The sequence below is a fragment of the Pecten maximus genome, chromosome 7, assembly GCF_902652985.1.
Source record: "Pecten maximus chromosome 7, xPecMax1.1, whole genome shotgun sequence".
NCBI lineage: Eukaryota > Metazoa > Mollusca > Bivalvia > Pectinida > Pectinidae > Pecten > Pecten maximus.
In genome coordinates this window covers 2,821,652-2,943,547 of record NC_047021.1, presented here as the reverse complement: position 1 = coordinate 2,943,547, position 121,896 = coordinate 2,821,652, and the positions used below count along the sequence as shown (strand labels likewise).

Below are 121,896 nucleotides of genomic sequence, written 5' to 3'. Positions count from 1 at the left end.
GCAAATGACACTATCCATGGCGCTGATAAAACATATGACATCCTCCATGGCGCTGATGAGACAAATGACACCATCATTGGCGCTGAAGAGACAGACATTACGATTCATTGCGCTGACTAAACAAACGACACCAACTCTGGCGCTGATGAGACTAATGTCACCATCCCTGAAGCTGATGAGACAAATGACACCACTCTTGGCGCTGATGAGACAAACGACCCCATCTCTGGCGCAGATCAGACAAATGTCACCATCCTTGGCGCTGATGACACAAATGTCACATTCATAACACTGGTCAGACCACCGACACTATCCATGGCGCTGATGAAACATAATGTTATCATTTAGGCCCAAAGTATATATATGTGCATCCTCTGTACTTGATTTCTGTCAAATAGACTGCTTATTATTCTAATGGAAAACAATCATAAAACATGACCGGTTGTATATGTCAATCTCTCCAGCTATGGGCGCAGTACTGACCGTTTGTATATGTTAGTCTCTCCAGCTATGGGCGCAGTACTGACCGTTTGTATATGTTAGTCTCTCCAGCTATCGGCACAGTACTGACCGTTTGTATATGTTAGTCTCTCCAGCTATGGGCGCAGTACTGACCGTTTGTATATGTTAGTCTCTCCAGCTATCGGCACAGTACTGACCGTTTGTATATGTTAATCTCTCCAGCTATGGGCGCAGTACTGACCGTTTGTATATGTTAGTCTCTCCAGCTATCGGCACAGTACTGACCGTTTGTATATGTTAATCTCTCCAGCTATGGGCGCAGTACTGACCGTTTGTATATGTCAATATCTCCAGCTATGGGCGCAGTACTCACCGTTTGTATATGTCAATCTCTCCAGCTATGGGCGCAATACTGACCGTTTGTATATGTTAATCTCTCCAGCTATAGGCGCAGTACTGACCGTTTGTATATATTAATCTCTCCAGCTATGGGCGCAATACTGACCGTTTGTATATGTTAATCTCTCCAGCTATAGGCGCAGTACTGACCGTTTGTATATGTTAATCTCTCCAGCTATAGGGGCAGTACTGACCGTTTGTATATGTTAGTCTCTCCAGCTATGGACGCAGTACTGACCGTTTGTATATGTTAATCTCTCCAGCTATGGACGCAGTACTGACCGGTTGTGTATGTTAATCTCTCCAGCTATGGGCGCAGTACTGACCGGTTGTATATGTCAATCTCTCCAGCTATGGGCGCAGTACTGACCGTTTGTATATGTCAATCTCTCCAGCTATGGACGCAGTACTGACCGGTTGTATATGTTAATCTCTCCAGCTATGGGTGCAGTACTGACTGTTTGTATATGTTAATCTCTCCAGCTATGGGCGTAGTACTGGCCGTTTGTATATGTTAATCTCTCCAGCTATGGGCGTAGTACTGACCGTTTGTATATGTTAATCTATCCAGCTATGGGTGCAGTACTGACTGTTTGTATATGTTAATCTCTCCAGCTATGGGCGCAGTACTGACCGTTTGTATATGTTAATCTCTCCAGCTATGGGCGCAGTACTGACCGGTTGTATATGTTAATCTCTCCGGCTATGGGCGCAGTACTGACCGGTTGTATATGTTAATCTCTCCAGCTATGGGCGTAGTACTGACCGTTTGTATAAACGAGAGAACATTTACAAAATGACGTCATTCTTCCGACGACGGTAGGAATACTGTAACCCTTACTTCAGATTTAGCTAGCTTGACACACAAAAAATTACAAAACAAAAAGGCCACGTATCTTACCAGTGTTTTGTGTTGAATTTAACACGTCAGTTCTTTAACAACTTTCGCTTGGAGGTGACAGTTGCCCGAACAGAACGTACCACGCACTTTTCCTAAAAGCCTGTTTGAGTGTATTATTACGTCATTGTTTCAGCTGCATGCGACTGAGTGGGACCACTGGCTAGCACCAACAGGAAATATAATATCGATTGAGCTGAAAATGAAGGTTCACTCATATGACAAATGTTTTGCTCGTTCAGAAGGACAACATGGCCACTGTGTTGTCACGTAGTTCTGTTATGAAATGAAAAGTTTGGACTTGGAGTATTAATTGTATTATTGTAACGAGTTGTTGGACTTTGTGTAATACTTGTAACGAGTTGGACTTGGTGTATTACTTGTAACGAGTCCGAACCTTAGTCAGGGTGAGTGCAACACACATACAGACATGAGTTTAACCAGCATTATCCACATTTGGGTGTAAATCAAGTACATTTATCATTTGTTATAAAGGTTTGAAACTCGACCGACACTAACCAGTATAGCGTGCTGAAGTAAGAGTCGGTAGATAGGACGTAGTAATATTAGGAGTCATTTCTATATATCCTATAGTATCTCGGGGATTATATAACTTGTTTTGTATAGTAACTTACAAACATCTATCCAAAGGTCGGTCAGTGAAGACGGATTGTGTCAGTCTATAACACACGCCAAGAAACGGAGAATGATTAATGTAATGCTATATTAAGTCATACACGGTGACATTTTTGCAACCAGAATAAAATGTTCAACACCTATATTGTCAAGGTAGTATAATACCAGTATTGACCAAAAGTGAACAAGGAGTTTGTACATACCACATTTATATAGACTTAATTAATATATACTTTAATAAATATCAAATGTAGAGTAGATTTTTTTTAAATATAAGATATGAGTACGAGGTAGTGAATAGACGCATGCAGTCTTCTAAATATGGAGTTATATCGGTGATGTACCCCGAGACTTGTCATACAGTCTACATAAGTATGGATTGTACCCCGAGACTTGTCATACAGTCTACATAAGTATGGATTGTACCCTGAGATTTATCATAGTATAGATCTATATCGGTGATGATCCCCGAGATTTATCACACAGAACGTTTTATAACGAGATACGGGCTAATAATGCGAGGATTTCTAGTAAACCACTTATTAATCATAAAAAAATGTCTGTTTTAAGCCTGAGGGCATGCTGTTTATATCAGTCTATAAAACTGTCGGGTAATATTAACATATGGCGGCTTGTTTTAATGTTACTTCATATATAAAAACACACAGAGTTGTATTACATCGACTCAAACAGACTCGAGATACAGAACTGGAGGAGGGGTTCAGTTTTGATTCGGGGTAAAGATCGGGGAGGAAGGCAGGAACAGGGAATAATTGAATGGAAAGAAATTAGGAGTGGTTGAAGGGAGAATATGGAATAGAAATTAGGAGTGGTTGAAGGGAGAATATGATGAATAAGGGAAAAGGGGAGAAATAAGTGGTTCACAGACTCGGTAAGCATAATGGAGGAAAAGAAATGTAACGAGATTTGATTAGGAACGAGATGATAAGGATGGAAAGATTGGGAAATGGGACCGAGATTTGCACGGATTCAAGACCCATGGTCTTCGAAGATTCAGGATCTTCATGACTTTTCATTTCATATTAGATTTCAGATGTTTGTTTTTGCAAGCCTCGGAGAGCAAATCTCCAAACCTCCAGACAAGTTTAATAAAATCCGATGCGAAATGAAAACAAAATTAAGATTTTCAGTTTGGTATCAAACGCCGATCGGTCTACATCCGATCACGTGTGTATCGATAAAACGTCGTATTGTACGCGCGTGTGGGTGTTCTGCGACGTTGGATAATTTCAGCCAATCAGATTTGTCAGATACATTCCGTGAAGTTGCACGAATTCATCAAAGATGCGGTGTTTATTAAGCTGTGATGAATATTATGGAGTAAGATGCAGCTTAATTGTCACGGGATCATACCTGATTTTGATACCAAAATGTTATAAAGCACTTTGTGTTTACCGATGATGACTTATGGAGTTGGGTTGATATTGGTCTTCTTCGCTCCATAAATCACCATATCGATAGAATCAGTGTGCCAGAATTGTATAATATTTTATCCGTTAATAACGATAGAAGTTGTTTCTAGATGATCGGCAAGTAATATAATTCAAAGGATGTCGCTGATCTGTCTAGTTCCGCGATAAAACTTCAGTTTAACAAACCAGACGATATTTTGTTTAATCAGATTTGATGGCCATGGCTAACAAGGAAACGGTTACACTGCATTGGAAGTCACAGTGTATGGTAAAGTAACGCTTACAATGGCTAACATACGTCTGTGTGGTGTTATCTAGACTTCCAGATCAATATAAATAACATTAGCATGGTAATATAGGTGACATTAACACGCTTTGTATATCTGATTACACTATATAACTCTGATTAAGACCTGGCTTTTGGTTCTAGATGATAAAGACATATTGTCTACCAATCAGAAAGACACCAGGCTCCTGTTTTTAGATGATAAATATAATCTACTCATCAGGCGTTTCTTTTCATATACGTCACAGTCCTAAGTTATGTAACGACGGGCGAATCATCAGCAGTATTTTCTAAATCACCAGATGTAAAATAGAATTTTTGTAATTACCTACTTATGACTTTTACTGAGAGTCTACCAAGTCTCATATGGATAGGCTCCCTTGGACCGTCTTGATCTTAAAAACTATGGGGCGCCGTTTTACTATTTATTCCCATTTGGTGATATCACTTAAGAATTTTATAAGTGATATCACCTATTCGTTTCATTAACTGATATCACCTATTCGAATGGGTGATATCACTTATTTGAAAAATGAATTAGTGATATCACTGATTGAATAGGTGATATCACCAAATGGGAATAAATAGTAAAACGGCGCCCCATAAAAAACTGTATAAGACTAGCTATTAAGTGCTGTGTGGACAGATACCAATCCTATTTCAATTGGTGAACAGTCCACAATACTTCCATACATGTATTTCTGTACTATTAGTTAGAGTGGTGTCAGGATTTGCTTGAAGAATATTTAAGACTTAACTACAATCCATCAAATATGGAGAAAACTCGTTTGAAAAGAGATGGTAAAGTTATTTAGTCTTAAAACTCATCAATATAATAACATTTTCATGTTGAACCCTTGTGACAAACCTTTATAGATAGTGTTTAATCTGATACCAAACTTATCATCACTTAATGTGTGTTCATCCTTCAAACATGATGTTTTCTATTCAGGGATAACAAGTGTGGTCAAATCAGGCTGATATTATCATCAGGAGGCAATTTAGTTTAGACGCTGAACTATTACACCCCACAAACATGTACACCAGCTCAGTTCTTGGGTCCAGGCGATACTGATTTTAAAACTCATACACAAAAAAATACAAATAGTTCAATAAATTATTTTAATTTTCATTTTGACAAACATAAAATTGTACATTTTTCATGAAAGTAAATTGCATTAAATGTTGAAATGCATGCATTTACACAACACCGAGTTTGATAAATATAGATAATTGACATGTACCAACCATATCTGTAGTAACTTACACCAATTCCATACCATGTATCAACATAAGACATCCATAAATATATCTATAGGCTGAGGGTTGAAATCACAGGGACTTAGCAAAAATTCCTACAATCGCTATTTGTGTTATGTATTATAGATATATCTGCTTATAAAACATATATATATCAGCCAGATGAATAAAGAAATTGTCCTATGATTATTATCACTTCCTTCAGCCTGTCAATATTTAGTATGACATCACAATTCCAGGAAACGACACAGAAAACCACATACATGTACATTGATGTTACAACTCCCAAAGGAAACTTACATTAATATTACATCTCCCAAAGGAAACTTACATTAATATTACAACTCCCACAGGAAACTTACATTAATATTACAACTCCCACAGGAAACTTACATTAATATAACAACTCCCAAAGGAAACTTACATTAATATTACAACTCCCAAAGGAAACTTACATTAATGTTACAACTCTCAAAGGAAACTTACATTAATATTACAACTCCCAAAGGAAACTTACATTAATATAACAACTCCCAAAGGAAACTTACATTAATATAACAACTCCCAAAGGAAACTTACATTAATATTACAACTCCCAAAGGAAACTTACATTAATATAACAACTCCCAAAGGAAACTTACATTAATATTACAACTCCCAAAGGAAACTTACATTAATATAACAACTCCCACAGGAAACTTACATTAATATTACAACTCCCAAAGGAAACTTACATTAATATAACAACTCCCAAAGGAAACTTACATTAATATAACAACTCCCACAGGAAACTTACATTAATATAACAACTCCCAAAGGAAACTTACATTAATATTACAACTCCCAAAGGAAACTTACATTAATATTACAACTCCCATAGGAAACTTATATTAATATTACAACTCCCACAGGAAACTTACATTAATATTACAACTCCCAAAGGAAACTTACATTAATATAACAACTCCCACAGGAAACTTACATTAATATTACAACTCCCAAAGGAAACTTACATTAATATTACAACTCCCAAAGGAAACTTACATTAATATTACAACTCCCAAAGGAAACTTACATTAATATAACAACTCCCACAGGAAACTTACATTAATATAACAACTCCCAAAGGAAACTTACATTAATATTACAACTCCCAAAGGAAACTTACATTAATATAACAACTCCCAAAGGAAACTTACATTAATATTACAACTCCCACAGGAAACTTACATTAATATTACAACTCCCAAAGGAAACTTACATTAATATTACAACTCCCAAAGGAAACTTACATTAATATTACAACTCTCAAAGGAAACTTACATTAATATAACAACTCCCACAGGAAACTTACATTAATATAACAACTCCCACAGGAAACTTACATTAATATTACAACTCCCAAAGGAAACTTACATTAAGATTACAACTCCCAGAGGAAACTTACATTAATATTACAACTCCCACAGGAAACTTACATTAATATTACAACTCCCACAGGAAACTTACATTAATATAACAACTCCCAAAGGAAACTTACATTAATATAACAACTCCCAAAGGAAACTTACATTAATATTACAACTCCCATAGGAAACTTACATTAATATTATAACTCCCACAGGAAACTTACATTAATATTACAACTCTCAAAGGAAACTTACTTCAATATTACAACTCCCAAAGGAAACTTACATTAATATTACAACTCCCATAGGAAACTTATATTAATATTACAACTCCCACAGGAAACTTACATTAATATTACAACTCTCAAAGGAAACTTACATTAATATTACAACTCCCAAAGGAAACATAAACGTATTAATATCACGACTCCCACAGAAAACTTGTATCAATATCGTGTCTCACACAGGAAACTTTCATTAATATTATGACTCCACAGGAAACTTACATAGTATCGCTATCTACCATCATACAAAGCTAGGTAGATTCATCTACATTTGCATTTTTTTCAAAAGTCTGCAAAAAAAAAAACCCGAAGCATCAAAGATAAGTATATGATAAGTATGTACATGTACATATGATACACAGTATGCAAATGTTTACATTCTTGTACATGTGTTTATAGGTACATTGTTTTATTATAGATATGTACATGAATATTATATAAATGGTAATATGAGATGGATAAATTCATAGCTTTTCCATTTTTTAAGCTTCGCATCCTTGATGTGTAAATACATAGTACCTTTATAACATTGGTACATGTACCATGGTAGTCTTCAAAAATATCCACTCAGATTTTAAGTCACTTTTGTTAGTCAATCAGAAATCCATTTGACCCTGTTTACTGTAACTTAGTCAATTAGAAATACATGTGACCAACTTAGTCAATTATAAATACATGTGACCAAGTTTACTGTAACTTAGTCAATTAGAAATACATGTGACCAAGTTTACTGTAACTTAGTCAATTATAAATGCATGTGACCCAGCTTATTGTAACTTAGTCAATTATAAATACATGTGACCCAGTTTACTGTAACTTAGTCAATTATTAATACACCAAGGAATTATAAACATTGAGGTTAGAGATTTTGTTGAAGGAAGGAGGAATGTAGTGGAACTGGACTGGGCAATACAATACAACATCAAATAACTTGCTACACATGACAAATATAGAGACATGACAAATATAGAGACATGATAAATATCAATACCAAATAACAATATTTTCTATATTTAGAGAGATACACAGACATTGATTACAAACGGGGAATTCATACTTAATGTGGCAAGTTATAATCAGGATAGGACTTTTAATTCCGAACAGGAACAAATAATTTACTGTTATAATTTCATACAAAATTAGAATAAATATATTTAAACAAAATAAATAAAACATTGATGTTTTCTTTAACTTGTCAATCTTACAATGTTTCTTCAAAATGCTGTTTATAAGGGCAGTATGAGAAGAAAACATTCAGAACAGTTTAAACAAAGTCATCAAAACCATTGATTTCATTGTTAACTAATACATGTATGTACACATTTGTTTTTATTCATTCATTACTTGTTTCAATACTTTTAATGTTTTATGTACAATATGTTTTTAAAATATTTGTAAAACTAACATAGGATGTCCAAGTTGTTTATATATATAATAATATTCATCAGATCGTTCTTCATACAGGCAATACATAAACAATATGTACCAAACTTCAGAGCACTTCCCAACACGAAGTTTCCTGTTTATTTAACACAAAATATAAATAAACTAACTTTTTATTTTCAAAATCAAATCAAAATGTCTGTATTATGACTTGACCATATGGCAAACAATAATATAGAACACTATGTAAGTTATTGGGTAACATATCTGTAATACAGTACACTATGTAAGTTATTGGATAACATATCTGTTCAATGCTTATATTAATAATATCACTTTTGATTTATCTCTAATCATCATATGAAAAAAGTATTGCACAGCTTTAAACCTCTCCAAAGTTTATATGTCCTGTAGTTTTGGCATGTAGTTGTGCATCAGACTGTCCAGTAAGTTGTTTCTGACAGATCAAACACTTAAGCGTAAAGGATGACACATCCGTGAATTGACGTGATGCTTTAGCTTCGTCTGCTATTTCCATAGCCTGGGCCAGGATTGATGCATCTTTAGTTGAGAAGATTGTGGTAACATTTTCACCTGGAATGAGGGGTTCTAACACCAGTGGATCATAATGAATCCCATCATAAATAACGAGAATTCTTTCAGGGTAATTTTGATCTTCACCAAACCGATCAATTCTACCACTCTGAGTATCCACCACATCTATTTCTACACCGTAATATTTAGACAAGATTGCGATTTCTATACCCCCACCCCAGGACTCCTTGTCCATGATCCATTTACAATAGTTTGAATTAGACCTGCCAAGAAATGCTTCATTAAATGTTTGTGGATCACTAAGGACTACACCTGCTATCAACTCCCTCATCATGGGGGAACAGGACAGATCCAGCTCTCCGTCATTCATCAGGGAGTATATACTGGTAAACAGACACGAGTTGTCAGCTGGCACAACCTTCCTCATCAACATGCCTTGCCTCTGTAGGCTCTGTGACTGAAGAACATTGTCGATTCGCTTCTGTTTATTTTCACATTCAAGACTTCTGTCCTCTTCTACAATGATAGTGTCGCCCGACCTGAATGGGAGACTGGTCAATAATTTGTTTTCATCACACAATTCAACAACTTTAGGAGGATAACCTGTCCTAATCTTGATCCAGTCCCTCTTGATTTTAGTCAGTTCAGATATCTTGGTTATCATTTCGCCAACACTGGATGACAGTGTTAGGCCTGTAAGTACCTGCTGGCCAGCCTTAGATGTACAGCGCAGCTGGAGTGTTTTCGTTGTCATGTTTCTGTAATACATCAAACATAAACACTAGAATTGTACATTGTAAAATCATAGATCTATATACTTATCATGGATGTCAACTACAAGTAAGGAGTTTTATCTAAAGCTATATATATATACTACCAATAGTTTTCTATTTTGTCATATTGGCATTTAACAGGAGTGTAGTCATTGCATACCTAAGAAAATTGGATAAACATTCCCCATTGAGAGCTTTAATTTGATACTTTACGTATGGCACACTCAATTAGATTATACATGTCATCTTAAAAATGATTAAACTTGATATAGGATTTAATATATAACCATTTTAGAAAGTTAAAACATTAAAATTATTCTCTGTAATTCTATGTTGTCTTAATAATATGTTTCTTTTTAATTTACAGTCATTTACATGTATACATGAAAAATTTATGTATCTGTATACGTACAGCACAGTTTAGCACAGAGTACAATCCAGATCATTGAGAGTTGTGTTTGTTTGTATGTACACCCAGACCCTAAAATCATCAGAATCAATTGGTATTTTAAGTTTATCCTCTCTCTTCCTACAAAGAACAACATTAATGAGGACCAGTTAAAGGAACAAAACCAAGGGCACAGTGCTCAGACCACTCATATTCTTCTACCACATCAACAACCTACAGGACAATGTCTGGTGTATGGTGTCAGAGCCAGAGGAAACTAACCCCGTGTCCTCTCAACCAATGTCTACTATCTAGCAAGAGAACTGTAAAATTATTTACTGGTACATATAGCCAGTACATATAGCCAGTATATCGCAAGCCACATCAGAACAGAACTCCTTCCTGTAGCCCGAGTTTTCTCTGGCCCTACACCATAAACCTACACCAGACATGGTAGCAGCAGTACAATGCACTACACTTGAGGACTTCAAAGCACATAAACATCTTCACTGTACATAACCCTCTTCACGTCCGTTTCTCCATCAGATCGCTAATGTAATCGTCATTTTTGACGGAATTGGCCAATGATAAAGAAGAATAAGTAACGTTATGCATTGGCTGGAGGACAGACTGCTGTTGTTAGCAAACAGAAGGTTAATACCGAAATAAGCATTTATAAATGTCATAATGTACATATGATAAAAACGAGACTTGTATTGAAAAAATGTATTCAATGACTGTATTGACGAATTATTGACATCCTTTGTTTTAATGACAACAAACTCACCTTAGTAAACGGTTCAACTGCCGATTCTTTAACCGGAAGTGCTTACTACGTCATAGATTTATGTGCACACCCTTCGTCATCATGTCGCAAAAGTCAAGTGTTTCACTTCCAAATAAAGGTAAGATTGTCTGTCTACATGATAATTTATCAAATTATGATGAAGCGAATCGATTTAAAGAGAGTCTTTAAATAAGAATTTTGAAGTAAACTATGTCGATTTCGTTTTATGATGTCGAAACACGTGGTCTTATGCCCCGTGGTCAGTGTCTTGCTCGATTGAACTCTATTTTCGTTTTAGCTGTTTATTCATGTTACACGCAACCTAACAATGTTTGAGAGATGTTCTATATATTATCAGAGTGTCGATACGCTCAATAGTAGTTAGCAGTTTTATCTCAAAGGACACGACATTAACATGATGTAACCATTATTGATTGATTTTCTACCATGAACTGGTTGACATCTCCTTTCCAATGACCCCATACACTTATTTCATGTACTGCGAGAGATCTCAAAGGTTTAAGTGCATTTGTCGCAGTTGTTTTCTGTGGAGGTGTCACATTGGCGTGATTAAGTTTTCTTATAAATTTATCCAGTTTCTGTACTTAATTAAATTAAAAAAAAATGGTTCTATTACATAATTAATGTATGTTTTATGTTTACAAATATAGCTTACAAAAATTGTGATCGTTTTCCATGTTACAAGAAGAATGTGTACCAAGTGTAACACTAAATGCATACAGAAATTTAATCTGAAGGGCTCTGATGTTAATTTCGCCTTTAAAACTGCCTTGTGGTGTATCTGCATATATACAAGATCGTCAGAAAATTTGGACTAACAGACATTGTACATGTATTTTCCTGTATTGCATGCATTATGTTGCATATATGATTTTGATCAACAGGCCAAGGTTTGAAGTTTACTGGGAAAGCTTAAGGTGCTTCACTACACTTGTGCTGAGTAAGATTTGAGAAAAAAACCAAACCGTTAAATTACGTGTAATTATATAATCAGTGATGATTGAACTCCTCCACAAATGTTTTGATGTGGTAATTAATTTGTTAAGAGATAGTTACAGGAACATTAAAACAGATATTTCAATATAAAATTATTTGAATTTGATAAAATGACCTAGTTTATAATTGGTATATAATCAGAATCTACAGAATTCAGAGAGTTTATCTAAAATAGTGTTGTTTTCATAATTTTCATGATATATATCAGGGTGTAAGATAGATTGTAACTCAGTAAGCCACAGAGCTGATTACCCCAGAAATCAACGAAGATACACAGTGCTATTTCCGAAAGCCGAACCTAAAAACCGAACACCTCTGAATACAGAACGAATTGTCATTGTACGGAATTCGTCCTTCTTTATTATAGTATTAAAAAACTTCCAAATACCAATCCCTCTGAATTCTGAACACTGGATTGATTTTTTGTCCGTTTCCTGTTCAAATATACCAAAAATTACTTCTGAAAACCAGCCTTACCTGAGCGATTATGACACGAGGTCAGGCCAGTCAACCATGAAACAACACCTGTGACGGGTATTGTGTGAAGCCTAATTGTGTGTCGGGACCTAGTATACATGTAGGTGATTTGTAGAGGTATCCAATATATACCCCAGGAGGGCATTATGACGGTAGGCCTAGTGTTTAATCAACACAACAATTATGAAACAATGCCACACTTAATTTAAGCGCTGCGGTTTCTATGTAAGTAGAGCTGGAAGCCTGAGTTTCTCATCTAATTTAAATGAGGCCCTAATTAAATTAAAGGGGGTTGTTTTGGTATGGTCGTAAATGAAGCCTGTGTTCAAGGTTTTTTCAGACAATACTGATGTCGGAAATACGACCACAGTATCAACTGATCAATTGTAATTGATATTGAAACAAAACATCTTCACACACTTATTTGATGTGTAAAATATTCTGTATCGGCTCCATCTACATGTACATGACAAAGCTTCACTGCAGTAACAAAATGTTGGTCGATTGTAAAGTGCAGTTGTACATACACAGATACTGTTTAAAGCTACAGTTATAGTCATTTGCATTTCTCATATATAATCTACAATATATACATTGATTAACTTTCACGATATTCATATCATCCAGACAAACCAAATTGTCTATGTACATACGTGCCGGTTTGTAATCGGGTACATTCTAATAAAACATCTTCCAACCAATTATAACAGGAATTCAATCGGTCATTTCGATCAACTTCTCCAAACAGAACCCTCTGTAAACTGAACAAATATCCATGTCCCATGCATGTTCGGTTTATAGAGGTTCCACTGTATCAGGTTGTAACATGGATTTTAACTCAATATGCCACGTAGCTTATTATCCTAGATATTGACAAAGATATCAGTGATTTTTTTTTGGCCAGATCTACAGCCGACTTTAGGCTGTTTCCCCTTGCCAAAAAAAGTTGTATTTTCCCAATTTTGAAACGTCATTTTTCCCAATTTAAAAAAAAAAAAAAATTGTATTGAATTTCTATCTGGTTATCTATTGTATTTCATTCCTAGAATATGTGAATATTATGGTACGATAGTTGATCATCATACACGTGAACAGTAGACTGACAAATTTACTTCCGCGATAGGCAAGTTGGCCTCAATTAGTCGTATAAACGGTATAAGGGAGGTAACTCGAATCCTGATCACTGTTGCGCTTTCCACAAATGACATGCAGGCAAGCGTTTCAGAGAGTCCGTAGACAAACATGTGTACACCAAGATGAAAACAAGAAAACTTCCTTTGTTTTGTAGTCTAATTATATAAGTAATAACCCAGGATGCTTGCTACTGACTCTTCATATCATGAGGCAGACTAGAAAAGCCAATAAATGAAGTGTTTTGACTTATTTAAGTATTTTGTCATTATTTGCTATTTTCCCAAATTCACCAAACACTGCAATTATTTTCCCAATTGAAAAGGCATAGGCTGTTGAAAAAATTACCTGAAAAAAACACTGGATATATCAAGGTGTAACATTGATCGTATCGTATACAGTTTCTTATCAGTGAAGTATGATACACTGTATATTACCAGTGAAGTATGATACACTGTATATTACCAGTGAAGTATGATACACTGTATGTTATCAGTGAAGTATAATACACTGTATGTTATCAGTGAAGTATGATACACTGTATGTTACCAGTGAAGTATGATACACTGTATGTTACCAGTGAAGTATGATACACTGTATGTTACCAGTGAAGTATGATACACTGTATGTTACCAGTGAAGTATGATACACTGTATGTTACCAGTGAAGTATGATACACTGTATGTTATCAATGATACACTGTATGTTACCAGTGAAGTATGATACACTGTATGTTACCAGTGAAGTATGATACACTGTATGTTATCAGTGAAGTATGATACACTGTATGTTACCAGTGAAGTATGATACACTGTATGTTACCAGTGAAGTATGATACATTGTATGTTACCAGTGAAGTATGATACACTGTATGTTACCAGTGAAGTATGATACACTGTATGTTATCAGTGAAGTATCATACACTGTATGTTATCAATGATACACTGTATGTTACCAGTGAAGTATGATACACTGTATGTTACCAGTGAAGTATGATACACTGTATGTTACCAGTGAAGTATGATACACTGTATGTTATCAGTGAAGTATGATACACTGTATGTTACCAGTGAAGTATGATACACTGTATGTTACCAGTGAAGTATGATACATTGTATGTTACCAGTGAAGTATGATACACTGTATGTTACCAGTGAAGTATGATACACTGTATGTTATCAGTGAAGTATGATATACTGTATGTTACCAGTGAAGTATGATACACTGTATGTTACCAGTGAAGTATGATACACTGTATGTTACCAGTGAAGTATGATACACTGTATGTTACCAGTGAAGTATGATACACTGTATGTTACCAGTGAAGTATGATACACTGTATGTTATCAGTGAAGTATGATACACTGTATGTTATCAGTGAAGTATGATACACTGTATGTTATCAGTGAAGTATGATACACTGTATGTTATCAGTGAAGTATGATATACTGTATGTTACCAGTGAAGTATGATACACTATATGTTACCAGTGAAGTATGATACACTGTATGTTACCAGTGAAGTATGATACACTGTATGTTACCAGTGAAGTATGATACACTGTATGTTATCAGTGAAGTATGATACACTGTATGTTACCAGTGAAGTATGATACACTGTATGTTACCAGTGAATTTTGATACACTGTATGTAATACTAATGAAGTATAATAAACACATATGCTACCAGAATTGACAATAGACAGTTTATATCTAGTGTAAATCCTGGGTGTATTGGTTGTTTTGACTATACTGTATATACTTTTATTATTATCTACCAGGGATTATGTACATTATCATTCAATCACACCAAAATGAATTATTCATTACTGAGATGGTCCTTTATAGAAGAAACAATCTGCATGCCATTAGCTATAGCTATGGTGATGTAATAAATATGCAGGCCTATATACTTCCATTTATATAAGGTAAAGGACCATCAATCTACAGGTACACGTATATATATATTATATACATGTGCAAAATTGTGAATCATACACCATATTCGTCACAATTAGCATCCCTCCCCCTTTAAGTGCCCTTCCCCTTTCCAGTGGAGAAATTGGAATTATATGAACGCCCCTTGGCCTCCTTATGGTGAAACAACTTCAAAAATGAGTCATATTACTTACATTTTACATCTAGAGATTTCAGTTTGGGGACTAAATCTTGACTAATCCTAAATATCTGGTCAGAATGCCATCAAATGTTACATTTGTATATATTGTATATTCTCTGAGGGTAATGTCCTCCCGTCCTATCTTTTAAAATTTCAGGTTTTCACTTTTGTTCATATTTAATCTTTTTGTCACACTTCATTTCCATGCAATGATACATGTAACATCAACAAATATTATCAGATTTTCCTGAAACTTGGTAACAACATGTACATTAAATGCCGGAATGGCTTGGCCAAGTTTGATCGTCAAATTTCGTGGACATTATATATATTTGGCTGAGTTATAATTATGGCCCTTTGGTTGACAAAAAGTGTAATTTTTGGTCGTTTCTGTGCAATAACAGCAACAAATATTATCAGATTTTCTTGAAACTTGGTAATAGCATTAAATGGCTAAATGGCATGATCAAGTTCGATCACCACTTTTCGGGGATGTTATTTTGCTGAGTTATGGCCCCCTGATTAACGAAAAATTGAATTTTTGGATGTTTCCGTGCAATCACAGCAACAAATATTATCAGATTACCCCTCACGAAAGGCGGGAAGTGGGGATATAAATTCTACAGCTTGTAATTTATTGACTTGCAGTTTATTGACTGGTTGAATATTATTTTATCTATTATTGACTGCTTGAATACATTTGCATTAATGTTATATACATGCATGTATGGAAATGAATTTTTGTCAGTGTACATCTGTATGCCTATATAGCTATGAAGGCGTCATTGATAAAATATACAAAAGCATTGTATATATACCTGTATGTTTGTACTTGTACAGGTATGTCGAGGTATTTACTATGTCTGTCTAGGTATATATATAGGTATTGGTTACAGTCTCTGTCCCAGTAAATTATTATAAGGAACCAGTTATTTCATGCTGTTCTGCAGTGATAGGAAAACTACTACTTGTATTGGTGTAACCTTCAACAAGGTTATGTTACCAGTTTAATCCCAACATAGAAAATATGTAGGTCAATTTTAGTGGACAGTCGCTGTTTTGGACAGGTGCCAATGTTTACATGCTGATCTGATATATATTGATAAATATATGTGTACTTTAAAGTGAATTGGTTTGATAATAGAACATAACATGATCTGTGTATGATAATACAATATATATCTGTGTATGATAATACAACATATATCTGTGTATGATAATACAACATATTTCTGTGTATGATAATTAATACAACATATATCTGTGTATGATAATACAACATATATCTGTATATGATAATACAACATATATCTGTGTATGATAATACAACATGATCTGTGTATGATAATACAATATATATCTGTATATGATAATACAACATGATCTGTATATGATAATAAAACATGATCTGTGTATGATAATAATAAAACATATATCTGTGTATGATAATAAAACATATATCTGTGTACATATTTATATTACCAACATATTTTATGAAAGTGTCATGAATATAAGTATGTATCGTTATATAAGGCTTGATATTGACTTTTTGTAATGTGATGACAATCTGTGACCAGATGTACATGAAGCTCCATTGTGTGGACTGCCAGGTGTATACCATCTATAGTCTGAGGCCAAGCGTATATATCTAAATCCTGGTCTGGCCAAAGTTTCTATAATTTTCTTTAATTAAAAAACCCCCCAAATTTTGACCCTTTTTATATATATACATATAAATCAACTTTGTGATATGTTTGACACAGTTTGAAGATAAAAGCTTTAAATTTGACAGAATAATACAAATAAATTGAACATGTAGAAAAAGGTATTGACAGAATTTTAATGTACAAATAAAAATATTGACAATTTTCATGTTTTAATAGACCTGAGTGTACAGTTCTAGTAAATACTTTTATATTCAATGACAATTTGTATGTTATAGATTTATCAGTCTGCATAGTGATATGTTTTATATATTTTATGTCGGTGTCACTGTGGGTTGCATGCATGTATATATATAGTATTCTTGGAGTTACCTGGTACATGTATATGTGCCTCATACGACAACCATGTGACGGACGTATGGCAAGACCGCATGCTTCTTTGTAAGGACACCTTGAGTAATTATGGTATAGGTCTATAAATTTGGTACCAGTACACCTATACAGTGACAAAAACAGTTCCAGTGTACTCACAAGCACTTGAACCATTTTGTATGGACAGTATATATAGATGCTGGATAATAATGTGTATTATCACTATCGGAGATTGAAGTTAGTTATATGGACAATGAATGATACCTGGGCTATACTTTAACACCTGGTGATATCTAATTCAAGGATGTTTCACACCTGTACAATCTCACCTGTAAAATATCTGATTTAAGGAAGTCTTGTCATGTAAACATGTCATCTGGAACGCTCACATGTAAACAACTTCAGAGATCCTATAATGATACATGTGGAGAGGATGATCTTTAAAGGCAAGCATTCCCAGTGACCACATTTCCTTTGTATATTGAGGTATGGTCAACATCATACCTTGAACTATAAATAACCTACATATATTGCTTGCAACCTGCAGTGATTCTGAGATTAGGTACAGATAACATGACTGTTTAACAACTAAGTGAGTTAGTGGTCAGTTACCATTAACACTAGGACAGGACTTTATCTGGAGGTTGTTCAAGTGACATTGCTATATATTATTGAGCTACAGAGGATATCCCAGCTGTGACAAATACAGTTTGAAAAATTTAATTTAAACTAAATGTGGAAAATAATTAATATAATGTTGTTTACATATTTTGATAAAATTACACATCGGCTCCTGTAATATGGTACAGTCTGGGAAGCAGCTGTCAAGATCACCGACTGCGGTGACTTCAGTATTCTTGCATCGGCTGTGGAATAATTTGGATGTACTGACACACCTGACTATATATAGATATATATAAATGACCTGTCAGACATTGTCTGTGGCATTGTGTACACAGAAGTGTTAGAGACAATTCATTGTCAGTCTGCAGCTGTACATCGATCACCAAAGATAAGCTCTCATCATTTATGACAGGCTTATGTTGTTGAATTGTTCAAGGTGACTGTCAAATGCACCTTGTTTCTTGTTGTTTTGGAGCTATTATATCATTTGTGTCACTGACCAGATAGAAATCATTTCCTTTAAATGTCAAGATTAAATTGACAACATCCGTGAGGTTAATGATAAGGTGCAGTACTGTCATGTCTCCAGTTTGAGTGGTTACTAATTGGGCGTGAGGATGTTTGGCTCGACGTCTAAGATGTCTTTACACTGATGTCTGTGTTATATAGAGGTAAAGTGAAAGTAGTGATCTTTCAAAAATGCTAGTGGTGAATTTTTAACGATAAGTGAGTTAAGTGTGACATTAAATATTAAAAGTGTAATAGCCTTGGAGACAGTACTTGGCAATATATGATATTCTAAGGAGCTTGAACTACATGGATGTGATGTTCTTACATACCTTGGAGACAGTGTATCGCTGTATGTGATCAATTTCCATGCTAATTACTGACTGGTAAATATGCCACAGCACTCAGTACATGTGTGCTGCATTATCAGAGGTACTGACCAGTGCTAATTGACCAATTGACCACAGCAGTACACTACTGACCTATTGACTCCATTCTGCACCAAGTGTGTGTCCTAAATCATAAGTAAGAATGCCTACAGGAGCTTTCTTCAGCGCATTTGTGGCAGGTAAATATATTTCCATCTTAAGATTTATTTAACTATATATTTCAAGTTATCTGATCTAAGAATAAGTAGTTATGTTATTATTGTGTAGGCCTATATATCAGAAGGCTGGGCTGGCATGAGTTACCATAGGAATAATGTAGGCCTATATCTCAGAAGACTGGGCTGTGTTACTATAGGTGTAGGCCTATATATCAGATCACTGGACTGAGTTACTATTGGTGTAGGCCTATATCTCAGATGACTAGACTGAGTTACTATAGGTGTAGGCCTATATCTCAGATGACTGGACTGTGTTACTATAGGTGTAGGCCTATATCTCAGACTGGACTGTGTTACTATAGGTGTAGGCCTATATCTCAGACTGGACTGAGTTACTATAGGTGTAGGCCTATATATCAGATGACTGGACTGAGTTACTATAGGTGTAGGCCTATATCTCAGAAGACTGGACTGAGTTACTATAGGTGTAGGCCTATATCTCAGAAGACTGGACTGTGTTACTATAGGTGTAGGCCTATATCTCAGATGACTGGACTGTGTTACTATAGGTGTAGGCCTATATCTCAGAAGACTGGACTGTGTTACTATAGGTGTAGGCCTATATCTCAGAAGACTGGACTGAGTTACTATAGGTGTAGGCCTATATCTCAGATGACTGGACTGTGTTACTATAGGTGTAGGCCTATATCTCAGATGACTGGACTGTGTTACTAAAGGTGTAGGCCTATATCTCAGAAGACTGGACTGTGTTACTATAGGTGTAGGCCTATATCTCAGATGACTGGACTGTGTTACTATAGGTGTAGGCCTATATATCAGAAGACTGGACTGTGTTACTATAGGTGTAGGCCTATATATCAGAAGACTGGACTGTGTTACCATAGGTGTAGGCCTATATCTCAGATGACTGGGCTGAGTTACTATAGGTGTAGGCCTATATCTCAGATGACTGGACTGAGTTACTATAGGTGTAGGCCTATATCTCAGATGACTGGGCTGAGTTACTATAGGTGTAGGCCTATATCTCAGAAGACTGGACTGTGTTACTATAGGTGTAGGCCTATATCTCAGAAGACTGGACTGTGTTACTATAGGTGTAGGCCTATAACTCAGAAGACTGGACTGTGTTACTATAGGTGTAGGCCTATATATCAGATGACTGGACTGAGTTACTATAGGTGTAGGCCTATATCTCAGAAGACACGACTGAGTTACTATAGGTGTAGGCCTATATATCAGAAGACTGGACTGAGTTACTATAGGTGTAGGCCTATATCTCAGAAGACACGACTGAGTTACTATAGGTGTAGGCCTATATCTCAGACTGGACTGAGTTACTATAGGTGTAGGCCTATATCTCAGATGACTGGGCTGAGTAACTATAGGTGTAGGCCTATATCTCAGAAGACACGACTGAGTTACTATAGGTGTAGGCCTATATCTCAGACTGGGCTGAGTTACTATAGGTGTAGGCCTATAACTCAGACTTGACTGTGTTACTATAGGTGTAGGCCTATATCTCAGAAGACTGGACTGAGTTACTATAGGTGTAGGCCTATATCTCAGACTTGACTGTGTTACTATAGGTGTAGGCCTATATCTCAGAAGACTGGGCTGAGTTACTATAGGTGTAGGCCTATATCTCAGATAACTGGACTGAGTTACTATAGGTGTAGGCCTCTAATATCTCAGATGACTGGGCTGAGTTACTATAGGTGTAGGCCTATATCTCAGATGACTGGACTGTGTTACTATAGGTGTAGGCCTATATCTCAGAAGACTTGACTGTGGTACTATAGGTGTAGGCCTATATCTCAGATGACTGGACTGTGTTACTATAGGTGTAGGCCTATATCTCAGATGACTGGGCTGAGTTACTATAGGTGTAGGCCTATATCTCAGATGACTGGGCTGAGTTACTATAGGTGTAGGCCTATATCTCAGATGACTGGACCGAGTTACTATAGGTGTAGGCCTATATCTCAGAAGACTGGACTGTGTTACTATAGGTGTAGGCCTATATCTCAGATGACTGGACCGAGTTACTATAGGTGTAGGCCTATATCTCAGATGACTGGGCTGAGTTACTATAGGTGTAGGCCTATATCTCAGATGACTGGGCTGAGTTACTATAGGTGTAGGCCTATATCTCAGATGACTGGACTGTGTTACTATAGGTGTAGGCCTATATCTCAGATGACTGGGCTGAGTTACTATAGGTGTAGGCCTATATATCAGATGACTGGGCTGTGTTACTATAGGTGTAGGCCTATATCTCAGATGACTGGGCTGTGTTACTATAGGTGTAGGCCTATATATCAGATGACTGGACTGAGTTACTATAGGTGTAGGCCTATATCTCAGATGACTGGACTGAGTTACTATAGGTGTAGGCCTATATCTCAGATAACTGGACCGAGTTACTATAGGTGTAGGCCTATATATCAGATGACTGGGCTGTGTTACTATAGGTGTCGGCCTATATCTCAGAAGACTGGACTGTGTTACTATAGGTGTAGGCCTATATCTCAGACTGGACTGAGTTACTATAGGTGTAGGCCTATATCTCAGATGACTGGGCTGAGTTACTATAGGGGTAGGCCTATATCTCAGAAGACTGGAATGAGTTACTATAGGTGTAGGCCTATATCTCAGACTGGGCTGTGTTACTATAGGTGTAGGCCTATATCTCAGAAGACTGGACTGTGTTACTATAGGTGTAGGCCTATATCTCAGATGACTGGGCTGAGTTACTATAGGTGTAGGCCTATATCTCAGATGACTGGACTGTGTTACTATATACGCAGGCCTATATATCAGATGACTGGGCTGTGTTACTATAGGTGTAGGCCTATATCTCAGAAGACTGGACTGAGTTACTATAGGTGTAGGCCTATATCTCAGAAGACTAGACTGAGTTACTATAGGTGTAGGCCTATATCTCAGAAGACTGGACTGTGTTACTATAGATGTAGGCCTATATCTCAGAAGACTAGACTGAGTTACTATAGGTGTAGGCCTATATCTCAGAAGACTGGACTGAGTTACTATTAGAGGTGCGCGATAATATCGAAATACCGGTATACCGCGAATTTGGCAGGTCGATACGATATACCGGTACACAAACCCTGGAAACCGGTATATCGCGATGGTTAACAAAAAGGCATATTAATCACTGATTTAACATTATGTGTTGGCACCAATAGCGTAAATTACTTATGTAAACGTGAAAGAAACACACGAGAACGTCATTATGTCGTATTGGTGGGGCGCTTGTTTCATTGTCTCTAAAGCGCTTGGCCGTATGGGACATCTACGTTAAAATCAAGCACTTTCGAGATTATGATTGTTTACTAGAAACGAAAAATGGCGGACGACGAGCAAGTTGATGGTACTAAGGTCAATAATATTGCAATACGTATTGCAAGTTTCTGTTGAATATTGCAATATATTGCAATACGGTTTTGGTCCGCAATACCCAGCCCTAGTTACTATAGGTGTAGGCCTATATCTCAGATGACTGGACTGTGTTACTATAGGTGTAGGCCTATAACTCAGATGACTGGGCTGAGTAACTATAGGTGTAGGCCTATATCTCAGAAGACTGGACTGTGTTACTATAGGTGTAGGCCTATATCTCAGATGACTGGGCTGTGTTACTATAGGTGTAGGCCTATAACTCAGATGACTGGGCTGAGTTACTATAGGTGTAGGCCTATAACTCAGAAGAGGGGGCTGTGTTAATATAGGTATAGGCTTATATCTTGGAAGAATGGCATTATATGTGGTAAAGTCATATTCAGGTATTTTAAACAATTGTATTTCTTCTAGATTATTTTCATTGTTGATGATATACAATAAGTATATTTTAGATTAAATTTAATATTGTTGTTAATCAAAATCATAAAGATTAGAGGATGTGAGTCTTTAATATTGAAAAAGGGAAATCTGTATCAAACAATGGAAAAATTTGGTTAAAAGTGCACAAATGTTGTCCAGTGTCATTCCAGATGTTGGTAGTGATTGCTGGCTATGACTCAAGGGAGACCACTCTAAAATCTTATAGAGCCATATGATGATGATGGTCCAAGGATAACTTGGGGTTATTATGTTGTGGGTTAAAAAATGGATGTGATTTCTCATTAAGACAGAAAATTTGATATAATTTTCATCATCAACATGAACATTGGTAAAAAATCCCTCAATGCCTTCCTGATGGCCCCAGTGTGCCTATTCCATTGACCTAGGTACATATTGTTGACTTTATCTAACATTTCTAAGGATACTTGTAATAATACAACTGGATTACAATCAGAATATAGTATCAATGTATGAAATAGGAAATGGGTTTTAACTACAATGTACATTGATTAGGTTGGTGATATACCAGGTAATATACTTGAATATTTATGATGAACATATTTGGTGAACAAAATTTAAGGCTGTTGAACGTTAATGATGACAATTTTTTGTTGACATTTGATTCTCAGTGTATTAACCATGGTGTACGTTTCCTAATGACATCGTCACCATATTGACCATGGTGTACATTTCCTAATGACACTGTCACCATATTGACCATGGTGTACATTTCCTAATGACATTGTCACCATATTGACCATGGTGTACATTTCCTAATGACACTGTCACCATATTGACCATGGTGTACATTTCCTAATGACACTGTCACCATATTGACCATGGTGTACGTTTCCCAATGACACTGTCACCATATTGACCATGGTGTACGTTTCCCAATGACATTGTCACCATATTGACCATGGTGTACGTTTCCTAATGACACTGTCACCATATTGACCATGGTGTACATTTCCTAATGACACTGTCACCATATTGACCATGGTGTTCCAATGACACTGTCACCATATTGACCATGGTGTACATTTCCTAATGACACTGTCACCATATTGACCACGGTGTACGTTTCCCAATGACATTGTCACCATATTGACCATGGTGTACGTTTCCTAGTGACACTGTCACCATATTGACCATGGTGTACATTTCCTAATGACACTGTCACCATATTGACCACGGTGTACGTTTCCCAATGACATTGTCACCATATTGACCATGGTGTACGTTTCCTAATGACACTGTCACCATATTGACCATGGTGTACATTTCCTAATGACACTGTCACCATATTGACCATGGTGTCCAAATGACACTGTCACCATATTGACCATGGTGTACATTTCCTAATGACACTGTCACCATATTGACCACGGTGTACGTTTCCTAATGACACTGTCACCATATTGACCATGGTGTCCCAATGACACTGTCACCATATTGACCACAGTGTACGTTTCCTAATGACACTGTCACCATATTGACCACGGTGTACATTTCCTAATGACACTGTCACCATATTGACCATGGTGTCCCAATGACACTGTCACCATATTGACCACAGTGTACGTTTCCTAATGACACTGTCACCATATTGACCATGGTGTTCCAATGACATTGTCACCATATTGACCATGGTGTACGTTTCCTAATGACACTGTCACCATATTGACCATGGTGTACATTTCCTAATGACACTGTCACCATATTGACCACGGTGTACATTTCCTAATGACACTGTCACCATATTGACCATGGTGTACGTTTCCTAATGACACTGTCACCATATTGACCACGGTGTACGTTTCCTAATGACACTGTCACCATATTGACCATGGTGTACATTTCCTAATGACACTGTCACCATATTGACCATGGTGTCCAAATGACACTGTCACCATATTGACCATGGTGTCCCAATGACACTGTCACCATATTGACCATGGTGTACATTTCCTAATGACACTGTCACCATATTGACCATGGTGTACATTTCCTAATGACATTGTCACCGTATTGACCATGGTGTACATTTCCTAATGACATTGTCACCATATTGACCATGGTGTACATTTCCTAATGACATTGTCACCATATTGACCATGGTGTACATTTCCTAATGACACTGTCACCATATTGACCATGGTGTACGTTTCCTAATGACACTGTCACCATATTGACCATCGTGTACGTTTCCTAATGACATTGTCACCATATTGACCATGGTGTACATTTCCTAATGACATTGTCACCATATTGACCATGGTGTACGTTTCCTAATGACATTGTCACCATATTGACCATGGTGTATGTTTTCCAATGACACTGTCACCATATTGACCACGGTGTACATTTCCTAATGACACTGTCACCATATTGACCACGGTGTACATTTCCTAATGACATTGTCACCATATTGACCATGGTGTACATTTCCTAATGACATTGTCACCATATTGACCATGGTGTATGTTTTCCAATGACACTGTCACCATATTGACCACGGTGTACATTTCCTAATGACACTGTCACCATATTGACCACGGTGTACATTTCCTAATGACATTGTCACCATATTGACCATGGTGTACATTTCCTAATGACACTGTCACCATATTGACCACGGTGTACGTTTCCTAATGACATTGTCACCATATTGACCATGGTGTCCCAATGACACTGTCACCATATTGACCACGGTGTACATTTCCTAATGACACTGTCACCATATTGACCATGGTGTTTCCCAAGTCACACTGTCACTGTACTGATGTGCAATAGGAATATATAAAAGTTGCTATAATGTTAAGGTCAAGTTCATAGTGAAATTTTTAGCTCATCTGGCCCAACTGGCCGTCCATCATCCTTCAACATTTGTTTTAATTTGCTACTAGTCATAAAATACTAAATGAAATTTAACGAAATTTGGTCAGAAAGATCCTTGGGGAAAGGGGAACAGATTTTGAATTAATGACCATTCTGACCACATGAGGCCAGAGAGGCAGGGCCCAATATGGGAAAAAGAGGGAATTTCTTTAAATTGCTACTAGTCATGAAGTTATTGATGGATTTGAACCCAATTTGGTCAGAAACATCCTCAGGGGAAGGGGAACCAATTTTGTATAAATGGTGACTCTGACCACCAAAGGGCAGACCGAGCCCAATATGGGAAAAAGAGGTAATTTCTTTAAATTGCTGCTAGTCATGAAGTTATTGATGAACTTGAACCCAATTTGGTCAGAAACATCCTCAGGGGAAGGGGAACAGATTTTGTATAAATGGTGACTCTGACCCCCTAGGGGCGGGGCCCAATATGGGAAAAAGAGGTAATTCCTTTAAATTGCTACTAGTCATGAAGTTATTGATGGATTTGAACCCAATTTGGTCAGAAACATCCTCAGGGGAAGGGGAACCAATTTTGTATAAATGGTGACTCTGACCACCAAGAGGCCAGAGAGGCAGGGCCCAATATGGGAAAAAGAGGTAAATTCTTTAAATTGCTGCTAGTCATGAAGTTATTGATGAACTTGAACCCAATTTGGTCAGAAACATCCTCAGGGGAAGGGGAACAGATTTTGTATAAATGGTGACTCTGACCCCCAAGGGGCAGGGCCCAATAAGGGAAATAGAGGTAATTCCTTTAAATCCCTTCTAGTCCTAAATGACTAAATGGATTTTGATGAAATTTAGTCTGAATCATTATTGGGCTACGGAGATCTAATGTTTTATAAATGGAGGGTATGGATCCCTTGGGACTGAAGAGAGGGGGCCTAATAGGGGAATTGTTGCAAAATAGAAAAAGAAAGAAAGAAGAAGAAGGAAAAAAAGCTTTAAAATCATAGTTTGAAGATGCAGCAAAACAGTTAAAACAATTATTGAAATGTTACTTTAGATATTTTTGCCTTGCTTACTGAAATATCCAGGGGAGCAATGGAGGCCCTCTAGGCCTCTTGTTATTTTTGTAGCATATAGGTAGTAATTCTATGCCCTTGTATGATTTGGGTTAAGTTCAGGTATGGACACAGACACATTGTGGGGCCCTCATTGACATGTCAGTAATCTAGTTTAAATGATTCTAGATATCTACATAAATCTAATCTTACAAAAAAAAATTTTTTTTTTCTTGTAATATCAAAATAACAATTTTAAATGTAAATATTTGAATCTATATGATTCAAATTGTGTAAACCTTTCATGTTACTGTAAACGTACATATTTTAGCGGTAATTTTATTTTAGCGCTTTTTGCGCTGGAAGCCTTGCGCTAAATTATGATTGCGCTAATTACTTTTTGTACGTTTTATTTCTATAGAAAGTTCTGTGGATGCGCTAATTCATCATTGCGCTAACTGACTAAAATCTGCAAATGCGCTAAAATTTGATTGCGCTAAAATAAGTACGTTTACAGTAATTATATAACAGTTAAATGTGACTAAAATACATGATCAGGAACCATTTTCCTGCTAGGGTGAAAGCAGAGCGTTGATTTTTGTGTCTTATCTATGTCTATAATTTTGTGTGTTAGTTCCTTAAAAAGCCTGGAAATAGCCTTGAATTTGGTTTTAATAGATCAGTGTAGACACCCTGGTTATAAATGTGCATTAAGATACCATCATGTATGTGATGGGTGTTATTGTATATATATGATACCACAGTTTGTTTTGTTATTGTAAAAGGTTGCCATGTTTACTCTGGGATTTCATTTTACTTAATTGACTAATGTAATGGTATAGGTGGGACAGTTTACTGTATACATGACTAGTGTAATGGTTGAGGTCAGACTGTACAGGTATACTGGTTTACTGTATACATGTACGTGTATTTATGTGTACTAGAAGACATCTGATTACAGACAGTCAGGTTATGCATGAGGTCAAGGTCAGTTACAACTATAGATCTATAGCTAGCCTGTAAACAGGTACAATGCAGGGTGATAGCGCCATCATTCGCCAATTTCTACCTTACTAGTTATACCCTTCTCCCAGGAAGTAAGATTAATGTTGGCAATAACAACATGAGCTCCTGGCATCAGGAGTTAGTCACGCCTGTATCGTAGGGTTAAGGACAGTCTGTATCGTAGGGTTTAGGACAGTATACATTTTTGTGTACAATACCAATTTTACATGAAATATTTAGATGATGTGGAATGGTTGATTTCTTCTGTTAAAAGAGTCATTTGTCTTCCTGTCTAATTGTAGTTTGTTACGGGGTATATATAGTGATCTGTTCATTTTATAAATAGAATTGCAGTAGTAAATCAGAACCAACAGCTGATGTTTTTGTACTTAGACTCTCCACCAACTATCAGCTGATGTTGTTGTCAAGGATGTAAATACACCACACGTAATGTGTATAGGTATAGAGGAAAGTGTGCAGCCATCCGTACACCATATGCAGGTCACTTAAGGCATGGTCGGTGAACACAACATATATCTGTTCTACACATATTCAATATCCGGGATTTACTCTCCAGTATGAGGTACACATACGCCAGTCCTGTCTAGGTTTGGTGGTGTACCAAGGACAATCTGAAATCCGATGTACATGGAAGTGTGTGTAAATAAGACTTCCTCATAAAACATCTCCAGGAGTTGATCACAGAGTGATTGATTGTGGTTCAATGTGTTCTTGCTTCTGTCGCGATTTCCTGTTACATGAGCACACTTGGGGTACAGGTAAATTGTTACACACTTGTTCGGTAAACCTAATGGGATGATACTACTCAAGTTTGTAGGTATCAATTTGTATAATACTATGAAGTTGTGTATATGATACATACCCTAATAATGTTTACTGTTTTTCATAAATACAGAGTTTATTGATGTGTATCGACAGGAACAAATATGCATCATAATTAAGTCCTATCAATATACTGTATGAAAAATTACATTTTGCTATATAATCATTGTTGAATATTTTAAATACATTGAAATTTAACATTTACATCTTCTTGCATGTAACTACCATTGAAAATGTTTTATAACAAGTCGGTTTAGTAAAATTAAGCTCTAAATTAGTGTCTTGTTTACAAGCTTAGTATACTGTACTAGTAGCGTGTAGTATACTGTACTAGTAGTGTGTAGTATACTGTACTAGTAGTGTGTAGTATACTGTACTAGTAGTGTGTAGTATACTGTATTAGTCTGTAGTATACTGTACTAGTAGTGTATAGTATACTGTACTAGTAGTGTGTAGTATACTGTACTAGTCTGTAGTATACTGTACTAGTAGTGTGTAGTATACTGTACTAGTAGTGTGTAGTATACTGTACTAGTAGTGTGTAGTATACTGTACTAGTAGTCTGTAGTATACTGTACTAGTCTGTAGTATACTGTACTAGTAGTGTGTAGTATACTGTACTAGTAGTGTGTAGTATACTGTACTAGTAGTGTGTAGTATACTGTACTAGTAGTCTGTAGTATACTGTACTAGTCTGTAGTATACTGTACTAGTAGTGTGTAGTATACTGTACTAGTAGTGTGTAGTATACTGTACTAGTAGTGTGTAGTATACTGTACTAGTAGTGTGTTGTATACTGTACTAGTCTGTAGTATACTGTACTAGTAGTCTGTAGTATACTGTACTAGTCTGTAGTATACTGTACTAGTAGTCTGTAGTATACTGTACTAGTAGTCTGTAGTATACTGTACTAGTCTGTAGTATACTGTACTAGTAGTGTGTAGTATACTGTACTAGTAGTGTGTAGTATACTGTACTAGTAGTGTGTAGTATACTGTACTAGTAGTGTGTAGTATACTGTACTAGTAGTGTGTAGTATACTGTACTAGTAGTGTGTAGTATACTGTACTAGTCTGTAGTATACTGTACTAGTAGTGTGTAGTATACTGTACTAGTAGTGTGTAGTATAGTGTACTAGTAGTGTGTAGTATAGTGTACTAGTAGTGTGTAGTATAGTGTACTAGTAGTGTGTAGTATAGTGTACTAGTCTGTAGTATACTGTACTAGTATTGTGTAGTATACTGTACTAGTCTGTAGTATACTGTACTAGTCTGTAGTATACTGTACTAGTCTGTAGTATACTGTACTAGTAGTCTGTAGTATACTGTACTAGTCTGTAGTATACTGTACTAGTCTGTAGTATACTGTACTAGTCTGTAGTATACTGTACTAGTAGTCTGTAGTATACTGTACTAGTAGTCTGTAGTATACCGTACTAGTCTGTAGTATAGTGTACTAGTAGTGTGTAGTATAGTGTACTAGTAGTGTGTAGTATACTGTACTTGTAGTCTTTCCATGCCCACCATACTTCCCTATCCTAAATATATATATATATGAGTCAAAAAGTTGTCTTCCTTGGTCATTTGTGTTGCTAAGTTATATATATATATATAAATATACATTTAGAAAGAATAAAAAACACGACACAGCATACAGATAACAAAGGAAGAATTACACAATTGAAAAAAATGTATAACAGTCTGTCGTTAGGATATAAATAAACAAACGGCAAAGGGACTACAAAGAAATGACTCTTTCTTCAGGTTTCAGTAAATTTTCCCCCTGTATCATGAAAAATAGATTTTCTTACACATGTAACTCAAATTTCATTTCTGTCAATGTGTATAAGGTGAGCTTAAATATCTAAATCAACATTTTTACCTGTTAATGTATAACTCTAACTGGTTTAATATGAATTCAGCTGACCCTTCATGTGCAGCAGCTTGTGAACTAATAATCAGCAGCTTGTTAGAGCATTACTGTAGTAATGCTGTATTAAATACACAGAGTTAAATGGGAACTAATGAAATTGTCCATATCCTCAATTACACACTTCTCATATCCTCAAATACACACTTCTCATATCCTCAATTACACACTCCTCATATCCTCAAATACACACTCCTCATATCCTCAAATACACACTCCTCATATCCTCGAATACACACTTCTCATATCCTCAAATACACACTCCTCATATCCTCAAATACACACTTCTCATATCCTCAAATACACACTCCTCATATCCTCAAATACACACTCCTCATATCCTCGAATACACACTCCTCATATCCTCGAATACACACTCCTCATATCCTCAAATACACACTCCTCATATCCTCGAATACACACTCCTCATATCCTCAAATACACACTTCTCATATCCTCAAATACACACTCCTCATATCCTCAAATACACACTCCTCATATCCTCAAATACACACTCCTCATATCCTCAAATACACACTCCTCATATCCTCAAATACACACTCCTCATATCCTCAAATACACACTCCTCATATCCTCAAATACACACTCCTCATATCCTCAAATACACACTTCTCATATCCTCAAATACACACTCCTCATATCCTCAAATACACACTCCTCATATCCTCAAATACACACTCCTCATATCTTCAACCAAAGCATGTATAGGTACATACATTTTTATTTCTAAACCACCAATGCTGTCATTTTGTTGTTTCATTGCGACGTCAAAATGGACAGTCCTCACACAGTACACACAAGGCAACTTTAATCATACATGTATAATCATTCTCAACATTATACTCCCATTATTGATTAGTCATATCTATTTTTAGCTAGAATAAGTGATTACATACTTGGTAGGCAAAACATTTAGAATTCCGATTTGTCTTCCATTAGTAATCTTTGAATTTTTTTGAGAAACTTTTAAATTGATTAATTATTGTCAGTGCTACCCCTGTTAATCTAATAATATATATCACAGTAAGCTAATAAGGCTATAGACCCAGATTGTTAATCTAATAATATATAGCTCAATAAGCTAATAAGGCTATAGGCCCAGATTGTTAATCTAATAATATATAGCTCAGTAAGCTAATACGGCTATAGGCCCAGATTGTTAATCTAATAATATATAGCTCAGTAGGCCAATAAGGCTATAGGCCCAGATTGTTAGTCTAATAATATATAGCTCAGTAAGCTAATAAGGCTATAGGCCCAGATTGTTAATCTAATAATATATAGCTCAGTAGGCCAATAAGGCTATAGACCCAGATTGTTAATCTAATAATATATAGCTCAGTAAGCTAATACGGCTATAGGCCCAGATTGTTAATCTAATAATATATAGCTCAGTAAGCTAATACGACTATAGGCCCAGATTGTTAGTCTAATAATATATAGCTCAATAAGCTAATAAGGCTATAGGCCCAGATTGTTGATCTAATAATATATAGCTCAATATATAAGCTAATAAGGCTATAGGCCCAGATTGTTAATCTAACAATATAGAGCTCAGTAAGCTAATTAAGGCTATATGCCCAGATTGTTAATCTAATAATATATAGCTCAGTAAGCTAATAAGGCTATAGGCCCAGATTGTTAATCTAACAATATATAGCTCAGTAAGCTAATTAAGGCTATAGGCCCAGATTGTTAATCTAACAATATAGAGCTCAGTAAGCTAATTAAGGCTATAGGCCCAGATTGTTAATCTAATAATATATAGCTCAGTAGGCTAATACGGCTATAGGCCCAGATTGTTAGTCTAATAATATATAGCTCAGTAAGCTAATAAGGCTATAGGCCCAGATTGTTAATCTAATAATATATAGCTCAGTAAGCTAATACGGCTATAGGCCCAGATTGTTAATCTAATAATATATAGCTCAGTAAGCTAATACGGCTATAGGCCCAGATTGTTAATCTAATAATATATAGCTCAATAAGCTAATACGGCTATAGGCCCAGATTGTTAATCTAACAATATATAGCTCAGTAGGCCAATAAGGCTATAGGCCCAGATTGTTAATCTAATAATATATAGCTCAGTAGGCTAATAAGGCTATAGGCCCAGATTGTTAATCTAATAATATATAGCTCAGTAAGCTAATAAGGCTATAGGCCCAGATTGTTAATCTAATAATATATAGCTCAGTAAGCTAATACGGCTATAGGCCCAGATTGTTAATCTAACAATATATAGCTCAGTAAGCTAATAAGGCTATATGCCCAGATTTTTACCACCCCCTGCGGTTCTTTGTTCTCGAACTCACATGGTACATAATTTCCATCACACAATTGTTAGAAGCAAATACCTGCTATATCTGAATCTTGGCAAGTATTTTAATGTATCGCCCACTGATAGTGAACATGCCTGCGTCCTGAAATCAGATCAAGATAGTGTTTGCCAGAATGCGTTATTTTGTATGGTGCTGGTTAAAATAGTGTTAATTTTGTGTTGTGCTGCTGCCGAGTGTTTTTATTGAAGTGTGCAGTGAGATGAGTGTTGACTGTTCTGTTGGTTATTAATATCAAATGTGGATTTTAAGTGTTGGCATACTTGAGGTGGTTGTTGGTTGCCCTTGGTTAGTTGCCCTTGGTTGGTTTCCCTTGGTTGGTTTCCCTTGGTTGGTTGCCCTTGGTTGGCTTCCATTGGTTGGTTGCCCTTGGTTGGCTTCCATTGGTTGGTTGCCCTTGGTTGGCTTCCATTGGTTGGTTTCCCTTGGTTGGTTTCCCTTGGTTGGCTTCCCTTGGTTGGTTTCCCTTGGTTGGTTTCCTTTGGTTGGGTTGCCCTTGGTTGGTTGCCGTTGGTTGGTTGCCCTTGGTTGGGTTGCCCTTGGTTGGATGCTGTTGGTTGGTTTCCCTTGGTTGGTTGCCCTTGGTTGGTTGCCGTTGGTTGGTTTCCCTTGGTTGGTTGCCATTGGTTGGTTTCCCTTGGTTGGTTGCTGTTGGTTGGTTTCCCTTGGTTGGTTTCCCTTGGTTGGTTTCCCTTGGTTGGTTGCCCTTGGTTGGTTTCCCTTGATTGGTTGCCCTTGGTTGGTTGCCCTTGGTTGGTTTCCCTTGGTTGGTTGCCCTTGGTTGGTTGCCCTTGGTTGGTTGCCCTTGGTTGGTTTCCCTTGGTTGGTTGCCCTTGGTTGGTTTCCCTTGGTTGGTTTCCCTTGGTTGGTTTCCCTTGGTTGGTTGCCCTTGGTTGGTTTCCCTTGGTTGGTTGCCCTTGGTTGGTTGCCCTTGGTTGGTTTCCCTTGGTTGGTATCCCTTAGTTGGTTGACCTTTAATAACAAGCTCTTGAGTGATGTGGGGTTGTAGTTTAATGACTTTGGTTAGACAGGGTTGAAGTATAGATTGTGGTAGACTGTGGGTGAGGTATGGACTATGGTAGACTGTGGGTGAGGTATGGACTGTGGTAGACTGTGGTAGACTGTGGGTGAGGTATGAACTATGGTAGACTGTGGTAGATTGTGGTAGACTGTGGGTGAGGTATGAACTATGGTAGACTGTGGTAGACTGTGGGTGAGGTATGAACTATGGTAGATTGTGGTAGACTGTGGGTGAGGTATGAACTATGGTAGACTGTGGTAGACTGTGGGTGAGGTATGAACTATGGTAGACTGTGGTAGACTGTGGGTGAGGTATGAACTATGGTAGACTGTGGTAGACTGTGGGTGAGGTATGAACTATGGTAGACTGTGGTAGACTGTGGTTGAGGTATGGACTGTGGTAGACTGTGGTAGACTGATAGACTGTGGTAGACTGGTTGAGGTATGGATTGTGGTTGACTGTGGTAGACTGTGGTAGACTGTGGTTGAGGTATGGACTGTGGTAGACTGTGGTAGACTGTGGTTGAGGTATATGGACTTTGATAGACCGGTTGAGATATATGGCTGGGAATAATAGATTGTTTATGTTTAACTTAAGTTACCAATAACAACTGCATTGCAAAATACTGATCACTACCAAAATTATATCAATTATGTCCCAGGAAGGTATAAAATGTTGTCAGAGCTGATGAGACATTCCAGAGTTATAAAATAATGGTGTTTAGTATGTTAATGTTAACTGTTCCTTTCATTATAACCAGATGTCAATAGCAGTTATCAGCCGTAATACCCTTTGGACGTGTCAGTTTAGAAATAACATGTTGAAGCAATTATAAACCTTTGCCTTAGTCTTTAATGTATCAAACATTATATAAACATATACCATTCATTATTAAGCTTTAATGTATCAAACATTATATAAACATATACCATTCATTATTCAGCTATCCTAATGAGTTATGGAGGGTACATTATTTGATGTATCAAACATTATATAAACATATACCATTCATTATTAAGCTTTATCCTAATGAGTTATGGAGGGTACATTATTTGATGTATCAAACATTATATAAACATATAACATTCATTATTAAGCTTTATCCTAATTAGTTATGGAGGGTACATTATCATCTAACCAGCTTTCTCTTTGTCTGTCCCCACTAACGAGGGCTACATTGTGTACTTAAACACTGTTTCAATAGTTTTTTTCCACACTTTAACTGTGATGATGTATGACCGTACTGTGTTGATGTGTGACCATACTATGTTGATGTATGACCATATTGTGTTGATGTGTGACCATACATGCGTTGATGTATGACCATTCCGTTTTGTGAAACCATTGTTTCTCAGGGAAAATTCTGGCATTTTCATAACATTTAACTAATTAATGACCATCAATGTAATGTCTTTAAATTTGATCTAAAATGAGGTAAATATGATAATGTTTGTGTACTTTCAGCATCATGTCCCCACGTGGTAAAAGCTCCGATTGTCATTGCAATGGTTGGACTTCCAGCACGAGGCAAGACGTATATGTCAAAAAAACTCACCCGATATCTCAACTGGATTGGCATTCGCACTAGAGGTAATAAAAGTAAATGGACGGAAGTCCTGAGACACGAGACATTAAAGTCATTAGTGTGGAGGACAACTTACTATGATTGTTGTATTTTTACACGTGTGTGATTTTGTTTTACTTGATTTTTTATGTCACTTGAGACAAAGTCTCAGTTGACCTATTGCGTTCGCCTTTTGTCATGCGTCATGCATCGTGCGTCGTAAACAATTTCCATTTTCAACTTCTTCTCAATAACCAACAGGCCCAGAGACCTGATATTAAGTGTGTCAAGTGGATGACCTTGACCTTCATTTCAAGGTCACAGGGGTCAAATACGCAAAAATCTTTAAACAACTTATTCTTGTTCACCAGACGGCCCGAGACCCAATATTAGGTCTGTGGCATGCTAGGATGAAGGCCTACCAAGTTTATTCAAATTGATGACCTTGACCTTCATTCAAGGTCACAGGGGCCAAATATATTAAAATATATCATAACTCAGGTGACTGTTAAGGCCCATGGGCCTCTTGTTATAGGGTAGAATAGGCCCAGATTTTGGGAACTCAAGGTTTGTATGTTTACTGAGGTGATGATTGTTGTGTTTATGTGGAGAAAGCGTGATTGGTTAGTTGTGTATGGAGTGGTACTTAAAACCTGTTTAACCCTTGCAGATCAGAATAAATTATAGGTTACATCTAGGATAGATTTAACATGACTTGACTTTTTCTTGTCATTAAGAAAAGCTTTAAGAAGTTATCTTAAGCGCTGAAAATGAGAAGTATGAGCTGGTAGTGTATGGATAATATCTGATGGATCGTAGGGGAATATTAAATACCTTAGAAGTACAGGGATCCTATGTCGGAATATGATGTTGAAGACTAGGTATTTATGCTGAGTCTGTTGGAAGAACGATGTCTGTTGTGGTATTTGTGCTAAGACATGAATGTTATCTTAATGTACTGAGGCCAGATATATTAAGCACTGGATGTACTGGTGAAAGTATAAATACTTTAGTACTGTTGGGATGATCGCAGTATTTAATGTATTTTGTTAATGATATGATGATATGTGTAATGATCTGTGTGTTGTTGGGAAGACAAAGACATTGTATTGTACAATGTGCATAGTCATCAGATAAGATAACTATAAAGGCACTCTGTTGTTAATTACATGTAGAACAGTACTGACAGCTATGTACATACTGCTACTGGTAATCTATTATCTAACTAGGATTAACACTCTACTGGAATGATCTGTGATGATACTGTGTGGGAATGATCTCTGATGGTACTGTGTGGGAATGATCTGTGATGGTACTGTGTGGGAATGATCTGTGATGGTACTGTGTGGGAATGGGAATGAATCTGATGGTACGTGTGGGACATGATCTGTGACTGGTACTGTGTTGGGTAATGATCTGTGATGTACTGGTGGAATGATCTCTGATGGTACTGTGTGGGAATGATCTGTGATGGTACTGTGTGGGAATGATCTGTGATGGTACTGTGTGGGAATGATATCTGATGGTACTGTGTGGGAATGATCTCTGATGGTACTGTGTGGGAATGATCTCTGATGGTACTGTGTGGGAATGATATCTGATGGTACTGTGTGGGAATGATCTCTGATGGTACTGTGTGGGAATGATCTGTGATGGTACTGTGTGGGAATGATCTGTGATGGTACTGTGTGGGAATGATCTCTGATGGTACTGTATGGGAATGATCTCTGATGGTACTGTGTGGGAATGATCTCTGATGGTACTGTGTGGGAATGATCTCTGATGGTACTGTGTGGGAATGATCTCTGATGGTACTGTGTGGGAATGATCTCTGATGGTACTGTGTGGGAATGATCTCTGATGGTACTGTGTGGGAATGATCTCTGATGGTACTGTGTGGGAATGATCTGTGATGGTACTGTGTGGGAATGATCTCTGATGGTACTGTGTGGGAATGATCTGTGATGGTACTGTGTGGGAATGATCTCTGATGGTACTGTGTGGGAATGATCTGTGATGGTACTGTGTGGGAATGATCTCTGATGGTACTGTGTGGGAATGATCTTGATGGTACTGTGTGGGAATGATCTGTGATGGTACTGTGTGGGAATGATCTCTGATGGTACTGTGTGGGAATGATCTGTGATGGTACTGTGTGGGAATGATCTCTGATGGTACTGTGTGGGAATGATCTCTGATGGTACTGTGTGGGAATGATCTCTGATGGTACTGTGTGGGAATGATCTGTGATGGTACTGTGTGGGAATGATCTGTGATGGTACTGTGTGGGAATGATCTCTGATGGTACTGTGTGGGAATGATCTGTGATGGTACTGTGTGGGAATGATCTCTGATGGTACTGTGTGGGAATGATCTGTGATGGTACTGTGTGGGAATGATCTCTGATGGTACTGTGTGGGAATGATCTGTGATGGTACTGTGTGGGAATGATCTGTGATGGTACTGTGTGGGAATGATCTCTGATGGTACTGTGTGGGAATGATCTCTGATGGTACTGTGTGGGAATGATCTCTGATGGTACTGTGTGGGAATGATCTCGTGATGGTACTGTGTGGGAATGATCTCTGATGGTACTGTGTGGGAATGATCTGTGATGGTACTGTGTGGGAATGATCTCTGATGGTACTGTGTGGGAATGATCTGTGATGGTACTGTGTGGGAATGATCTCTGATGGTACTGTGTGGGAATGATCTCTGATGGTACTGTGTGGGAATGATCTCTGATGGTACTGTGTGGGAATGATCTCTGATGGTACTGTGTGGGAATGATCTGTGATGGTACTGTGTGGGAATGATCTCTGATGGTACTGTGTGGGAATGATCTGTGATGGTACTGTGTGGGAATGATCTGTGATGGTACTGTGTGGGAATGATCTGTGATGGTACTGTGTGGGAATGATCTGTGATGGTACTGTGTGGGAATGATCTCTGATGGTACTGTGTGGGAATGATCTGTGATGGTACTGTGTGGGAATGATCTCTGATGGTACTGTGTGGGAATGATCTGTGATGGTACTGTGTGGGAATGATCTCTGATGGTACTGTGTGGGAATGATCTGTGATGGTACTGTGTGGGAATGATCTGTGATGGTACTGTGTGGGAATGATCTCTGATGGTACTGTGTGGGAATGATCTCTGATGGTACTGTGTGGGAATGATCTGTGATGGTACTGTGTGGGAATGATCTGTGATGGTACTGTGTGGGAATGATCTCTGATGGTACTGTGTGGGAATGATCTGTGATGGTACTGTGTGGGAATGATCTGTGATGGTACTGTGTGGGAATGATCTGTGATGGTACTGTGTGGGAATGATCTCTGATGGTACTGTGTGGGAATGATCTGTGATGGTACTGTGTGGGAATGATCTGTGATGGTACTGTGTGGGAATGATCTGTGATGGTACTGTGTGGGAATGATATCTGATGGTACTGTGTGGGAATGATCTGTGATGGTACTGTGTGGGAATGATCTGTGATGGTACTGTGTGGGAATGATCTGTGATGGTACTGTGTGGGAATGATCTATGATGGTACTGTGTGGGAATGATCTGTGATGGTACTGTGTGGGAATGATCTGTGATGGTACTGTGTGGGAATGATCTGTGATGGTACTGTGTGGGAATGATCTCTGGTGGTACTGTGTGGGAATGATCTGTGATGGTACTGTGTGGGAATGATCTGTGATGGTACTGTGTGGGAATGATCTCTGATGGTACTGTGTGGGAATGATATCTGATGGTACTGTGTGGGAATGATCTCTGATGGTGCTGTGTGGGAATGATCTGTGATGGTACTGTGTGGGAATGATCTCTGATGGTATTGTGTGGGAATGATATCTGATGGTACTGTGTGGGAATGATCTGTGATGGTACTGTGTGGGAATGATATCTGATGGTACTGTGTGGGAATGATCTGTGATGGTACTGTGTGGGAATGATATCTGATGGTACTGTGTGGGAATGATATCTGATGGTACTGTGTGGGAATGATCTGTGATGGTACTGTGTGGGAATGATATCTGATGGTACTGTGTGGGAATGATCTCTGATGGTACTGTGTGGGAATGATCTGTGATGGTACTGTGTGGGAATGATCTGTGATGGTACTGTGTGGGAATGATCTTTGATGGTACTGTGTGGGAATGATCTGTGATGGTACTGTGTGGGAATGATCTGTGATGGTACTGTGTGGGAATGATCTCTGATGGTACTGTGTGGGAATGATCTATGGTACTGTTGTGGAATGATCTGTGATGGTACTGTGTGGGAATGATCTCTGATGGTACTGTGTGGGAATGATCTGTGATGGTACTGTGTGGGAATGATATCTGATGGTACTGTGTGGGAATGATCTCTGATGGTACTGTGTGGGAATGATCTGTGATGGTACTGTGTGGGAATGATCTGTGATGGTACTGTGTAGTAGAAATGATCTATGATGGTACTGTGTGGGAATGATCTGTGATGGTACTGTGTGGGAATGATCTGTGATGGTACTGTGTGGGAATGATCTCTGATGGTACTGTGTGGGAATGATCTGTGATGGTACTGTGTGGGAATGATCTGTGATGGTACTGTGTGGGAATGATCTGTGATGGTACTGTGTGGGAATGATCTGTGATGGTACTGTGTGGGAATGATCTGTGATGGTACTGTGTGGGAATGATCTGTGATGGTACTGTGTGGGAATGATCTGTGATGGTACTGTGTGGGAATGATCTGTGATGGTACTGTGTGGGAATGATCTCTGATGGTACTGTGTGGGAATGATCTGTGATGGTACTGTGTGGGAATGATCTCTGATGGTACTGTGTGGGAATGATCTCTGATGGTACTGTGTGGGAATGATCTCTGATGGTACTGTGTGGGAATGATCTCTGATGGTACTGTGTGGGAATGATCTCTGATGGTACTGTGTGGGAATGATCTGTGATGGTACTGTGTGGGAATGATCTCTGATGGTACTGTGTGGGAATGATCTGTGATGGTACTGTGTGGGAATGATCTCTGATGGTACTGTGTGGGAATGATCTGTGATGGTACTGTGTGGGAATGATCTGTGATGGTACTGTGTGGGAATGATCTGTGATGGTACTGTGTGGGAATGATCTGTGATGGTACTGTGTGGGAATGATCTGTGATGGTACTGTGTGGGAATGATCTCTGATGGTACTGTGTGGGAATGATCTCTGATGGTACTGTGTGGGAATGATCTCGTGATGGTACTGTGTGGGAATGATCTGTGATGGTACTGTGTGGGAATGATCTCTGATGGTACTGTGTGGGAATGATCTGTGATGGTACTGTGTGGGAATGATCTGTGATGGTACTGTGTGGGAATGATCTGTGATGGTACTGTGTGGGAATGATCTGTGATGGTACTGTGTGGGAATGATCTCTGATGGTACTGTGTGGGAATGATCTCTGATGGTACTGTGTGGGAATGATCTGTGATGGTACTGTGTGGGAATGATCTGTGATGGTACTGTGTGGGAATGATCTCTGATGGTACTGTGTGGGAATGATCTGTGATGATGTGTGGGAATGATCTGTGATGGTACTGTGTGGGAATGATCTGTGATGGTACTGTGTGGGAATGATCTCTGATGGTACTGTGTGGGAATGATCTGTGATGGTACTGTGTGGGAATGATCTGTGATGGTACTGTGTGGGAATGATCTGATGGTACTGTGTGGGAATGATATCTGATGGTACTGTGTGGGAATGATCTGTGATGATGTGTGGGAATGATCTGTGATGATGTGTGGGAATGATCTGTGATGGTACTGTGTGGGAATGATCTCTGATGGTACTGGGTGGGAATGATCTGTGATGGTACTGTGTGGGAATGATCTGTGATGGTACTGTGTGGGAATGATATCTGATGGTACTGTGTGGGAATGATATCTGATGGTACTGTGTGGGAATGATCTGTGATGGTACTGTGTGGGAATGATCTGTGATGGTACTGTGTGGGAATGATCTCTGATGGTACTGTGTGGGAATGATCTGTGATGGTACTGTGTGGGAATGATATCTGATGGTACTGTGTGGGAATGATATCTGATGGTACTGTGTGGGAATGATCTCTGATGGTACTGTGTGGGAATGATCTCTGATGGTACTGTGTGGGAATGATATCTGATGGTACTGTGTGGGAATGATCTGTGATGGTACTGTGTGGGAATGATCTGTGATGGTACTGTGTGGGAATGATCTGTGATGGTACTGTGTGGGAATGATCTCTGATGGTACTGTGTGGGAATGATCTGTGATGATGTGTGGGAATGATCTGTGATGGTACTGTGTGGGAATGATCTGTGATGGTACTGTGTGGGAATGATCTGTGATGGTACTGTGTGGGAATGATCTGTGATGGTACTGTGTGGGAATGATCTCTGATGGTACTGTGTGGGAATGATCTGTGATGGTACTGTGTGGGAATGATCTGTGATGGTACTGTGTGGGAATGATATCTGATGGCACTGTGTGGGAATGATCTGTGATGGTACTGTGTGGGAATGATCTGTGATGATGTGTGGGAATGATCTGTGATGATGTGTGGGAATGATCTGTGATGGTACTGTGTGGGAATGATCTCTGATGGTACTGGGTGGGAATGATATCTGATGGTACTGTGTGGGAATGATATCTGATGGTACTGTGTGGGAATGATATCTGATGGTACTGTGTGGGAATGATATCTGATGGTACTGTGTGGGAATGATCTGTGATGGTACTGTGTGGGAATGATCTGTGATGGTACTGTGTGGGAATGATCTCTGATGGTACTGTGTGGGAATGATCTGTGATGGTACTGTGTGGGAATGATCTGTGATGGTACTGTGTGGGAATGATATCTGATGGTACTGTGTGGGAATGATCTCTGATGGTACTGTGTGGGAATGATCTCTGATGGTGCTGTGTGGGAATGATATCTGATGGTACTGTGTGGGAATGATCTGTGATGGTACTGTGTGGGAATGATCTGTGATGGTACTGTGTGGGAATGATATCTGATGGTACTGTGTGGGAATGATCTATGATGGTACTATATGGGAATGATCTGTGATGGTACTGCGTGGGAATGATTTCTGATAGTACTGTGTGAAAATGATCTCATCAGTTCATCTGTCCAATTCAGATTGTCCATTAGTTCATCTGTCCAACTCAGATTGTCCATCAGTTCATCTGTCCAACTCAGATTGTCCATCAGTTCATCTGTCCAAAGACAATGTCTTGTCTGGTGTATATTTCATCTGTCACCATTTATATTCTGAAGATGTCTGTCTTACAAACTTCTTATCTAATTCTTTTTATCAAATTGCTGTACTGGTATTTTTTATTGGTAGCTATAGAGTTGATGCTCCTATGTTATACCATATAATGATCTGTTTCAGTGTTCAATGTTGGGGAGTACAGACGTGCTGCTACAGATAAATATAGAAGTCATGATTTCTTCCGGTCAGACAACAAGGAGGCCCTAGAAATACGACAGTGAGTAATCAGTTTGTTCTGTAGTACAGGAAATGGTTTGACAGTATGCTCTGTAATACAGGAAATGGTTTGACAGTATGTTGTGTAATACAGGAAATGGTTTGACAGTATGTTGTGTAATACAGGAAATGGTTTGACAGTATGCTCTGTATTACAGGAAATGGTTTGACAATATGCTCTGTATTACAGGAAATGGTTTGACAGTATGTTCTGTAGTACAGGAAATGGTTTGACAGTATGTTTTGTATTACAGGAAATGGTTTGACAGTATGTTTTGTATTACAGGAAATGGTTTGACAGTATGCTCTGTATTACAGGAAATGGTTTGACAGTATAATTTGACAGTATATTCTGTATTACAGGAAATGGTTTGACAGTATGTTGTGTAATACAGGAAATGGTTTGACAGTATGTTCTGTAATACAGGAAATGGTTTGACAGTATGTTTTGTAGTACAGGAAATGGTTTGACAGTGTGTTCTGTATTACAGGAAATGGTTTGACAGTATGCTCTGTATTACAGGAAATGGTTTGACAGTATGCTCTGTATTACAGGAAATGGTTTGACAGTATAGTTTGACAGTATGTTCTCTATTACAGGAAATGGTTTGACAGTATGTTTTGTAGTACAGGAAATGGTTTGACAGTATGTTTTGTAGTACAGGAAATGGTTTGACAGTGTGTTCTGTATTACAGGAAATGGTTTGACAGTATGCTCTGTATTACAGTAAATGGTTTGACAGTATGCTCTGTATTACAGGAAATGGTTTGACAGTATAGTTTGACAGTATGTTCTCTATTACAGGAAATGGTTTGACAGTATGTTTTGTAGTACAGGAAATGGTTTGACAGTATGTTGTGTAGTACAGGAAATGGTTTGACAGTATGCTCTGTATTACAGGAAATGGTTTGACAGTATGCTCTGTATTACAGGAAATGGTTTGACAGTATGTTTTGTAGTACAGGAAATGGTTTGACAGTATGTTGTGTAGTACAGGAAATGGTTTGACAGTATGCTCTGTATTACAGGAAATGGTTTGACAGTATGTTTTGTAGTACAGGAAATGGTTTGACAGTATGTTGTGTAGTACAGGAAATGGTTTGACAGTATGTTGTGTAGTACAGGAAATGGTTTGACAGTATGTTTTGTATTACAGGAAATGGTTTGACGGTATGTTTTGTATTATAGGAAATGGTTTGACAGTATTTTCGATTTCTGTATTACAGGAAATGGTTTGACAGTATGTTTTGTATTTTAGGAAATGTGCTATGATGGCTATGGATGATGCTACTAAATTCCTGAAGAGCGGAGGAGGAGAAGTTGCGGTATGTTGGTTATTATCTTAAAACTGGATTAAAACATGTTTGTCAATAGAGATTTAAACAGCCACTGATTTACTGATAGTCCAGACTATCTATAGGAGAGGGTATATTGTAATGTCAGATGTTTGAGTCATTAAAACTTGTGTAGTGACATTTTCAAAATGTCACTACACTACACTAAAAAAACTGAAACAAAAATGATCAAAATTTATTTTCATGGTTTTTGCATTATTTTGTGCCAAGATAAAAAGTATGCTAAATATACATAATAATATTTGATGATCGAGCATTGTTGTTTGGTTTTGGAAGGTAATTTGTTATACATCCAGTAATGAACCCCTACCTAATAAATAAGTCCACCTGTATCTGTTGTAACAAGTTCAGTAATATGAACCCATGCCTCTTAATGAGTCCATCCATATCTGTTGTAATTCATTAACGATAACCCATACTGGACGTAATAAGCCCATCCATATATATTGTAGTTCCGTAATATGTGAGGGTATGTAGTAAGTGTAATGGGTGTTCAGATAATACTTCATATATGATTCTATATAAAACAAAACTAGTACCTTACCAGCCGTTAAATTTACAAACTTCATGATATACTGCCAAAATTTAAATTGTGATAGTAAAAGTTGCCAAATTTTAAAGAATTAAGGTTAAAGGTCTTTGAATAACTTTGCTTCAACACTTTCCCACTATGCAATTTTGATTGATTTGGATAACTGTGAACATTTTATGCATCCAAGCCCTGCTGCCAACATTATACATGTTAATTTACTTTTATTGGTTAGATTTATCAGTAAATTTCATATCCAGGATTTGTATCTATAATACAACAATAAAACTAGTGTCTTATCTTGTACTGCTAGGTTCTGGACGCGACAAACACAACTCGATCCAGACGGAAGCTGCTTGTAGATATGATACATCGTGAAAACAAATTCAAACTGTTCTTCGTGGAATCTATATGTGAAGACCCTGCCATCATAGAAGCTAATATCTTAGTAAGTATTTGCCAAAAGTTCATCCTGGTAATTTTTACACTTCAAGATGATTTTGGTAATATGTTTTGATTGTTTTAAAACTGAACACATTTTATTTAAACCTCTGTGTCTATGATTCATCTGTGGGCAGGTTCTTAATTTTGAAAAAAAGGTTATTGAAATTGATTAAAACAATAAACAAAACAAACATGAGAAAGTAAATTTGTTTAAATTGTTGTGGGGAAGGAGGTTGGGAAATGGTTTTAAGTGTGCAATAAGTTTGTATTAAGTATGGTAAATCACTAACAGGAGGTCAAAGTGTGTAGCCCGGATTATGACGGTATGGACCAGACAGAGGCTATAGCAGACTTCCTACAGAGGATCCAACACTACAACGAGACATACGAACCACTCTGTCACAAACACGACAAGGATCTCTCTTTTATCCAGATATTTAATCAAGGCGAGCGCTTCCATGTCAACAAATTAGCAGGTATAAGCCTAATACCTTTTAGATTCAGATTTTCAAAGGCAAAATAAAAGATATTTAAAAAAGATGTTTATTAAATTAATATTTTTGTGTATGATATTAAAATTTGATCTGATTCTGTTACCTTATACATCATTTTCTTCTAACTTCAAAGAAAATAGACATTTATAAATATACAATCTTCTCAGCAGTTGAAGGGAGACAACTATGTCTAGTTATAAGATAGAAATACAAGGATTTTCAGATTTAAATGATCTATGGAATTTACTAATGATCAGGAATGGTTAAGAAACAGATATTATATTAGGAATGGTCATTAAACAGGTATTTTATTAGGAATGGTCATTAAACAGGTATTTTATTAGGAATGGTCATTAAACAGATTTCAGGTTCTCTAAATTTCTCATTAAGTAGAAAGTAACGTTGAATATTATTTTCTTGTACTTACAGGACATTTACAGAGTAGAGTGGTGTATTACTTAATGAATATTCATGTGCTTCCCAGAACTATATATTTGACTCGGGTAAGTATATATATAATTATACTGTTAATTTACTATTAATGTGTGTTAGAATCATAATATGTTAACTTATGTTATATTATATTGGAATGTGAGGTAGTCATCTTATGTTATATTGGAATGTGAGGTGGTCAGCTGATGTTATATTGGAATGTGAGATGGTCACCACAGCATCTTATTTTTTAAGTTTTCTTATTCCTAACGATTGAAGGGGTAGATGGAGGGGACGTTTGTAACTATAAATATATAATATTCTTTAGGAGTGAAGGGGTAGATGGAGGGGACGTTTGGAATGAAGGGGTAGATGGAGGGGATGTTTGTAACTATAAATGTATAATATTCTTTAGGAGTGAAGGGGTAGATGGAGGGGACGTTTGTAACTATAAATGTATAATATTCTTTAGGAGTGAAGGGGTAGATGGAGGGGACGTTTGTAACTATAAATGTATAATATTCTTTAGAAATGAAGGGGTAGATGGAGGGGACGTTTGTAACTATAAATATATAATATTCTTTAGGAGTGAAGGGGTAGATGGAGGGGACGTTTGGAATGAAGGGGTAGATGGAGGGGACGTTTGTAACTATAAATGTATGATATTCTTTAGGATTGAAGGGGTAGATGGAGGGGACGTTTGTAACTATAAATGTATAATATTCTTTAGGATTGAAGGGGTAGATGGAGGGGTCGTTTGTAACTATAAATGTATAATATTCTTTAGGAATGAAGGGGTTGATGGAGGGGACGTTTGTAACTATAAATGTATAATATTCTTTAGAAATGAAGGGGTAGATGGAGGGGACGTTTGTAACTATAAATGTATAATATTCTTTAGGAGTGAAGGGGTAGATGGAGGGGACGTTTGTAACTATAAATGTATAATATTCTTGAAAAATATGTTTAAATCCTCTACTCACTTTGTAATGTTAATTGAAAGTTTGGTTTTATATTTACTAGCATGGCGAGAGCCTGATGAACCTTGGTGGTAGGATTGGCGGAGACAGCGACTTGTCTGACCGCGGTTATGAGGTGAGTTGTCTGACCGCGGTGATGAGGTGAGTTGTCTGACCGCGGTGATGAGGTGAGTTGTCTGACCGTGGTGATGAGGTGAGTGGTCTGACCGCGGTGATGAGGTGAGTTGTCTGACCGCGGTGATGAGGTGAGTTGTAGAATAGGAAGGGACAGCGACTTGTCTGACCGCGGTGATGAGGTGAGTTGTAGAATAGGAAGGGACAGCGACTTGTCTGACCGCGGTGATGAGGTGAGTTGTCTGACCGTGGTGATGAGGTGAGTTGTAGAATAGGAAGGGACAGCGACTTGTCTGACCGCGGTGATGAGGTGAGTTGTAGAATAGGAAGGGACAGCGACTTGTGTGACCGCGGTGATGAGGTGAGTTGTCTGACCGTGGTGATGAGGTGAGTTGTAGAATAGGATGGGACAGTGACTTGTCCCGCTGCAGAAATGAGGGGATTTGTAGAATACAAGGGACATTGATTTGTCTGACCGCCATGATGATATGAGTTGTAGAATGGAGTGGACAGTGACTTAGTTTAGTCAAATTTTCACATTAAATTCTTGTGAAATAAATTGAAATGTTTCTGAGCAGTTTCCTTAAATACATGTAATTGAGTTAATTTTTCTTTAAATGCAATCATTTAAATTATTTGTGTAAAAGTTATAATATTTTTTCTGTTAATTTCAGTATGCTGATGCTCTGGCTAAATATGTTGAGGAGGAAAAGATTCCCAATCTAAAAGTGTGGACCAGTGAGTTGAAGCGTACAAAGCAAACAGGCAAATTTCTAACGGCCCCGATCGAGCACTGGAAGGCCCTCAATGAAATTGATGCCGTAAGTGAAGAATTTGGGTTTAATATCAATACATATGTACCCATTAAAGAAAATTTTCTTAAAAATTCATTTAGACTTTTTCCACCCACTGATACAGCTTAGTTTTATATCAGAACCATTTCTTGATTTTATCAGGATGTAGATATCAATGACCTCAATGGTCACAGCTGGTCGATCTAACTGATCCCCAGTATTTGACCATGATTTAGTCTGTACTGTTGACCATAATTAAGTTGGTACTGTTGACCATGATTTAGTCAGTACTATTGACCATGATTTAGTCTGTACTGTTGACCATTATTAAGTTGGTACTGTTGACCATGATTTAGTTGTTGTTACTGTTGACCATGATTTAGTTGTTGTTACTATTGACCATGATTTAGTTGGTACTGTTGACCATGATTTAGTTGGTACTATTGACCATGATTTAGTTGGTACTGTTGACAATGATTTAGTTGGTACTATTGACCATGATTTAGTTGGTACTGTTGACAATGATTTAGTTGGTACTATTGACCATGATTTAGTTGGTACTGTTGACAATGATTTAGTTGTTGTTACTGTTGACCACAATTTAGTTGGTACTATTGACCATGATTTAGTTGGTACTATTGACCATGATTTAGTTGGTACTATTGACCATGATTTAGTTGGTACTGTTGACAATGATTTAGTTGGTACTGTTGTCCATGATTTAGTTGTTGTTACTATTGACCATGATTTAGTTGGTACTATTGAACATGATTTAATTGGTACTATTGACCATGATTTAATTGGTACTGTTGACTGAAAAAAATTTCACTGCTGGTTGTAATTGGGACCTTGCATCACTGGTGTCCTTTAATAACTGAGGCGTCTGTCCATCTGTTTATCTCTCTGTCCATCTGTCATCTCTCTGTCCATCTGTCTATCTCTCTGTCCATCTGTCTATCTCTGTCCATCTGTCTATCTCTGTCCATCTGTCTATCTCTGTCCATCTGTCTATCTCTGTCCATCTGTCTATCTGTCTATCTGTCCATCTGTCTATCTCTGTCCATCTGTCTATCTCTGTCCATTTGTCTATCTCTCTGTCCATCTGTCTATCTCTCTGTCCATTTGTCTATCTCTGTCCATCTGTCTATCTCTGTCCATCTGTCTATATCTCTGTCCATCTGTCTATCTCTGTCCATTTGTCTATCTCTCTGTCCATCTGTCTATCTCTCTGTCCATCTGTCTATCTCTGTCCATCTGTCTATCTCTGTCCATCTGTCCATCTCTCTGTCCATCTGTCTATCTCTGTCCATCTGTCTATCTCTCTGTCCATCTGTCTATCTGTCCATCTGTCTATCTCTCTGTCCATTTGTCTATCTCTCTATCCATTTGTCTATCTTTGTCCATCTGTCTATCTCTGTCCATTTGTCTGTCAACACTAAGTTTACATATTTGATCTTTGAATCTAGGTCAAACTTTCTGAAACTTAACATAATGACATGATGTGTCACATTCTTGGTTGCTGTTACTAAGAATAAAACTGGTAATATACAATATGTGAATCCTTTAAAGAAGGCCAGAATTTCTTCACATTATTGTAGTAAGCTAATTACAAGTAAATATATAAATCAATAAAACATTAAAAGCAACAAAAATCTCTTTTCAGTGTTTATTTGTTTATTTTGAAATGCTGTATTTTTACCCTTCTTGCTCATCACTCAGGGTATTTGTGAAGGAATGACGTATGAAGAAATCCAAGAGAAATACCCAGAGGAGTTTGCCATGCGAGATCAAGACAAATTTCACTACCGGTATCCAAGTGGAGAGGTGAGATTGTCTTCTCTTTGATTTGTAGACCTTTTAAGGTCACCCCAGTGAAGCGCAGTGACCTTTTCCAATCCAGCTTTGTGTGTCGTCTGTTGTCCATTGTCCATCGTCCATCGTCCGTCATCTATTGATCGCTGTCAGTTGGTCGTTGTCGGTCGTTAGTTAACATTTTCAACTTCTCAAAAACTCATGAACTATTTTGATGAAATTTTGCAAAACGTTCCTTGGCTAACTGGTTAATTACCAAACTTGTAAATCACATGGTCCCTATACCCCTCAGAGGCCTGAGGGGTGTGGCCAAATAGTATCAAATTGACTGATACTTCAAAAGTCTTCTTCTCAAAACTAAGATATGGCAGAATGAAATACTCTTCATGGACAGAAGGTTCTTACGGTGCTTTATCAACATTGTAAATCTCATGGCAGCTAGGTTTCACATTTCATCTTTGGGGAGGGTTATACATGTATGGTATTATAGTTGATATAGGAAACTCACATTTTTTAGCATGATTTGTTTCATTTTCATTGGAAATTGGATAGAGTTTAGTCAGGGATTAATTTTCTCAATGACATTATCTGAAAACGATTAAGGCTTTGCTATGGGGCCAAAAGTAGGTCAAAAATAAAAATCTCAAATTAAGTACTTTTTTCATCACATATGAAATAACTTGATCTATGGAAACAGAATGTGCAAGGATTATGTTTAATATCAGAAGAAAAATGACAGAAAAAATGACAGGTATAATATGGCACTGTGAAAAAAAAGGAAAAGTTTTTCCTGCCAAAGTTAAAAACCTCCGCCAAAATTGCACATAAAAAGTTCTGCTCTTTTATCTATACACATGAAGGCTTGATATTTGGTACATTGATAGCATGTACGGTAGGCGATAAATGTTATGCTTTCACATCAGATGTGAAAAATTTATGGGGTTTTCTCCATTTACTCTGGTTTCCTTCCACATTAGGACCCCTTGCTTCCACTTTGGCCAACAAGAGTGATTTATATAAGTTGGTGTAACTTGTAAAATAAACACATTGTAATGTTTGCCCAGTACCTAAGGAGACAAATCAGTGACTCTCAGTTTAGCTGAAGTCAGGTGAACTCCAGTGTTGGAGACAGCCTTGACTCTGTGAGCTATGGAAGGAAATTTGATTTCATACATGTAAGGTAAGTGTACAATATCACTGAGAAGAAAGAGAACCAAACAGTATTAATGAGTAATGTTTTATTTCTTTTTCAGTCGTATCAAGACCTTGTGGCTAGGCTAGAACCTGTGATAATGGTATGTATAGACACCTTGATAAGGTGAGGTAATGGGCCAAATCTAAATTCCTAACATTCCTATATATGGGATCCACCTCGGAAGGGTGAGGTAATGGGCCGAATCTAAATTCCTAACATTCCTATGTATGGGATCCAAACAACAAAAATTGAATACCATTTTTGTTGTTAACTGGTTACCGATACAAATTTGTCTCTTAAGAACTGCTGCAGAGCCTCTAAATACATGTATCATATTCTATCTAGTAAGCGCACCTGCCCTTATAAGCACACCCTCACCTTTTTAGCCCACCATCATCAGATGGTGGGCTATTCAAATCGCCCTGCGTCCGTGGTCCGTGGTCCATCCGTCCCTCCGTCCGTCTGTCCGTAAACAATTCTTGTTATCGCTATTTCTGAGAATGTACTGAAGGGATCTTTCTCAAATTTCATATGTAGGTTCCCCTTGGTGCCTAGTTATGCATATTGCATTTTGTGACCGATCGGAAATCAACATGGCCGACAGGCAGCCATCTTGGATTTTGTCAATTGAAGTTTGTTATCACTATTTCTGAGAACGTACTGAAGGGATCTTTCTCAAATTTCATATGTAGGTTCCCCTTGGTGACTTGCTATGCATAACATATTTTGGAACCGATTGGAAAACAAGATGGCCGACAGGCAGCCATCTTGGATTTTGTTAATTGAAGTTTGTTATCGCTATTTCTGAGAATGTACTGAAGGGATCTTTCTCAAATTTCATAACTAGGTTCACCTTGGTCCCTAGTTATGCATATTGCATTTTGGGACCAATCGGATAACACCATCACCAATCTTTGATTTTGACAATTGAAGTTTGTTATCAAGATTTCTTAGAAAGAACTGAAGGAATCTTTCTCAATTTTCATATGTAGGTTCTCCTTGGTCTGTCGTATTGTATTTTTGGACCAATCTGAAAACATTGTTGACAGACAGCCATTATCGCTAAATCTCAAATTTCATATATAAGTTTCCCTTGTTTAAAAAGCACTGGAGGGATGTTTCTCAATTTATACAGATTAGTAAGAGGAAGGGAAAAAAAGAGAAAAGATCAATCTGACATGGAACCTATGAAGATCATTCAATGGTGGGCGCCAAGATCCCTCTGGGATCTTTTGTTTTATGAAAAAAGGATGGGGGTACTAATTGAAACATATAAATATGTTCTTTACCTCACTGATCTGCCAAAGAATCTAAATTGGTTTTGCTACATAAAGATGTGTAATCAAAAAAAAAGATTTTCCACCTAAATTTCACACAGACATTTTTCTCTGAAAAGGGTTTTATTAAGCACACTCTTATGATTTTGTAAATGCACAGTTTGCTTATTTGGTGGAATACGGTAGGTCACCAGCACAAGTCTGCCATATTGGTATTCCTCCACATTTTTATATTTGGGTAAGCAATCTATGGTGGCCGTGTCATGTAGACACACTGGGGGGTTCTACTTAAACTAAAATTTTCCCAAACATATATCCTTACTAACTGATCCAGTATTGTCCTTACTAACTGATCCAGTATTGTCCTTACTAACTGATCCAGTATTGTCCTTACTAACTGATCCAGTATTGTCCTTACTAACTGATCCAGTATTGTCCTTACTAACTGATCCAGTATTGTCCTTACTAACTGATCCAGTATTGTCCTTACTAACTGATCCAGTATTGTCCTTACTAACTGATCCAGTATTGTCCTTACTACCTGATCCAGTATTGTCCTTACTAACTGATCCAGTATTGTCCTTACTAACTGATCCAGTATTGTCCTTACTAACTGATCCAGTATTGTCCTTACTAACTGATCCAGTATTGTCCTTACTAACTGATCCAGTATTGTCCTTACTAACTGATCCAGTATTACACTATACAGAACCATGGTACTGATCAAATGCTGTGGTGATCAACTGGAAATCATCTTCTGTTTAAATGTTTTTGATTGTTACTAGTTAGCTCCAACTCAGATATAATGATATTAGATATTTCATGATTAATACTGCTGGAAATAATCAGCAAACCTTATTCAATTTGAGGCTTAGATTTATTGGTCATTAGGCTGGGACTAAGAATCAGGCCCTGTCTAGATTTGTTGGGCGTAAAGCTAGGAATGAGAATGAGGCCCTGTCTAGATTTGTTGGGCCTATAAAAGCTTGGTCTAAGAATCAGGCCCTGTCTGTATTGGAGGATATCATGAGAGCTGTTTAATACTTTCAGGAGCTAGAACGACAGGAGAATGTTTTGGTGATCTGCCACCAGGCTGTTGCACGTTGTCTGCTCGCTTACTTCCAAGATAAAACCTCAGGTAGGTCTAATCACTGTATTAAACAGATGCCAGCTAGGTGTTATATATCTTAATATTCACCTGAATCACAACTTGAAACTGAAATCTTTATCACCTGTGAATCATCTAAGCATGAATCAAGCTTGTCTCTTAACATTTCTGCTTTTCTGGTCAACACAAGTCATTTTCCTTTCTATACACCTCTTGGATTTAATGGTAAAGCATCTTTTAAAACTTGATACAAATTATTCTAATGTAATATAGTTGTAGTTCCCTAAAAGGCATTTTGATTGGATTTTTTTTGCAAAAGCTATTGCTTTTTATTTGATTCAGTATTTGATTAGTCCCGAGATCTTCTTATTTTTTAGACCTATTTCTTTGAAACTTTATTTTCTTTCCTTAACAATCATGATATCTACATGTAGTTGTATTTGCCTTAACAGTATTTTGATTTGACTAGTTTCTGTTAGAGTTACTGCCCTTTGTTTATTATCTCCTACAATTTTCTACCAATTTCTTTGGAACTTGGTAAACTTTATGATCATGCTATTAGGTTGTGTTTATTGAGTTGGAGACAAACTCCTGATTACTTATGGTCCTCAAACTGTTAGAAAATTAAATAATGGCTTTGTAGTTAAAGATGAGGGTCATTAAGTATGCCACTTAACCACTCAAAGATGAAGCAAATCTTACTTGCAAGATAGTATGTAACACTATATCACATTCCACAGGTATATATTGTTCTATTCCATGGTACTCTTATTCAATTGAAGTTTAAAAATACATAGAGTAATTTGTTAAAACTGCTTGTTAGTCACTCTGTTGATAACTACCAGCATGGGGAGTGGTCGGTTCAGATTTTAGGTGACTCCGCTATAAATGCTAGTCCAATTTGATCTTTTCCACTTACGGTTAAAATTTTCCATGGAGGAAACCTCCTCTCCTCTCTTTATATCTAACTGGGCTCAATGTTCAACTAAACAATTCAGCTATCTCAACAGTTTCTACCTGTTTTTGAGATTTTTCTGTTTAGTGCATTCGAAAAAAAAATTTATATACAGGTAAACAAAATCACATTATCAAACAGTATTTATCGTCATATAAGCCCCTCACAATGTCTCCATCATACAGTTTAATAATAAATTTTAGAGAAGGCCTATTTGTGAATCAGCCTTCACTTACTGTTTTAAAATGGAGGATTCTGGAATTTAATAGAAGGATTCTCTGCTATTAAATGTAATTGTGTTACCAGTGAATTAGGAGCCAGGTGAAGTGTTCCTGAATTGTTAAGAGAAGTTAACTACTTGTCTCTTATAAACCTGAGTTTAACATTTCTCTTATCTACTGACCCAACCATGACCAAACTGTCCTAAAGACAAACGGTACTAAAACCATGACCAAACTGTACTAAAGACAAACGGTACTACAACCACGACCAAACTGTACTAAAGACAAACCGTACTACAACCACGACCAAACTGTACTAAAGACAAACGGTACTACAACCATGACCAAACTGTACTAAAGACATACGGTACTAAAAAAACCTGTCTATAAAGGCCACAGATCCACATATAAAATTCATTGTAATTATAAACCATTAAAGGTCACTTTTGTCCACTCCCTTGAGTGACCTTTATAGACAGGTTTGACTATTATAACAGAAACTGTAACAATCATATAACACTACTGTGTAACCCCCTGTTGTAATCACATACCTCTACTACTAACTCTTCTGTGTTATATAACACTTCAATGATATACGATCCTACTATATAACAATTATTTAATGGCATCAGTTATCAATCCCAGAATTATGTGTTTCTTCATATTCCATACTGCATGTATGAGATTGAACAGGACCATTTCAATTTGCTCAATCTTGCATACTAATGTATATTGGAGTAATGTAGTGATGACAATGGGCTTTGTGTAATATGTATAATGTAGTGATGACAATGGGCTTTGTGTAATATGTATAATGTAGTTATGACAATGGGCTTTGTGTAATATGTATAATGTAGTTATGACAATGGGCTTTGTGTAATATGTATAATGTAGTTATGACAATGGGCTTTGTGTAATATGTATAATGTAGTTATGACAATGGGCTTTGTGTAATATGTATAATGTAGTTATGACAATGGGCTTTGTGTAATATGTATAATGTAGTGATGACAATGGGCTTTGTGTAATATGTATAATGTAGTGATGACAATGGGCTTTGTGTAATATGTATAATGTAGTGATGACAATGGGCTTTGTGTAATATGTATAATGTAGTGATGACAATGGGCTTTGTGTAATATGTATAATGTAGTTATGACAATGGGCTTTGTGTAATATGTATTCTATTCAATGTTAAAGGCGGATACAACTGTTACTGTTATAATGTCACCAAGGACTCTAGTTTTAGACCCCAACTGTCTGTCTGTGTGTCAGTTTGTCCAGATATATGATATAGTTGTCATCTGCAGTGATGAAATATGGTCTATATAATGTTAAAGACCCTTTATTACAGGTCTATATATGCACAGTTATGTCCATTTGTTGCAAGTGTATACACAGTTATGACCCTTAGTTACAGGTCTGTACAGGTTAATGACTTTGATTACCAGTTTGTTTAGACTAATGGTCCTTTTTACAAGTCTATACAGAGTTATGTCCCCTTGTGACAAGTAAATACAGAGATAGGTTCCTTTGCTACATGTCTGTATATAGAGGAATGGTCCTTTGTTACAGGTCTATATAGAGGGTTATATCCCTTTGTTACAGGTCTATATAGAGAGTTATGTCCCTTTGTTACAGGTCTATATATAGAGTTATATCCCTTTGTTACAGGTCTATATAGAGAGTTATGTCCCTTTGTTACAGGTCTGCATATAGAGTTATATCCCTTTGTTACAGGTCTCTATAGAGAGTTATATCCCTTTGTTACAGGTCTATATATAGAGTTATATCCCTTTTTTACAGGTCTATATAAAGAGTTATGTCCCTTTGTTACAGGTCTATATAGAGAGTTATGTCCCTTTGTTACAGGTCTATATAGAGATTTATGTCCCTTTGTTACAGGTCTATATAGAGAGTTATGTCCCTTTGTTACAGGTCTATATAGAGAGTTATGTCCCTTTGTTACAGGTCTATATAGAGAGTTATGTCCCTTTGTTACAGGTCTATATAGAGGGTTATATCCCTTTGTTACAGGTCTATATAGAGAGTTATATCCCTTTGTTACAGGTCTATATAGAGAGTTATGTCCCTTTGTTACAGGTCTATATAAAGAGTTATGTCCCTTTGTTACAGGTCTATATAGAGAGTTATGTCCCTTTATTACAGGTCTATATAGAGAGTTATATCCCTTTGTTACAGGTCTATATAGAGAGTTATATCCCTTTGTTACAGGTCTATATAGAGAGTTATGTCCCTTTGTTACAGGTCTATATAGAGAGTTATGTCCCTTTGTTACAGGTCTATATATAGAGTTATATCCCTTTGTTACAGGTCCATATATAGAGTTATGTCCCTTTGTTACAGGTCTATATAGAGAGTTATGTCCCTTTGTTACAGGTCTATAAATGTCCCCTTAAACTACAGTCTTTACAATCACCATACACAAACATTAATATTGAACTAGAAATAAAATATTTCTGTCTATATCTACATGAAGAATGATCTGATGCCATTACATTGACTACCTGTTTAGATATGATCTGATAGACGTTCTCCATTACATTGACTACCTGTTTAGATATGATCTGATAGACGTTCTCCATTACATTGACTACCTGTTTAGATATGATCTGATAGACGTTCTCCATTACATTGACTACCTGTTTAGATATGATCTGATAGACGTTCTCCATTACATTGACTACCTGTTTAGATATGATCTGATAGACGTTCTCCATTACATTGACTACCTGTTTAGATATGATCTGATAGACGTTCTCCATTACATTGACTACCTGTTTAGATATGATATGATAGACGTTCTCCATTACATTGACTACCTGTTTAGATATGATCTGATAGACGTTCTCCATTACATTGACTACCTGTTTAGATATGATCTGATAGACGTTCTCCATTACATTGACTACCTGTTTAGATATGATCAGTACTACCTGGTTATTGTTTGGTGAGATTTACCTTGATCTGAATATAAGGTATACTTATGTTTATTGTTATTTTATACAATATATCTGGATTTAACAATATCATAAATAATTTACATCCGTATTGAAATTTTCGTGTTATAAGTAACAGCATGGCTATTGAGTTACCAAATATTGTTGAAAGAATTGAAATTATTTTATTGCATTAACTTGCCAAACAGCATTGCATGAAGTAATAGCTGCACAACTTTGCTTTTGTATCAATAAGATGAAAATATTGCTGAGCAATTGGTTGGTCGATGGAAATATTGCTGAGCAATTGGTTGGTCGATGGAAATATTGCTGAGCAATTGGTTGGTTGATGGAAATATTGTGAGCAATTGGTTGGTCGATGGAAATATTGCTGAGCAATTGGTTGGTCGATGGGGAAATATTGCTGAGCAATTGGTTGGTCGATGGAAATATTGCTGAGCAATTGGTTGGTCGATGGAAATATTGCTGAGCAATTGGTTGGTCGATGGAAATATTGCTGAGCAATTGGTTGGTCGATGGAAATATTGCTGAGCAATTGGTTGGTCAATGGAAATATTGCTTAGCTAGGGACTGCAGGGAAAACTTGCTTGTTTGGTGAAGTGAACATCAGTAGCAATCTTTTAATAAGAATTAAATCTAACAACAAAGTTTACCATTGCTTCAGGATATTTTCATTTTTACTCTTTCATTATTGCCACTGGACATTACACAGTAAAAAGCAAATTAGCAGTAGACTATAATCACAACTGAACAAATTACACCTGAATTTTCACATGGAAACAAATGAACCCGATCAGCCACATAATTAACTATTTGCTGTAGGAATTACCAGTGAGTATATGATGTGAACAGTAGAGACATTTTGTTCATCAGTACTTTACTTGGTTAGAGGCAAGTGTTATCATGGTGTATTGTCTGTCTGTGTGTAGACACATCTTGTACAAACAACTCCTCCTAAACCGATGGGCCCATTCAAATGACACTTCACACAAATAGAGAGGACAATGTGTAGATGTGCTTGCAGCTGTTTAAATTCCAAATTTTTGTTTTTTGGTAACTGGTCACTATAAAAAAGTTTTTTTATTGTCTGGACAACTCTTTTCAAAACCTGTGGACTGATTTCAACAAAACTTCTGACGTTATTCTCTTTATTATGAGCAACACATATTCCAGCCATTCTGAATTTCAGAAAAGGGCCATGTACAGGTTATCTTAGTTAGCCTCTAAATAACAGTTCCAGTTGTCCATTGACTCATGGGGATTGCTGGGGTATTAGTCAGCCATCCTGGCGACAGTTCTAGTTTCAATCTTGCTTGTGTATAGTCGCTTAATTGTTGGATCTTATTTGTGTAGAGCTGGTATCATGAGTGAGTGTTGTGTTTTAAATCTTATTTGTGTAGAGCTGGTATCAGGAATGAGTGTTGTGTTTTAAATCTTATTTGTGTAGAGCTGGTATCAGGAATGAGTGTTCTGTTTTAAATCTTATTTGTGTAGAAGCTAGCATTATCTATAATCTTGTCTGTGTAGAGGCACTAGATAGTTTCATCATGCATTACTGAATGCTAAGCTGTGTCTTGCTTGTGTAACCAACATTTTTGAGTGTGTCTGGATATTTAGCTATGTGGTACATTTTTAGCTCACCTGCCCGAAGGGCAAGTGAGCTTATGCGGTGTCCGTCGTCCGTCGTCCGTCCGTCTGGCCGGCCGTCCTTCCGTCCGGTGTCAACTTTTTCATTTAAACAACTTCTTCTCAATAACCAAGAGGCCCAGGGACTTGATATTAGGCCTGTAGCATGCTGTGGTAAAGGGCTACCAAGTTTCTTCAAATGAATGACCTTCACCTTCATTCAAGGTCACAAAGGTCAAATAGGCTATAATCTTTAAACAACTTTTTCTCAGTAACCAAGTGGCCCAGGGACTTGATATTGGGCCTGTGGCATGTTTGTTCAAATGAACGACCTTAACCTTCATTCAAGGTCACATGGGTCAAATATGTTAAAATATTTTAACAACTTCTCCTCAATAACCCAATAACCAAAAGGCCCAGGGACTTGGTATTAGGCCTGTAGCATCCTAGGTGAAGGACTACCAAGTTTGTTCAAATGAATGACCTTGACATTTATTCAACGTCACAAAGGTCAAATATGCTATAATCTTCAAACAACTGCTTCTCAGTAATCAAGATCAGGCACAGAGAATTTATATTGTGCCTGTAGCATGCTAGGGTGAAGGGCTACAAAGTTTGTTCAAATGAAAGACCTTGACCTTCATTCAAGGTCACATGGATCAAATAAACTAAAATCTTTAAACAACTTCTTCTTAATAACCAAAAGGCCAAGGGACTTTGATATTAGGCCTGTAGCATCCTTGGGTGAAGGACTACCAAATTTGCTCAAATGAATGACATTGACCTTCATTCAAGGTCACAAAGGTCAAATAGGCTATAATCTTCAGACGACTTCTTCTCAATAACCAAGTGGCCCAGAGGCTTGATATTGGGTCTGTAGCATGCTGGGTGAAAGGCTACCAAGTTTGTTCAAATGAATGACCTGGACCTTCATTTGCGGTCACAGGGTGAAATAGGCTTAAATCTTTAAACAATGATTATGCGATAGCCAAGTGTCACCAAGACCTGATATTAGGCCAATAGTATGCTGGCATGAAGGACTAGAAAATTTATTGACATAAATAAACCTAGCTTACACTGATATTTGAATAAAATGGTAATCAGCATAGTATCTGTAGAAATATGACCTCAATCAACTTCAAATTTGCTGTAGAGCCAGGTGAGCGATACAGGCCCTTTGGGCTCTTGTTGAATGTGTCTGGATATTTAGCTTTGTGGTACATTTTTTAGTGTTCAGTCACATTACTAACATTTTTTCAAATGATCAGTTTGATCCAATGTGGCTGTAATTTAAGATGACATAAGTGTACCACCTGTCTACAACGACCAACTGCCAATAACTCCAACCTGTCTATATCTTCCACCTGGCTATACCTACCACCTGTCTATAACTACCACCTGTCTATAACTACCACCTGTCTATAACTAACATCTGTCAATACCTTCCACCTGTCAATACCTACCACCTGTCTATAAATACCACCTGTATATACTTACTACCTGTCTATAACTACCACCTGTCTATAACTACCACCTGTCTATAACTAACATCTGTCAATACCTTCCACCTGTCAATACCTACCACCTGTCTTTAACACATGTCTATACCTACCACCTGTCTATAAATACCACTTGTCTATAACTACCACCTGTCTATACCTACCACCTGTCTATAACTACCACTACCTGTCTATACCTACCACCTGTCTATACCTAGCTCCTGTCTTTAACTACCACCTGTATATACTTACTACCTGTCTATAACTTCAACCTGTCTAGAGCTACCACCTGTCTATAACTACCACATCTCTATAACTACCACATCTCTATAACTACCACATCTCTATGACTACCACATCTCTATAACTACCACATCTCTATTACTACCACATCTCCATAACTACCACATCTCTATAACTACCACATCTCTATGACTACCACATATCTATAACTACCACATCTCTATAACTACCACATCTCTATAACTACCACATCTCTATAACTATCACATGTCTATAAATGTAACTACCACATCTCTATAACTACCACTTTGACGTCTCTATAACTACCACATCTCTATAACTACCACATCTCTATGACTATAACTATCACATCTCTATAACTACCACATCTCTATAATAACCACATCTCTATAACAACCACATCTCTGTAACTACCACTTTGACGTCTCTATAACTACCACATCTCTATGACTATAACAACCACATCTCTATAACTCCAACACGCTAGACAACAACACATCTCTAAACACCCACATCTCTATAAACAACCACAGCCTATAACACCACATCTCTAACGTACCACAGCTCTGAGAACACAACTCCAAGCCTAGAACTACCACATCTCTAGACAGCACACGCTATGAACGACACAGTTTCACTGAGAACACCACAGCGCATAAACACCACATCTCTAAACTGACCACACTCCAGAACGACCACAGCTGCTAGAACACCACACTTAAACTCCACTTTGACAGCCTATAAACGACCACATCTCTTAGAACAACCACACACATAACAACCACATCTCTATAACAACCACATCTCTATAACAACCACATCTCTATAAAAACCACATCTCTATAACTACCACATCTCTATAACAACCACATCTCTATAACAACCACAGCGCGAGGACGAGCACAGCGCGAGAACAACCACAGCGCGAGAACGAGCACAGCACGAGAACGACCACAGCGCGAGAACGACCACAGCGCGAGAACGACCACAGCGCCAGAACGACCACAGCGCGAGAACGACCACAGCGGGAGAAACGTGCCACGGGTGACAGCGCGAGAACGACCACAGCGCGAGAACGACCACAGCACAGTAACAACCACAGCGCGAGAACGACCACAGCGCGATAACAACCACAGCGCGAGAAGAACCACAGCGCGAGAACGACCACACGCGCGAGAACGACCACAGCACGAGAACAACCACAGCGGCAGAACGACCACAGCGCGAGAAGAACCACAGCGCGAGAACAACCACAGCGCGAGAACAACCACAGCGCGAGAACGACCACAGCGCGAGAACAACCACAGCGCGAGAACGACCACAGCGCGAGAACGACCACAGCGCGAGAAACAACCACAGCGCGGAACAACCACAGCGCGAGAACGACCACAGCGCGAACTACCACATCTCTATAACTAACCACATCTCTATAACTACCACATCTCTATAACAACCACATCTCTATTACTATCACATCTCTATAACAACCACATCTCTATGACTACCACATCTCTATAACAACCACATCTCTATAATAACCACATCTCTATAACTACCACATCTCTATAACAACCACATCTCTATAACTACCACATCTCTATAACAACCACATCTCTATAACTATCACATCTCTATAACAACCACATCTCTATAACTACCACATCTCTATAACTAACCACATCTCTATATAACTACCACATCTCTATATCTAACCACATCTCTAACTAACAACCCAATGCTATGACTAAACCACAATCTCTATGAACTAACCACATCATCTAGAACTTAACCACATCTCTGATAACTACCACATCTCTATAATAACAACCACATCTCTATAATCTATCACATCTCTATGACTAACTATCACATCTCTAGAACTACCACATATCTCTATTACTACCACAAATACTTATACAACGACCACAGCGCCATAAGCCACAGCTCTAGAACTACCACATCTTGAGAACTTCCACGGTTGACATCTCGAAACGACCACAAACTCAGAAACACCACACTCGGTAACAGCACAGCACGATAACGACCACATCGCATAACTACCACAGCTCTATAACTACCAAAATCGCCATAACTACCACATCTCTAAGAACGACACATCTTTATAACTTCCACTTTCACATCTCTATAACTACCACATCTCTATAACACCACATCTCTATAACTACCACATCTCTATAACTACCACATCTCTATAACTACCACATCTCTATAACTAACACATCTCCATAACTACCACATCTCTATAACTACCACATCTTTATAACTTCCACTTTGACATCTCTATAACTACCACATCTCTATAACTACCACATCTCTATGAATACCACATCTCTATAACTACCACATCTCTATAACTACCACCTGTCTATAACTACCACCTGTCTATAACTACCACATCTCTATAACTACCACATCTCTATAACTACCACATCTCTATAACTACCACATCTCTCTATAACAACCACATCTCTATAACTAACCACACTCTCCTAATAACCACATCTCAAACCACATCTCATAAACACCACACTCATAACACACATCTCAAAACTACCACATCTTCTATAACTCACCACATCTCTAAACACCACATCTCTATAACACCCACATCCTATAACTATCACATCTCTCTAAACACCACATCTCTATACTACCACATCTCTATAATACCACATCCATAATACCACATCTCTATAACTACCACATTATAACTTCCACTTGACATCTCTATAACTACCACATCTCTATAACTACCACATCTCTTTAACTATCACATCTCTATAACTACCACATCTCTATAACTACCACATCTCTATAACTACCACATCTCTATAACTAACACATCTCTAACTACCACATCTCTATAACTACCACATCTTTATAACTTCCACTTTGACATCTCTATAACTACCACATCGCTATAACTACCACATCTCTATGAATACCACATCTCTATAACTACCACATCTCTATAACTACCACATCTCCATAACTACCACATCTCCATAACTACCACATCTTTATAACTTCCACTTTGACATCTCTATAACTACCACATCGCTATAACTACCACATCTCTATGAATACCACATCTCTATAACTACCACATCTCTATAACTACCACCTGTCTATAACTACCACCTGTCTATAACTACCACATCTCTATAACTACCACATCTCTATAACTACCACATCTCTATAACTACCACAGCGGAGAACGTCCACTTGGACATCGCGATAACTACCACACCGCGATAACGACCACAGCGCGAATAACAACCACCGGCTAGAACTACCACAGCGCCAGAACGACCACATCGCTAGAACGACCACAGTCGGATAACTACCACAGCTCTAGGACACCACATCGCTCTAGAACTACCACACTCCAGTAATACCACAGCGCGATTACTACCACAGCCTATACACCAACATCTCAGAACTACCACAGCGCCATAACTACCAGATGCTCTAATAACTACACATGTCTGTAAATGACTACCACATCTCGATGAACTACCACGTGACGTCGCATAACTACCACAGCTCGATAACAAACGCACATCGCTAGAACGACCACAGCGCTATAACAAACCACATCTCTATAACACCACAGTCGCGAGAACAACCACATGCGCGTAGAAGAACCACAGCTCGAGAACAACCACAGCGCGAGAACACACACCCAAACTACCAACGCGAAACACCACACCTAAAAACACAAAATTAAACCCACCAGACACCACACCCAGAACAACAACACTCTATAACCCCACCAGAATAACCCACCTAAACACCACATCCAGAACAACCACAGCTCTATAACACCAAAATGGCGATAAACAACCCACATTTTCATAAAAACTTCATCTCTATGATACCACATCTATGACAACCACAATCTATAAAAACCCACAGCACAAAAACCACATCAGAAAACCCAGTCGGAGGACCCCACAGCGCAGAACAACCACAGCGCAAACGAGAACAGCGCGAAAACAGCAACAGCTCAGAACAACCACAGCGCAGAACACCACAGCCAACACCACAGCGCGAAACGACCAAAAGCCCAAACACCACAGTCCTATAGACCACACCCAGTACGACCACATCGCAAACCCCACAATCGCAAAAGACCACACTCATACGACCAACCGGTAACGACCACACGCAAAGAACTAGCAAAGCAGAAAGGTAACTACCACATCCTAAACTACAACTTGGACGGCTCTAAACTACCAATCTTAGAAACCACATCTCATAACGAGAACGAGCACAGCGCAGAACGACCACAGCGCGAGAACAACCACAGCGCGAGAAGGGAAAACAGCGCGAGAACAAACCACAGCGCGAGAAGAACCACAGCGCGGAAACAACCACAGCGCAGCAGAACCACAGCGATCTAAAGAGTGCACAGCGTCTATAACGACCACAGCGCGAAGAACGACCACAGTCACAGAGAAAAAACCAAGCGCAGAACAACTCACAAGCGCAGAACAAACCACAGCGCGAGAAAGAGCACAGCGCAGAAACGCCACAGCGGATAGAACGACCCACGAGCGACAACGACCACAGCTGCGAGAACGACACAGCGCCAAACTACCAATCGCGAGATATCGACCACATCTGGAGAACGCCACGGGGGAAAGCCTCGAGAAAACGACCACAGCGCTAGAACGACCAAGCGCAGAAACGTTACCACAGCGCGAGAAACGACCACAGCGCGAACGACCACAGCGCGAGAAGACCACATGCGCCAGAAGACTCACAGCGCGAGAACGACCACAGCTCGATGACGACCACATCTTAATAAACTACCACATCTCCATAACTACCACATCTCTAGAACTACCAAAGCGCTATAACTACCACAGCTCTATAAATACCACAAGCGCGAGAACACCACAGCATCGAGAACAACCACAGCTCGAGAACACGACAGCACGATAACAACCAAAGCGCGAGAACTACCACATCTCTATAACTACCACATCACTATAACAACCACATCTCTATAACTACCACATCACTATAACAACCACATCTCTATAACAACCACATCACTATAATAACCACATCTCTATAATAACCTCATCTCTATAACTACCACATCTCTATAACTACCACATCTCTATAACAACCACATCTCTATAATAACCTCATCTCTATGACTACCACATCTCTATAACAACCACATCTCTATAACAACCACATCACTATAATAACCACATCTCTATAATAACCTCATCTCTATGACTACCACATCTCTATAACAACCACATCTCTATAACAACCACATCTCTATAACAACCACATCACTATAATAACCACATCTCTATAATAACCACATCTCTATGACTATCACATCTCTATAACTATCACATCTCTATAACTACCACATCTCTATAACTACCACATCTCTACACATCTCTATAACTATCACATCTCTATAACTACCACATCTCTATAATAACCACATCTCTATGACTACTTCATCTCTATAGCTACAACTGTGCTTTAAGTTCACTTAATCTGTGTGATATTTTAGTCCTCCTGGTGTTTTTTTATCAATTAAGAAGATTAATCTTTTCCTGAAGTACTGTTTCTCCTTACTATAGACTATTTTAAATGGCGAGACTGACCAGATGATGACGACACTGGTATTATGAAGTCTGAGTGTTGTAAATGTACTAACTGTTGACTATCAAATGGATTGATTAATCTATGCCCACCTTACTAGTGTAGGGGTTAATATTCCAAATTAGATACATCAAAAGTAAATGTAGCTGATTTAAATAATAAAAAAAAAAATAGATAAAACAAAATAAGAAAATCACATTAATTAGATACAATTCTAATATCTTTGATTCATTAAATTATACTGAATTGATAACAGAATTGAACATGCAGGTAACTGTATTATAGTCTGGTTTAAGCTGAATGAAACACTAACAAATAAACCTAAAAGCTGAGGTGTAGCTTAGCATTTTAATCCTCATTTGTATATATGTTGTTTCATCAGTTTTGGTTCATATTTAATCCTCATGATGTGTTCAAAGTCACACAGATATAAAATTAATTCTTTTAGTTTACTTGATCTTAGGAGTTGATTTCACTATTTGTGTGGTTCTAATTATGATGTCACAGCCTTTTGTGTTCTTACTTTGGTGATGTCACTGTTTGTGTGGTCATACATTAATAACAATGTCTCCCAACATAAACTAGGCATTTTCTTTCCTTGGGCCTTTGTAGAGGAAATCCCCTATGTTCCTGTCCCCCAAGAGGCTGTCGTGAAAATGCACATGACTGGAGACGGCTGTGAATGTGAAAATAATCTGCTGCTAAGGTATTTTTTTTTGTTGAGTACACATCTGTCCTCACCTTAACACTTCAGTTTGGTGTGTATATCCTTCAGTTGAGTTGTTTTCATGTAAAGTAATTTAGATGAAATTGTCATTGATTACTTCTCAAGACCTAATTGAACCAATCAGTTGATTTGTGGATTAATTGTTAAATACCAAATGTGGAGATTAAGATATCTAGTTACAATAATGCTTTGTTGTCATGCTGTATTCGTCACATTTTGATAAAATACATTTATCATCTCACGACATTTTCAAACAAGGTTTGATTTCCAAAATGAAAACATACATCTGTAGCTAAAACAAAACAATCACTGCACACATACCTTGTATTGTTTGACTTTACCTGGACTGAAGTGAGTCAATGTTATATGTACCTTGTATTGTTTGACCACACCTGGACTAAAGTGAGTCAATGTTATATGTACCTTGTACTGACCTCACCTGGACTATAGTGAGTCAATGTTATATGTACCTTGTACTGTTTTACCTCACCTGGACTAAAGTGAGTCAATGTTATATGTACCTTGTACTGTTTGACCACACCTGGACTAAAGTGAGTCAATGTTATATGTACCTTGTACTGTTTTACCTCACCTGGACTAAAGTGAGTCAATGTTATACGACCTTGTACTCTTTGACCACACCTGGACTAAAGTGAGTCAATGTTATATGTACCTTGTACTGTTTGACCTCACCTGGACTAAAGTGAGTCAATGTTATATGTACCTTGTACTGTTTGACCTCACCTGGACTAAAGTGAGTCAATGTTATATGTACCTTGTACTGACCTCACCTGGACTAAAGTGAGTCAATGTTATATGTACCTTGTACTGACCTCACCTGGACTAAAGTGAGTCAATGTTATATATACCTTGTACTGTTTGACCACACCTGGACTAAAGTGAGTCAATGTTATATATACCTTGTACTGTTTGACCACACCTGGACTAAAGTGAGTCAATGTTATATGTACCTTGTACTGTTTGACCACACCTGGACTAAAGTGAGTCAATGTTATATGTACCTTGTACTGTTTGACCTCACCTGGACTAAAGTGAGTCAATGTTATATGTACCTTGTACTGACCTCACCTGGACTAAAGTGAGTCAATGTTATATGTACCTTGTACTGTTTGACCTCACCTGGACTATAGTGAGTCAATGTTATATGTACCTTGTACTGTTTGACCTCACCTGGACTAAAGTGAGTCAATGTTATATGTACCTTGTACTGTTTGACCTCACCTGGACTAAAGTGAGTCAATGTTATATGTACCTTGTATTGTTTGACCACACCTGGACTAAAGTGAGTCAATGTTATATGTACCTTGTATTGTTTGACCTCACCTGGACTAAAGTGAGTCAATGTTATATGTACCTTGTATTGTTTGACCTCACCTAGACTAAAGTGAGTCAATGTTATATGTACCTTGTACTGTTTGACCTCACCTGGACTAAAGTGAGTCAATGTTATATGTACATGTATTGTTTGACCTCACCTGGACTAAAGTGAGTTAATGTTATATGTAACAGGTACTGTTTGACCTCACCTGGACTAAAGTGAGTCAATGTTATATGTACCTTGTACTGTTTGACCTCACCTGGACTAAAGTGAGTCAATGTTATATGTACCTTGTATTGTTTGACCTCACCTGGACTAAAGTGAGTCAATGTTATATGTACATTGTACTGACCTCACCTGGACTAAAGTGAGTCAATGTTATAAGTGCCTTGTACTGACCTCACCTGGACTAAAGTGAGTCAATGTTATATATACCTTGTACTCTTCGATCTCACCTTGACTAAAGTGAGTCAATGTTTTATTTGTAGCTTCCATTTTGTCAGTTACTGTCAAGAAATTTTGAATATTATTATCTGCCAAACAGAATACATTCTACATGTATCATTTTGTCACCATTAAAAAATAACCTTCATTAGTCACAGTCATGAAATATCCATCTGTTGTTGGTTAAAAATGAAAAAAATCCAAATATCTTTCCGTTGTTGGACACAGTCAATAAATACCCTTCTGTTGTTGGACACAGTCAATAAATACCCTTCCGTTGTTGGACACAGTCAATAAATACCCTTCTATTGTTGGACACAGCCAATAAATACCCTTCTGTTGTTGGAGACAGTCAATAAATACCCTTCCGTTGTTGGACAGAGTCAGTAAATACCCTTCTGTTGTTGGAGACAGTCAAATAATACCCTTCTGTTGTTGGACACAGTCAATAAATACCCTTCTGTTGTTGGACACAGTCAATAAATACCCTTCTGTTGTTGGAGAGAGTCAATAAATACCCTTCTGTTGTTGGTCACAGTCAATAAATACCCTTCTGTTGTTGGAGACAGTCAATAAATACTCTTCTGTTGTTGGAGACAGTCAATAAATACTCTTCTGTTGTTGGACACAGTCAATAAATACCCTTCTGTTGTTGGACACAGTCAATAAATACCCTTCTGTTGTTGGACACAGTCAATAAATACCCTTCTGTTGTTGGACAGTCAATAAATACCCTTCTGTTGTTGGTCACAGTCAATAAATACCCTTCTGTTGTTGGACACAGTCAATAAATACCCTTCTGTTGTTGGACACAGTCAATAAATACCCTTCTGTTGTTGGAGACAGTCAATAAATACCCTTCTGTTGTTGTAGACAGTCAATAAATACCCTTCTGTTGTTGGTCACAGTCAATAAATACCCTTCTGTTGTTGGATACAGTCAATAAATACCCTTCTGTTGTTGGACACAGTCAATAAATACCCTTCTGTTGTTGGTCACAGTCAATAAATACCCTTCTGTTGTTGGACACAGTCAATAAATACCCTTCTGTTGTTGGACAGTCAATAAATACCCTTCTGTTGTTGGACAGTCAATAAATACCCTTCTGTTGTTGGACACAGTCAATAAATACCCTTCTGTTGTTGGACAGTCAATAAATACCCTTCTGTTGTTGGTCACAGTCAATAAATACCCTTCTGTTGTTGGACAGTCAATAAATACCCTTCTGTTGTTGGAGACAGTCAATAATACCCTTCTGTTGTTGGACACAGTCAATAAATACCCTTCTGTTGTTGGACACAGTCAATAAATACCCTTCTGTTGTTGGACACAGTCAATAAATACCCTTCTGTTGTTGGACACAGTCAATAAATACCCTTCTGTTGTTGGACACAGTCAATAAATACCCTTCTGTTGTTGGTCACAGTCAATAAATACCCTTCTGTTGTTGAACACAGTCAATAAATACTCTTCTGTTGTTGGTCAAAGTCTATAAATACCCTTGTGTTTTTGGACACAGTCAATAAATACCCTTCTGTTGTGGGAGACAGTCAATAAATACCCTTCTGTTGTTGGACACAGTCAATAAATACCCTTCTGTTGTTGGAGACAGTCAATAAATACCCTTCTATTGTTGGTCACAGTCAATAAATACCCTTCTGTTGTTGGACACAGTCAATAAATACCCTTCTGTTGTTGGACACAGTCAATAAATACCCTTCTGTTGTTGGACACAGTCAATAAATACCCTTCTGTTGTTGGACACAGTCAATTAATACCCTTCTGTTGTTGGACACAGTCAATAAATACCCTTCTGTTGTTGGACACAGTCAATAAATACCCTTCTGTTGTTGGGTCACAGTCAATAAATACCCTTCTGTTGTTGGAGACAGTCAATAAATACCCTTCTGTTGTTGGTCACAGTCAATAAATACCCTTCTGGTGTTGGTTGAGTTAAGAAATATCCTTTTGTTGGTGATAGGGATCGAGAAATATCCTTCCATTATTGGTCACAGTTGAAAAATATTTAGTTGTTGTGAATTGAATTTACTTTTTAAAATGTTCTGACCTACAAGTATGCTTCAGAATATTTTTCATCCATCTTTCCTTAATTTTGTATTTATTAGCCCACCATCATCAGATGGTGGGCTTTTCAAATCGCCCTGCGTCCGTGGTCCGTGGTCCGTCCGTCCGTCCCTCCGTCCGTCCGTCCGTCCGTCCCTCCGTCCGTCCGTCCGTAAACAATTCTTGTTATCGCTAATCCTCAGAAAGTACTGAAGGGATTTTTCTCAAATTTCATATGTATGTTCCCCTTGGTGTCTAGTTATGCATATTGCATTTTGAGACCAATCGGAAAACAACATGGCCGACAGGCAGCCATCTTGGATTTTGACAATTGAAGTTTGTTATCGCTATTTCTGATTAAGTACAAAAGGGATTTTTCTCAAATTTCATATGTATGTTCCCCTTGGTACCTAGTTATGCATATTGCATTTTGAGACCAATCGGAAAACAACATGGCCGACAGGCAGCCATCTTGGATTTTGATAATTGAAGTTTGTTATCGCTATTTCTGAGAAAGTACTGAAGGGATCTTTCTCAAATTTCATATGTAGGCTCCCCTTGGTGCCTAGTTATGCATATTGCATTTTGAGACCAATCGGAAGACAACATGGCCGACAGGCAGCCATCTTGGATTTTGAAAATTGAAGTTTGTTATCGCTATTCCTGAGAAAGTACTGAAGGGATCTTTCTCAAATTTCATATGTAAATTCCCCTTGGTGCCTAGTTATGCATATTGCATTTTGAGACCAATCGGAAAACAACATGGCCGACAGGCAGCCATCTTGATTTTGACAATTGAAGTTTGTTATCGCTATTTCTCAGAAAGTACTGAAGGGATCTTTCTCAAATTTCATATATAGGTTCCCCTTGGTGCCTAGTTATGCATATTACATTTTGAGACCTATCGGAAAACAACATGGCCGACAGGCAGCCATCTTAGATTTTGACAATTGAAGTTTGTTATCGCTATTTCTCAGAAAGTAATGAAGGGATCTTTCTCAAATTTTCATCTGTAGGTTCCCCTCGGTGCCTAGTTATGCATATTGCATTTTGAGACTAATCGTAAAACAACATGGCCGACAGGCAGCCATCTTGGATTTTGACAATTGAAACTTGTTATCGCTATTTCTAAGAAAGTGCTGAAGGGATCTTTCTCAAATTTCATATGTAGGTTTCCCTTGGTCTGCAGTTATGCATATTGCATTTTGAGACTAATCGTAAAACAATATGGCCGACAGGCAGCCATCTTGGATTTTGACAATTGAAGTTTGTTATCGCTATTTCTGAGAAAGTACTGAAGGGATCTTTCTCAAACGTTTTTGTAAGTTCCCCTTGGTCTGTAGTTCTTCATATTGCATCTTGGGACCAATAGGAAAACAACATGGCCGACAGGCAGCCATCTTGGATTTTGACAATTGAAATTTGTTATCGCTATTTATCAGAAATTGCTGAAGGGATCTTTCTGAAATTTCATTTGTAGGTTGCCCTCTGTGCCTAGTTATGCATATTGGATTTTGAGACCAGTCAGAAAACAACCTGCCCGACAGGCAGCCATCTTGTATTTTTGACAATTGAAGTTTGTTATCGCTATTTTACAGAAGGTACTGAAGGGATCTTTCTCAAATTTCATATGTAGGTTCCCTTTGGTCCCTGGTGTTGCATTTTGGCACCAATCCGAAAACAACAGACAGCCATTATCGCTAAATCTTAAATTTTATATATAGGTTCCCCTTGTTTGAAAAGTACTAGAGGGCTGTTTCTGAATTTACACAGATTAGTAAGACTTAGAGGAAGGGAAAAGTAGAGAAAAGATCAATCTGACATGGAACCTATAAAGATCCTTCAATGGTGGGCGCCAAGATCCCTCTGGGATCTCTTGTTTTTCCCAGTGCTTTCATAAATAAAACAAAAATGGTACTTTTAGCAGGTTATGGGGCAATGAATAGAGTTTTAACATGACATCGAAACTGAAACTTCATCAGTGCTTCCTTACTGAAACTGCTTGCTGGAGATTGTTTTTCAAGTCTGAATATAAAAGAATAAATTTGATTTTACTAGGATTAGGCAATTGGTTCAGGGCAATAAACCTATGGGGTCATAGGAATCTGACTTGAGAGTTCTTAAATTTAGTTATCATGCAAAACTACACCTATTTAAACTACAAATGTACTGTACTAGAGTTATCAGCTCCTTAATTGCTTGCTTTGCATATTTCATATTTTTGATATTAGAGCTGAAAGCTTGTTAGGGCTTTTTAACACTTTTAAATTTTGGATATAGAATGTGAACACTATTTCAATCTTATTATATATCTGAAGTTCACACAAGATCTCTGCCCTTTATCAGCCCCCAGTTTACTTGAGTTATCTGCCCTTTATCAGCCCCCAGTTTACATGAGTTATCTGCCCTTTATCAGCCCCCAGTTCACTTGAGTTATCTGCCCTTTATCAGCCCCCAGTTTACTTGAGTTATCTGCCCTTTATCAGCTCCCAGTTTACATGAGTTATCTGCCCTTGATCATCCCACAATTTACATAGTATTCTACCCTTACAGCCCCCAGTTAACATGAGTTATCAGTTGATTTTCAGCCCACTGTTTACCTGAGTTATCTACCCTGACAGCGCCCTGTCTACATGAGTTATCTACCCTTACAGCCCCCTGTCTACCTGAGTTATCTACCCTTACAGCCTCAAGTTTACATGAGTTATCTGCCCTTTATCAGATTATTTGATATTTGATGTATTTTGTATGTTACAGCCGACCTCGCGTATCTGAAGGTCCCACTCCACACTGTCATCAAACTAACACCGGTGGCTTATGGCTGTAAGATTGAGTTTGTTGCCCTCAATGTAGAAGCAGTCAACACCCACAGAGAGCGTCCCCAGGTGGGTACATCACCTTATATCCTCCAGACATTTTACTGCCAAGATTTAACCGACTTCTTCGCTTCTTCTAAATCATTTATTTGCATGACCTGCGATATATTGCTGACCCCTGATTATAATGCTCGACAACTATGACAGTTTAACAAGTATTTAATGTATATCTCATATAAACACACTGATTTCCATGACTTTCATTTAGTTTTTCACAGGAAATGGTAAAAAAACAAAATGAATGGATAGAAATGTCTCAGCTTTCTGTGAAAATTGATAAAGTCATTTAGAGCTATTAAATGACTTGGGTAAATAATGGAAATCTGGAGGTAACCAAAACATTATTTATTGTTATTCCACTACCATTGGGGGGACTATAGGTTTACTATCTGTCTGTCTTGTACGTACATAGCACAGAAAGTTGGCGACTCTCTATAGCGGCTTCATTCCTTGAGGGATTTAGATCAAACTTCACATAATGATAGAGGACCATAAAATCTCAGACAAGCTTGAATTTCAGGGATATTGGGCCAAGGACTAGTGGAGCCAGTGTGGACATGTTTATGCAATTCCTAGTATGCTTACTACTTTAGAAAATATTCATATTGACAAGAAACAAACATTTTATCTGTAAGATGTTGCAAAGTCAATGTGAGTTACAACAGGAATCACTTTGGGTATCACTATACTATTATAATACCAATAGATACTGAGCCCCTTATTCTAATGAACTCTTCATCACTTATCACCAGTAATGTTTACACGCCACAAATAGCACTACAAGTTTCTGTATCCTGTCTGTGGTTAGGGTCACCTTTCACCCTTCTTTATAACATCATGTTTGTGGTAAATAATGTGTGTGTTGTGAGATGTGGTAAATAATGTGTGTTGTGAGATGTGGTAAATAATGTGTGTGTTGTGAGATGTGGTAAATAATGTGTGTTGTGAGATGTGGTAAATAATGTGTGTTGTGAGATGTGGTAAATAATGTGTGTTGTGAGATGTGGTAAATAATGTGTGTTGTGAGATGTGGTAAATAATGTGTGTGTTGTGAGGCCTGTGGTCCATCCTTGTGTGTTGTGCGCTGTGGTCCTCCGTGTGTTGTGCGCTCTGGTCCCTCCTGTGTGTGGTGTTGTGGCCTGTGGTCCATCCTCTGTGTTGGGCGCTGGTGGTCCCTCCTGTGTGTTGGGCGCTGTGGTCCCTCCTGTGTGTTGGGCGCTGTGGTCCTCCTGTGTGTGGGGCGCTGTGGTCCATCCTGTGTGTGGGGCGCTGTGTTCCCTCCCCTTGGTGTGTTGTGCGCTGTGGTCCCTCCTGTGTGTATTGTGCGCTGTGGTCCTCCTGTGTAGTGTTGGGCGCTGTGGTCCCTCCTGTGTGTTGTGCGCTAGTGGTCCCTCCTGTGTGTTGTGCGCTGTGGTCCCTCCTGTGTGTGGTGCGCTGTTGTCCCTCCCGTGTGTTGTGCGCTCTGGTCCTCCTGTGTGTGTTGTGCGCTGTGGTCCCTCCTGTGTGTGTTGTGCGCTGTGGTCCCTCCTGTGTGTTGTGCCCTGTGGTCCCTCCTGTGTGTTGTGCGCTGTGGTCCCTCCTGTGTGTTGTGCGCTGTGGTCCCTCCTGTCTGTGTTGTGCGCTGTGGTCCCTCCTGTGTGTGTGCGCTGTGGTCCCTCCTCTGTGTTGTGCGCTGTGGTCCCTCCTGTGTGTTGGGCGCTGTGGTCCCTCCTGTGTGTGTCGTGCGCTGTGGTCCCTCCTGTGTGTTGGGCGCTGTGGTCCCTCCTGTCTGTTGTGCGCTGTGGTCCCTCCTGTGTGTCGTGCGCTGTGGTCCCTCCTGTGGTGTTGTGCGCTGTGGTCCCTCCTGTGTGTGTTGTGCGCTGTGGTCCCTCCTGTGTGTTGGGCGCTGTGGTCCCTCCTGTGTGTGTTGTGCGCTGTGGTCCCTCCTGTGTGTTGGGCGCTGTGGTCCCTCCTGTGTGTTGGGCGCTGTGGTCCCTCCTGTGTGTTTGTGCGCTGTGGTCCCTCCTGTGTGTTGTGCGCTGTGGTCCCTCCTGTGTGTGTTGTGCGCTGTGGTCCTCCTGTTGTGTTGTGCGCTGTGGTCCCTCCTGTGTGTGTTGTGCTCTGTGGTCCCTCCTGTGTGTTGTGCGCTGTGGTCCCTCCTGTGTGTTGGGCGCTGTTCCCATCCTGTGTGTTGTGCGCTGTGGTCCTCCTGTGTGTTTGCGGGCTGTGGTACTCCTGTGTGTGTTGTGCGCTGTGGTCCTCCTGTGGTGTTGTGCGCTGTGGTCCCTCCTGTGTGTTGTGCGCTGTGTTCCCTCCTGTGTGTGTGTTGTGCGCTGTGGTCCCTCCTGTGTGTTGTGCGCTGTGGTCCCTCCTGGTGTGTTTGTGCGCTGTGGTCCCTCCTGTGTGTGTTGTGCGCTGTGGTCCCTCCTGTGTGTGTTTGTGCGCTGTGGTGCCTCCTGTGTGTGTTGTGCGCTGTCCCTCATGTTGTGTTGTGCGCTGTGGGTCCCTCCTGGTGTGTTGTGCGCTGTGGTCCTCTCCTGTGTGTTGGGCGCTGTGGTCCCTCCTGTGTGTGTTGTGCGCTGTGGTCCCTCCTGTCTGTTGTGCGCTGTGGTCCCTCCTGTGTGTCGTGCGCTGTGGTCCTCCTGTGTGTGTCGTGCGCTGTGGTCCCTCCTGTGTGTCGTGCGCTGTGGTCCCTCCTGTCTGTTGTGCGCTGTGGTCCCTCCTGTCTGTTGTGCGCTGTGGTCCTCCTGTCTGTTGTGCGCTGTGGTCCCTCCTGTGTGTTGTGCCTGTGGTCCCTCCTCTGTGTGTTGTGCGCTGTGGTCCCTCCTGTGTGTTGGGCGCTGTGGTCCCTCCTGTGTGTTGTGCGCTGTGGTCCCTCCTGTGTGTTGTGCGCTGTCCTCCTGTGTGTTGGGCGCTGTGGTCCCTCCTGTGTGTGTTGTGCGCTGTCGTCCCTCCTGTGTGTGTCGTGCGCTGTGGTCCCTCCTGTGTGTCGTGCGCTGTGGTCTCTCCTGTGTGTTGTGCGCTGTGGTCCCTCCTGTGTGTTGTGCGCTGTGGTCCCTCCTGTGTGTCGTTGCGCTGTCGTCCCTCCTGTGTGTGTTGGGCGCTGTGGTCCCTCCTGTGTGTTGGGCGCTGTGGTCCCTCCTGTGTGTTGTGCGCTCTGGTCCCTCCTGTGTGTTGTGCTGCTTCCCTCCTGTGTGTTGGCGCTGTGGTCACTCCTGTGTGTGTTGTGCGCTGTCGTCCCTCCTGTGTGTTGGGCGCTGTGGTCCCTCATGTGTGTTGTGCGCTGTGGTCCCTCCTGTGTGTGTTTGTGCGCTGGTCGTCCCTCCTGTGTGTTGGGCGCTGTGGTCCCTCCTGTGTGTTGTGCGCTGTGGTCCCTCCTGTGGTGTTGTTGCCTGTGGTCCCTCCTGTGTGTTGTGCGCTGTGGTCCCTCCTGGTGTGGTGTTGTGCGCTGTGGTCCCTCATGTTGTGTGTCGTGCGCTGTGGGTCCCTCCTGTGTGTGGTTGTGCTGCTGTGGTCCCTCCTGTGTGTTGTGCGCTGTGGTCCCTCCTGTGTGTTGTGCGCTGTGGTCCCTCCTGTGTGTTGGGCGCTGTGGTCCCTCCTGTGTGTGTTGGGGCGCTGTGGTCTCTCCTTTGTGTTGGGCGCTGTGGTCCCTCCTGTGTGTTGTGGTCCCTCCTGTGTGTTTGTGGTCCCTCCTGTGTGTTGTGCGCTGTGGGTCCCTCCTGTGTGTTGGGCGCTGTGGTCCCTCCTGTGTGTTGTGGGTCCTCCTGTGTGTTGGGCGCTGTGGTCCTCTCCTCTGTGTTGGGCGCTGTGGTCCCTCCTGTGTGTTGTGGTCCCTCCTGTGTGTTGTGCGCTGTGGTCCCTCCTGTGTGTGTTGGGCGCTGTGGTCCCTCCTGTGTGTGTTGTGCGCTGTGGTCCCTCCTGTGTGTGTTGTGCGCTGTGGTCCCTCCTGTGTGTGTTGGGCGCTGTGGTCCCTCCTGTGTGTGTTGGGCGCTGTGGTCCCTCCTGTGTGTGTTGGGCGCTGTGGTCCCTCCTGTGTGTTGTGCGCTGTGGTCCCTCCTGTGTGTTGTGCGCTGTGGTCCCTCCTGTGTGTGTTGTGCGCTGTGGTCCCTCCTGTGTGTTGTGCGCTGTGGTCCCCTCCTGTGTGTGTTGTGCCCTGTGGTCCCTCCTGTGTGTTCGGCGCTGTGGTCCCTCCTGTGTGTTGGCCGCTGTCCCTCCTGTGTGTTGTGCGCTGTGGTCCCTCCTGTGTGTTGGGGCGCTGTACCTCCTGTGTGTGTTGTGCGCTGTGGTCCCTCCTGTGTGTTGGGCGCTGTACCTCATGTGTGTGTTGAGAGAACTGTTTGTGATGTTTGCTGTTTTGTGTTTTATCTATGTGTGATGTGATATGTGTGATGTATTTGATCTAACATTGTGTGACTTGAAACCTGTGTGACCACCGGGATTCTGTATCTTTCTCTTACAAACTTATTTCTTTAACTTTTCCAGCACACCTCTGGCACAAAGAATGGACCCATCGCAAATGCGATGCTTCCTTCCTGCACTTGCTCCTCCCATGTTGGTACTTAGTCAGCTAGCCTGTGATTGGTGCATGAGTTAGACTCCCTAACCAATGGTAGTCTTTGGCCACATGTTGCTATGGCAACAGTCAAAAGGATGTCCCTAAAGCAATGTGCAATAATGATTTATGACATTTGTGATGAACAAAACAAAGTAAAGACAACCATTGTGTAACTTAATTCTTCCCTTGACATCTGTGCTTGAGTTGGTTTCTAACCTTTGGTTGTCATGGTGATATACCATCCACGAGGAGAATAATTGTGATTAGAAGGGAACAGATTTTGTTTTGTGTCTTTATGGTTTTTCCCTGATCACATGAAGTGGAAGTGTGAAGATACACTACATAATATTGACTGTGTTCATCTATGTAGCCAATATCTGTTAGAGAGAAATATAGGCATTGATGTTAATGACAGATCCATATATTTCTAGACTTCGTTCAGTATGAGTGGGTATTCCTATAGAATAATTGACCTAATTGACATTCAGCTCAACACCGTGACATTGGTGTTAGTTTAGACCAGAGCTCATGGACTGCAAATGGAAAGACTGACCACCTGCAAAATACATGGATCTAGATTATACATTATGTTTGATATAAAATGTAAGCTCATCATTTAAGTTACTCTTACAATTGTGATATCATTCCCAGAAAACTAGTTCCTCTTTTAAATCAGACAATGTGTATCTGAGACACAGGGTTGTACTTGTTTTTGGAGATATTCTTGGGAATTCCATTGTATCTTATTTCATACAAGGGAATTAGGCAGAAGTTATATAACTTACATTAAACCCTTTCCCTTTATAATTTTACAATAGAAGTTTTGTGTTTATATATAGATTCATTGCTAAAAAAGTGCAAACTTGGTTAGATAGTGGATAGCACACCCTCCATTTACACACTATCGCCCTGAATCCAGTGACTCTGGAAATAAGTAATGTTGGAAATCTTGATTTGAAAGTTTTTTGTTAAGCTCAGTTTCTCAAAAATCAAAAGTAATAATTATTCCATTACCAAGCCTGGGTAATAGTTGCATTGCCCGCTAGCAACATCCTATAGATTACAGGATTTTTTTTTTTTTTTTTTGCATCTCAAGTTAAAAACATTTGATTTTGAAAAATCAATAAGAAATATTTTTGCTTCTCCAATTGATTTTCAAATAAGTTTATAGGTAAAATAGAACAAGTTCTGTTATATATTTCTTTGCACTTCAAATGTCTAAGAATTTTGAAAATAAGTGTCTGTCTGAAGTCTAGCATGTATACAGGGTCCTTCTGAACTATTTAATTGTTGTTGATGGAAAAAACAACAACATTTGTTTAGCTCACACCCCCGCCCCCAAAGTGCAAGTGAGCTTATGCCATGGTGCGGTGTCCTTGGTCCTTTTAGCCATCTGGCAATACAGCCGTCCACCCGGTGTCAACTTGTCTGTTTAAACAACTTCTTCTCAATAGCCAAGACACCCAGAGACTAATTTATATTGGGATGTGGCATGCATGGATAAAGGGCTACCAAGTTTGTTCAAATGGATGACCTTGATCTACATTCAAGGTCACAGGGTCAAAGAGGCTTTGATCTATGAACGACTTCTTCTCAATAACATAGAGGCCTAGGGAGTTGATATTGAGTCTGTTGCATGCTGGGGTAAAGGGCTACCAAGAGTGTTCAGTGAATGACCTTGACCTGCATTCATGGTCACATGGGTCAAATAGGCTAAAATCTTTAAATGACAATAACCAAGAGACCCAGGGACTTGATATTGGACTTGTGGCACGCATGGATGAAGGGCTCTCAAGTTTGTCCTAATGAATGACCTTGACTTTAAACAGTGGTTTCCTAATAGCCATTTGACCCAGGCACCTGCTATTAGGCAAATACATGTAGTATGCTGGAATGAAGGACTAGAAAAAACCTAGCCTTCTCTGATATTTGAATAAAGTGGTAACGTGCAGAAATGACCTAGATTAACTTCAAAGTTGCTGTAGAATCAGGTGATTGATACAGGCCCATTGGGCCTCTGGCTTTAATTTTGGAATTTGCTTAAAACTTACTTTACTGACAAAACTGGACATGTGAGACATTTAATTACGAGTAATTCTCATGACTTATTCGTTAACAAGAGGTTCATTGAGTGGTTTTACCAATACTTGTTATGTATAACATATTACAATGTATAATGAATCACACATGGTTTGGTGTATTTATGAGAGCTATTCAGTCCATTATGGTCCAATACATTATCTGTAATGGGAAGACATATGGAATATTTATCAGACATATCTGGGTATTTTGTTAGAGCATTAGTAAATTAAGGAGCCAGGGTGGGTGTATGAATCATGATAGGAATGAGTTTGTAATATTGGGAGGAGGTGAGGGAGTGGAGCTGGACACATTGGGAGGAGGTGAGGGAGTGGAGCTGGACACAGGAATTCAAGGGAAGTCAAGTTGAGATATACATGTTATAAGGTTGGATGTCCTAAGGGGATGGAGTCAAGAGTATATATATACAACGTACATGTTATGATATTATAGAGTTCAGATTCAGATGTCCCAAGAGGACAAAGTGGAGAGTATAGAAAGACATGTCTATTGGGCTGTTTTATGTTGAAAATGGAGTTGAGATAGATATGAACTGGAGATGGACTGCTGTATTATTGAAACACATTGGGGTTCATGTCTAAGGACTTATTACCCTGGTAGATGGCTTTGGTTTTCCTGAAACTACATAGTACACCCATAATCTAGGACCTGATAGTCTGTACTATATATACTAATATACAATGCATTGTAGTAACACTTCATCCTAAAATAATGTAAAAGCATTTACTTTTTTACTTTGATGTCTTTCAAATTAACAATATACATTAAAACTTAATTCTATAGATATATTCGCTATGTAATTTCATCCTCTGCCAGGAACAGCCCTGGACACATGCTTTGCTGTGACAGGCCTACAATTTGGTATATACTTGGTTGACATGATAATTTCTATTATGCTCAAGCATGAGTTTTCACTGCTTTAAACCCAATGTACTAATTGACTGCATTTTTTGGTCATACACTCAGGTATCTAGGCTGGTACAAGATAAATTTGGCATTTAGAATGATTTTAAAGTTTTTAATCCAATTAAGTGTCTTATGTCCAGAAGATATTTTGCTTTTACATGTAGGGATGACACCTGATACAGATTATGAAAAGAAATGCTCCTGGCCCTTATTCAAAGTTAAGTTGTTGAAAATACTCTTTCTTGTTAACCGAAACGACTAGAATCAAAATATTTGGCTGGTAAGTTTCTTGAATGATGCTCAACAAAATGTGTGAAAAGAAATTACCTTGACTTATATTTCAGGTCACAGGGGTAAAATTTGTTGAAGCACAGAAACAAGTTGCTTTGATTAGATGTAACTGAAAGGCAGTTAATAATCAAAGTGAATATCATATGATAGGTGCAGGCCTATTGGGCCTCTTGTGTTTCTTAATCAGGAATTTTTATTTGAGATTTTTTCTGTACGATGATTGATTTAAAAAGTTCAGATTAGAAGAGGTTGCAGTGTTCAATATAAATTTTGACTCTTCTGATAGAATCTTTTTGTTTTTGTTCTCAATAATTGAATATATCCTTCCTAGTCATATATATCATCAATCTGAAATACTTAGCTAACTCATTGTATCCGTGTCATGTCAGTCTGATATATACCCTAAAACATATATAGTGCTACACCTGTCGGGAATGTTCTGTGATACAAAGTGCTATTCAGTAACAAAGGAGATATTAGTCAGAAACAAAATATTTTCTATAATTTTACCCAGATGTTTATAACGGATACGTTTTTTTATCTGCAGATATTGTTGTTTTATAAATTTTACCTTCCAGCTTGTCCAAAGATATTAATGTACATGTACTTGATAGAAAAGTTCTTCGATTGGAATAAAGGTATTTTTTGTACCAAGTGATGTTCAGAATAGAGGTACCATATTTGATTTATAATGAAGCATGTTTAGTTTAAGAATTCTTTTATGTGTTCACATATATCTATTTTAATGGACCAAGATCAAATTGAATAAAATGTTTTTGATACAATAAGTGTGATGTCATTTCTATGTTGTAATCTGGCTGTTGTGTGGTAATTGTACCTGTAATATTTTATAACTCATGAGCCAATTTGATTACATTTGGAGCTGGGGTAGAGATTCAGAATTAGATGATTGAAAGGGCATGCTGAGGGACAGGCCTAGGTAGTTAGAAGATTAAAGGAGCTTGTTGGGAGGGCAGCCCCAGGTAATGGGATAATTGAAGGAGCTTGCTGGGAGGGCAACCCCAGGTAATGGGATAATTGAAGGAGCTTGTTGGGAGGGTAGCCCTAGGTAACTGGATATTTGAAGGAGCTTGTTGGGAGGGTAGCCCTAGGTAATGGGATGATTGAAGGAGCTTGTTGGGAGGGCAGCCCCAGGTAATGGGATGATTGAAGGAGCTTGCTGGAGGGCAGTCCCAGGTAATGGGATGATTGAAGGGCTTGTTGGAAGGGCCACCCCAGGTAAAGGGATGATTGAAGGAGCTTGTTGGGAGGGCAACCCCAGGTAATGGGATGATTGAAGGGCTTGTTGGTAGGGCAGCCTTAGGTAATGGAATGATTGAAGGAGCTTGTTGGAGGGCAGTCCTAGGTAATGGGATGATAGAAGGAGCTTGTTGAAGGGCAGTCCTAGGTAATGGGATGATTGAATGAGCTTGTTCAATGTTGGGAGGGCAACCCCAGGTAATGGGATGATTGAGGCAGCTTGTTGGGAGTGCAGCCCCAGGTAATTGGATGATTGAAGGAGCTTGTTGGAGGGCAGTCCTAGGTAATGGGATGATTGAAGGAGCTTGTTGGAGGGCAGTCCTAGGTAATGGGATGATTGAAGGAGCTTGTTCAATGTTGGGAGGGCAACCCCAGGTAATAGGATGATTGAAGGGCTTGTTGGAAGGGCCACCCCAGGTAATGGGATGATTGAAGGAGCTTGTTGGGAGGGCAACACCAGGTAATGGGATGATTGAAGGGCTTGTTGGGAGGGCAGCCCTAGGTAATGGAATGATTGAAGGAGCTTGTTGGGAGGGCAGCCCCAGGTAATGGGATGATTGAGGGAGCTTGTTGGGAGGGTAGCCCTAGGTGATGGGATGATTGAAGGAGCTTGTTGGGAGGGCAGTCCTAGGTAATGGGATGATTGAAGGAGCTTGTTTGGAGGGCAGTCCTAGGTAATGGGTTGATTGAAGGAGCTTGTTGGGAGGGCAGCCCCAGGTAATGGAATGATTGAAGGAGCTTGTTGGGAGGGCAGCCCCAGGTAATGGGATGATTGAGGGAGCTTGTTTGGAGGGTAACCCCAGGTAATGGGATGATTGAAGGAGCTTGTTGGGAGGGTAGCCCAAGGTAATGGGATGATTGAAGGAGCTTGTTTGGAGGGCAACCCCAGGTAATGGGATGGTTGAAGGAGCTTGTTGGTAGGGCAGCCCCAGGTAATTGGATGATTGAAGGAGCTTGTTGGGAGGGCAACCCCAGGTAATGGGATGGTTGAAGGAGCTTGTTGGTAGGGCAGCCCCAGGTAATTGGATGATTGAAGGAGCTTGTAGGGAGGGCAGCCCCAGGTAATGGGATGGTTGAAGGAGCTTGTTTGGAGGGCAGCCCCAGGTAATGGGATGATTGAAGGAGCTTGCTAGGAGGGCAGCCCCAGGTAATGGGATGATTGAAGGAGCTTGTTGGGAGGGCCACCCCAGGTAATGGGATGATTGAAGGAGCTTGTTGGGAGGGCAACCCCAGGTAATGGGATGGTTGAAGGAGCTTGTTGGGAGGGCAACCCCAGGTAATGGGATGGTTGAAGGAGCTTGTTGGGAGGGCAGCCCCAGGTAATGGGATGGTTGAAGGAGCTTGTTGGGAGGGCAGCCCCAGGTAATGGGATGGTTGAAGGAGCTTGTTGGGAGGGCAGCCCCAGGAAGTTGCAGACCTAGGTAATTTGGTAATATTGATTTAGAGACTTTTTTTCTACTGCTAAACATTTTTAATAAAATTAATTATTGTTCAAAAAAGCATCCTCAGGTGGGATTTGTTCAGAAAGTGTACTTGGATGTTAGGCTAAAAAGGCAAGGTAATCTCAGAAAGAGTGGGGTTCTGCTCAGAAATGTCTGGTTAAGTCTCAGAAATGTCTAGTTAAGTCTCAGAAATATCTAGTTAAGTCTCAGAAATGTCTAGTTAAGTCTGAGAAAGGGCAGGATTAGGCCAGAAATGTCTGGTTAAGTCTCAGAAATGTCTAGTTAAGTCTCAGAAATGTCTAGTTAAGTCTCAGAAATGTCTAGTTAAGTCTCAGAAATGTCTGGTTAAGTCTCAGAAATGTCTAGTTAAGTCTCAGAAATGTCTAGTTAAGTCTCAGAAATGTCTGGTTAAGTCTCAGAAAGTCTGAGAAAGGGCAGGATTAGGCCAGAAAGGGCAAGGTTAGCCTAAGAAAGGCCAAGAAAGGGCAGGATTAGGCCAGAAAGGGCAGGATTAGGCCAGAAAGGGCAGGATTAGGCCCAGAAAGGGCAGGATTAGGCCAGAAAAGGCAATGTTAGCCCCAGAAAGGCCAAGAAAGGGCAGTTTTAGATTCAGAAAGGGCAGGATTAGGCTTAGAAAAGGCAATGTTAGCCCCAGAAAGGCCAAGAAAGGGCAGTTTTAGATTGAGAAAGGGCAGGATTAGGCTTAGAAAAGGCAATGTTAGCCCCAGAAAGGCCAAGAAAGGGCAGTGTTAGATTGAGAAAGGGTGGGGTTAGGCCGAAAAAGGGCAGGGTTAGGCTGAGAAAGGGAGGGGTTAGGCCGAGAAAGGGCAGGGTTAGGCTGAGAAAGGGTGCGGTTAGGCTCAGAGAGGGCAGGGTTACAAAAGCTACAAAAGGCAAATGAAAGTTAGGACCGAAAGGCTGGGATCCAAAAGAGTGGAGTTATAGTCTAAAAAAGGGTGGGGTTAGGCTGTGATGGGGTGGGGCTAGCCACAGAAAGGGCAAGATTAGATTAAGAAAGGATGAGATTAGGCTCAGAAAGGGTGGGGTTATGCTAAGAAAGGCCAGAAAAGGGCAAGGTTTGCCTCAGAAAGGGCAGGGTTAGGCTGAGAAAGGGCGGGATTATGCTCAGAGATGGCAGATTTAAGCTCCAAAAGGGTGAGGTTAGGACCAAAAGGCTGAGGGTTCCGAAAGGGTGGGATTAGGCTCAAATGGGTGTGAAAAGGCTAAAAGCAGGCAGTGTTAGCCACAGAAATGGTAGGCTTATAGCCTCAAAAGTACTTTGGTCATCGGGTTTGAAGTGATTTCCTTGAACTGATGGTAGGAACTACACAATAGGGCTAAGGGCCAGGATAACAAGAGTAATGAATTGGAAATTATGGTCCCTGCTCTATAACCAAAGAAATTTAATAGATCACAATTTACCCTTTCTCCTGGATATCTTTATATGGCCTATTGCTTGGCCACACATCCAATGACAGGGAATGTTTACACCTGAACATGAAGGATGCTACAAGGGATTAATGTGTGCCCTTTGATACCTGACCCCAAGGTCAAACCAGGGAAACAGATAGCTAATCAAAGGTCAAACCATGGAAACAGATACCTAATCCCAAGGTCAAACCATTGAAACAGATACCTAATCCCAAGGTCAAACCATGGAAACAGATACCTAATCCCATGGCTAAACCATGGAAACAGATATCTTATCCCAAGGTCAAACCATGGACTACTTTAGACTTGACATAGGATGACCTACTTTAGACTTGACAAAGGATGACCTACTTTAGACTTGACATAAGATGACCTACATCAGACTTGACAGGATGACCTACTTTAGATTTGACATAGGATGGCCTACTTTAGACTTGACATAGGATGACCTACTTTAGACTTGACATAAGATGACCTACATCAGACTTGACATAGGATGACCTACTTTAGAATTGACATAGGATGACCTACTTTAGACATGACATAGGATGACCTACTTAAGACTTGACATATGATGGCCTACTTTGGACTAGACATAGGATAACCTACTTTAGACATGATATAAGATGGCCTACATCAGACTTGACACAGGATGGCCTACTTTAGACTTGACATATGTTGACCTACTTTAGACTTGACATAGGATGGCCTACTTTAGACTTGACATAGGATGACCTACTTTAAACATGACATAGGATGGCCTACTTTAGACTTGACATAGGATGTCCTACTTTAGACTTGACATATGTTGACCTTCTTTAGACTTGACATAGGATGACCTACTTTAGACTTGACATAGGATGACCTACATCAGACTTGACATAGGATGACCTACTTTAGACTTGACATAGGATGACCCACTTTAGACATGACATAGGATGGCCTACTTTAGACTTGACATATGTTGACCTACTTTAGACTTGACATAGGATGACCTACTTTAGACATGACATAGGATGGCCTACTTGAGACATGACATAGGATGACCTACTTTAGACTTGACATATGATGACTTACTTTAGAATTGACATAGGATGACCTACTTTAGACTTGACATAGGATGACCTACTTTAGACTTGACATAGGATGACTTACTTTAGAATTGACATAGGATGACCTACTTTAGACTTGACATAGGATGACCTACTTTAGACTTGACATAGGATGACTTACTTTAGACTTGACATAGGATGACTTACTTTAGAATTGACATAGGATGACCTACTTTAGACTTGACATAGGATGGCCTACTTGAGACATGACATAGGATGACTTACTTTAGACTTGACATAGGATGACCTACTTTAGACTTGACATAGGATGACCTACTTTAGACATGACATAGGATGGCCTACTTTAGACTTGACATATGTTGACCTACTTTAGACTTGACATAGGATGACCTACTTTAGACTTGACATAGGATGACCTACTTTAGACATGACATAGGATGGCCTACTTGAGACATGACATAGGATGACTTACTTTAGAATTGACATAGGATGACCTACTTTAGACTTGACATAGGATGACCTACTTTAGACTTGACATAGGATGACTTACTTTAGAATTGACATAGGATGACCTACTTTAGACTTGACATAGGATGACCTACTTTAGACTTGACATAGGATGACTTACTTTAGAATTGACATAGGATGACCTACTTTAGACTTGACATAGGATGACCTACTTTAGACTTGACATAGGATGACTTACTTTAGACTTGACATAGGATGACTTACTTTAGAATTGACATAGGATGACCTACTTTAGACTTGACATAGGATGGCCTACTTGAGACATGACATAGGATGACTTACTTTAGACTTGACATAGGATGACCTACTTTAGACATGACATAGGATGGCCTACTTTAGACTTGACATATGTTGACCTACTTTAGACTTGACATAGGATGGCCTACTTGAGACATGACATAGGATGACTTACTTGAGACATTGACATAGGATGACCTACTTTAGACTTGACATAGGATGACTACTTTAGACTTGACATAGGATGACCTACTTTAGACTTGACATAGGATGACCTACTTTAGACTTGACATAGGATGACCTACTTTAGACTTGACATAGGATGACCTACTTTAGACTTGACATAGGATGACCTACTTTAGACATGACATAGGATGGCCTACTTTAGACTTGACATAGGATGACCTACTTTAGACTTGACATAGGATGACCTACTTTAGACTTGACATAGGATGACTTACTTTAGACTTGACATAGGATGACCTACTTTAGACTTGACATAGGATGACCTACTTTAGACTTGACATAGGATGACCTACTTTAGACTTGACATAGGATGACCTACTTTAGACTTGACATAGGATGACCTACTTTAGAATTGACATAGGATGACCTACTTTAGACTTGACATAGGATGACCTACTTTAGAATTGACATAGGATGACCTACTTTAGACTTGACATAGGATGACTTACTTTAGAATTGACATAGGATGACCTACTTTAGACTTGACATAGGATGACTTACTTTAGAATTGACATAGGATGACCTACTTTAGACTTGACATAGGATGACCTACTTTAGACTTGACATAGGATGGCCTACTTGAGACATGACATAGGATGACCTACTTTAGAATTGACATAAGATGACCTACATCAGACTTGACATAGGATGGCCTACTTTAGACTTGACATAGGATGACCTACTTTAGACATGACATAGGATGACCTACATCAGACTTGACATAGGATGACCTACTTTAAACATGACATAGGATGACCTACTTTAGACTTGACATATGTTGACCTACTTTAGACTTGACATAGGATGACCTACTTTAGACATGACAAAGGATGACCTACTTTAGACTTGACATAGGATGACCTACTTTAGACTTGACATAGGATGACCTACTTTAGACTTGACATGTGTTGACCTACTTTAGACTTGACATAGGATGACCTACTTTAGACATGACATAGGATGACCTACTTTAGACTTGACATAGGATGACCTACTTTAGACTTGACATAGGATGGCCTACTTGAGACATGACATAGGATGACCTACTTTAGAATTGACATAAGATGACCTACATCAGACTTGACATAGAATGACCTACTTTAGACTTGACATAGGATGACCTACTTTAGAATTGACATAGGATGACCTACATCAGACTTGACATATGATGACCTACATCAGACTTGACATAGGATGACCTACTTTAGACATGACATAGGATGACCTACTTTAGACTTGACATAGGATGACCTACTTTAGAATTGACATATGATGACCTACTTTAGAATTGACATATGATGACCTACTTTAGACTTGACATAGGATGACCTCATTTGGACTTGACATATGTTTGCCTACTTTGGACTAGACAAATGATGGTAAACTCAACATAGGATGGCCTTGTGTCTTGATCTCGTTATAGATGGAAAGTGTCTTGATCTCGTTATAGATGGAAAGTGTCTTGATTTCGTTATGATTTCTCTAATGACGGCCCACTGGTGACACTTTCACTTCTATGGAATTCTGGTTGATGCTCTGCTTTTTTTATAACCTTCTTCATTTGTTTACAGTGCACACTGCCCCAGAGGAGTAGAGATGAAGCCCTTCAGACTGTACCGGCCCACTTTTGACCAGTGACAAGGATGTACAAGAGGGAACTATCTCAAATTATATGTGATCAAGATCTTCAGCCATCAGTGTTTGTTTTGTTACTCTGGATTGTCACAATTTGTTGAGGTTGTTTGTGTCCCTAGTGATGTGTTCCTCTATTTGTAAAAAGATGAACACAAACAAGCAAGTAATACAGTCAAATTTATTCTGCAGCAGTAGTCTTCTAGATTGGAATTTAACTAAGTAAAGGTTTGGTCCTTTGTTTAGATATATCATTTAATATTATGATAAATGAAGCAAAAATCTTGACAGCATCAGCTGACATTTGATTCTATGCTATGTGCAGACATCTGATACTATTAATTGTGTGTGGATATTTGAAAATGTTGAGTCTTATAAACATTATAATGGAAGGGAGATAACTCTTATAACACCAAAGAGGAAGGGAGATAACTCCTATAAACGCTAAAGAAGAAGAGCGATAGCTCTTATAAATAAATACTATAGAGGAAGAGATATTACTCATTTATAAACGCTATAGAGAAAGGGAGATAACTCATACTAACAGAGGATAATTTTCTTTGTCTGTAGTGGTATTAGGTGTATACACACTGCCTGTTGAAGCAACTTATATTTGTAAGGCTCAAGTCCAGTTTAGTTTTGATTCAATTAGGATTTTGGGCCATCAACACCAATTTTTTAACTAAAAATCTACATTTCACATCAAACTACATGAGGAAATGCAATAGGTTTATATTCCGGTTTAGATTCCAAGGGCACTAGTGTTACTAAATTGTTCTTTTAATCATAAAACTGTCATCTAATTTAGTGTTATTACTTAAAACATCAAGATCATTTTAACTCTTCTCCAAATGAAACACATTTTACACAGCTGTTAAAACTTAATCAAACAACTATAATAATGTATGGCCATTTTAAGAAGTCTAGAGATGGGGAACTCATTTCCTTTGCTTTGTACAGCTGTCTGCCTACCTTTGAAATTCTATCAGATTCACACTCTATTCTAAAATTTGAGATAATTCCCAAAAACTTCCAAGGAAACTGGAAAGGGCAGCCAACATGAAACCTTGATACCCAATATATATTTGTATAGATGTATTTCTGAATTTTCAAATTTTATTTTATTTTGTGTGATGTGTGTTTAAGATACAGTGACACTTAATCAGTCGGATGTCTTTTCATTCACAGTAAGAAATCTCCATGTGTGATCTTTTTGAAATTATGGAAAACACAATGATTTGGAGAGACTGAAGTGTCACTGTACCTTATTGTGTATAAACATATTTTATATGAAATCCAATATTATTTAAAACCTTATATTTTGTAAACATTTAGAAAATCAAGTTTATATATTAAATATATTGTATATACAGAAATTCATTTTTTGTTGAAAAAAATATATTATTTAATTCTTTGCGTTGCTCAAATCCATTTTTAAGCAGAAATGATTATATGAATCTTGTAACCTGTATACTCTGTATATATGTAGACTTATTTGAATAAAGTGTTTGTCTTACAATGAAACGATAATTTTGAGAGACAATGGTATATAGATGATTAAGGAAAGAAGTGAGAGTGTTGACAGAGTATGTAGGGTGTAAAGGGGAGAATGTGTGAGGGTCGGACACAAATACAAAACATTAGGATGTTTTGACAGTATGTTGAACAAGCTCTTAATGTACAAAATTTAGTTTCTCTCCATCCAGTGTTCCCTAATTTAATTCTGGGAGAAAATTTTGTAATATTTAATGATGTGCCATAACAGGGAGATGCTGTAATATCCTGTGTAACGTATTGACATGTCATTAGAGGTACTGTAATATCCTGTGTAACTTATTGACATGTCATTAGAGGTATATACTGTATTATCCTGTGTAACTTATTGACACGTCATTAGAGGTATATACTGTATTATCCTGTGTAACTTATTGACATGTCATTAGAGGTATATACTGTATTATCCTGTGTAACTTATTGACATGTCATTAGAGGTACTGTAATACCCTGTGTAACTTATTGACATGTCATTAGAGGTACTGTAATATCCTGTGTAACTTATTGACATGTCATTAGAGGTATATACTGTAATATCCCTGTGTAACTTATTGACATGTCATTAGAGGTACTGTAATATCCTGTGTAACTTATTGACATGTCATTAGAGGTACATTATGTATATACTGTAATATCCTGTGTAACTTATTGACATGTCATTAGAGGTACTGTAATATCCTGTGTAACTTATTGACATGTCATTAGAGGTATATTCTGTAATATCCTGTGTAACTTATTGACATGTCATTACTGGTACTGTAATATCCTGTGTAACTTATTGACATGTCATTAGAGGTACTGTAATATCCTGTGTAACTTATTGACATGTCATTAGAGGTACTGTAATATCCTGTGTAACTTATTGACATGTCATTAGAGGTACTGTAATATCCTGTGTAACTTATTGACATGTCATTAGAGGTACTGTAATATCCTGTGTAACTTATTGACACGTCATTAGAGGTACTGTAATATCGTGTGTAACTTATTGACATGTCATTAGAGGTACTGTAATATCGTGTGTAACTTATTGACATGTCATTAGAGGTACTGTACTATCCTGTGTAACCTATTGACATGTCATTAGAGGTATATTGACATGTCATTAGAGGTACTGTAATATCCTGTGTAACTTATTGACATGTCATTAGAGGTACTGTAATATCCGGTGTAACTTATTGACATGTCATTAGAGGTACTGTAATTTCCTGTGTAACTTATTGACATGTCATTAGAGGTATATACTGTAATATCCTGTGTAACTTATTGACATGTCATTAGAGGTACTGTAATACCCTGTGTAACTTATTGACATGTCATTAGAGGTACTGTAATATCGTGTGTAACTTATTGACATGTCATTAGAGGTACTGTGATACCCTGTGTAACTTATTGACATGTCATTAGAGGTACTGTAATACCCTGTGTAACTTATTGACATGTCATTAGAGGTATATACTGTAATATCCGGTGTAACTTATTGACATGTCATTAGAGGTACTGTAATATCCTGTGTAACTTATTGACATGTCATTAGAGGTATATTGACATGTCATTAGAGGTATATTGACATGTCATTAGAGGTACTGTAATATCCTGTGTAGCTTATGGATATTTCTAAACATTTTCTTCAGGTTGAAAAAGTATTATTTTTGTAAGGATTTCATTCCACAACTAATTGATTTTGTCAACATAACAGTGTACATACCGTACTGGTCCTTGGTCTGATGAAGGTGACAGTGTACATACCGTACTAGTCCTTGAAACGTCATGGATTCACATTTATTGGTTGTGTAACAAAACCCTTATATAAACCTATTAACATGTTGTTAGAGGTCTGTGCTGTAACATCCTAAAATATACTCCCAATTTCATTTATTTTATTACAGTTACCAATCAATTATCAATTATTGGTTTTAAATAGTCTGATATTGGAGGAAACACAGAAAGAAACCCCATTTTTTTGGTAGGAACCCATAACTTTTCTACCCCGGCAGCTGAATTTAATCTCTGATTGTGTTTGTGGGAGCACCATTCCAATGCTGATTACTCCACTCAGATTTATTCTAGGTATTATATCGGTAATGTTAGAAATCCGAATCTTTTGCTTTTCTTTCTTTTAATCTAGTCACTATGATAGAGTATATAGATTTACAAATTTCAATTTCTTGTCAAGAACTATTTATTGAAATCATAAGTGAATAGAATGATTGTGATTTTTTATGAGTTGATTGTACATGATTTATATAGGTAATTCAGTGTTGTATGTGTGGGGATGTGAGATTGTATATGATTTATATAGGTAATTCAGTGTTGTATGTGTGGGGACTATTGAGATGTGAGATTGTACATGTTACATGTGTTACAGTGGGTGTTATCACATGTTACATGTATTACAGTGGGTGTTATCACACGTGTTACATGTATTACAGTGGGTGTTATCACACGTGTTACATGTATTACAATGGGTGTTATCACACATGTTACATGTATTACAGTGGGTGTTATCACACATGTTACATGTATTACAGTGGGTGTTATCACATGTTACATGTATTACAGTGGGTGTTATCACACATGTTACATGTATTACAGTGGGTGTTATCACACACGTTACATGTATTACAGTGGGTGTTATCACACATGTTACATGTATTACAGTGGGTGTTATTACACATGTATTACAGTGGGTGTTATCACATGTTACATGTATTACAGTGGGTGTTATCACACATGTTACATGTATTACAGTGGGTGTTATCACATGTTACATGTATTACAGTGAGTGTTATCACATGTTACATGTATTACAGTGGGTGTTATCACATGTTACATGTATTACAGTGGGTGTTATCACACATGTTACATGTATTACAGTGGGTGTTATCACACATGTTACATGTATTACAGTGGGTGTTATCACATGTTACATGTATTACAGTGGGTGTTATCACACATGTTACATGTATTACAGTGGGTGTTTTCACACACGTTACATGTATTACAGTGGGTGTTATCACACATGTTACATGTATTACAGTGGGTGTTATCACATGTTACATGTATTACAGTGGGTGTTATCACATGTTACATGTATTACAGTGGGTGTTATCACACATGATACATGTATTACAGTGGATGTTATCACATGTTACATGTACTACAGTGGGTGTTATCACACGTTACATGTATTACAGTGGGTGTTAACACACATATTACATGTATTACAGTGGGTGTTATCACACGTTACATGTATTACAGTGAGTGTTATAACACATATTACATGTATTACAGTGGGTGTTATCACATGTTACATGTATTACAGTGGGTGTTATCACATGTTACATGTATTACAGTGGGTGTTATCACACATGTTACATGTATTACAGTGGGTGTTATCACACATGTTACATGTATTACAGTGGGTGTTATCACACGTTACATGTATTACAGTGGGTGTTATCACACGTTACATGTATTACAGTGGGTGTTATCACACATTACATGTATTACAGTGGGTGTTATCACACGTTACATGTATTACAGTGGGTGTTATCACACACGTAACATGTATTACAGTGGGTGTTATCACATGTTACATGTATAACAGTGGGTGTTATCACATGTTACATGTATTACAGTGGGTGTTATCACACATGTTACATGTATTACAGTAGGTGTTATCACACATGTAACATGTATTACAGTGGGTGTTATCACACGTTACATGTATTACAGTGGGTGTTATTACACATATTACATGTATTACAGTGGGTGTTCTCACATGTTACATGTATTACAGTGGGTGTTATTACACATATTACATGTATTACAGTGGGTGTTATCACACATATTACATGTATTACAGTGAGTGTTATCACATGTTACATGTATTACAGTGGGTGTTATCACACATGTTACATGTATTACAGTGGGTGTTATCACACATGTTACATGTATTACAGTGGGTGTTCTCACATGTTACATGTATTACATTGGGTGTTATTTCACATATTACATGTATTACAGTGAGTGTTATCACACATATTACATGTATTACAGTGAGTGTTATCACACATATTACATGTATTACAGTGAGTGTTATCACATGTTACATGTATTACAGTGGGTGTTATCACATGTTACATGTATTACAGTGGGTGTTATCACATGTTACATGTATTACAGTGGGTGTTATCACATGTTACATGTATAACAGTGGGGTGGGTGTTATCACATGTTACATGTATTACAGTGGGTGTTATCACATGTTACATGTATTACAGTGGGTGTTATCACTCGTTACATGTATTACAGTGGGTGTTATCACATGTTACATGTATTACAGTGGGTGTTATCACACGTTACATGTATTACAGTGGGTGTTATTACACGTTACATGTATTACAGTGGGTGTTATCACATGTAAGATGTATTACAGTGGGTGTTATCACATGTTACATGTATTACAGTGGGTGTTATCACACATGTTACATGTATTACAGTGAGTGTTATCACATATTACATGTATTACAGTGGGTGTTATCACACACGTTACATGTATTACAGTGGGTGTTATCACACACGTAACATGTATTACAGTGGGTGTTATCACACATGTAACATGTATTACAGTGGGTGTTATCACACATGTAACATGTATTACAGTGGGTGTTATCACATGTTACCTGTATAACAGTGGGTGTTATCACACATGTTACATGTATTACAGTGGATGTTATCACACACGTTACATGTATTACAGTGGGTGTTATCACACATGTAACATGTATTACAGTGGGTGTTATCACACATATTACATGTATTACAGTGGGTGTTATCACACATGTAACATGTATTACAGTGGGTGTTATCACACATATTACATGTATTACAGTGGGTGTTATCACATGTTACATGTATTACAGTGGGTGTTATCACACATGTTACATGTATTACAGTGGGTGTTATCACACATATTACATGTATTACAGTGGGTGTTATCACACATGTAACATGTATTACAGTGGGTGTTATCACACGTTACATGTATTACAGTGGGTGTTATTACACATATTACATGTATTACAGTGGGTGTTCTCACATGTTACATGTATTACAGTGGGTGTTATTACACATATTACATGTATTACAGTGGGTGTTATCACACATATTACATGTATTACAGTGAGTGTTATCACATGTTACATGTATTACAGTGGGTGTTATCACACATGTTACATGTATTACAGTGGGTGTTATCACACATGTTACATGTATTACAGTGGGTGTTCTCACATGTTACATGTATTACAGTGGGTGTTATTTCACATATTACATGTATTACAGTGAGTGTTATCACACATATTACATGTATTACAGTGAGTGTTATCACACATATTACATGTATTACAGTGAGTGTTATCACATGTTACATGTATTACAGTGGGTGTTATCACATGTTACATGTATTACAGTGGGTGTTATCACATGTTACATGTATTACAGTGAGTGTTATCACATGTTACATGTATTACAGTGGGTGTTATCACATGTTACATGTATTACAGTGGGTGTTATCACTCGTTACATGTATTACAGTGGGTGTTATCACATGTTACATGTATTACAGTGGGTGTTATCACACGTTACATGTATTACAGTGGGTGTTATTACACGTTACATGTATTACAGTGGGTGTTATCACATGTAAGATGTATTACAGTGGGTGTTATCACATGTTACATGTATTACAGTGGGTGTTATCACACATGTTACATGTATTACAGTGAGTGTTATCACATGTTACATGTATTACAGTGGGTGTTATCACACATGTTACATGTATTACAGTAGGTGTTATCACATGTTACATGTATTACAGTGGGTGTTATCACACATGTTACATGTATTACAGTGAGTGTTATCACATGTTACATGTATAACAGTGAGTGTTATCACACATATTACATGTATTATAGTGGGTGTTATCACATGTTACATGTATTACAGTGGGTGTTATCACACACGTTACATGTATTACAGTGGGTGTTATCACATGTTACATGTATTACAGTGGGTGTTATCACACACGTTACATGTATTACAGTGGGTGTTATCACATGTTACATGTATTACAGTGGGTGTTATCACACACGTTACATGTATTACAGTGGGTGTTATCACATGTTACATGTATTACAGTGGGTGTTATCACACATGTTACATGTATTACAGTGGGTGTTATCACATGTAACATATATTACAGTGGGTGTTATCACATGTTACATGTATTACAGTGGGTGTTATCACACATGTTACATGTATTACAGTGGGTGTTATCACACATGTTACATGTACTCCAGTGGGTGTTTTTAAATAACATGGTAGTGGTGCCATCTGTTTTTTTTATAGTATTAGTAATGGAGTTAACACAGTTCTGTAATGTTATTCTACCTAAGAAGTAAGGGACTCGTTATGGATTTGTTGAAATAAAATGATTTACCTTTTAACTTGTTTCATTTTGTTTGTCATATCAAGAGGTGAAATGTGTATTTTTTCAACTTTATGAAATTACATGTATTTATACATATACAGCCATGGGTAATTTCTCTTTACACAAATCCAATTCTAAATGAGTTATTGGTGAAAAAGATGACCATGCTTTACTAATGAGAACAGAACTAGAACTAGATAAAATCAATTTTGACATGATTGATGGTAATTCAAATACATGTAAGTTAAACTTTATTTCCCTATTTAAAATGATTTCTCTCACACGCAACCTGCTCGTCCGCTAAGAACTTACAGTATGACCAACTGAGCTGTGTGATAAATGTCTTTATTTTAATTTCCCACGTGTGATTTTTTGACACAAACGTAAGTTTGAGTCTATGTCAGCGCTTTTGAGGTGTAGCTGACAAAATCTACGATGCCCTCTGGCGGATACTGCCTTGGCCAATCTAACCGTTGCTTTACAGTAACTCCGTAATGCTATGCAGTAAATATTTGTAAATATCTTAAATATTCACGATAAAAAATGACATATAGTAAAGTTCAGCTATAAAAAAATTACCTTTTGTTTTGTTGACACAAACGTAGACACAAACGTAGACACAAACGTAAGTTTGAGTCTATGTCAGCGCTTTTGAGGGCTCTGGCGGATACTGCTGTTGGCCAATCTAAACGTTGCTTTACAGTAACTCCGTAATGTTATGCAGTAAATATTTGTTTAACTTCACGATAAAAAATGACATACAGTGAAGTTCAGCTATTAAAAAAAATCACCTTTTGTTTTGTTGTATTTTAAAAGCTGACAGGACAATGTGGTTTTTTTTGGCATTTTCGTTCGCTCTGACACAACTTCCACTGCCACTTCACAATCATATTCTATCGCAAAAAAAAATAGTCCCGTGACTTACGGAGTCAAATGCAACACTGCAGTTTCGTTAGATATATGACAAAACAACAGAACCTCACAAATAGATAGTTTTCAAAGTATTTAATTTAAGTATGTTCTGTCGATGATACGTAAGAATATTTTTCCGCGTTGAACGCATTAGATTTCCCGCGGAATGATACAATCGACTTTTCGCTGGCGCCATATTGCTGCTTACCTGTGACCCGGAAGAAAAATCTACTAACATCACGCTGAATTTTCATCATCGACATCTATGTGTTTTTTTTCTTTGGTGGCATGTTACTGAATGGGTTATAATATTGATAAAGTTTCGTCGGAATATCGTTGTTATTTTGTACATTGAAAAATCACTCATCCAGCATCCGATTTTGTCCGCCATCTTTCAGTAATGTAAACAATAATAAAAGAAAGAGTAGGTGATCAAACCCAACTTTGAATGTCATTTTCTCACTGAAATATTAACTTGCATGTGATTGATGTAGTCTGCAGATGGTTAGATTATATAGATGTTTTTTTACGAAAGAAAAAAAGTTGTCTATTCATCATGACAATATCACAACAACGGCAGTCGAGTACCATACGCATGTTTGCAAATAAAAAGTTAAATAAATTCTCACTGAATAGGGTTTCGAAATGTCAAATGGACTTGTGAATATTAATATTGACTTCGGATCTATTGATTATATCCTACGTAATGCACATGAAGTTTTTCGTTTACAGAACGCGTACCGCATTAACGTGGCTGTCTGCATGCAGATGTAGACGTCACTGAAAATTTCATCTCTAATTATAGCGACTGATTCTTTTTTTCTAATATTCGTGATGGTTTAAAAAAAAATAGAAAATGATCTATCATTATCATTTGAAATATTACATAACAGTCGAAGCATATTATAAAAAAGAAAGGGGTCTACGATGTACATCTACATAGACCTTTATTATGTTTGGTGGAGTTTTGAACGCTTCAGGGACGGTTAAAGGGCAGTAACTCTTTAGAAAACACCATTTTTCATGGAAATGTACTGATTGCTAAATTTAACCAGAGATATTTAAAGGCAGTGGAAATGTTATATTCCTACATCTGCGGTTTTTTCTGTCTTAAATCATTTCAGCTTCTGAATTAAATTAACCTTTAAACTAATGCACAGTAAAGTATTGATAAATCAATGCAAATAATTTATTATCACTTAGATTTATTATTATTATTTAATCTTTTTTTCTTTACAACACTAGTACATATTATTTGAGAAGAACAGCAAAAATTACTAAGTTCATTATTCTTCTAAACAACAAAAATTTGTAAAACTTTTTTGTGTTGTGCATATATCCTATTGTGAAATAACTTGGCATGACTAAAGATAATAGTATTGTCTTGATGACTGTTACATACTATATCATAGGTTGAGTTAAATAATTATTTTCTTCTTGTCAATTATGGTAAATGGTGAAAACACATTTTTTTCATTTAAATTGTTAAGTCGGTTTAATGTTCAAATTCAGATTAATTTAATTAAAGCAACTATTAATAATGTATATATGTGTTAACTTTTCTGACAAAGTCTTCAAGTAACCTGATTATATTTGACAGAGAATCAAAATAAGTAATTTTGTTGTTAAGAATAGTGGGCTTAGCCATTTACAACTGTTTAGATTCTACTTAATAAGGTTTGATTTTTAACATTTTGGCAAATTTATCTTATCAATATCCAATTTAGTTTTAAAGATAAGCAGTACTTCCATTTTTATGAAAATAAAAATTACTTCAGTGTTCTAATAATTTAAACACATGAACAATTGAAAGAAATACATTTGTATGAAAAGCATTCATAATGGACTTTGAAGAATGCTACTACATGTACAGTTCATCCAGTTTGGGCATTCGAACTACATTTTCATCTGACAGATGCTGCAGATTAAAAAAAAACCTCTGATTTTGAAATCGATGATATCAATACATATAGCTACATTCACATCTCACTAACATTAATTAACATGATATATATACCATACATATATATATGTATCATGCAGTTACAGTTATGTATGTGGTACATATACTATTGCGGAGAATATTTGATGCAATGTACATAAGTGAAAAACAAAATTCCACTTCAAATTGATTTGAACTGTACATGTGAATGAATGTGTTTTTGTTGTATAGATGATTTGTAGCTACACAGTATGGAGTGTAAACATATAACGTAGAGTGCTATATGAAAATCATGTTCACTCTTAAGAAACTGTCTCAAGTCTGAGCTGATATGAGCATGTAATTCTAAGTTTTGAATATAGTGCTTAGTTTAATGTGCCCGTCGTGATGGTATACCCTGCCCTGTCTACATCCGCATTCTACGCTTCCAGAGTCTGTTTATCAGACCCAGGTGTTTTTAACCCACCATCATCAGATGGTGGGCTATTCAAATCGCCCTGCGTCAGTGGTCCGTCCGTCCCTCCATCCGTAAACAATTCTTGTTATCGCTATTTCTCAAAGTACTGAAGGGATCTTCTAAAATTTCATAGGTTTCTCTTGGTTTCCAGTTATGCATATTGCATTTTGAGACCAATCGGAAAACAATATGGCCGACAGGCAGCCATCTTAGGTTTTGACAATTGAAGTTTGTTATTGCTATTTCTCAGAAAGCACTGAATTGATCTTTCTCAAATTTCATATGTAGGTTCCTCTTGGTGCTAACATTAGTTATGCATATTGCATTTTGAGACCAATCGGAAAACAATAAGGCCGATAGGCAGCCATCTTTGATTTTGTCAATTGAAGTTTGTTATCACTATTTCTCAGAAAGTGTTGACGGGATCTTTTTCAAATTTCACAAGTAGGTTCCCCTCGGTGCCTAGTTATGCATATTGCGTTTTGAGACTAATCGGAAAACAACATGGCCGACAGGCAGCCATCTTGGATTTGGACAATTGAAGTTTGTTATAGCAATTTCTCAAAAAGTGCTGAAGGGATCTTTCTAAAATTTGATATGTAGGTTTCCCTTGGTGGGTGGTTATGCATAATGCATTTTGAGACCAATCGGAAAACAAGATGGCCGACAGGCAGCCATCTTAGGTTTTGACAATTGAAGTTTGTTATTGCTATTTCTCAGAAAGCACTGAATTGATCTTTCTCAAATTTCATATGTAGGTTCCTCTTGGTGCTTACATTAATTATGCATATTGCATTTTGAGACCAATCGGAAAACAATATGGCCGACAGGCAGCCATCTTGGATTTGGACAATTGAAGTTTGTTATCACTATTTCTCAGAAAGTGCTGAAGGGATCTTTCTCAAATTTTATATGTAGGTTCCCCTCGGTGCCTAGTTATGGATATTGCATTTTGAGACTAATCGGAAAACAACATGGCCGACAGGCAGCCATATTGTATTTTGACAATTGAAGTTTGTTATCGCTATTTTACAGAAGGCACTGAAGGGATAGAACAATCTGCCACAAAATATCATTCAAAACCTTGACATAACATCATTCAAACCAGGGCTCGCACACACGATAAAATCCTAAAACAATCACACAAATGTTTTTAACCTGAGCTCTCTCTTATCTAAAAGCTGGTAGCTAGATGGGGCGCTACATCAAATGTATAAATATTTTTTCAAATGCTAATGATAATGATAATTTGTGAAGCGCTTATAGGCATGGGATCCTCAAAAGTTTGAAAAGAAAGGCCTCATTAATTTTACAGGTAATCTAGGACCTTCATATTACATCTACAACTACGTATACATTAACCCATTGAAGATGTCAAATAAGATTACCCGAGTACCTATTCTGAAAATTAGCTGCCAAGACGCACTTGCAATCAAAAGTAGATATGAATTTCTTTTCTTGCCAATATTTTGTCCTAGTCCTAATCAGGTATTGGTGATGTTCCATACAAAGTTGACCATGTCCCCACTAAACAAAAGCAGTTAAAATAATTTGTTTTCGTTTGTGTCTTCAGTACTTTCAGTACTTTGATTTTTTTTTTTTTCAAAGTAATATACCCAGTTCCACTCTTATCCATGTATAGGCCAAATTGCTTTGACTTTGAAGGGCTTGCTCCCTATACGATTTCTGTAATTCATGTTGACCTGCTCGCAATTCAACGGTTTATGTGATAGATGTTATGATGAAATAGAATACCTAGGAGATCGAGTCCTTCAATGTGTCCTTAACAGAATACCTAGTAGGTCGGGTACTCCTAATGTGTCCTAAACAGAATACCTAGTAGGTCGGGTACTCCTAATGTGCCCTAAACAGAATACCTAGTAGGTCGGGTCCTCCTAATGTGTCCTAAACAGAAAATCTTACTCTTGTAAGTAAACCATACATCATCTTTTTGTTGTTGTTTAGGACAATATCTAAAAGAGCTGTTTCGCATGAGTGACTTGCATGGAAGCCAGAGTAAGAAGAAACTACCGTTAAATGATTATTGACTGTTAAATATTTGTAAAAACTATTTTAAAATGTTTCTAAATAATCTTAGAAAGTGTTGGTAACACAGATGTTGACATTGACCTTAAGTTGTCAGCAGTACTGCCACTTTTGTGAAGGGGAGTAGCTCTTGCCTTCTCCAAGCTTTGCTTTGAGCTAAGTCCTTGCATAAGCTTCTTTGTTTAAGATTGTCAAGGTTGGTTCCCATTACCGTTTTGTTGTAGTCTGATTTTTCTGTTCGAATCGTTTATGTTCATCTCTAGTTTTAATATTCTCAAGAATGGCCTCGTCCATCCATTCTAGTTGTTTTTGTATTCTGACCTTTTGTTCCAAATTTTTCCTTATATGTGTCCAGAGCATCATCTATATCATCAAAAGACCATGATAGACCATGGAACACTGGTAACGGTTCCCGGAAATGCATTCGGATTAAAGTTTTAAAATGATCTTTATGCCATTTTCGTATTTGAGAACTTGTATCCAACAGATCGCTTGCGGACAATACAATCTGTCGATGACTGAGGACTTATCAGCTGCACGAATAGGCTCGTTTACCATCTGGGCCCAGTTGTTCAAAAGGTGATTAGGCTAATCACATTTTAACAACATTTTTCAAATCCTGATATGAAAACTTATGGTAGAACTAACTTGAAAAACTGTATGAATCTCTGTAATTCTGAATTCTCTTCCAACTGGCATAATTTAAAGATGATATACTCACAGGTTTTGCAACAAATGAGAAATGAAATTGTCATTAATCAAGTGATTAAGCTAATCACCTTTTGAACAACTGGGCCCTGGTGGAGATCAAGTGTTTCAGTTAGATCTACCAGAGACTCACCTGTTCCCTCTCCTGAGGTTGACATCAAAGTCACAAACTATATCAAGTTCATTTCCTTCTTGCTGACATCTTCCAAGAAAAAAACTACTAAATTGTCTAACCATCCTTCATGGGCATTCGTTAGAACATATAGACCAAGCTAAATACCTGGGTGTCACAATACAATCAAACCTGAAATGGGACTCGCATATTAGAAACATCACAAACAAAGCAAATTCCACACTTGGCTTCATACGTAGAAACATAAAAATAGGGTCATCACCTGTAAAATCACAGGCCTACAAGTCATTAGTTCGTCCATCACTAGAGTATGTTCTGTGTGGGACCCATACACCCAGGGAAACACTGAACGTATTGAGATGGTACAACGAAGGGCGTCTCGCTATTATATGTACTAAACAAGAACACATACACTCACAGAACATCCAGTGTCTCTGATATGCTGCAACAACTCAAATGGCGACCCCAGGCTGACAGACGTAGAGCAAGTAGCCATCAGTCAACACAACAGACTTGCACCAACAAACAGGCAAGCAAGGCATACCCATCACAAATCATTTCAACTACTACACTGCAAAACCATGGCCAGAAAACAAGATCGCACCAGATATCATATCCTCCTGTCCAACAGCTGATGAATCCTTTAAGACTGCCCTCCTGTCGGTATATATCCCCCAAAATTGATTAATACCTATATACACATCTTCGTTGCCTTTCTAGGAACGCGTTACAGTTTGGAGGTCTATACACATGTATTACTAGTAATGTAACGTGCACCTGGTCCGTCCCAAGTGTCTCCTGATATAAGGTGTGCCTTCAGCGCATTTGACAGGTCTAAGCTCAATCGGTATTGAATCAGTAATATTTACAAATGATTAATCTATATGTGACATATAAGAACAGATAAAATGGTCGTGCTGCTTGCCACGGGATATCTAAAACAACGATACAAGTATAGCTATAGTGGCTGCAGTGTCTACCTTGCGCAATGGCTTCCTTCAGCGCAACAGCAAAACAAGTGCTCCCGGCACTGTAACCTTGTGCACCAGCCTCATAGAGCACAACAACCCCATGACCACCTATCACTACAGTCAGTCTTTGTAGGTACCGGGTTTGGAAACCTGTCAGTGAAATCACGCCCACCTTACAGCAGCAGATTTCTTCCTCCCTGATTGATTGATTGATTGATGGGGCTTAACGTCCTTGTTCCGGTTATAACCGAGCCTAGGACACTTCTTCCTCCCAATTTGTAGCTGGCCTTTTATGTGCCAGGCTATTCGGCGAGCCAGTAGTATCATTCATTTGCATATTACACATTTCACTTTAAAACCTTGTATCATCTTTAAATACAAACACATTTACATGGTATATTATTTTTCTTATCAATCAAGGTATATTTAGGAATCCTTTTCAATCTATACAATCCAATCATTAATTAGTAATCATCCGATAATCAATGAGATAAAACATCGCTTAACAATTGTATGTAAAAGGGAGATAACTCCAACAGAAAATCAATTTTCCTTACAGTAGAGGCTGGTGATAGGTGATATTACTAAATACTATTTCGTCGTATTTGTTGGAAATACATAGCGATCTCAGAAAGCTTATTGTTTACACTTCTTATATTCCAGAAGCAGATTCAATAACCTGCTAGTAGGTGAAAGTCAGTGAGTAGATATGAGTTTGTCTATTTCTTATGTGTAAGTACCTGGACCAGGTAGGCAGAGCTACATTGAAGTACTCCAGGGCCATGGAGGGGATAATCATATTCTGGTTCTGTGTGATGAGCACATACTCAGAATAGCTAGGATAATCTTTATTGTCCAACAGGTAAGTGTAACTTTACCTGGTGACAGATCAGGCGTGACTGCCGATTTCACCATGTCGGCTTTATAGTCCTGTGAGTTATACAAATATTAAGCAGTCCAATTCTGATTCTGTAGTAATTGAATCATACATTCCTCCTCCTAGAAATAATCAACATTAGTGTAGTTGAAAAATTTGCGTTCATCATATCAGCAGTAGTTTACAGAAAATACAAGAGCACACAACCTGCACTGTTTAATTTCTCTAAGAAAATAACAACACAACGTTTCGAGAAATTTAGGTTGATGAAGATCATGGGAAAATATGATTGACATCACAATCTCATTTGGAAATATTCTGGTATCTTTATTTTATGAGGTTCGTCGTATTTGATGCTTATTGCTATACCTAGTTGTTCCGTTATCGCCACCCTAGCTATTATCTAGAATGTGGCTTTATCTGGATTCGTTATCCAGTTCCTCGATGATTCTTGATATAATTACTAATGTGTTATCCTCTATACAGTGCAACTTCAGAAAACCGAACCTTCTAAAAACCGAACACCTCTGAATATCGAACCTATTGTCATTGTACGGAATTGTTCCTTCTTTATTATAGCATTAAAAAACTGACCGATTTTGGTCCGGTTCCTGTTAAAATATACCAAAAATTACTTCTGAAAACCGTCCTTACCTGAGCGATCATGTATTTGATTGAGATGGTTCTTAATACTAGAGGTAGAGTGGTTTGGGGGTGTTTTATGAAGGGTTACCCTAGATAATGACTGTTATGGAAATTTTCCTTTGGAGTGTTAAAATTAGATTTTAAGAAATGACCTAGCCAATATTTGAGTCTGTCTATAGATAGATCGACAGCAGCATTGACCTCCTTACACATAATATACATAGTCAGTGGTGCTCTGTCCGTTAACCAAGTCATTGCATAGCTTAATCCGATATAGTAATCCTAAGTTCAAGGTCTTTGATAATCTCGATGCGGAATAGAGATAACTGTGCAGAATTGTGTTTTTATTCCTTTGATATTTTTAAATGTCTTGGCTGTTTATCAAATTATCTCGCGCTAACATGTCGGCTCTTTATAAACGTGTTAACATTGTGGTTAACCAATTGTTTTCACTGCAAGCATTATGTTTCTAAAAGGGACCGATTAACATGTTTTAACTGTTTTTCTGAATCCTTACTGCTTTATATCAAATATGTAAAATGGTGCTGATTATAGATTAGAATTAGGTTTCAATTAAGGATTGTTAGCGCATGGCGTGTTCTGTACAGTCGTATCATTATTGTATTTAATCCTAAGTATTACAGTGACTTTCTAATGGTTTTGTTATGGATATAGTTCAGTATGGTATTGGTATTAGGATGGACAACGAATATGTTCATACTAAACATGATATTTACTTTAAATTCTGATGCATTAAATAAAAACGTTCCATGTTATATCCGAGTTAACTCTAATAAAGTACCATTAACCAAGGTTGAAGGCGTAAAACAGTTAACGTTAACTTTATCAAGTTATTTACACCCGTGAAAGTCATTCTTTGAGTATTAACTTTTCCTCATCCAAGGATAGTTAACACTTCAACTACTGAAACAATCTATAAAGGTAAATGCTTTAGACCATTTTATCTTTAGCTACAATCACTGCATGTATTAATAATTAGTTTATATTTATTACCTTATTGTTAAAGCGCGATAAAGCTTAGCGTTTAACATGATACTTATCTCCTTTTTTACATGAAAAAGCTTATTTCAGACGCGCTATATTTTGCATACAAACTTCCAGAATTTACTCCTGGCAGTACGCCTACCATAGTCACGTTCGTGTGTCTCTTTAGAGTTAAAGGCACCTTGACAAAATATTTCATTAAACGGCATTAGTATCAGAGCTACCTTCTAGCTAATCTTGAGGGAAGAACATTCGACATCTCCGGTTTGCTAAAAAGGACTAGAAATATTGTAACATCTCGTGATAAAAAAAGTCTGAATGCTTAGGTGTTTGCAGTTAATGTTACATTTTTGTAACTTATCAAATTATTTGCTGACACGTGAATCTCGTTAAACTATTGAAGACATTTATTTAACTAAATGTTTTGACCATTTAAACAAATTCACTTAGAATGGCTGCAAGTACATGTATTAATTAGTTTATATTTAAGACCCTATTTTAAAGCGCGATAAAGCTTAGCGTTTAACATGATACTTATCTCATTTCTACATGAAAAAGCATATTTCAAACGCGCTATATTTCGCATACAAACTTCCAGAATTTACTGTGGCAGTATGTCCGGGACTCCTGGCAGTACGCCTACCATAGTCACGTTCGTGTGTCTCTCTAGAGTTAAAGGCACCTTGACAAAACATTTCATTATACGGCAATAGTTCCCTACTTGACTACTAACACATCATTTTGCTGGTGTATTCATTTTCAGAGTTTCTATCTAGCTAATCAGAAACTAGAAACATTCGAACATTGTAACAACTCCTGTTTTAATAAGGTTAAATATCTTAAACTAGATTTCGTGTATTATAAGCTATATGCTGTGTCGTCTAACTTGGATGACAACAGGATACTCGTGTAAGATGTAACAGGTACAGTTTTACCTACATCACTGGTTTATCCTTCTTCGTGTTATCAATTGGTAATTCTAACTAAAAACATGAATTTTCCTCAATCAGATTTTCAGAAACATGCCAAGACAATAACAATAAACTATAACAATATGTAAAAGAAACCGAGAATCTAACTCAAAATCGATAAATCTTTTACTCAGAATCGACAAAAAGCCTTAAGCGTGTAAGAACATGTGTTCTGGTAGTAGAAGCGTTTTCTGTTTCAACGCCGACATCAGCCATGGAAATCTTTGTCAAATACAGGTACCGCCAGGTTTTCTAAAACAGAACCGGGGTAATGAAAACGGAACCACCACACATATCAGCGAACATCATATATTTCTGTCGTCATATCGCACAAAAGTTCATAGTGATGCCAACATGTCGACGGTTTCCTAAGGACCTTATCACCGTACATCTCAGTCTGTGTTGTAAGTTCTCTGTTTCCTAAGGCCCCTATCACTGTACACCCCAGTCTGTGTTGTAAGTTCTCTGTTTCCTAAGGCAATTATCACCGTACATCTCAGTCAGTGTTGTAAGTTCTCTGTTTCCTAAGGCCCCTATAACCGTACATGTCAGTCTGTGTTGTAAGTTCTCTGTTTCCTAAGGCCCCTATCACCGAACATCTCAGTCTGTGTTGTAAGTTCTCTGTTTCCTAAGGCAATTATCACTGTACACCCCAGTCTGTGTTGTAAGTTCTCTGTTTCCTAAGGCCACTATCACCGTACATCTCAGTCTGTGTTGTAAGTTCTCTGTTTCCTAAGGCAATTATCACCGTACATCTCAGTCTGTGTTGTAAGTTCTCTGTTTCCTAAGGCCCTTATCACCGTACATCTCAGTCTGTGTTGTAAGTTCTCTGTTTCCTAAGGCCCCTATCACCGTACATCTCAGTCTGTGTTGTAAGTTCTCTGTTTCCTAAGGCAATTATCACCGTACATCTCAGTCTGTGTTGTAAGTTCTCTGTTTCCTAAGGCCTTTATCACCGTACATCTCAGTCTGTGTTGTAAGTTCTCTGTTTCCTAAGGCAATTATCACCGTACATCTCAGTCTGTGTTGTAAGTTCTCTGTTTCCTAAGGCCACTATCACCGTACATCTCAGTCTGTGTTGTAAGTTCTCTGTTTCCTAAGGCAATTATCACCGTACATCTCAGTCTGTGTTGTAAGTTCTCTGTTTCCTAAGGCCCCTATCACCGTACACCCCAGTCTGTGTTGTAAGTTCTCTGTTTCCTAAGGCCCCTATCACCGTACACCCCAGTCTGTGTTGTAAGTTCTCTGTTTCCTAAGGCCCTTATCACCGTACATCTCAGTCTGTGTTGTAAGTTCTCTGTTTCCTAAGGCCCCTATCACCGTACATCTCAGTCTGTGTTGTAAGTTCTCGGTTCCAGCAGTCAACATATGTCACTGAAGTCGTCATATTTGGAACATGCCCTTGAATACCGTAGGTAAAGAAAGCATGGTTGTCACTATCTAGATATTAAACAGCACCACGCGTATCTCTTATAAAGCAGCTTAGTGGAAAACTTCCATGGTGGTTACTTTCAAAGGGATGACAGAGGTAAGCAGTTGATGAGATTGTTTCTATGGGCATATTATAGTCTGTTAAAACTTCAAACACAACCTAACTAATACATTAACAAGCAGTAACCCTCCCTCCGTATGTAACGAAATACGCCCCAGTGTAATGTATGATTGTTTCATCGTTACCTTTTTAGGAAAAGAAAATTCATAGCAAGAGAACGAAAGTCTCGTTATGTTTTGAATTGGGTATAGTTCTAGTGCACATAACGGAAAAACACTCCTCCCATTGAATATAGAGACTCACTTAAATCAATTATACTTGCAATGTCTCATTAATTTCGGTAGATCCAATCGATGCAGCAACTTTTAAGTTTTCACGGTTATTCTGTCTTTGTTATATATTGTGGTTTATGCTCATGGACTTTTGCTGATATGATCAGCTGAAAATGAAAAATCCGTATGATCACATTTACAGACTATCCCAGCATATGTTTATATCAAGAAGTTTAGGCAGATATCATTTCTGAATGGTTCCAGCAATTTACCATTTTAATCACTAAGGATTATGAGCAACCATTTTTTAATTTTCCGTTTCTAAACAGTAACATCCCTGCTTCCTCTACTTACGCTGTTTACATGTTACAGTTGATTCGGTATTCAATTACTTATTCCACACTGTGTGAGTTTCCCCGTCGTTATCGTTCGTATAAAATTTGGTAGACACTATGTTAACATGGATGAGCTCCACTATAATTATGATAATATTTTATACAACTTGGGCTTGAATATGAAGGCAATACGACAGCGTTTGATAATGCTCTCCATTTTGATATCAACATTTTTTTTTGTGAGCAGCCACTCCTGGCGAATGGCAAAATAAAAACAATTATTTGTATTATTATTCAAACCTATATCACAGAATATATTAAACAGAAAATAGTTATTCATTCCAAATTGTCAACAAAATGGCTGATTGATAACAAGCTATCATTGCATCTTGGAAAAGCACAATGTAATTTGTCTGGCTCTTGTCCAGCGTTCATATGCCGAGTGGTTCTGTTGTCACCACTTTACTTCTCATGTTGACTGACGGAGAAATTGGTTTGTTTTCGTTTTGTGTTTTGCTTGTCGACATCATTGTCTCTTTTCCTTATAAGTTATGAATCCAGACGTGTTTAATTTATAGGCCCATCAGACTAACTGTGGCTTAACGTGGATTTGACCTAGATTTTTATGACGGGTGTCGTCGCGACCTAGATTTGTATTGCGGTTGTCGTCGTGACCTAGATTTAGATTTGCATAGCGGGTGTCGTCGTGACCTAGATTTGTATGACGGGTGTCGTCGTGACCTAGATTTGTACGACGGGTGTCGTCGTGACCTAGATTTGTATGGCGGGTGTTGTCGTGACCTAGATTTGTATGGCGGGTGTCGTCGTGACCTAGATTTGTATGACGGGTGTCGTCGTGACCTAGATTTGTATGGCGGGTGTCTTCGATGAAGAAGAAGACGGTTACTCTTCCTGAGCACCTGGTCTAATTAATCTTTTTATCAGGAGTTTTCATGCAAATATATATACATGTATGCATTTTTTTGTCCTCCTTTACTGATTTTGAGTTTGAATTATGGTTTCATTACCATGTCGGAATTATCTTGTGTTTTTGACGGGATGAAGGGATGGAAACAATCATTTAAAAAAAGGTAAAAATTAAGGTGTATTGTTTGACTAGTACGGTTGTAAACAGAATACATTAAAACAATGAGAAGTCAATTTTATACCGTCAATTTATATATTTTTCTTTTATGACGACACGGAAAAACAACTTGTGATTCACTGTGTTTATGGAATTTTGATTATTGCTGTTCAGCTTACCATCATGAAGTCAAAAGAGATTCAAAATGAATATTTTACTCCAAGCAGTTAAAAATCGATGTATCAAATTTATGTAAAATGTGGAGCCAAGAACAACATTAACCAAAGAAATGTTTAGTGATATAAAAATCTTAAATGTAGAAAACGATTTTAACAGGTATTCCTGTCTGATGTGTACAGCAGTTTTACCAATATCTCCTATCTTAACATTTAATCCTTGTCAATAACACGTATAATACGTATAATTAAGATTTATATCAAAGGCTGCACTCCGAAACGTTTATGCAGTTTGAATCAAGGCTTGGAATTAAATTCCTACCGATGATAGGCTATGTTTGACTTAGAATATTCTACCAGGAATTATATCTATCAATAAAGAATAAGCAAAATATAAAACATCGAAGACCTCATTTGAAACAAGTCCTCGGACATTCATGACCAATATTTGGCTATTTGTCATAAGTAAGTCGATAGTCGTTTGATAAAGAACATTTTATTATCATGTTTGAATTTTTATATGCAAATGTGATTGTATAGAATAAAGCGATGATTGTAAAATAACATTTCAATAATTCGGATAGAAATATTTTTTTTCATTTGTTGACAACATCATACAGTTACAATCTATGTCACGTTTTGTGTGACAAAATATGTGACCGACACTAAGTGAAATTCAATGAATAATGATTTTAGAAACATAATGAAACACTATCATAACAATACTATAACTGTGACGTAGGTCTATATCCATGGTACGCCATATACGTAGTATCTATGTATGATACTTTTGTACAATGCCGTGACTTTAGATCAGTGAGAAATCGAAAACGATGAATATAGTGGATACCACAATGGTGGATATAACAATAAACATTTACTGAAATTCATCGTTCTACGTATTAGTTTATATTCAAAGATTATGTTTGGTACAACAAGGTCGAAACGTGAGTGCGAAAATTAAGGACTAACAGTTCGTTATTTTCATCAATAAGTCATTAAAATGTAACATACTTTCTGCTTGGGGTGATTCAACTTCACTGAATGTCAATTTAATCTTAGATACACACATGTAGTTATATAGAAAGGTCTTACAATGTAAATGTTAGATATGGATATAGAGGCATTGTTTTGCTTGCATCCATTATTAATTTACCACAGTCAGTACTCAGGTATGTATCAAATGCTATGGCGGCACTTACATACATTATAAAGTCCCCTGGAGGAAAAACCTGGAGGGAAAACCTCACCCCTTTAACTACGACGTTTTTCTCCTCACATGCAGTTAAAACTAATGTGGTGTTTTGTGTATACACACTCGAACACTCACATTTATCAATAAATAATAAATCCGTAAAATATAAGTATTCGATTTGTGTCTGTGTATCATCATAACACCAACATCAATGCTCCACTTAACAACGAAAAGACTGCCTCACTGAAAAAATCCGTGTCAGTCTGCCAAATATGCAACCAAATCCGAGACTAGAATGTTTATAAATGGATTGTTAATGAACCAATCACATATCTGCGTTTTTCTTTTTGTTCGCTGGACCACTAGGGAAGGAATTTTTCTTGTCCACGACTGGTCCATCCTCCGCCTTAGCCTTCGCCCCGCCCTTTTTCCCTCCCCTTGCCCCACCCTTCGCCCCATCTGGCTCTTTATTTTCTGAGTTTCCTTCAGGGTTGTTCTCCTGTGCATCATCAATGGGTAATTTTTTCTTTTCCAACATAGGTAGGCCTATCTGTTCCTCGTCATCCTCATCATCGTCGTCATCCTGTAAACATGAAGACGAATATCAGTATTGTTATAGGTAATAAACTCAATCGCATGCCGTGTATCAAAGATACATCAAACAAAAATAAAGATAAAGGTCTAATTGTTGATGACGACGATGATATCGTATTATAAAGGACGGATATGGTGGTGATTACAACGAAGATGATGTTGGTAGCGATGACGTCAACAAAGACGAGAAGTTTGTTGTTGATAATAGTACTAGTAATGATAAACAAAACGGCGAAGTACTTACATCTGGTCCAGTACAGCATTTTTTACAACATCTGCAGCAGCAGCAACAACAGTAAGCACAGTTACAACACTGCTTTTTAGGGTACACGTGATTTCCTCCAAACCCCACCACCGGACCAGAGTAACACCTACCGGAGGGTAAAGTACACAGATACAACATTGTTAGGAGAACCGGCACGATATCATTTACCACAGGACCTGTCAAACTACTAACGGGAAAATAATAATTCATGACATTCGGATAATAACAACAATAATAATAATATCAATTGAAAAAATACTCTGCCGAGTACTGGTAATACAAATATACATTAAATATAAGGGAACCTTAATATGAATTGTCATTAATTTTTTTTACAATTAACAAAATAAACGTTTTATTAAAATAAAAGAGTAGGATTCTTGATTTTCATGTTTTCCAGTGTATCTATTTAACACCAGTGTATGTTTGTTGCTGTTTTGATTGACAGTTACCCGAGAAGATGAAGGCAGCATAACAAGAGGCCGACGAGGAAGGATAGTCCAGCCATGCCAGCCGACCCGGCCATGATGTACAGCAGCCACTGTGGAACTGTAATCACCAACAATGTAACAAATTATCTTAATTAGAAACTCTTTATGTAGTACTTTATACGGGGAACTATAACCACCAACATCACCAACAATGTAACAAATTATCTTAATTAGAAACTCTTTATGTAGTACTTTATACGGGGAACTATAACCACCAGCATCACCAACAATATAACATATCTTAATTACAAACGTTTATACATATGGTACTATATATGACGATAGTATTTAACGATACAGAAAACATATAGGAAAATATACAATAGACGAAAATAACACTGGATTAACTAGAATCACAAATAGTTCATTTCAGAGTACGTGATATAAAGATATTCACGAAAATTAATTACAATCAATTGGTTTAATTAGTGTTAATTTACTTTACGATATCACAAAGGTAAACTATCATATTTTCTCATGTCACTTAATTGAACTAGTGTTTTCCTATTTCTGATTTTACTCAATTTAAATATTGTTTACCCTCTTGATAATGTCAGTAAGTTTATCTTAATATCTTTATGTTTAAGTAGTGTTTAACCACTTTGTGACGGCATGTATTTAAACTAGTGTCAACTTCCTATTTGATGAACATATTGTATTAAGTTTCATTAGTGATAACTGTCTTATGTCACGAAGTTCAACTAATGTTAACTTACTTTGTGATGTCACTAACGTGTTAACTTACTTTCTGATGTCAGTAATATGGTGTTTATCTACTTTCTGATGTCAGTAATAATGAGTTTACTTACTTTCTGATGGCTCGATAGTTTCGTAGACATTGATGGTATTGCTGACGTCATGATTCTCGTACACGATCAGACACTGTGGTAATGTAGTTTCCCATGCACTATTTGTACAGTAAACAATTGATTCTCCCTGCATGGAGTATCCGGAGATACAAGTGTACCTTACGGTGGTGACATTTACCAAGGTCGCGGAGGCAGCAGCAACACTGGGGTAGGCTGGGCACGCCATGATGTGTCGATACTAAACCGATCAGTAGATATACGCTGTTTCTTTATCTGTCAAACAACAGAAGTGAAAAAAAAACATTATGTATACTAATACAAGTGAAATAGGGATTAAGAATATGGAAAATACAGATAAAACCATTCTCAAAGCCTATATGCACTAATCAAGAACTAAGTAGACAATGGATTTGAAATAGACGACTAAGGAATCAAACGATATTTAACCAATTAAGTAATCTAAAATGTTTATAGCAAGACTTTTTTTTTTTTTTTTTTTTATAATTTTTTATTAGCTCTAGTGTCCTCGCGTAGGAGGGCATCCATTCCCTGGTTCTTCGATATACCATTGTCAACCCCCGAAGAAGGATGAATAAAATCAAGAGAGAAGACAATACACGAAAATTCACAACACAAATCACAGCTTTGTTATCTGCAATAGTCAGTAGACAAACATGTTAACCAGGACAATGCTATCCGAAACCTTGAATTAATATGTTGACCAAACAAATGTTACAACGTTTTGCGAAATGATAATCTGCTTTAATGATTTTTTTCCGAACGAAGCAGTGTATCAGTTTTTCGTAATGCATTGTAGTCGTATATCATATATTTGTTTCGAAATAAAAAATTCTTTATTTTGTATTGAAAGATATTTCGTTTTTTCGAAACGTTATTTCCTCTTTTTTTTTTTTACATAATATTGGACGTCATTTCGTTTTTCGAAATGTGCTTTTATTTATTCGAAATATTTGTTTCATTTTTCTATTCGAAATGCTATATAGATCGAGGTTCCACAACGAGTGGTCGTTGTATATGGTTTTTCTTACAATCGAGTTAGTTATTTTTCAAAAGCTACAAAAACACGAGCTTTAACTAACGAGAGTGAAAGAATACCATATACAACAACCACGAGTTTGTGTGACCTGTTTCTACCACAATAGAATTGTTTTGTCAATATAATATCAGTTGGGGTGTTAGGATATGACTTGAGTGAAATACCGCTTATTAGTATGCAAAACTGAAATTTCAGAAATTTGTGAAAACATTACAATTGATTACAAATTAAAAAAAATCTATATAATTTTCAAAATATGACAAAAATTAGTAATTAGAAACATTAACGTGAAATTAAAAACAATAACTTGAAACTAGAAACATTATCGTGAAATTATGATTATTAAAGTGAAATAAGAAACATTAACGCGAGTTAATAATATGATCGTAATATATGATGAGGAAACCAACAGATTTATATGATAGCAATATTTAAGTAATACCAGTAGTTTATCAATACTTACGTATTGTTCTGCTCTATCCGCCTGTAAATTCAGCTTTTAAAAAACATATCATTTTCGGGTTAATGTTGATCCTTCACAGAAAATCGTGTCTACCACATTGTGACTAGTCTCACAAGTACACCACCAGGGAGTAATGCATGGTAATTGTACATATCTGTCCTCATACACGGTACCAGACTTTAGAGATCCGACGACCGTGACGTGTTAACGTCCTCACAGTCAGCTTGTAACACAGTCTTTGTTATATATTCTATAACCATACTTAAATAATCACAAACGCAATACAACAGTCATCTACTTGTATATTTATTTATATTTTAAAGTTTGAAATAAAGAAACTTAACATTTAAATCAATTTCTCAACAGCTTGTTATAACAGCAATGTACCGTTAGATAACTTGTTTATCAAAGCAAGGTGTCGTTAGATAACTTGTTGTAAAAGCAAGGCTCCATTAGATAACTTGTTATAACATGGTAAAGAACCGATAATTAGGCAGTGTCTATGTCTTCTTGTGTTTAACGGAATATTATTGTCTTATGTCCTGTACTTGGTACCGATAAATTATTGTTATATCAATAGTTAAATGATTTTGTTATCTGTGGTATAAGGTTATGATTTCTAAACTGAAATAAATCTAATATCACGCTCGCTTAGTATACGATCAGTCTATGCCGTCAAAAGGGCCATTTACGACGCTGTATCTTGTGTACAGCATTCCAAGACATGATGGAATTCCAATGTCACGATGGGTGATGTGAGAGTCCTGTTGTGTTTAAGGAAAACATTACTTTGGATACAAATTATTTTTCTTTGCATTTTTAATCCAACGAACCGATCTTTTCTAGTATAATGTTGTAGAAATGGTTGCCTTTTATATATAAAAATGTCTTTATCTGCATTGTCTACTGTTTTATGCTTTATATCTATTTATTTACGTTGAGCGTCTATTAGTCGTCAGATCCATTGTTTGTATTGAACTTCATTGTCATTATCACTCTTAAGACATTAAGATATATCGCTTCCTCTATATTCCTTTCATCTTATTCATGCGAGCTATGTGAAATTGTTTAAGAAATATCAAAAACGAAAATAGTGATGTTATCGGTAAATAAATCAACGATTATAACACAACACAGTCCAAAACCATTCTCGTACACTTACTGTCTCGTTGTTATACTCATATCTGTTTCCAATTACCAGGGACATCGACTATATACCCTTTTAACCGTTTTATAAAACAGATAAGTAAATAAACCAATAAATTAATTAATTAATATTTATCACACTCAGGAAATATCTTCTTCATCAAAGAAAAAAAGAAGATAATTCCTTTTGTTGTCAATACAATTTATCAGGAGTAAAACTTTACCTCATTCAATATCATCTAATCTTTGTATCAATGAAAAGAATAAAAGATATATATTTGTATGGAGATACTCGAAAAAGAACACAGTTTAAATAAGACCAGACATTCAGGGATGTTGACCGTCTTCTGTTTTATCGACGACACCCGGCTAGCAAATCTGGGTCAAATCCGGGGTTCTGTATACTGTCTGAATTATGTCACGTCGGAATCAGAAGTTATATACTGTCAGAATTGTCACATCTGAAAATGGCACGTCTGAATCCGGGGTCAAATGTTGTCGGAATTATGTCATATCTGAATATGCCACGTCTGAATATACTGTAGGAATTATCTCATCTTAACCAGGCATATTATAATCTATTGAAACACAAAAACCCAAAGTACAGCAAACGGGTATAACTGGGTTCTATAATACAACACCGTGATGGATTAATATCGATAAGTCTGTTGTCCTAGGATATGTATTCTACAAGTTAAAAATAGGAGAAGAAACTGGCGTGATGGCTAGGTGTTATGCCAAAATCCTTGTTGGCATCGACATAAATTTGTGACATGGGTTTGAAAAGTTCGGGTATAATCATTGACATTAAGGTTAGTGTTTGAATTTAAAAAAAATACTACGGAGAACAAATAGACCGTTTAAAAGTACCATATGTGCTCGAACACGTGCCAAATCCTGAACCAAAATAAACGGGAGAACTATTATGTCCTGTGATAACATCAAGCGGAACGTTTGACCTATCATTCAGAATACCTTTAGTAGGTTTATAGGTATATTAACCTGTACAATCTCTGACGTCATACCTTTCAATCACAATGAGTAGTCATTTAGAAAATATTATACTAAAACACTGATAATCGCTCAACTATATGAACTAAGTATTTATACGAAAACAGTGTATAGCCATAGAGAGGCAATTACAATAATCGTTAGAAACTCTGTTGTTGATCAGGCACTTGTCTCTCTCCTGCATAGTAAACGAGTTCTCATAGATATTTAACAATAATTTGAAAATTATTATAAAGAAAAAGAAAATACATAAGATTATCGTTATATATTATTCACAAATACTCTTTCTATATATATATACTGTAATTTCCATTCTTGACTAATAACCAAATACTAATTATTTGAAATAAATGTAATAATTTATGGAGAGAACTTTAATATAGGCTTAGCCTGATGTTCAATCCATTTGATTATCAATAAAATATGTTGAAATGAAATGAATCGTTAGAAGGATGTTTCTTTAAAGGAGGAATGAAAACATTCAACTAAATAAATAAAGACAAATGCTTTTAAGGATATTCCTTCGACTTTATTCTATGTTCGATGTTTGACACTGTGATGAAAAATATGAAGATGCTATACTACAAAATAACCATTGCGATAATATACTTTTCGGAGTAGCTGGCCGGGATGGAAGCGCGCAAAGTTCCTTACAATGGGAGGAGTTCCCGGAGTAAATATTCACGTGGCCAAGCAGGTGATCTTTACACGACTAGGTGAAAGGCGAGTGTGTTTCCACTCTATCATCTGACGACTCTTTCCGTAGTGTTATTTAACAATTAGATATCTAATATTTTGATACAAAAATTACATAATAAAATAAACAAAAACAAATCAATAGATAAGGATAATAATGATAATAAAACACACACAAGTAGGTATACAAATATTTCATTCTTATAACTGTTCGTTGTTTGAGAACATCAGTGCTTCTTCTTTTATTGACAAGACATGGGCAAAATAACTATGTGCTGTTTTAGTTCATTTGGTTAGTGAACTCCTTCAGCACTTAATCATCGATTGAGGCCGATTTGATTTCCCTAACATTGCCACACTATAGGTCCCTTTCATCAGTGAGGAGTCCTAAAGCGACGAAACAGCTGTATGTTGACCCTAACATCACTGACGAGTCCTAGAGCTGTATGATGTCACTAATATTACTGAGGAGTCCTAGAATGACGAAACAGCTGTATGATGTCCCTTACATCACTGACGAGTCTTAGCTGGACGAAACAGCTGTATGATGTCCCTAACATCACTGACTAGTCATAGAAGGCCGAAACAGTTGTATGATGTCCCTTACATCACTGACGAGTCTTAGCTGGACGAAACAGCTGTATGATGTCCCTAACATCACTGACGAGTCCTAGAGGGACGAAACAGCTGAATAGTGTTGTTGTATATTCATTATTTCATTATATATTTAACGGTTTTATTGGCCTATGTCCCTGTGTACGATCCATGAAAACAAATTTTATTGTAGTTGACAATACGTTTTTCAAACAACAGATTTGACACAATATTTAGCCATCTCAGTTACTCGCATATCATTTAAATTTAGTTTTCACTTTTTATTTTTTTAACCGATTCATTTGGATTTCACGTTTTTATTTTTTCTGGTAGGTTTTGTTTTTACGGTCGCGACTGATTTTTTATCTAATGTCTTGGAATCTTCTTCCTCAATGTTTATAACTACTGCACCCCCACTGGCAGCAGGGACTTGTTTAGCAGAACTTTTGTTAGAAGGAGCTTGTTTGGAAGGAGCTCGGTTAGAAGAAGCTTTGCTAGAAGGAGTTGGTTTAGCTGGACTTTGGTTAGAAGGCGATTGTTTAGCTTGAGCTTGGTTAGAAGGAACCTGTTTAGCTACAGCTTGGTTAGAAGGAGATTGTTTAACAGTAGCTTGGTTAGAAGGAACTGCATTTGCTACCGCATCAACATTTGAAGAGTCCGTAGTCATCTTTTTATTGCTCCGGAGTTTCTTTGTCTATATCTTCATCTTCCACACCCACAGAAGGTCCATCAGAGTCAGTTTCGGAAATGTTTTCCTCGATGTCAGAAAGCTTTTCATCGTCACTCTTAGCTGAAGACTGTTCATTTTTGTCATTAGTAGGTGAGATTTCAGTAGCCATAGTGTCCGGAAGTAAGGGTTCCTCTTCTGGGAGCGGTGAACATGAGGGTGACGACGACGCATAACCGGATGTTGAAGAAGACACGTCATTATCCATATTATCGGTCTGTTTGTCCGAATTCTGGTTGTCTGGAGGCTTGGCGTCATTTTCTGTTTCTGGGTCATTCGTTTCTTCACCCATGTCTTTGCTGTATTTCATCCTCGATGGTCACAGTTTCTAATGGTGGTGATACCGTTTTACTTCTATTCATCTGGCAATAGAACAATGTATTCCATTCAATAGTATGCTTTCTTAAAAATAAATATGGTATAACCTGAAATATTGTTAAAATGTTCCTAACAACGTTCACAT

General features: G+C 37.8%; 2 protein-coding genes and 1 long non-coding RNA gene across 36 annotated transcripts; 2 read left to right on the top strand and 1 right to left on the bottom strand.

Annotated features, from left to right (window-relative positions):
- Positions 1-8,490: 8,490 nt before the first annotated feature.
- On the bottom strand, positions 8,491-11,066 carry LOC117331330 (ubiquitin thioesterase OTU1-like). The gene is made up of 2 exons (XM_033890004.1): positions 10,954-11,066; positions 8,491-9,763 (listed from the first exon to the last, which is right to left on the bottom strand). The coding sequence occupies exon 2, from the start codon at positions 9,757-9,759 to the stop codon at positions 8,833-8,835; it is 927 nt and encodes a 308-aa protein (XP_033745895.1). The 5' UTR covers positions 9,760-9,763; positions 10,954-11,066; the 3' UTR covers positions 8,491-8,832.
- LOC117331328 (6-phosphofructo-2-kinase/fructose-2,6-bisphosphatase-like) lies at positions 11,024-93,636 on the top strand. Of its 34 annotated transcripts, none has more exons than XR_004533490.1 (19): positions 28,763-28,981; positions 35,820-35,945; positions 43,342-43,438; positions 44,697-44,763; positions 45,636-45,770; positions 46,059-46,242; positions 46,690-46,763; positions 47,716-47,787; positions 48,461-48,607; positions 50,300-50,404; positions 51,646-51,687; positions 53,915-54,002; positions 74,511-74,638; positions 90,249-92,208; positions 92,301-92,384; positions 92,529-92,826; positions 92,975-93,058; positions 93,101-93,402; positions 93,447-93,636. XR_004533490.1 is itself a non-coding variant. In XM_033890001.1 (14 exons), the coding sequence occupies exons 1-14, from the start codon at positions 11,035-11,037 to the stop codon at positions 79,169-79,171; spliced, it is 1,383 nt and encodes a 460-aa protein (XP_033745892.1). In that variant the 5' UTR covers positions 11,024-11,034; the 3' UTR covers positions 79,172-80,503. The 34 variants fall into 34 exon arrangements, 3 of the variants coding, with proteins under 3 accessions (XP_033745892.1, XP_033745893.1, XP_033745891.1); XR_004533482.1 differs by having other exon boundaries at positions 92,529-92,910; XR_004533486.1 differs by lacking the exon at positions 92,529-92,826 and adding exons at positions 92,432-92,473; positions 92,827-92,868 and having other exon boundaries at positions 92,975-93,402.
- On the top strand, positions 80,836-83,245 carry LOC117331331. The gene is made up of 2 exons (XR_004533500.1): positions 80,836-81,532; positions 81,566-83,245. It is a non-coding gene; the product is annotated as an uncharacterized LOC117331331 (long non-coding RNA).
- Positions 93,637-121,896: the final 28,260 nt, after the last annotated feature.

Coding starts and splice junctions, on each gene's coding strand:
- LOC117331330 (XM_033890004.1), bottom strand. CDS start 9,759: ATGACAACGAAAACACTCCAGCTGCGCTGTACATCTAAGGCTGGCCAG.
- LOC117331328 (XM_033890000.1), top strand. CDS start 28,927: ATGTGTTCTTGCTTCTGTCGCGATTTCCTGTTACATGAGCACACTTGG. Junction 50,405..51,645: donor ACCGGTATCCAAGTGGAGAG/GTGAGATTGTCT, acceptor TTTCTTTTTCAG/TCGTATCAAGACCTTGTGGC. Junction 51,688..53,914: donor GGCTAGAACCTGTGATAATG/GTATGTATAGAC, acceptor TAATACTTTCAG/GAGCTAGAACGACAGGAGAA.